Source organism: Pelecanus crispus, chromosome 1 (assembly GCF_030463565.1).
Source record: "Pelecanus crispus isolate bPelCri1 chromosome 1, bPelCri1.pri, whole genome shotgun sequence".
In the NCBI taxonomy this organism is placed as follows: domain Eukaryota; kingdom Metazoa; phylum Chordata; class Aves; order Pelecaniformes; family Pelecanidae; genus Pelecanus; species Pelecanus crispus.
Genome location: NC_134643.1, coordinates 50,640,695 through 50,784,873, shown reverse-complemented (window position 1 = coordinate 50,784,873; position 144,179 = coordinate 50,640,695).

Below are 144,179 nucleotides of genomic sequence, written 5' to 3'. Positions count from 1 at the left end.
CCTTCTCCCAGCTCCCAGCAACAACGTCTCTCCCTGCCTCTTCCTTACAGCTCGGCTGCGGGTCTTTTCCAGCAGCGGCACAATGCCAGGGCATTCAGGAAGCTGCAAAATAGGGGAGCTGAGGCATTTCAGCGTTAGTTTAACAGGTATTTTTCACGAAGGAAGTGGCAGGCCTTTTGCAGAAAAAGGTTTTATTTTTGATTATAGCTTTTTGTCAGATCCAAGCTTTCATTCCTTGCACTGAAACCCTTCTCTGTTCAGCAGAGCTTTTTGCACCAAGTGACGGTAGTCTGAAAGGACCAGATTACAACTTCAAGACATCCTTTCAGTTTCCCTAACAAATGACACCTGGGCACTAAGGCACTACATTATTTGGGCACCGAAGGGACAGTCCTCTTAGGACAAGTCTGAAATAGTTTAATAGCCTTAATAGTTGGATACTTGAAACAAAATAGTTCAGGACAGCATGAGTAATGTGCCCACAGCCACGTAAAACCTGAGTTTTCATTTCCACTTCAGTCCTGGCATGCTGAACGATGATAAGTGAGTTGCCAAACTACTTTGAACTTTGATTTTTCCACAGGTAAAATAGTGATCTTTTGCTTGATATTACTAGATATGTCAGTGTGTTTAATCCATTCATAAACTGTTTAGAAAGCTCTAGATGCACACTGCAAAAGAAATACAAGTGTCTGTGTATCTTGGGGTCATCCCAGCCCTTATTTGGGGTGGGGAGTATTTTTAACTGTTACTAAGAAGCAAGAACTCAAGAACAGGAGAAAAGCTGCTTTCAGCTCCAAAGAGGAGTGAGGGTTGGGAGTAGGAGGCAAAACATTTTAAGCCAGTAAAAATTCCTGGGAAGTGAAAAGCACCAACCACCTGAATCTTGCTGCTGGTGGGTGTAGTAGAAGCAGCTTTCCATCTGCTCAGCTCTAGTATGCAGAGCTAGTCAAAGAGTCCAACAAAGCATTTTCCTGCTTGAAAACACATTTTGTCAAAATTGAAATGTAGTTCAGGGTCACACTGACAAACTGTCATTGTTTAAAAAATAACAATGGTGACAGAGGGGAGACTCTGCTAAAAGCAAAAGGGAACATATTTTGGGTTTGTTTCCACATAATTTTTCATTTCTGTTAGCATGAGTTTGGGGAAACTGAATTATCAATGCATGAGAAGACCAGGATCAAGTTATGTTGTACATCCCAAAAGACTGCTCAAAATGACCATTATATTCCACTGCCATGTGTTCTGGATATATCACAAAGAGTGCATAAAAACTGCTTTAGAAATGTTTTAGAGACTTAAAAAAAAAAATCCACACACTAATTTTTTAATGTCATTGCCTCTATAGAATAAAGCTTGGGAGCACAAAACCATCCTGAATATGAAGTACAGTGATGATTTTATGTCCATAGGCTGCAAAAAAACCCATGGAGATATATTTATAGAGGTGCCTATAGTGGATGCAATATGCCACTGAATTTGGCAAAGCTGCACACAAAAAAAAGTGTTACCAATCTAGGGCTGAATCTTCTCCCTTTTAGGCTCAGCAAAATACAAGCTAGGGATGTCTGCTCTTAAATGTATAAGAAAACCTACTTATAATCAGTTGTCTGAGGAGACAGAGGCATATTGAAATATAACAGTAAATTTCAGAAAAAGGGGGTGCTTGGCCAGAAAACTTGAGAGGTTACAGAAGATTCATGAGGACTTCATGCACTGGCAGAGAAAAAAAAAAAAAAAACAACAAACCAAAAAACCCCCAGAAAACTTATCTGTTCTCAGAAGTCTTTCTTTTCATAATTTTGCTTCTTTTGTAGGTAATCTACCTCATGCAGACTTTTTCAAGGCTAGCAAATTGTCCAGTTTGCTGTAGATTTTCAGCAGAATGGAAGGTGCAACAAAATTATTCTCCTCCTACTATTTCAGTGACTCCACTGGGAGGCCCTCTAACTGCCTGGGTAACTAAACTGCCTGACTATTTATATTTTATCTTCTGTCCCTGCCCCCACTGCCCAGCCCATGATAGCAGGTAGCTAAGTAGTTTGTTAGATAAATTCCAATAACCCCAAATACATCAAGCTTAATTCTCAGGCTGTATTAATAAGGATGTCATTTAAATCAGTGGAACTCTATCACTTCATACAAGATATACATCTCATACAAGTTATTTAAAATCCAGGGAAATTTATCTTGAACTTGTTTTCACCAACTTTCTCTGCCGCCTTGCCTAATTATCAAAGAGATGTCTTCCCTCTAGAGAGAAAGTAATTTAATATGTTTTTCTAGTTGCTACAGTAGCTGAGTCATAATACATGGTTTGTGAAATTACATCCTTTCTTTGGTGGTGGGCAATAAGATAGAGGGAGCTACATGAATTATTGTATTCGTAGGAGAGATTCAGAGAAGAGATGGATTTTGGCAGGGTACAAGTCTACTTATAATCCACAGAAGTATCTCTAGTGTAGAAAAGAGGAGTAAAAAACCCACTGGCAAACTAATGGTTTTGGAGAACATTTCTCCTGAAAACATGCTCCGGTGTGAATTGTCTCTAAAAAAATCCTCAGATAATATATTAAAGTAGCTGAAAGTACTTTGTGTGCATTTTTACATCCCTAAGCACGTACTTTGTTAAATCATGTTTTAAAAACAAGGATTTCTTTAACAAGAGAATGGCTAATTAGAACAGACATGTCCAGAAATTACGTAACTGCTGTAATATACTGAAGAAAAATCTTCAAGGGGAACTTTTTTTTCTTTTTTAGCATTTAATCTTTTAAATAAATGCCTATACTGATTAAGTTAGCTAGCTTGGCCAAATAGGCATCCAATTTTTAGATTAATTGACTATAAATCTCTTTATTATTTGAACATATTTTATGGTTAAAATTCATTCATTCAGTGCTCAGAATGAGGATTTACTGGGGCAGATTTCTGTTTGGATTATCATTTTACTGAGAAGAATTATTTTTAAAATTAGGATTATGTGATGGATCCCTTTTTACCTCAAGAGTAAAAATAATAATTATAAAAAAATTCTTAAGAAATAATAAAAAGAGAAAGGAGATGAGCAGCCTTGTAACATGTCAGAATAAAGCATAGTGCCTTGGAGAAGGAATTAAGAAAGCGATCAAACAGAAGGCACAACTGAAGAAAGCCCTGTGACTGGAGGGCCTTCTAATGCTGCGCATGTTCCTACCAGTCAGCACTTCCTTTGAAAGGCTGGAACACCCTTGTTTGCTCTTTAGTGACAGATTAAGCACAGATGGTAATTCAACAGTCTTGTCTGCGCTTGTTGGCCCAGAGAACGTGACCTGCATCTGTTTTAAGCAACAGACTAATGTGTTTGTTCAAGACAGCAGCAGGCATTGCTGAGTAATCCTTGGATTCACATGAGAGCCTATTTTCTTGCCTCTGAGACTTTTCCAACATGGAAGAGCAGGTGTTCGTATGTGCTTGTTCTAGGATGAAAAATGGCTTTCTGGAACACTGCTGAAATTTCTGTTTTGACAGATTTTTTGTGGAGAATGTGAAAATGAGCACATTATGTTTCAGAGAAAGGTTAGTGGAGTGCTATGCCACAAAAATTTCATTCTTAATATGTTAAGGCAGCAGGCCATGATTCAAATGTGTATTTAAAATAAAAAAAAAATCAAAATATTTGTTGCAAGTCTAAGATTATTTACTATATAGATGTATAGCATTTTCTGCAGGCCAAGATTTTTTGTGAAGTAAACACAAATCTACATACCACAAGTTTGTCATCTGTATTCCTACCTCTAAAAAAGGTTCTGAAAACAGCATTTGCCTTCAAGTTAAAACTCAAAGATGTGCTGAACTACCAGAAATTAAGACAATATCTATAATGTCCTTAAGCTAGCTAAAGGCAGACTAAAACCTGGTACACTCCCAAACATAGGCCCCCACCTCCACACTGATCTCATTGTTCTTTGCTGTTGAAGTTTGGCTGTTCCAAAACCCTAATTGTCTTCTGAAAGGAGCCTAAGAAATACATGACCCACTTTCACCTCTGCAAATTTCCTGTTGGACACAGCTCTGGGGATATCATTTCGAGGGCAGATGGTTAGAGGTCTGGCCAATGCACGCTGGGGACCCATCTGTACTGCACGTGTGAACATGCTGCCATACGTACAGTAAAGCTGAGACTCCGGTGTAGATGCGCCAGGTATTCTCATACCCGCACCTCCATGTACTTCTGAGAGTATGCCTCACAAACCGTTCTGCACTAGAGGCAAATGTTGAAACTGTTCCAAAACATCCGGCATTCTCAAAATGTGCTTTTAGTCTTAACAAGAAAGCTTGTTTGGTTGGTTAAAAAAAAAACAAACCCAAAACCACAAAACCCAAAAACCCTAGAAAAGTTGCCTTGTTGCGTACATTTCTCTGCAGTGGTGGATAAAACTTGGCACATAACTCATCCTTGGTTCACAAAACAGGTAAGGTATAATTAATGTGGAAAATAAGGATTTTCTGGAAAGAATTCTAAGGTACTAGCCCAGAGATTTCAGAAAATGCTGAGATCCTAATGGCCAAACTTGGCTTTATTTTTTTGAAACCTAAATGAAATCTTCACCTTGTGTGTAACATTTAAACAATTATTATTTCTTATAAAAAAAAAAAATAGAAGTAAAGCCCATTTTGTTTCAAGACTTTTTGTGCAGTCAAGTTTTGAAGAGTTAAATAGTCAAACTTCATATTAGTAGGGCTTTCTACCTGCTGGTGGCACAAGGTACTTTTTTCCAAAATCAGTTTTATTCATCGCTTTTCCACTGTGATGACATTGCATCAGAGCAGGATATGATCATGAAATGTAAATTTTTGGGTGTTATGGCAGAAAGGCTGAGGACTGCACCATGGAAATAAGGAGAAGCTATGCATAATTTAGCGACAATGGTAGTTTTTAGGCATTTTGATTGCCACATTATATACTTTTCTTTCAAGGAAAAGAAATTTCATAGTTCTCAGACAATTCAGTTAGCATGACCTGCAATTCAATAGTTAATTTTAATACCAGTAACTTTAGGTTTTAAAATCAGTTCACAAAACTCTTTAAACTCACAAACTGAATTAATTTTAAGTTCAGTCTTAAGAGACCCATAATTTAACAGGTTTTTACAATCCTTCCAACTATTTTTACAATATTTTTTCACTACTGCTTTACAAGGAGAATAGGATAGAAACTCTACAATTTTAAGGAACTAAGAACAGGAGGATCTGGAGGTAGAATATTAAATTATTTCTTGACACAAAACTCCTAAAGCACATCTTCACACTCTAATGAATATCTCAATACAAAGTACTCCTAAAAACAAGATAATTTTTTTTTGTCAAGTTCCAGCACTAAAAACTTACAATTTCATGAAAAATCAATTCTTTTTTTTTTTCCGAAGTTGGTAGCTGAACCAGGCAATATTTTTTTTCTGAAATCAAACTCTGAAGCCAAGTGGCAAGATCAATGAAAACCACTAAAGAAGATCCCTGATCACTTTTTCTGCTTTCTTCGTGAAGTATTTTTGAAAAAAAAATACATTTATGTATATTTATGAAAAAGATACATTTATAAGGAAACAATTTGACATTCCATTTTTTACATGTAAATTGCTCTTCAGTAAAAAACATCAGAAAACTAAAACTATCTGACCATAAATTTTAAGATCACATCATAAAATAAATAACTTATTTTAAAATAGATACAAGTAGTAGTCACTGAAAGTGTTTGCATCATCAGTATCTTAATGATACTCAGGGGCTTAAAAAAGAATCAAGCAACCTTCACCTAATAAATACCATTAGCTGTAACAAGTGGAACATATGCATATTTTTGGGGGATTTTTTTTCCATATATAAAGGCAAAAATAAAGAACCTATGGGGGCGTATGTCAACATTTTTGCCTTTTAAGTGTTGGCCAAATTAATGGGTAGCATTAGCGTGATAGAGATTTTGTGAACTAGAACTACTGTTTGAGTTGACAAAGCTATTAAGAATTATTTTCCTGCTAATTTAAAGCCTATATTCCATTCCACTCCATGGAGTTTAATTTAGTTTTTCATTACTTTAAAAAGAAAACTGTGTTATACATTATGTGAAAAATAACACCTTGCTCTAGCAAATGATTTTTACAAGTGGTGCCATATACATTACCAATGTGTGTATCAGGGATATTCTTAGCTTATACAAACTGTCATACCCAATCAAGTCAGTGTTGCCAGAATAATTTCTTTCCCCTGAGGACCCGGATTCCACAGAGGCTTCTGTTTTCCAGTTATTAGTAACTAATGTGACACTGAATACACTGATTAGTTATTAGAATTTTAAGACTGCTATTTCTCTAACTACCAAACCAAGCTCACCAAAAAAGACCAGCACTGACCAGAACTAGCACAATCATGCTGTCTTTTTTTGTCTGCTTTTTCTTCATGAACATAAATAAAATAAATTCTGGTCAAAACCAAGCTGGTAGGAACCTGTGTATTGACATAACCAGCATGAGAGCAGGCCAGGCCTGCCAAAGCAAAATGCTTTGAAACATTGTCTTTTCTGCTTCTCTCCTGCTATTCTTTTCAATCCTGCACTGCCCATCAACCACTGTATTTACAATACAGGAGATACCCAAGACAAGCAATAGGTTGTGGGTAATCCCTCCCAATTACATGTCTTGGCTTGCCCCAGCCAACAGCCTTCCCCAAGCTAGGGTAGATGCCCAAGGAGGCATCTCTGTGACAGACACATCCAGGACCTGCCACCCAGCACCTGCAGACCTGCCCTGTAAGCCTGCCGGTCTGCTTCTCCACTAAGCCTGCCACTAGCCAAGATGGTGCTGAGTCTTATGGTAGAGTGATATTAGGAAGGTCAGACTGGGACCTGTGTATGTGGAGGTGAGGCCGTTTATCACTGCCAGTAGATCTCTCACAGCTTTCACAGGTCTGTAAGTTTGCCCTGGCACTCAGACAGCAAGACATGTAACCATTTGCAATGAGAAAATCTCTCCGTGTGCAGGATATCATGACCCTGATGTTGCAGGATCTGGCACTTGCAGTCACAAAGGAAGAAACAAGACTCCAGGGTTGGGGTATAGCTGGAAGTTTGCTACCTGTTGGAGCTTCATATTCAGAGTCAGCTGTCAATAGCACTATCCCCAGCTAAATTCTTGCATTGTAACCTGTTCCTAAGATGAGATTTATGATTGTGCGAAGGACCCTATAGATAGAGCCTTCACCATTTGGAATTAAGAAACCTAGAAAACATAGGAGACAAAAGGAAGACTAGGGGAAATGTGGGCTCATAGCTCAGTGAGATGGGGGCCTGGTTACACAGGACATAAAAAAGATGGAAGTACTGAATGCCTTCTTTGCCTCAGTCTTTACTAGCAAGACTGAGGCTGAGGAGGCTGAGGGGAGACCTTATCGCTCTCTACAACTACCTGAAAGGAGGTTGTAGTGAGGTGGGTGTTGGGCTCTTCACCCAAGTAGTTAGTGATAGGACGAGAGGAAATGGGCTTAAGCTGCGCCAGGGGAGGTTTAGGTTGGAAATTAGGAAAAATTTCTTTACGGAAAGTGTGGTCAAGCATTGGAAGAGGCTGCCCAGAGAGGTGGTGGAGTCCCCATCCCTGGAAGTGTTCAAAAAACAGGTAGAGGTGGCACTTGGGGACATGGTTTAGTCTAGTCTACCCTTGATTGGTTTAGAGTAGACTTGGTAATGTTAGGTTAATGGTTGGACTGGATGATCTTAAAGGTCTTTTCCAACCTAAAAGATTCTATGATTCTATGATTCTATGATTCTATGATTCTATGACTGGCCTTAAGGAATCACAGGTTCCAGAGACCAGGGGGAAAAGTTAGAGCAAAGAAGCTGTACCCATGGTGGAAGAGGATCAGGTCAGGGAATACTTAAGCAAATTGGGCATATATAAGTCCATGGGCCCTGATGGGATGCATCCACAAGTACTGAGGCAGCCAGCTGATGACTGTGAGGTCACTCTCAATAATCTTTGATTGGTCATGATGGCTGAGAGAAGTACCTGAGGACTGGAGGAAAGCAAAAGTTGCCCTCAACACCTATCTTCAGGAAGGGCAGGAAGTAGGACCTAGGGAACTACAGGCTGGTCAGCCTCACCTCAGTCCCTGGGAAAGTAATTCTAGAAGCTATCTCCAGGCACATTAAGAATGAGAAAATCATCAGAAGTAGTCAGCATGGATTCACCAAGGGGAAGTCATGGATGGATGAGCAGACAGTGAGATGGATTGAAAACTGGCTGAATGGCTGGCCCCAGAGGGTAGTGAACAGTGGCACAAATTCTGGTTGGAGGCCAGTGACTAGTGGTGTACCCCAGGATCGATACTGGATCCACTCCTGTTTAACATCTTCATTAATGATTTGGATGATGAGGCAGAGAGTACTCTGAGCAAGTTTGCAGACAACACCCAATTGGGAGGAGTGGTTGATATGCCAGAGGGTTGTGCTGCCATCCAGAGGGACCTTGACAGGCAGGAAAAATGGGCTGCCAGGAACTTCATGAAGTTTAACGAAGGGAAGTGCAGAGTCCTGCACCTAGGGAAGAACAACCCCATGTACTGATATGTGCCGGGCACCACCCAGCAGGAAAGCAGCTTGTCAGGAAAGGAACTCGGGATCCTGGTGAACACCAGGTTGAACATGAGCTGACAATGCGTCCTTGTGGCAAAGGCGACATGGTATCCTCAGAAACATTATTCAAAGTATTGCCAGCAGATCAAGGGAGGAGATCCTTCCCCTTTATTGACTGCTGTGAGGCCATTGCTGGATTACTGCATCCAGTTCTGGGCTCCTCAGTACAAGACAGATGTGGACATACTGGAGAGAGTTCAACAAAGGTCCACAAGAATGATTAAGGGACTGGAGCACCTCACATATGAGGAAAGGCTGAGAGAGTTGGGACTGTTCAGCCTGGAGAAGAGAAGGCTCAGGGGAGGATTCTATCGATATATATATATATATATAAAACTGAGGGGCAGGTGCAAAAAGGATGCAGCCAGACTCTTTTCAGTGGTGCCCAGTGACAGGACCAGATACAGTAGGCACAAACTGAAACACAGGAAGTTCCCTCTGAACATCAGGAAACACTTTTTTACTGTGAGGGTGACAGACCACTGGCAGAGGTTGCCCAGGGAGATTGTGGAGTCTCCCACCTTGCAGATATCTAGACATGGGCCTGGGCAACAGGTTCTATGTGGCCCTGCTTGAGCAGGGAGCGTGGACCCTCAGAGGTCCCTTTCAACCTCAACCATTCTGTTATCCTGATTCTGTGAAAGAGGTTCTCTCCCCTTAGCGTTCAGACCTTGCTCAAATTCCTGCAGAGGTGCAAACAGGAAAAATAAATACACTTAAAACATGCAGAAAAGGAAAAGAAAATCCAGGTAGGTAATGTTGACAGATATCTACTCAACACACATGAACTGAAAGTGCAGCAAGTTTTAATTACTTCAGTTCAGGAGAACAGAAATAGACATCAGTAAGTATGTTGTCCTTCATAGCTAAGTACAACTTGGGAAATAGCTTATTAAAAGACTTTAAAAAAAAAAATCCAAAACAATCAAATGAGGACACACATGAGGGTAGAAAAATAATCAATGTGAAAAATGTTATAAACTAAATTCCTGAAATTACTGGATATTTTAAAAGGAAAATTCAGTTCAAAGTTACCTGCATCTTGGGCATCTTCTATCTCTCACCTATGGAGAGATGAACTATGGAGAAAACTAGGTTATAGCAGTGCTATCCTGACTTTACTGAAGTAACTGGACATTGGATATTTTCCAAGATCTTTGCTTCAAAACTCTGATCCCTCCCTTTCCTGCTACTCTCTTGATAGTAGTAGTCTTGATAGCTACTCTCTGTAGCTTTCATTCTCAACTACAGCATTCTTCTACAATATTTAATCTTGCACATCTAGATTGGGTCTCAATCTTGCTCTTTTTCTTTAAAGTATCTGAAAGATTTATTGGTGTTCTTGTTTTGTTGTGTCCAAATACATATCTTCAACCATAGCATAGGAATACTTATGATTTTTTACCTTGCTATAAATACGTTGCTAGAGAAACATACAAGCCCTACCTATAGTAATAAACTGAACAGCACAAAGAGATATTCCTGGGCCCTGAAACGAACAGTTTATGAAGCTAAATTGTTAGAATAGGTCCTGTGGTGATTTGGCCAAAGTCAGCCAGCGCTGCTTCAAACACCTCCTGGCTGCTATTCAGGGGTTAGCATGGGCTGAATACTATTCTCATTAAGCAGTTATAAGGATGAGATGCTTAGAAGGTAAGTGAGTTTAGTAGTATGGAGAATGGTCCCAAATACATTCAGCTTATTAGTATAGATGGGTACTAATGTCTATAGTCTTTTGATCAGCTGTAGTCTGAAAGCCTGATATATAGCCTGAAAGCCAGTCTTTCCATCAATACTCAAGCCCTTTGTCAATTGGTTTTCTCTTTTTTTTGTCACAGAAAAAAGTTATTAAATTCTGCCTCACACAGTTCAACAAAAGAATCTCATGCAACCTTTTATTTACCCCTCCTTAAATGAACCAGAAGCTTTTTGCATGACTGTCTCAAATGATGACTTTTCAGCTTCAACAGTAATAACCTAAGCAAAACAGCATGGCTAGAATTTAGCTTAAAGATTAAGACACCTAAATTTTATGCTCACACTCTGTCATCTAAACTCTCAATATAATGTAGATGTCCCTAGTGCAATGATAACCTATACACCTTGCTCAATGTAGGTCTGAAAGTTTACTTAAAGATTCCTGCCATTAGGTGCCATAATCTATAAACCAAACTTCACTTCCTCCTATATCACTACAAATCTGAGCTAAATTCTATAACTAGTTTAGGGCTTTTTTTCTTTGATACTATGGAGATATAACCATTTTTATTTACTGAAGAACATAGCTAAATGAGTCCAGCTGAGCAGCCACTAAAAAATGCATCTATTAATGAAAATGCAAACAAACGAAGCTAAAAATAAAGGTCTTTCCTCTACTTTAATACGGCAATCAGTAACAACTTTGTCATTTTCCCATTTCAAACTCTAGTTACTTTAGTGTTTTATTTTGGCTTTGATTTCTGTTCAAAGATATTCTGTCAACATTTCAGAGCATCTCAATCGATCTTCCTGATATAGATCAAGCCTGACAGAAAAGCAATTGATTTTGGGTCTCATAATTAAAATGCTTTCCTCCTTTTTCTTGTTACTCTAAAGTATTGATTCATGAGATAGATACGGCTTTAAACACATGCCTTAGAAAAACAGTGAATATTAGTAGCTCATTAGTTCCACTATGCCTTCAGAGAGATCTGAAGTGTCTTTACAGATAATTCATGTGATATAGTGCCATAGCTTTTTCTGACTGCACCTGCCTACGTTAAAGAATAAAATATCAATTACCACTGGAACTTGACCCAGTGCAGCTTGAAACATCAATCAAAACAATAGCAAGGACTGTAACTCGGACTGTACATACATAATGACAGAAAAATACCCATTTTTCTTTGGCAAGATGCTTTCAAATTCTAGCAAAATACCAAATAAAGCATGTGCCTACTAAGAAGGCACAATGAACAATTAAATGGCTGTAAAAACATCAATCTAAATAGCTCTTTTTCTGCAATAAGGTTCATATGGTTTTATTAAAGACAGAAATTCTATAGGGCTGCTATAAAAAAAATTCTGCAGAAGAGGTATATCCCACATACAGACTTGATGGTTTGATAGTGCTGAGACTGAAGAACGAATTTTAACACAGAAAAAGGCAGGAAACTGCTTTTATTATGAAAATGAAATAATTACTATTGACCATGCTTACTGTGATATATGTTACTTATGTTAAAACCTAGTCAGAACAATGGAGTATTTTAATGCCGTTCTTTTTCCCTAGAAACAGATGCATTCAGCTTTGATATGAAGAGCTTGCTACATAAAGGCATATTTTTCAGGAATGCCAAGGAAAGGGGTTTAAGATGGTTAACAGGAGACAACTAAAGAGAAGACAAGCATCAGCAGTACTTCAATGTAATTAAAAAGGTAAAACATCTACATGAATCTCTAATATTTCTTCTTAGAGTTCACAGCAATCAGCTGAGCTTTTAAGCCTGTCAAGCAAGAGAGGTATTTATCTAAGGTGGTCCAGTAGTCATAGCATGTGTTCTTGGCCAACAGATTTGAAAGTTTCCATGTACCATTTTCAAAATTACACCAGTGTAATCGCTTTCAGCCCTCTGTCACGGAACTGCCTCCTTCACTGTCTCTTTGCACACAAGTCAGAATTCACTGCTCTAAACCTCTGCTTAGTCACAAAAAACATCTGCCACAGACTCCTGCTGTTTTCATATGGCTTAAGATTAGACTTTTCAGAAAACTACTAAAAATGAAATAATTTGAAGTATTGCACTGTTGGTGTGAAGTAGCAACTGCAGTCCCAAACCTACAGATATACATCTAAATTCTGATTTATTTAATTACAGGTTCCTCCTGAAAAAGTAGAAAACAGCATTGACCTTAGCCTATGCAAAAGAGGAACACCCTTAGGTGAACATATTCTGTGCTTAATTAATTAATTAATGATTAAGAGGGAAGAAAAAAGGAAAATAATTCACCATTTTTCACCAACGCAAAATGTGGTGGTCAGCAATTTAAGACACATTGTGTGAGATATTGAGCATCGCTGCACCATCCTTTACAAACAAAGGTGCTATGATGTCTTTCTTTCTTTGACTGAGAGCCATCACTTCTCACCCAATCCCTTGACTACATTTAAGGATGGGGTTTAAATAACACAATGTCAAGCAGGTTTCCTCAGAAGATAATGGATTTGGTCCCTACTTTTGGGGGGAATGCTTGTTGTCATCTTGGTATGTATCATGATTTGGAAAAGGAAATTAAGTGAAAGCAGAACTGAGAGTTTTCTTAATACATAGACTTATACTTCCCATAAGGCAAACAAGAGGAGAAGTTTTCAACTTAGATATAGAGGGGGAAAAAGTGAATAGCTTAAGAACTTTGAAAAGCATCTCTTTTATGACCCCCTGTATTTTTAGACAGGCATCTACTTCCAGTGAACAGGCATCAATTCTCCAGCAGCACAGAGAGCTCTTTGACAGACACTATCTCCCAATTCAGGGGCATTACCCTGGCTTTCTAACCCATCCTTTTTTTCTGCTGCACAAAAGGCTTTGAGAATAGTTGGTATTTCTAGTTGGTGGTAATGGTTTTTTTTAAATGTTGTATAGTCAAACTAAAATGATTTCTCTTAGTTTCCAAAGTGCTTGACACCTTTTAAACCTTTTTTCACCTTTCCTCCCACATTTTAAATTTGTAAATGAAAAACCTTCAGAACTGACTCATTCTAAAGATAACAACAACGAAAAAGCTATGACATTTCCAAAATTTTCCATAGTCCAATTCTTGGTTTTAGCTGATCCTGAAATAGAGTGATCCTCACTGTCTGAAAGGGCAGCATGCTACCTGACATAGACCTTGCAGTTTTCCCCCATCTGACAGGAAGGATATATCTATCTCCTTTTCCAAACCATTCCCCAAATTAAATGGAAATATGTGAAGAACTGTAATTTAATGTCTGACAAGTTTACTTTTGAATTAAAAAATGTGTTTTGTAGAAATTTATCACATACAAATGAGCGGTCAGCCTTCTAATTTTTTCTGATAATAGCAGAAATAACACAAGGACCTTTCAGTACACTTAGATGGCATATGGCTGTTCAAAAGCAATCTCACTTGGCTGACTGTATCTACTTTTAGCTGTAGGTTTTTGTTGTGGTTTTTTTTATTGTTTGGTTTGTTTGTTTGTTTTTTTTTTTCTGATAACTATGAAATACAGTGGCACATCTCCTTTCCATATTCTGGTGTCCTCTCTAAGAAATCATGGTGCTTAGGTGTTATAAAATTTAGCTATAAAAGAGATGTTGTAGAGCTGGGAGTTAATCTCATATTTCCAATAATTTGTGTATGTTTAAAACTTCTCTGAAGTTTCTCATTTCTGCATGACTTTCTTGTAGTGTACCAAATGAGGGTACCATGGTAGCTGTGGCTGCTAGTTAATAAGATGATTATTTTTATCATCTGTCATAGTTAATTGGAATGGGTCATGTACCTGTAGGCAATCAAAAAAGAAATCAAAAGGACCAAGTTAATCAGGTTAGAATTTAAAATGTCTGCAGGAAGAGTCTTTCCAATATCAGAAGCTAGCTTTGAAGAGAGTGCCACATGAAATAAATACAACTCTTTAGAGAAGGCAAAAAACAGTTCTCTGTCTAAAACCTGAAATACAAAAGGAAAATTTTTTAGGAAGAATATTTAAGGCATTTATTCATAAAGTTACATTTCCAGTTCACTTTCTTACTGAAAAGTATTTTTCTGCTTAGTATATGTGTCTGAAATAAATGAGGCTAATAGGAGACTTGCCAAGGCTTGGATTTCACACCAAATGCTTTACATGTGAGAAGACCTTTTCAAAATAGCAGTATTGACTGCAGAGAGATTTTTATTTTAACTAGGTCTGATGATCCTTAGACTTATATTTAAAATTCTGCTTGCATACTAACAAAAAGAAAGGTAGATTTATAGGAAGAGAAACTATGTAATTAGACCTTCAGTCTCTATATTCCCAGCGCATTTGAGAAACAACAAGAAGAGGCTGACTCAGTACTGTTCTGAAGTGGAAAATGACTTGCCTTTTGGAAGAATGTTTTCCAGTACAGGAACAGTTCTATGTGTTATTGTCCAGTAAATTATTTATTAGAGGTCACTCTTCATAGCTTCGCAAAGCAGAGTTGGATATTAGCTTCACAAACACAAGTTTTGGGCTGTTTTCTCTTCTCCTCTCCTCCTGATTTCAGGGACTCAAGGTGCTCTATTTCTCTTCCAGCTGGGAGAGCTGTATGTGTTTCCATTACCATTTCCCCATGACAGGAGCTCCTTGTACACTTTCCTTTCTTGTGATCCTCATTTCATTTTCAACCAGCATGCAAGTGCTTCAGGATATCAGTATTTTAAACTATTCTGTAAATCATGGAGGTGGAGGGGAAAGGGAATGCTATTGTGCTGAAAGGTAATAACTCCACAACATGTGAGCTGGTTCTAGTCTGTCAGTTTGACACAAGAGTCCTGACCGCCAGATACAGCTAGGATCCACATAAGCCACTTCTGACAGAGCAGGCATCTCACCTGCCATAATCTCTGCTAATTACTTGTAACTCAGGAATTTATAGTATCAATATACATGACAAGCAGTTGTATATATAGCTCGGAGCTTCTCTACATGGAGGCCACTTTTTTTCTCAAACACTGCAATGTCCTCTTCTGCACTATCTACTACAGATTTCATCATGGAAACCCTGTGTTAAGTCTGAAGAAGCTTTGCCTTCCTTGGTTTGTTTTCTATTTTCCATGACTGACAGTCTCTGTTTCCAAAGCTTTCATCAACATGTACCACAGACATCTCTTCTGGGAAGCCAGCTGCTCCCTTTTGCCTGGGATAGCATTCTTGAGCAGCTATTTCTAATAATCTGCTTGCTCACAGCAGAGGATAATTAAACCCTTCATTTATACTTTCTGGGTGGCTGCTTAACTTAAGGATTTTTATGCTCTATCACAAGTTCCATGTGTGTCTCATGAGTCTCTGTGGTTTCCTAATTTCCAGTAAGTAGGCATGCCCACAGATGTCTTGTTCATTCCTTAAGATATTGTTGTTGATCAGTTGTATTCAAAAATCACCATGCAACAGTCAGAGAAGTTAATATTTGATGTACAGGACCTTAATTTCTTTGGCCAGTTCTTTCAAGGGCAGTAATACGCCTAGTATTATTCAGAAAGCAGTGTCAGAGCTGAGTCATTAAGATTTTGACCATCAATAAAAAGGACCAGTCATTCAACCCTTAGAGAGTTGAACCCTTAGAGTACCTGCATGTTAGGTAGCTGGATGAAACTGATTTAGGAAACAGACTTAGTGGCCATAGGTAAGGGGCTAGAAAGACCACATTAATAAGTGTTCTTTTTTTATTTCTGAGTGAAATTACATGTAGAAGTTAAGGGTGAAACTCTGGTTCACTGAAATCGATGGCCAAACTTCCAGTTAATTTCATTGAGGACAAATTTTACACATTATCCCTGCAGTAAATTCGGTCTGAAATAGGCATGCACACATTTGCAAATGCTGAACCACCAAAATTTAGCTTTCATTGTCAAATCATAGACATGTCTGAGCATGTGCTCAGAAGCCCACTCAGGTCACAGGCAGCACTGAAACTCAAAAGGAAAAATGTTAAGGAGGATTTTAGACACATTGCAGAAGATTTTTTAAATTATGAAATTAAAGAACATATATATATATTGTAAAGCAGAGAAATGTGAAGGAAGAAACAGGATTTGAGGCAGTATAAGTTGACAGGATGTAACCCTGCTAACAAGCCCACTAGATAAAGTTTGAAACTGAAAACTGAGTCACCACCTTCATAGATTCATGCTGTGTCAGTTTAAAGTGTCGCCCTTCCCTGCCACCCTAGCTTTCTGCTCTGTTCTTCCTGGAAGCAAAAGGGAAGAAGGTCCTCTCTTAACTGCCATACTTCATAGACTGGTGTATCAACATGAAATAAACTTGTTGGTTATTTAAGATAACATGTCAGCCTGTGATATGGAGTGGCTAAGCAGTAGCAGAAGGATGGAGAGACATCTGGATCCAGTAACCTGTTAAGTCTCCACAGATGAAACATTAGAGGTTGTGAGTCAAAGCTCTGAGGAGTCATGTCTGCAAGTGTATTGCAGTCACAGGGCTCCTGCAGTCATGCCCAGAGCAAGCTGAATGCTTGGGGATATATGAAGCCTGTCACTAACACAAATACTTTGTATATTAGAGGTCTGAGAGCAATGGGATCTTTAAAGATGGAGTTTGAGGATTAAGTGACATAGCTACCTACCTGAGACAAACACACATTTTGAGTTTCTGCTGTGCAGCGGTGCTGTAGAAAGGAGATTTGGATGGAGACCAGAGCTGGACAGCAAAGAATATGCCAACCAAGTCCACGTCAGATGTTAGGTCTATTGCAAATCAAATCTGGGCCATTGTTTAGACTGGTGATCGAGGGGGTGGACCATTTGTGGCCATGCTTCTTACACCACACTGACTGCATGTGGGCTTACTGAGAGATGAAATTGAAAATAAAACTCTCCCAGTTCATAGCTCTGGTTAATGCAGAAAGGAGGACTGAGATAAATTAGTTTTTTAATTTTGTTATTTTTTTCTTTTCCATTGGAGAAAGAGCTCACATTATCTTTCTTTAGTGACACAAATTAAATAGTTTCTAATTGATCCTCCAGGGCACTGACAGCATTTTCAGCCAGTCAGGTAAATGGAAAGAATAGTGTTGATTTGCTATAGAAAGAAAACATTCAGCTTTCAAATGCATCACAGAACAGTATCAAAAGATGTTTGTAGACTGGCAGGGAGAGCACAAAGTTTATCTCAGCTGCAATTAAAAGTTCACAGAAGGTTTGCTAGAACTAATTCCTGAATGTTGAGCAGACGTGAATCAGAGCCGCAAGGTGCTTGACATTTTGATAGTGTGTTTCGTCGACCTTTAATGAATATATAAAGCTACAGAGCAAATGGTGGAATAATGAATACATAAAACTACAGAGAAAATGACAGAATTTTGTAGAATAATAAAGCTACATAGCTAACAAGAGACAGCCATTGTATGTGCCCTTCAAGAATAATGGAAAGAAATAATCAGGTATACAAAGGGATGTTGCCTGGATTTACAAATAGTGATTTTCTGTAAGAAATCACACTCATAATGACATATTCAAAGATAGGCACTTTCCTATGGAGAGTCATCAAGTGCCTGATTTTGATGATCCCAGGAATAAAAGGATTTAAATTTTTTAAAAATAAACAAGAAACTGTTGCTTTGGAGCACATTCACATCACCCCAGCAGATTATACTTTTGGGACAATCCTTCCTGACTGGGCAGACCCCCACTGGAGCACCACTACACATTCATGGCTGGTGAAGGAAGACAGAGAAGACATGGGAAGGAAAAGCAAAGGAGAAGATCGCACTTAGTTGTCATTATCACCTATATCATAGCTTATAGGTACTGTAGTGGTCTAAACAAATTGATAATTACAGATTTCCCTTGACTGTTGGAAGCAGCAGATTGGATATCACTCAGAGCTATAGTGGAGGCCACGCAGGTGCTCACAGCTCATGTGCCATGACACCACCAGCACTCTTCCCAGAGCCAGCAGCCAGTGGTAGCTGGTGGTGACCATCAGCTGCCCCCTGGAGCTCCTCTCATCCCAGGCCTGCCACCAGGCACCCCCACAGACTCCCTGGGTCACTGTCCTGGGACAGTCTTCAGATGAGGGTGAAGGCAAGGCTGGCAAGCAAAGGAAAGATTCTTGCAAGCACTGAGATGTAAAATTTGAAGACCTTTCTCTCCGCCAAACATTTGCTCATCTCTTAAAAAAATGTTATGGAGAAAAAAAAATGATCGTGGTGGAAAGGCTTTCTTTCAAATACACCCTTCTCCCCTTCCCCCACCCCTCCAAGATCATAAAAGTTTATAGTGTCTCAGTGGAACTGGAACTTTGGTATCCCAAAATATACAAAGGGAAGGAGCTACTGAATGTTAAAGCCATGTGACCGTCCTTCCCTGGCTCTGCAGAGACTGAAGAGGGTGAGGGAATTATAATTGACCTTGGACTGATGTAATTTTATTAGTGACACCTCCTGTGGCAGCTTTAATTCCAGGAAGAGACTGCAGAGGTGGGAGGGTCATTCATCTAGACGTAACATCTACATTCAAGATAAAATGCACCCCTTTGCCAAGAAAAGCTGGTATTATTTATAGAGAATTCTAATATACTGGGCCACAATCGGCTCTCTGAAAAGGGTCAACGTAACTCTTAGGCTTGCAGTTCTGCAAAAATAACTGCCATCCCAACCTTCAAGTTGGAATAAATAAACCTTGTGGTAATATGCTATCGTACATGTCATACTGTGTAACCAGTAAACCCCTGGAAGTAGATGATTTTTTCCTTTATTGTGCTATGAAAGATTTCCATGTTAACAGAACAATCAGCTTTTTTTAAGCATAAATTGGCATTTTTAAGCTGTTCAGTGTGGGTGAACACTGTCACCACTGTAGTTTTTTGCTGCAGGAGACTGTGGAATGAATAAATAAACGCTTATTTCTAACATCCCCCTCCTCCTTGAATCTAACATCTGTCACTGAATGAATCAGGGAAGTCAAGCACCGTTGCCTTCCTCTTAATCCTTTGACACATCTATAGCTCACATACTCTCAGTCATCAGCTGAACTCATTAGATATTCTTTTAGAGACCTTTTGATCACAGAATTTCATTCCTGTAGCAGAAACTTGCTTTATTAATAACAATAATACCGGTAATGAAAAAAGTATCAGCAGCATCAACCCCACAAACCAAAAGAACTGGGAAATGAAAATGCTAACTGGTGATCCATCATGAGTGTTCCAGGTGTGAAGAGTTCATGAAACAGCTGACTAGTATTAACAAGGGATATTCCATCACAGTGGTTTAGAAGTGGAACAAAGACTTCACCAGCACCACCAAATGATAATTCAGTAAGTGTGTTCTCAGGGTTCAGGTTCACTACAAAATTAAATCAGTTTTGATCCAACTCTCAATCAATGAATAATCCTAAGACATTAGTCTTATGAGATAGTGCAAATCCCCTTTTTTGGACAACATGAGAAGAAAAATGGTTTTCATATCCTATTGAGTATTGCAGAAATGGAAGTATCGGGTAAAAGCATTGGCTAGAACAGAAAGAACATACAAGCTAATAAGTTGCCTTTGGAAATTTGGAAATGAGTACTTTGGAAGCTAGGACAGCTCTTTTCTCTCTCAAATGACAGCAAACTCTTTTTGGTGCTTTTCCTCACACTCCTTACTGGTAAGCCCCCTAGACGAAAGAAACAAGATGCTTCTTTCTAGCTTGGGATTTCTCAGGCTCCTGGCAGGATCTGTGACCCCATGGAGAGAGGATCCCCTACTGGAGCAGGTTTGCTGGCAGGAATCAAGTGTACTCCATTAGGCAGTAAGACCTCTTGCTTTGGGGATGCTCTTTCTTCCAGGTCAGCCAGTATGGGTGAGAGGGCAGGGAAGAAGGTCAGCTTTACCTGGAAAAGAGACTTCCTTCTACAGAGCACAGAGCTCTAATGCAGATGCCTAAATTGTGCTAGCGGGACCCAGGCTCTGGACTAAACAATGAATATTTGGGCCTTTCGTGTTTTCTCCACAACAGCAGACACTGTGCCTGCCCCTGTATTTAGGCTGTCTGAAGAAGGCATCTGCTTCCTTTTCTTGATCAGGCAGGCTGTAACAGGCACCTACTGCAATTGCACTGTGCCGGTCTGTTCTCTCATCCTTACCCCATTTTGACCTTCCACCTCTTTCCCAGCTCATGATTTTAAAAGTTCTGAGCCATGATAGTACAGCCAGCCCCAGCCTTTCCCTTGTTCATCTCCTTACAAGTTATGGGCTATGTTGGATTTTTCGGGAAGCAGTCATGCTTTTGTATGAACGGTTTTGATGACCCTTTTCTGTTAAGCAGCAGATGTTCTCCCATTAGTTTTTGTCTACTGCTTACAGCTACTTTTTTTCTTAATATGAAAGTCTTTTGCAGGGGATGGCAGAGATCTGGGACAAAGAGAGTGGATGTGGGGGAACTGAGTATCTAGCATCAAGCAGGGTGAGTAGGGAGGGAGCATGTTCAGAGAAGGGCAACAAGGCTGGTGAAGGGTCTGGAGCACAGGCCTTATGAGGAGCGGCTGAGGGAACTGGGGTTGTTTAGTCTGGAGAAGAGGAGGCTGAGGGGAGACCTTATTGCTCTCTACAACTACCTGAAAGGAGGTTGTAGTGAGGTGGGTGTTGGGCTCTTCTCCCAAGTAGCTAGCGATAGGACAAGAGGAAATGGGCTCAAGCTGCGCCAGGGGAGGTTTAGATTGGATATTAGGAAAAATTTCTTCACGGAAAGGGTAGTGAAGCATTGGAAGAGGCTGCCCAGAGAGGTGGTGGAGTCCCCATCCCTGGAAGTGTTCAAAAAACGGGTAGATGTGGCACTTGGGGACATGGTTTAGTCTAGTCTACCCTTGATTGGTTTAGTGTGGACTTGGTAATGTAGGTTAATGGTTGGACTGGATGATCTTAGAGGTCTTTTCCAACCTAAATGATTCTATGATTCTATGATTCTATGATAAATGGAGTAGGGTCTGTGTGTTTTGAGCAATCACAGATGGTGTTACTTGGAGAGACCAGAGATCTGGCTGTGAGGACACTGTGGGGGAGGGACTGTAGGTCTTGGGACCTTGACAGTCCATCAGAAAGCAGAAAAGGCATGGTCACTTCTGAATAAAGCATTTTTGTCAAAAGCCTACGCATGGGGAGAGGGCCCCTGGTGAGTAGGTAAGAAGGAGCCAGAACAGCAACGCTTGGCTCAGTGCAGGAAGGGAGGTTTTCACAGGGGTGGTATCCTTCCTGCAGGCCCTGATCAGGCAACTTTACTCCCTGTCTCTCCTGCCTTTACCAAGTTTCAGTGCCCTGAGCCATGGCAACTGCTTATAGAGCAACTTTCTGCCCTGCCTCCTCTCCTTCCCTTGTCTCCTGTCACCTCCTAGCAAAGCAGCAAACAAACAAACCCACGTAACGGAAGCCTAAAAGGATACAGAGGATCCGGGAAGACGTAATCTGAGCAGCAATGGACCATGGATTCTGTGTCACTGGACAGTGAGTGGTGAAGCAAGAAAATGTTAGAGGATTCAGGAAGGCATGAAGACACCCCAGATCCTTTTGGAGAAGTGAGGTAAATAGATGATACCAAGATATATTGGGAATCTATTCCTCTTTAATATTACCATTGGATTTATTACCATACAAAAAGACTTTCTGTATAATCAAACCCCCAGGCCACTGTGTCTATTCCTGGATGCTCAGCATGGTCACAGCCTTCACCAGTGAAGGAGCAGGCAATGCCTGACACACAAGTGTTACTCTGGATGCCTCGTCATCTAGCAAAGGATGCAGAGGGCTGTGCATACACACACCAAAGAAACTGGTTCTCATGGTCTAGATAGAAAGGCTCACCTGGGTGGAAAGGTTATCTGTGCACAAGGTCACACAGTGCATAGTGAAGAGCTATGGTCTGGAGAATTAGGGAATGCTGCTATCAGGTCTGTCACACTATGCGTGCCGTCTTGCTACCTGAGATCAGAGCTTCAGACTTGACATAAGCTGTACACAAGCTTGCACAAATGTTGTCAGCGTTCATCTACCTGTGGGTTTCAGATTAAATTATCTGGGGACAGTATGTCCAATAGGGACATTTAGCAAAGGAATTTTTCACCAAAGACAGAAGTGTAGGTACCGATGGAGAGCTACCTTTAATGCAACATCCCAACTTCACTCCTGTAAGTTTTGGATTTGGTCAGCATTCATGAGCCATGAAGCTTTTCCTGCCTTCTTAGTCTGGTCCATTTCTTGTTCTCATTGTTCTTTATATTAAGGAAAATAATGTTTTAAAGAGGTTTCTGTCACTCTTTTCTCATAGGCTTATGAAGAATGTTCCTGGCTCCATCCCTTCCTTTTTTTAGCAGTGGATAGCTTCTCCACTTGCAATCACTAAAATTCAGTGTTTCTTCTAGTAGAAAATATTTTGTTGCAGCAGGGACAAGATGCTCAGTGGCCTTTGGCCCAGTGTCTTAGATGTTCTAATCCACAAAAGGTGGGTTTCATAATTTGTCACAAACATATTTCCAGTCAGTTCCACAGAACATTCTAAACAATCTGTGGTATTTTTTGTCAGTTGATTGTTTTGGAGTTGTTTCACAAAAGGTACTGTGGCAAATGTACTGTCCTAGTCATGGCACAAAATATAGTAATAACCACACATGAAGTTGTTATTTCTGGCTTCTCTAAAGAAAAATCAATCTCTCTTATTTATCAAAGCTATTTTGTAACCTTTTTCCTCTCAAAAATGAGACAATAAGAAACCTTTACAAGTTATATTTTTAAACCTGGCTTTGTCGTCTAAGATAATTGTTCCTCATGGAAGGTTTGCTTATCAGATAGGGTCAATCATCCTTTTTTTATAACAACAAGAAAAAATGCCTTAGCACCTCTGCCTTATTTTCTTCATGCTTATGTTCTCTGCATATATTTTTATTTTTCCTTCTTCAGTTATCTCAGAATCTACTCTTTCTTTTTATCCTTACCATCACAATTCCATCCCACTCTCCTGTGATCTCTTTCTTTCTTTTTTCCTTCATTCCATATGCAGTTCAAATATCTCATCCTCAGTTCTTAAGTGTATTCATGGTTCTGTCCTTATCTAAATTTCTGCTTCCACTTAACATTGTGTATTTTTGTACTTTTTAACAACTTTTTGCCTTCATTCATTAGTGTTAAACACCTTCCTCCATTCTCCTCTTGGTATCTGGAACATCTTTTTGCTTCTGAAGTGCCCATCTCCTCTGTCTGTGTCTAGTACAAACTGTGGGAGATGCTCCAGTGTGCATAAGTTTACATTTTATTTTGAATTTATCAATAATCTAGATTAAGCAATTTTTTAAGCTGTGCATATATGCATTACAATATCACATTGGCACAGTCATATGTAGCCTGATTTTCTCAGATATTGAACAAATTGCACTTGCAGTTTTTCCTCCATGCTTGTTAGTTGTAAAGAATCTAGTCACTTCACTCAACTGCAAATCAGAACCAAAATGTCATTTCCTTTCATAGTGAAAAAAATGCAGGATACAGTTTTCTGGTACCTCTAGATCTTTTGAAAATCATAGCTTTTAACATCTCCCTTAGCAAATATCCATGAAAATGCAGCGTTTCAGTGGAAAAAGCCCTTTAAACACATTATTTTCAGGAAAGTTTCTTCATTTTCTCCAAAAGAAGATAATACATTGGGACTGTTTTTCCAACATCTTAGGTTGTGTGGTCATTTAAATCTTGAGAGTCTGAGTGCAAGTAGGGGCTATCTTCATAACTAATTTTTTCACCTTGCTGACAGAAAACGGAGGAGGCATTGCTCTCTGCAAGAACTGTTTTTGCTGAGGTGTACAGATGGAATGAGCCCAATGCTGTACTAAAAGGTTAATATACTGCATAGCAGAGGGAGGCAGGAGTAGAGTAAAAAGTTTGACTGACAAAAAAATTGGCTTTTTGTCTGGCAACAAGACCAGTGACATCAGTTTTTATTCAAGGAACATGTATTAGTATAAATACATTCCCCTTTTGGTTAAACAAATTGCTTTTTTTTTTCCCTCTCCTTTTTCCCAAGCTAAAAACCATAACCACAGTCAATTTCCTCACCTTCACTGAAATGTTCTAAAAAAATCTACAGGAGAAAAATACAGCTTTAGATCAGATTTCTTTAAATACTACTTGCTAGTTAGTGGCACTTCAGGGACTAAGGCAAGTAATAAAGAAAATGACCTCATGTGAATTGCCTGTTTACTAAGAATGTGGCTACTAAGCATCGACCTAGAACAACTTGATATGTGCTATTTTCACTAATGTTTGCTGTCACTGGATGTACTCTTCTTTTCTGTGCTCTAAATTATTTCTGAAAGAATTATTTCATAGCTGATATTGACTGATAAAAGAATATACAGACCTTTGACAAAATCTTGTGTGGGTAACTCCTGACCATAATTTTATCAGTTTTTAATGTTCAGTGTTTCTAGTTGTATTTCTGAAATGGATTGGTTTTTGCAGACTAATCCCCACATTTCAAACCTTCCCAGTGACCAATCTACGGTCTTACAGTTAGTTAGGCATGTTCCTTCCATGCTATGTTGAGCTGAATCGCCGCAGCAATCTTTCTTCCACTTATCCTTACTTCTATGCGGAATGACTCTTAATTCTTTTCCATAAACTTACCAGAAAGTTATGTTAAGCAAAAGAAGGAAAACTCACTGCCTAAGAATTTGGAGCTATTTTGTGATGTGTTTATGGTAGCACCTCAGATGTGCACTAGTTATTGAAGACACATTCAAGGACAATGCCAATAACCGATTAATGCACCATTCTGTGACTTACTATTATACGTCTTTTTCCTGAGCAAGGAAGACATCAGTCCTTTTTTAATATATGAGTTACAGAAGTTTGCACCAGCCAAGAGTGCTTTTTAGGATGCTTTATAGTATATAATTGGGCCCTCATTTAGTAAACGTTCTTCATGTACATCCTTACCTTTGAGGAATTGCAACTTATAACATATTTCATACCTGTTCTGAAATACTTGAGAAACATATATTGAAGATAACATAATTCTGACACTTTCACCCTTCAGCTACAATGTCTAAGGCTGCTTTAAAAAAGAAAAATCAATTCCTTGTCTGACTGGAGGATTAGGATAGGTTTATGGAATGACATCTGCTTATCAGAGAAGATAACAATACATCAGCTGTAGAACTCATTCTTTTCTGAAGCTGATGTGTTGAAAATATGTCTACTTAGCTTAAACCATGTGTAAAAGTAAGTGACTAGGTACAAATATCTGCATGAGTGCTTAAGTTGTATTTCAATGATGAAATACTAAACAATAGTTCCATTGTTTCCAGAGATCCTTAATATATGCCTTAGAGAATATATATATCTTTACTCCAGACAATGAACCATGGTTTATGTAAATTGTTTTGGAAACTAACTTTCTAGTTTGATTTAAACTCACATGTGTACCAATGAGATTTGAACAAGAATATGGATGATGCCATGTGTTTAAAAGTCATTGCATTTGCCAAATGTCTAGAAGATTGATTGCTTTTTATTTTGATACTCTTTCATTTGTACTTTTAGAATGGAGCTCGTTAACTGTTATATGTCAAATATCATGGATATCTTTGTTGTTTTTAATAGTGCTCAGACTGGAAAATCTATGTGCTTTTGTGACATAATCAATGATATATACTCACAGATTTACATAGCGAAAGTACCATGCTTGACCATGCCAAGACACGGTGTTTCAGTCTTCAAACTTACATATACCTGTTCTCAACTTCATTTGTTTGTCAAGTACTCTGAGTTCACATCTTGACTAAATTATATGAGAATTAAGTTAAATGTCATGAAAACAATGATTGCAGGATTGAGCCTGGATCGATCTAGATAGTAAGTGTATGTTTTATTAAGTTTATTTTGCTGTTGTGCAGATAAATTAACCTGAAGGATAAAATAATGTATCATTATATACTACGCTTCATGTACGCAGCATACAAATGTAGAATATGTAGTTGTCATTGTCATATATTTGTTCATATCAACCTATCTATCTGTTAGCATGAGTGCTGATCCACACCCAAACTAAGCAACAAATTTGAAATTGATGCCTGCATTCACAAGCTAATATGTAGAAACTGATTAAAGAAGTAGGATGTACATAAAATAAGGAATCACATTCATAACAAATACACAAGATCTTACAAATGTCAACATTTTAGAACATTTTGAAGAATATTCTGCCTCTTTATGAGCAACAAAAAGAATCTGTGGGGTTTTCTCCCCTATTTTTTTTTCAATTTTATTTTGTAGTGAATTCATAGAGCTTGTTAACAAGAGAAGTAATAATTCTCATTACACAGAGGATTGCCACTAACATGTGAGGTGGGTGGTGGTGCATGTTGCAAAATCCTCTGTGTATTTCTGACCCCCTGGCTTTATCAGGTCTTTCCTGACAACTGGTTTACATGGTGATTTTATGATCTTAAGATATGTCTGGTAAGAATAATGTGATTCATATTTTGTTTTCACTCTGTATTGATCTGAAAATGTAAAGGCAATTTTGCAGAAAGGAATTTTTAAGACACTAAACCATGACAGTCTCTTATTTTTCCTTTTTCAGAAGAAAAAATTTGTTGTTCTCTTTGGTTTGATACACGGAGAAGATTTGAATATGTTCATGGAATATGGAATAAATATCACAAAATTTGTGGAATAGCAGTATTGTTCTTTGTTAGTGTGGTAATTCTATTCTCAGTCTTAAGGTTTAACTTATCCATCATTAAAGCACATTTCTGACATTTTGAAATAAGTGGTGGAGCAGGGAGAATCAGAGGAGAAGGAAGAGCAAATGTGTAAGAGTGTTTTGCATCAAATTATTTACATACACTTTTTTCCATCCCATCCAACTTTACACATCTAACTGGTGTGCCTAAGATTACTGGCATAGTCATTATAAAGGAATGAAGGGGGAATATCAGCATACATAAAATTGGATGGATATCTTCTTTGGCTAGATAAGGAGTTATGGACAATATGCTTTGAATTTAGGTGCCTCATTTGTGTACCTGAAGGTAGGTAGGGTCAAGCAGATGCTACAGATCAGACCTGCAATGAATTAAGTAGAGACTCCTATTAGATGTAGTGGAGAGGCCCCTTAAATGTGTTAAGTTTTAATTCACTGCTTTCTTTGAAGGCCTAATCAGAAATAGGAACACTGGGTTAAAAAAAATGCTGGTGAATAGATGTTTAATCCTACTTAGTTTAATAATCTTTTGCTACCTCTGGATGAGGGCAAGGAATTCAAACTGGGAATTTTATACTTACTTTTTAATAGAATTTTCTCCTTAAATATTCATGTTTGAGATATATGTGTGGCTGTCCTTTCAACTCTCAAGTATATGTTGTTCAGTGAAGACAGACTGCAATTATCCGATCGTCAAAAATAGGTTTTGCTAGATCAGGCACATTCTCAATTGTCTGTGTTGTTTTAAGACTTAAATATAGTTTACTTGGTTCCACACAGGAGCTGTAACTTGAGTGTTTCCAAATTAAGATTCCATTGAGAAAATGGACTTTATTTAAAAATAACAGTGATCTCCCCACAGAGATGCCAATTCTACAAACACCTATCACATGTCCTTTATGCAACAGCAAAGCTGGTTTGATCAGTGTCTGACTGGACTCCAGAAGTTCCAGCAGTCTCAGGTGTTACTTGACAGAGTGACTTTTGGGGGAGAACATCTGCATATGTAAAGTTTCAGGAAGATACATTTGGGGAGACACGTGCCAAAAAGTGTTATTTTCATATTGTGATCAGAACACCACTGTGTTTGACTCCTGTGATTTGGGACAACTTTGCCTTGTATATTCTTCTGTTTGTCTATTAAGGGAGCAATATGGTCACTAAGGTCAGACAGGGACACGGTAACTAGTAGTGTGATTAACGGACCTACCTGTGTTTGTAAACTTAATCCCTGACACAGATTAACCACAATTCTTGTCTCCAGTCTGAGAATGCAGACTATTTGACGGCATTCCATGTTACACTGTCATATAAGCACTGTCAAACCTTGTTTGGCAAGGATAAAGGAGCCTAGGAGAGACAGACATCCCACATCTTGCTACTTCATGAAAGGAGAAATGGTGACCACTGGTATAGTTCTTAAATAAATAATAATAATAAAAAAAGCAACCAAAGAAAACTTGTCAAATTAGTGTTAATTTTTACTATTTTGGAGTTTTTATTTCATTTTAACAAGATGTATCTAGTGCAGTTTCAAAACTGTAGTGAAATTAGCTTCTTTACAAGGAGATAGTGGAGGGGGCTTTAGATGAAAACTCAGCCCTAGTGGAAATGGAAATGGCATGGCAATGACTGTTTTATGAAATGTGGGGTAAATCATTCTGTCTGATACTAATGCAGGAAAAAAAGCTAAATTCCAGCTCTTCTCTAGTAAAATCCTGCCTAGCTCTATGCAACATTTGAGACATATTTTGAAGACTTAAGTAGCGCCAGTCCCCCTGAGGAGCCAACAGCACTTGTAAATATTGAACAAAGGCACTCTTTAAGGCTCTGAAGCAATGAATAGCGACTCATGCTTACTCAACTCACATGGATAGTCAAAGGACTCCCACATGTCAGAAAGGAAGCAGGTGCACAAATCTCTGCAGGTCTCGGTTTAATTCAGCTAAGTCTAAGTGTAGCTTTTCTTTTTTTTTTTTTCCCCCTTTTCCCTGCAATATAATGCCATTAAGTTCATTTTATCATATTGTCTACTATTTCAGTGTTAATTTCACCAGAATGTAATTCTGATTTGAACTTCACATCTCATTGTTAGTAAATTAACACCTTTTCACCTGTATTTCTTATTTAATTGTGTGGGCAACTGCTGCAAGAGAAAATATAAAGATCTTGAAAATAACACATTGGCTGAAGTGAAAAACGCAACAAAAATAAAGACATTGTGACAGCTTTCTCCCATTAACGTATTGAAAAATGGTAGTGCTGTTATTCATGCCTTCAATCCATTCAGATGTTCACAGATAAATAGCATCTCATCTCACACAGGTGCATTGTTACTTTCTTTGTTAGTTGTCCTTATTGCTTATTTATTAATGCATTCGTGTTAATTTTGATCAGATTTGTCTATCTGATAGCCCATCTGAGCACAAATCTACCTGAATATGTATGAAATAAATACCACCAAAAAATACTGTTTCCTAAGTATGTAAGAAAATGCCACAAAGAAAAAGGTAACCTTTATAAACCTTAGACTTATTAGTGAACTTTCATTTGTGCACAAAAGTCACTGTGAGGTCAAAGGATTTCTCTGTACAGGTATGACAATACCATTGTGGAGGCTAAACAATGACCAAAACAACATCCAAATATGATGTCTGCATGTTTTGCCTAGGCCTAAAATTTAGGCATCTATTTGTAAGTGTTCATCTAGTTGTCTTTGGCAGTGTACAGGAACCGAAACATGATGTCATGCCATCTGAGATGCTTATAGATGGGTGGACTGAAGTTTCCCATCCCTTTCCACTTATTATAGAGGGAGTAAGATAACTATTTAGGTGATTTAGGTGTAATGGATCACCAGCAATACATATCAAGGATAACCTTTTTATTTTTGTGTGCTTTTACCAAAGGACAGCAAAGTAAAAGTATCTGTTACTGACTTCAAGAGTAATAAGAATGTTGTAGTGAACACATGTACAAGTTAAGTATCTTTCTATTCCCACACAAACATACACAAAATTATAGTAATGATATACAGGCACGGTGCTCTTTTAGCCACTGTTAAGAGATACACTGAGCATCTTGCCATCCCAGATTTTGCAAATTTCCAAAGAACATTATGTGCTATTACTGCTTATAACTGATGACAAGCTTGAGGCTTAAAAATCTGTTAATATGGCAGTTACTGGTCAGCTGATGTACCTTGCTTATTTAGAAAAAAACAAGTTCTTTATTCTCTTGCTTCATAACTAATGCATGAAGTCAATGGAATGATTATGACCTGCTGCTTCCACACTAAGAATTCAGGACTGTTGAGGAACGCTATGTATGAATACCCTAATTAAAAGACTTAGTCAATTTCTTGCAAATTGCATTTGCAAAATAAACATAGAGACCTGCATTAAATATGGAAAAGTGCTGTGAATTCTCCCTTCCTCAGAAAGAGCTTTCTGAGTTACTGTTGCTATGGCATCCTTCACTTACTTCATTCCCACTACTGCAGGAGATTCAACAAAATCCTTATGTGTACAAGCAGGTGCTTTGATTTTGGAATTGCTTATATGATTTAAATTAAACATCTGCTGAAAGGCCTTGTTGAACAAGACCTACTGTCTCATTTTGCTTATCTTTTCAGTTTGCAAGAAGAACTATACAATAAATGTTCTTTGTACAAATGGTTCACAAGCTATATTTTCTGTTTTATGGGCTGCATATAGGCTGGATTTTGTTGTTACTAACCATTCTGTTTACAGAATAAATAGCTCTATGTGAACCTATGCTAGGACAACGTGATGGCTCAGAATGTGTTGTAGAAATTCAGAATTCCTGTACTCCTATGAAATTATTATAGAAAATCACAGTGTCACAGAAACTAAGGCTGTGATTTTGGAAGGCAAAGTATTCAATAACAGTAGCAGTTTAAAGTGCATCTGCTTTTAAAAAATGCATTTTTTAAAGATTTGTTTTGTTTCAAGTTTCTGTGTGTTCAGAGTATAGTTATAGAAACTGTTGTGCAGGCTAAGCAGGGGCTAAGGAATGGGAAGGAGAAATGAAGAGCAGAGGCAGATAGGGCAGGAAGGCATCAAAGTAATATTGCTGCAGGTAATTTTGTGAAATCATAACCTAAGGCTACAGAAAACCTAGAAATGTTACTGAGTCTATTCCTTTCTTCAAGATAGCATCATGGTCAACAGATGTTTGTCTAATTTGTTTTTAAAGACTTGAAATGGTAGAGATTTCAAGATTGGCCTAAGCAATCTGTTCCTATGTTTATCTTTCTCTTCATGTAAATATAAAGAAAAATTAGTATACATAAAATGCTAGTACTATTACTATTACTACTGTTCATAACAATCATTATTCTCTTTGACTGCAAGAGTTCTGATTTTTAAAATAAGCACGAGCATTGGAACAGGGAACATTTCTAATTTTTGATACATAATTATATAAAAACTATAGTGATCCATTCCAACTGTATGAACAAATATTTACCCTACAAAATAAATATATAATAATTAGTGAGCACTCATTAATAATATAATTAATAAAATAATGTATATTTTCTGGATATTTTTCTCTTATTTGCTACAAAACCCCAAAATTATTGAATTCAGCTAAAGCTTTATAAAAAGTATTGTGGGCTTTAGAACAATGTCATGTGACTCAAGACAAGCCATTTGCATCTTGCCTGTAAAGCACACGTATATACTCTTACTACTTTGGAGACTGCTTCCTTTCAACTCCAGTCTCTGTTCCCTATTATAATTCTTCAGTAGTATGTGCTATTTCTCAATCTTCTCACTGGTATTGGCTACGACTACTGTAGCATTATAGGAGCTTTCATCCTTCTTTCTGTTTCTTTGTGTGAAGAGAAGACACATATCTGGAGGAAATGTCCAACCAATAAATTGTGGCATCATGTGATAAGCTACAAAACCAGGTGAGAAACTATGCCATGTCTCATTGCTTAGGATGCTATTTAGGCTTATGCCAAGAAAGCTTCTATCCCATAATGTTACTAATGCATTTTGCCTACAGATTTGGAAAAAAAAAAAAAAAAAAAAAAAATTCTGTCAGGGGTTTGGCTTTCCCAATGTGTAATTTAGACCTACTAGTGTATATATCCCTGCCAGCACTGAGGAAATAAGGACTGTCTATGTTAACATATCTTTTAAAGAATCACTAAAATCTCTGAAGCTCCCAGAAGCATGGGATAACTCAATATGTCATTGTGTTTTACTAGCTGGCAATTGCTTTTAATGACTGGCTACCTGTCAGCTTGTTGTACAAACGATCATTAACAGGACTGTCCTGCAGCTCAGAAACTTAGGATATCCAGGGATTGTTGACACTACAGAATGAGTGTAGAAGCAAGGTCAGTTTTCCAAATAAACACCTTAAATCTCCCAGCTGCCTGGTGCCTGTCAATTTGAGGAACTGGCCATGACAGAAGTCACTTTTTTGTAAATAAGGACACGTTAAACTTGGAAAACATTAGTTTTCTGAACTCAGATTCAGATAACTTACAAGAATACATTTGAAATATGTAGTTAAAAAAGTAAGTTCTAGCTCAATTTTAAGGATCTTTTTGACATTATCAACATGATCAGATTGGGATTCACAGGGTTAAAAAGACTGTTTTGAGGAATGTGATTTATATATATGACTTTGCCAACTATTACTTTTGTGACACAGCTAGGAAATGAATTGGTGAAGAGTAACCTATAAAAATAACTTTTCTTGTTGCACATAGATTTCATTTACAATTTTCACTGAACCATCATCCACTTTCTACTTCCCCTTTGTAAGTCTATATATTCTTTTCTTCCTCATATAACCCAGTTTGCACCGTGCACTAGACATAGGCTAAAAGGCAAAGTCTCCTTTGCTATAGGTGGCAGCACTAGCTTATTACAAATTTTGAAGGGCTTCGTTCTCTTTAAGGAAATAGATATAAGGATACCTGGGCAGCATATGGTTTCTGTGTAAGGTAATTGTGTTTAAAGTTTAGAGATCCAAAATACAACCACATTTTTTCTTATAGGGAAGATAATTGCACTATTTCCTTCATGTACATTTTCTGATGCCTAGTTAGGGGTGATTCGGCTGAAACCATAGCTGCAGTCTTGGCTGGATTAATTATAAAAAATAAGCCAATTTGTAAAAAATCCACTGAACGTTAGAACACATTTGTGGGCTTGTTGAACTATTTGCTTTTCTAATGAGAAACTCTCCTAAACTCAACTTCCGGAGCATCAGTTTCTAGAATATTGATGTTCTGCTGCAAGATACAGATGTTCTTTAAATATTGGCTGTGTTTTTTTCTGGAATTCAATGGTATGCTATCACTGCAGTTCTTCAGGTCAATACTCCAAACAAATTCTACTGAAGAAATACAATCTCTGGTTCCTTTTTGGTTTTCAATTCAAGTTTTGTTACAACAACACAACGTTTCCTCTGAGTGTCCTTACCTAGTCACCTGTGAGAGGCTCTTCATTTTATTGGAAGCTATTTTCATATAATAGAGGAATTAGCTTTTTGACTGTCATTATCCTATATCACCCACATTCTTACATTCCTCCTTAGGCATTTCAGGTAAGAGTTATAATGGAATCTTTAACTTTTAATAAATACAGGACAACCTGGAATTATATGCTGTACCACACCAGTGGCTACTGTTTTATGAAAATTCAATGGGAGACAATTCCTCCTGCCACCTTTGATGATGCTTTACAAGGCTGGAGAGCTAAAAGTATGAGCATCAAAGCCAACCAGAAAAATTCTGAGGAGCATGCCTTTCCTGAGTCACTGCTTGACAGGGAAGGAAAAAAAAAATATTTAGTTGCCAGACATTAGCTTCCATCATAAACTACAATTTATAGGGTTGTTAATTTCCACCTCTTTTCTGTATCAAACTACATTTTTCTGCAAAACAAATATATTAATAAATTTGCACTGTCTGCTATTCTTTCGTGTGTAGCTGTGCCTGAAATAGATGCTATACTATACACTAGCAAGCTTATGCCAAAGACATAGTAAGACATTGTTGTCACAAAATTTCCTATAAAAAGGCATAAGAGAAGACTGTACAGCTAAGAGCAGAAGTTAGAAAAATTAAATGCCAGTTGTTAGACTTCTGTGTTCTTGTTTAGGATTTCAAAATTCTGAGCGCCACCAACTCCAATTAACCTCAATTAAAGTCACACTTAATCTCTATTGTTCCCTAAAGGAACAAGACCTTTTCTGGGTGCCTGTCATCTCAGATATTTGTAACATTGCTTTTACGGCTGGAATAGCTCAGTTACAGTCCTACATAATTGTGAAATATGATGACAAAAGGTGAATGAAAGCAGCTGATGAAATTAAAATGTTCCCTTTTTTCTCTCCCTTCTTTCAATGTATTGTTTCAGACACTAATGATAAAAAAAATACCAAGCAGAAACTTCAGGAGCTCATCTGAAAACTCACCCAAAGATCTGCTACTTTTCATGCAAAAAAGTGGCCAATTTTAATTTCAAAGAGGATGAGCTTTTCTTCTGTGTATGTATGCAGTACATGCAAATTTTGCTATTAAAATCTGAAATGGAGAAATTCTGCAAATAGGTTCTGGTTTACTGTAGTCCTTGCCAAAATTCTCCTTTGCAGCTTTGTACTAGGCTGCTGCTGGATAAATCTTCATCTTGCCTTCTTTTTAAGGATCTGTGCTGTATCAGCTACACCCACTTTCCTAAACCTCTTGACTCTGCCCACTACTGTGACAGTTCTTTTAATCACTGTCTCCTGCTCAAGCTTGAAGGAGCTTTTATCCTCCAGAAAGTTTAGACATTCCTTTCTCTTTCCCTCTATATTTGTCCTAAAAATCCATCTCCAATCCCCTCTGCTATAGTAATTACTTGAAAAAACGAGTTAAATTTAGAAAATTGTCATTGTGATTATTAGCTAGGGCTTTACTTAGGGAAGCAGGATGTTGGGAGGACATGAAATAGAGCACTGCCAAAAATCAGTTAATTAAAAGTGGACTAAAAACTGCACTAGGACTAACATGCAATTGCATTTTAGGTCACAAGTGAAAATATGCTGAATCTCATTCTAGTATGTCATTCTCATACAGATTTTTTTTTTTTCAGCTTCAGTGCTTTTGTCCAGGAGCTCTGTAAAACATATGCTGTTGACAACTGGGCAAAGTGTAATGCTGGAGAATTGATAGTAAATTCATTCCTCTTGCCTTTCTATATTTATTTTTGTTGAGATTACAAGAACTGTGAAACAATATACCTAATATCTCATATTTCTCAGTAAATTACTATTCAGATCTAGAGTACTGTAAAGATCATAATCCTATGCAGCTCCCCTCAAAGCGATTCTTCAAAGAAGCACTGCTGGGGCTTTATTTTGACAAGCTATCCCAAAACCTACATGTAAGCAACCTCCTTCTCTTGCCCACCTTTCCTCTTTCTCTTGTAGCAGCTCATCATAAACAGGAATTCACCCACTTTGTGATCACAACATATGTCCATACTATCTTGTACACATCCTTAGATGACTCAGAGAGAGGGCTCACTGCCTCCCTTAGGGAACTGGGTGCCCCAATTCTCCTTCCTAGCAACTACTAAGGCTGGAAAACACCCTATGTTCCTACTCTTGCTTACATGTCAAAGAGGGAGGAACACTTTTTACCCCTCTTGCAAGCTGGGAGCCATCTTAGACCTACTGGGTGCCCTATATAATGTTCCTTTCCCCATATTCCAAAATAAGAGTTCTTGTCCCACTATATTTCTGAAATTTCAGTGAGAAATCCTATTCACAGGAAAGATAATAGAAAAACTCTTTCCTTCAGTGGAGCCAGGATATTACCCTGTATCAAAAAAAAACCTGGAAAATCAATCGTTTGTTCAGTAGGGAGAAATGAACTTTCCTTGGCTGACGATCACTGTGTAGGTAACAGATCCCTTAAGAGACTTGGGCTACAACGTGACAGCACTGGAGCATTTCAGTTAGATCAGTTGTTAATTCAAGTGTGATAGCAGCCTGAATTAGAATGCATCTCTCCTGGTCCCTTCCAAGGTCCTTCTTCTCATGTTTGTTAACTTTCCTGATGTCGTATTAAATATTCATCATTGTGATAAGCTTCAACTCACCGTTTCATTAATCATCATCTACCAGCAGTAATCTTGACCACTGTAGAGGGTTTTTTCTGCTCACTTTCACAATGCATGGAGAGAAAGAGGGGGGTTTGTATTTTTCTAATGCAATATAGTGTGATACAGTATACTGAATTAACCTTTCAGTATAACCTTGAAATTTCTCTTCCCGACCTTGCTCTGTTTGTTATCTGTCCTCAAAGGTTTAACTTTTCCCAGGATACTCCACTTGGGAGTGGGGTACAGATAAATAATAGGCTAGCAAGTTTATTTCATATGGATAAATCAGAATCAGATGGGTGAACTGCTGAGATTCATGCATTTTTGAATTTCACCCTCAGCAAGTTTGCAGATGACACCAAGCTGAGTGGTGCCGTTGACACACCAGGAGGATGAGATGTCATCCAAAGGGACCTGGACAAGCTGGAGAGGTGGGCCTGTGGGAACCTCATGAGGTTCAACAAGGCCAAGTGCAAGGTCCTGCACCTGGGATGGGGCAACCCCCGGTATCAGTACAGGTTGGGGGATGAAGAGATTGAGAGCAGCCCTGCAGAGAAGGACTTGGGGGTACTGGTGGGTGAAAAGCTGGACATGAGGCGGCAATGCGCGCTTGCAGCCCAGAAAGCCAACCGAATCCTGGGCTGCATCAAAAGCAGCGTGGCCAGCAGGTCGAGGGAGGTGATTCTGCCCCTCTGCTCTTCTCTGGTGAGACCTCACCTGGAGCGCTGCGTCCAGCTCTGGGGCCCTCAGCACAAGAAGGACATGGACTGCTGGAGCGGGTCCAGAAGAGGACCACCAAAATGATCCGAGGGCTGGAGCACCTCTCCTATGAGGCCAGGCTGAGAGAGTTGGGATTGTTCAGCCTAGAGAAGAGAAGGCTGTGAGGAGACCTTACTGCGACCTTCCAATACTTAAAGGGGACCTACAGGAAGGATGGGGAGAATCTTTTTAATAAGGCCTGTTGTGACAGGACAAGGAATAATGGATTTAAACTAAAGAAGAATAGATTTAGACTAGACATTAGAAAGAAATTTTTTACAATGAGGGTGGTCAAGCACTGGAACAGGTTGCCCAGAGAGGTAGTGGAGGCCCCATCCCTGGCAACATTCAAGGTGAGGTTGGACGGGGCTCTGAGCAACCTGATGGAGTTAAAGCTGTCCCTGCTCACTGCAGGGGGGTTGGGCTGGATGACCTCTAAAGGTCCCTTCCAACCCAAAGCATTCTATGATTCTATGATTCTATGATTCTATGATGATTCTACGATTCTATGAATAGGTCTGCGAGGCTATACAGTCAATGTGGTAAAGAAGGAGCCAATCAAGATTAAGCAATTATACATTTTGATCAGCTGTTGAGACTGATGAAAGACGCATCTGAAGAACTGACATGAAATGAAGGAGGTTTCACTAGTCACTTCAGAGAGACTAGAAGGTCACTGATGACGAGAAGGGGGAATAAGGGAAGAGTGAGACACAGATAAGGAGGGTGATCTTGTATGTCTCAGAAGACCTCTTGACAAAGCACCACAAAAGACATATAGTGAGGAAAATAAAGAAGAAGAGGGGGTGTAGTTTTCCTGCTCTGTATTTTTGTCCTGGCTGTAATTGTGAAAGCAGTAGTAGAAATTGTTGAGACACTTGGATTTGATGAGCTTCAATTACTCTGTATCCTTGGAGAAGTGTGTTGTAAATCATAGTAATCACATGCCTGGACTTCTGGAAAATGAGTGTCCTCAGGATATATGTCTGGAAAAGAAGCATTAGTCCTAGGACCTTGGCAGTCAGATTAGAAATTCCTAGTCCCTAAGACTGATGTTAGACGGAGGACCTTCAAGACACTATATTTAAAAGCCAAAGACAGGCTCAGTGATTGGACTTCACTGAGACTCAAAAAGCTTAAAAATTCATGTGTGCAGTGGGAGAGAGAGCCAAACAACAGCCTTCTGAATGATCAACAAAGGCTGCTCAATGAGGGTTTGGACAAAACAATGCAGTCAGATACCTTTAAAACAAAGCCCAAGAGCAGAAATATTATTTTAGGAGGGAAAGCAGCAGCTTAGCCCAAGATGAAAAGACAAAGCTTTGGGCAGACACCAAAGACCCCTGTTTCATTTTGGGGTTGTCTTCATTTTCTTTACTGTAAAACCAGCCTGTCTTCTTGTTTTTCCATTTCAGCCGCAGCTATTTTAGAAATAATTGCCTCACATAAATCTCTTCCTGGTGTCTATTTTTGCTCCCCTCCTTCCCTGTCTGCAGAACCATAGAGAACACTTTGATCAACTCATCATATAAAATAAAGAAACAAAGCCACATATTTATTTTTCTGGTCACCAGTTAATAAAAACTTACATTTTCAGCATCAGGTAATATCTTCTTTTATGACATTATACTTCTCCCTTCTATCTACTTGTCATTTATAAGGGTCAGTTTTGGTGATAATATAAAATGATGGAAAGCAGTCAAGCAGAAGGATCATAAATAAGTGTAAATGATAAAAAAAATGTTAACAGTAAGGCACTGGTTGCATGATCTTTGTAACTGGTACATTTCTCCCTCGTGTCAATGTGATGTCTCTTGGTTGAAGGGTAATGTGTGGGGACCACGGGGGCTGTGGGCTCCCAGGGGCTGGAGTGCCTGGGGATGCTGGCCAGCGTCAGTCAGGGCTGGTTGTGCCCTCAGGGCCCTGGCAGGTAAGCCAGATCAGACTATAGATCCAGATAAAATTTAAATTGATCACAGAAAGAAAAAAAAAATCAAAACAAGCAGTATATTTGAAGTGATTATGTTCCCATAATCTTGGTCCTCTTTTTTATACAACTTTAAAATTTGTCTTCTGAATTATTGCTTTTGCTGCAGCTTATATACATATATATATACTGCATACAAATACACAGCTGAAACATATTTCTGAGCACTTAGAGCCTGCAAGAAATGTGTACTTTTGCATCCTGAAAAGGATAAATAAATAAGTGAAGTTATCATATATAGATGCTAAACTTTAAAAGCCCAAGAGATTCGAAGAAATACCTAATAGCCTGATTGTATGTATTTTTAAAAGATAAAAATAAACATAAAAAAATAACTTTGTTAAAAGCAGATTCTCCTGGATGTCTTACAGGAACAGATTTTCTCCTGTGTTTCAGTGTTTGCTGGTTTAATCTGCTCAGAAAATTCTGTGACAGAATCATTTCCATTGTATGTCTGCCTGTGGCTCTTTCCTAAAAGGAGAAAGCACTGAAAAGACACCTAAATGACGAATAAATAAAAACTCAAAACATACACTAGTTTCTCTAATGTCTGGTAAGGGTTGGTGTTACTCTTATGTTAACTGTGTGGCTTTTCCTAGCCTGGGTGATAATTCCTTTAAAAGATTTTAATGTGAAATAAAGAATCAGCAGGCCATTTTCATTTAGGATGAGGAATTTTCAAAGCAAATATCAGAGCTATTTGTACAAGCTAAGCAAATATTAGAATGTATAAGAAGAAATAAACCCAAGGGAATCAAAGTTAATGTCATGAATCATTACAAATCTGGAGGGAGTAATGAGGGAGAATCTACAAAAGCTAGTTAAAGCTAAAAATCCTTTGAATGTAATTTTTTTGGACCCTAATTAGCTTAGGGTCTTTTAGAAACACTCAGGAAACTGTCATCAAGCTATTGTAAAGAAGAACAAAATGTTAAAAGTGTCATTAGAATGATAAAAAAAAATGACGCACAGTGCTAGTTCAAAGCCTAACTTATTAATAGAGTGCCCGTGACCCAGACTTCACCAAAATCTCCATTTTTACTAAACCACTAAGAACTCCACTTCAGCGTTGTGTTCATCTTGAAAGAGTAGGTGACAGCTGCAGACATATAAGAAAGAAAGGCACCATGAGTATTTAAAGCTTTTATGTCATCGTTGTTATTGTCTTTCTGGAATAATTATACCTTACATTCCCCTCAACACTCACAGGCTGGGTTTTGGACCAGCCGTGGAAGGGACTGTAACCACAGAACCCTTTTGTGACTTGACCAGGCCTATTTTAGGACTTCAGGAGGCAGTCATCACAGTCCCCTTTGAAACGACAATTTGAGGGGCTAGAGATTGCACTTAAGATAGCGCTGTATTTTATGCTGTAGGTGTATATTTGGGATTTTGTAAATGCTGAGTAGGCATCTGTATTTGCATCCACACGTGAGTCATACAGACAGAGCAGTGCACAGCATGCACACTCAACGCAGGCTCTGCCAGTAGAGCTTGTGGTCACGGCAGACATCCCATTGCTTGCTCTCAGTACTGAAGGATTTTCCATTTGAACTAAAAAACTGGATTCGGTCCCACGTTCTGGCAGCCCAGGGTGACAGAGTTTAGGATTTAGGCTGCAGCCAAAGGAATTGGGCTGAGACTTAGAAAACAGTGTCGCAGTCCTTGCAGAAGTTATTCTCACATAGGGGTCTCAGAGCAAGCCCAGATTGCCCAGAGGGAAGGCATCATCACAACCTGCTCTGGAGAAAAAGTCTCACTTTGTATCATTCTTACAGAGCTCAGACTGAATTGAGCTGCCCTTTGTATTAGGACAGAGTAGGACCAGCATGTACCTCTGTCCTTTCCTGGATTTAACTCCCTCCACAGGACAACTCAGATTCTGGGCTTGTACGCATCCCTTCCCTCTGCGTTTTGGTGAGTGAATTTATATACTTCCTTTATCTTGACCCAGCTCCAATAAAAGAAAAAAGATCTTAATTTGATTTTAAGGGTGGACTTACATATAGCCAGCCCTGAGTGACAAAGAAGGCAGTTATGGCTATAGTAAACTATGCATGGTGGCAAACAACCATAGATATTTTTTCTGGTTTTGGGTCCTGGAAAACCAAGCTGACTGTCACTGCAGCTGAGGGAGCAGTCAGACACGTGCTATGGCAGCAGCTGTGGGAGAGGAGAGAGGAGCCCCTTTCAGGAGCAGAAGTCACTGTCTTCACTCTTCTACCCCTGGATCTGCAGACTCTCTTCATTAAGATGTTTACTTCATTCTCTTCTGCTTCCTGGGTATGGACACCGCCTTTTGTCAGATAGCAATATTTAGCTCTGCATAATCTTCTGAGAAGCCTTTGACTACCTCTGAATTCATTGGTTTTGCCATGTAAATGATTGGCCTAAGACATTATCTTGGCTCACTTTGAGTTCAACAGAAATATGCCATTCCAGAGCTTCTATCCAGTGCCCTATCCTGGGGATACTCTGTGGGCTATCCTATCCCAGAGTCATAGAATCACAGAATAATTTAGGTCAAAAAGGACCTGCAGAAGACATCTAGTTGGACCCCCAGCTCAAAGCAGGATTAGCATTGAAGTTAGGTCTAGTTTCTGTAGGCCTTGTCCAGCAGAATTTTTAGTATCTCCAAGATGATGTCTAAGCTGGGTGGAAGGAGAATGCTATTCTCTGCCCTGTGTTTAGAGGGATCCTAAACAGCTGCCTTGGACTGTATGCTAACTTTCAAATAGCTGAAAGGAGATAAGAAAAAATTAATTCCAGATTTCAAACTATTGTCTTTTACCCCCATTTCTGGCTAAGGCAGTGACCCTGAAGAGTAAAGAATGAAAATCTGACCTGGAAAAGCAAAGCTTAGTATCCCCATCAGGAATTACCATTTTGCTTTGGTTCTGACTCAGTCAAGAAAGGCAAGATTTCAGCCACAGTTAACATTTCCCAGTGCTTTACTCTGGGTGGCTTCCCTCTCACCGTGTGAAATTTGTGGACTGCCATTTTCAAGAATCTACCTCTCCTGATTCTCTTTATGTAAAGGGTCCTGGACACTTAATTCAGGGATCAGGATTCTGCTCAGAGGCATTGCAGCACTAATCTGCAGAGTTGCTTGCTGCTTATTATATCTAACTCTTGACTACGAAAGATTACATTCTTAAATTCTTAGTTATCTCTTTGAAATAATACCTAAGTTTCATCAGGACCTCACAAATCTTTACATTGTTTTATTATTTCAGAGATTTTTAAAAGAAGTTTTAATGCTATGACAATGTATTTTATTTCCTATTGATGGACAGTTTGCATCTTTACCAAAGCTCAAGCAAGCTAGTAAACATTAGAATGTTTATTTTCCACTAATCTATTCCTTTAACTTTAAAGTTATTAACTGAGCTGGGCAGCAAAATGGAACATTTCCTACAAGAGTCCATAAATGGGCTTTGCATAAGTGCAAAAGCTGATTACTTTGACATAAAGAGGGCCATTATTCTTTACACCTCTGGAAAGCTGCCTAAATTGAAAGCCTTATAATCTGATTTTCATAAATCCCGTTTAACACATTATTATTTTCTTTTTAACAGGCAGCACCTAAAGCTGTATCAGTCTTCTCTGATGTTACCCCTTCTTTTTCATAACAGAATCTCACAGCCCTACTTACGCATAATTTGTGTAACTGTCACCAAAATGCTATATTAAATCTAATCTTTTTACATCCATTTTCAATCAAGAACAATTAGAATCAAATGGCATACAGTTTACATTTTTACAATCATACTGACTCATATTTGTGTCAGATTTTAAGGTCCTTGCTCCAGAGAAAATCCAATTCTTCTCTTCCAACAACTAATGCCTCAATAAGATTTCAGTAAGTTTAATCTTTGACCTGAAGGGAAGTATGATGAAAAAGAGAGAGAGAAACTGATTAACAGTTCATTTTGGCAAGTTCCAGCGAACTGTGTTGTAATCAAGACACAAAGGACAGGCAAGACAGAAAAAACCACACGTTAGAAATAGACATTCATATGAAATTCAAAAGCAGCAGTTTTTCCCAGCTGAAGAAATTTTATCTGACCAGATATCTGTCCTGAAAAACAGTTTCCAACAGATAACTCCCAGAGCTGCTTTATCCAGCTGTATTTTTAATCTAATAAGTAAATACATTTCCCCAGCTTAAATTTGGTACTACTATACAGTCTAATGAAAATTAATGCTAGCAAGTCCTCCTTTATATTCAGTGTCAAAGTCCTTCACTAAAAGAGTTCTGTGTAGGACTCACAGGGTCTTCTAGTCCAGCATCTTGTCTGGTTTGCCTTTGTCACAAGCTTCACATAATCCCACACATCAATATAACAAGCTTCACCTTGAGAAGAGTAGACCCTCTGGAGCAGGGATACTTCTCTGTTTGAAGGTTATTGGAAAACTTGTCTCATCTTTAGCTTCAGTCTTCTTTCCAAATCTGCTTATTGGTATTTGTTGTGCCAATATTGTTCTTGAGGCATGTTAGTTTTCTCTTCCTGGTGTTTACCTTGCTGCGGTATTTTTGTCAAAGTAAGCAAGCATTGCTTTTCCAGGCATGTGGCTGTGAATCTATTTTTTTTGCCTGGCTAATTAAGCAGCCACTCACGTGGCACTTTGTCTACACTAATATGATCTGTCAGGGACTTATTGGCAGCAGACTGTCTTAGCTTGGGTACTCTGTTAGACACCATTCACTGCAGAGAGAGAGACAGACGGACAGAGAAAGAGACATAGAGAGGCAGAGGGAGAGACTTCAGCTGTCAAGTTTGGAGAGTGAGCAGACCACCTCTGGTCTTTACCTCTCCTCACATGGCCAAACGTACCTCTTCTACACCTTCACCCTATCCCCCTTCCCAGTTTTTATCCTTATTTCAGAACAAATTTTCAAAACTGATCCCTGGTTTATTTTTATGTCCACTTGTGAACAAATTTATGCTTGTGCCCAAAAACCAGAAAGGAATTTCTCCTAGAAAAAAAGAACAGAAAAAATACACAGTGATGTTCTGAAACAAGGTCTGGGTTTGCACACAAAAAGTGAGTCTTACTGGTATTACTTTAGAGCTGATAGTGTTTGTTACTGTTCCCAGGCTCCACATGATTTTGTGACAGATTCCTACTTCTTCTTGCACAGACTGAAAATTCTGTTAGAGTAATCCCTGTATGGGAGAGGACTTCTCATGAGCTGAAGATGACATGTTCATTAGAAGATAGAGTTGTAGATAGGTTCCTGTAGAGGCTCTCCTGTAGGTTCTTATGACTTCTGAGCTGTGCTGACTACTAGTGTGGCTGGCACAGAGGACTCATGCTTCTGTGCAGTCGCAATGCCTTCTTACGCCTCTTCCTTCTACTCTATACCCAAGCTGTTGCTGTTCTATAAGTACTAAGAATCTATCATTGCCCTTTATTGAGACCTAATTACTGACTAAAAAGTGAGTACAACTATTATTAAATTACAGTGCTGTTTTTAACTCTACTTTTTAAACTTCAAGTTTGGTTGGTTGGTTTGTTTGTTTTGTTTAAATTATTTTTAATCTACTTCCCTGCTCCTCATGCTAGGAACAAAGATAGATTTTTTTTTAACACTAATACAAAGTGGGCTGGGAAATCACTGATTTTATTATCGCAGATATTTCACTGTTTGTCTTCCTGATGTGGAATGGTAGAGTAGAAGATTAAAATCCCGTGTTGTGAAAATAAGAATTTGAAAGTCCAAAGAGTGAAGGGTTGTGGGAAAGCATACATTTATTGATTTGAACAAGTGTAATTCCCGTGGCTGCATTCAGTGGTATCACATCCTTTAATCCGCAGAGTAAAAAGGTGGCTACTTCCTTTTACAGTCTGCTTCCCATAATAGCTCTTTACTTAAGGAACCTCAGCATTCCCTATTCACTTCATTCACCTGTTAGAAAGAAGTCAATTGTTCACATATAAAAATAATTTATGAAGATAAATTTGTGAGTTGACTGAGAAAAACAAGTGGAAAACTCATCAAAATACTACTTAAAATGAAAAAAAAAAACACCTCCCCAGCTCTGAAATTTTTACCTTTCAGAAAGAGATGTGAATAATCTTTCTTGATCTTGAAGTATGTAGGTTGTATAGCAGCCATGCCTATACCCAGCTTCTTCAGTGAGCTGATTTCAGAACAAAAAGCAAGCATTTGTCTTCCTCCCACTATTTTTTTGCTACCTACAGGTATTTAGTGCCTCCTCCATTTGATGTTTATTTAGTGACATTCATCTAGTCACTCCAGTTCTTTAGTGTTAATCTCTTTGTAATCAAATCAGGCCATATGTTAATTATTTATCAATTCTTTAAATTTCTTCTGAGCTCCTTCTAACTTCTAATTTTTTTTTCAATTAAGAGGATTTTTGCAGGAGGCTTAAAATAATTACACTTATATTCACCAGCTGTATTCCTAATTAGCAATGATTCCTTTTCTAAGGTCTGTGGATGACATGGTGCTGAGTACAACAGCTTTCACATTTAATAAGAAGGAGGAGTCACTAAAGTTTAACAGATATTTTTGTGGGTTGGATTTTCGTTTTGTTTTTTTGGGTTTGGTGGTGTGGGGTTTTTTTGTAATATGTTATCAGAGCAGACTTTATTTCCGTTTTCCATCCAGCTCAAGTAACTGTAGCATCTGGACTTGCATACACTTACACAAGATAATAATTTTATTTCTGTGACTTAAGTTCCTATGTAACTATATTTGTACAATGCAAAACGTAGATATATACTACCAAGTTTTATGATCAAGATTTGAAAAAAATGGGGAATTCAGATTTATATACAGTGTTCTGTTTTTTAAAAAAAAATGCTTATTTCTCAGGATATTGTCTTACTTTGATGCTTAAATGTGGATTATAAAAGACAAAGCTAGTTATTCAGAAGAAAGCTGTTTAAAGAGGAAGGATTGTGAGACCCTCACCTTAAACACTTGCTTTTTCTCTAATCTGAGCTTGTCTAACTTCAACTTCCTGCTGCTGAAATTAAGTCTTTATTTCCTAGTTTTTCATTTTTCTCTGTACACATATTCAGACTTTGAGATCAATCTTCTCTAAGCAGACTGACTCCAGATATCTCTCCCTTCACCTCATGCATTTCAATGCAATTGCTATTCTTGCGGTTAAGGTCTGAAAACCCAATAGTTTTTTTCACCATTGGATGCACTATAGAGCCCAACACAGATTTCAGGACTAATCCAAAAGCAAAATAGCTTCTCCATTGTTCCTTAGTAACTGCCTATAAATTCAGAGTTTAGCTGAGCCCTTTTGCTCCTGCTTTGCATTGGGACCTCATGTTCAGATGACTATGAACCATCCCAAGGTATTTTCCTGGGCAGGGTCTGTGGGGATGCTTGCATAGCCCATTCTTGGAAAAATGATGTGGATAACGATGCCTGCTAACATGGGAATGTGAGTGTGTGTGAATGAAAATGAAACCCAAAATGGTCTGAGGGGGCATTTGCCCAAATCAGATTACACTGAAGAGCAAGACAACCATCAGCCAGATTAGAAAGCAACCAGGGAATTAGCAAGAGACTTTTGAAACAAAAAAAGTCAGCTTGAAAAGGAGCTATAAAGGAAACCCAAAAATTTTTAACAGTGGAGAGAGCCCTTGTAGCGGCAATAGCAGTAGTCTAACCCTGGTGCTGCCAGAAGTTGCCCCACCACCATTTCAACCTGTCTAGGCCAGACAGGGCTTCCTCCCTGCCAGACACCAGGAGTAGCATTCCAACAAGCTGACCAACAGTACGGGGTGAGACATCAAGGGACCCCCACCTGGGGCGTGCACATGTGAACTCATGGGCTTCTTTCTGGCTGGCATGCTCATCAGTGGATATTAGGGAGTGTCTCTGTACAGAAAAAGCCAGAGCATCCACATGTCCAAGAAGATGTGTTGTTTTCTTTTTTTACAAAAGGTCCAGTCACTTGCCCTTTTTATTATTAATTTTCCCTGCAGTGTGTCAGCTGTCAAACATTTAAAGATACAAGTTTGTATACATTCTAAGGAAGACAAAACCAAACAAAATCTACTGTAGAAAATATGACAATTTATCATTTTTTTTTCTTTTGGATGGTAAACTTCTGAAAGATTCTGAAATAGACTACCACTTGGCAAGAAAGCAGTCATGTATTAGCTCATCTAAAATTAGTAAGTGTGACTCTGTGTCCCTAATCACACTACATGAATTCCTCCTCTCCACTATGTGAACTCTGTTTGTTTCCTCTGTTTTTAATCATTTCTTTTGTTCTTCCCTGTGTGCCTGGACAGCATTCTCCCAGTGACTTCTCATCCCTTTCTCACAAAACAGCTGCAATTGCAGAAGTTCTGTAATGCCTCCTATCTGTAAGGATCTCGGGGCAGATTCTCAACTGCTCTAAATTGCCTGAGTACCACTTAAGTGTATAAGACTTGGCTGATTCACACCATCTGGCCCTTTGAGCCACTCTGTGTTTATTTGCATAACTGAACATATTGTTTCAGGCTCATGCTGTTTAACTGTAAGATTTCCTGGCCAGAGGCTCTCATAACAGCATACTGTACAGTCCTGAACAAACTTAAAGAGCTATATAAATAATGATTGTGATTGTCCATTTTCTTTCACCACATCCTAAGCCTACCCCCAAAGAGCAGAGATTTCTGTAGCTGAAGCTAGGTAGGACAGACTTTGGGCAAGTCCCTGGAAAAACTAGCAGCACAGGCTTTCTCAGACTTAGTGCCTGACTTAGTCTCTATAGACGAGCTAATACTGTAAGACCAACGTTGAGGTTCTTGACTTATTTTGTTATACTTCATGCTTTGCTGTTATCTTTCCTTTTCAGCTTGGTTGGATCATTGTTTTACTGGATTATGTCACTTTCAGTATCTTCATTTTTTCTAAAGGGCTTCAGAAAGATTTTACTACCCAGTGCAAAATTAAAAAATGCAGCCCATTACCATTAGCTGACAGAATGAACAGCCCCCACCCTAGATCTAGAGAAGATGAGCATCCTGTTCCTTCTGTCATTTTATACCAGATGAACAAAAGGAAAGATTATCAAGAAGAGTTGGATTTTTTATATATATATATATATATATATTCACACTTGGCTTATAGTTTCTTAGCTGCCTTAAACAGGGATGGAGCAGCACTGTTGAACTATGCAAAGAGAAAAAAATATAAAATCTGGGAGATCTCTTTTCTTTTACTGAAGAAAATTCATGTATTGTTTATCCCTTATCTGTTCTAGGAGAAAGGAAAGTACTGAATAAGTATGACACTGTCTTAGTCTCTTTTACATGGTAACCAAAAATGTCCCACTTTCTCCCCTTGTCATAGCAGTCTGTGTATGAGTGTCTGACTGGAACCAGGAGTGGGAAATATGGCTGGAGGAAACCTCATGCTCCTTATACTCGCTTCATACTCTGTGCCCATGTGCATTCCTAGGAGGTAGCCAGGCAGACTCCAAACTGTTCTCCACATGAAGGATTAAAACCCACAGTTCCTTCAATTCCCTAATCATTGGACTGAAGGAGTAGAGGTATTTTCTTTGTCTTTTAAATGTGTGCAAGGAGCTGCAACTCAGCTGTTACTATGCATATTCTACTCAGAACAGTGTTCTGCTGTTTCACAATTCCTTCATAAACTTCTCATTTGTTCCTTCCTAACAAATAAATATCCTTTTTCTGAATATAACTTATGTAATCAGTCTGGGTTTTTTTATTTTGTTTCTAGTGATTAAAAGCTATTTTTTGTGTAGCTTCCTGTGAGGCATCCTGAACCCTGAATTCCTGCACTCTTTTCTCTGTAATGTCTGTGACAACATAAGATGTCATAACCAAAGTCATTTCACATCACACAGTGTCTATCAGACTAATAAGATAGTCATGAGAATCAGCAAATTTCTCCACTATCTATTTTCCCAGAAGTTTTGAAAGTACCTTTCATATCCAAGGCATAGAAGAAATATAGAACAACTAGACATGAATATGATATGAAAAGAAATAACAAGGTATATATAAAATAAGAATGTTACTGTTTCCCATATAAATGTTTTCCAGAAATCAAATTTATTCTGTTAATATTATGTAAGGTATTATGGTACTATTTTTAATACTGCAGTATTCAGTATCTGCAGTGTTATGGTATTTAAAAATAAAGCTGTTATTTTCTAGTTGTATGTATTTATATGTACATATGTATTCTAAATATTTATTTTCAGGTAATGGCAAGATTAGAAAAATCAGAGCAATACAGAATTATTTATAAATACATTTAAAATAAAACTGAAATAATTTTCAAAAGAAAGTTGTCCTGAACTTTTAAAAATCAGGGTATTGCATAAATTATGACAAAATTTTCCATAATTTTCCCAACAAAACCCTACAAATCACCAGAGAAAAAAATGGTGATCTGGGGGGGAGTGTGTTTTGGTTTTTTGCTTCATTGGTTTTGGGGTGTGGGTTTTTTTCTTTGTTGGGGTAGCAAATTCTTTTAATCCAACAAGTTTGGAAAATATAGGAGACATTAGTTAAATATTTGGTTTCATTTGATTCCGTTTTTTTGCAACAGTTGTTTTGGCCAAAATATTTTTTCTATGTCAGCCCAGAACTCCATATTAACACCACAAATCCTAGTACTAGAAGAATGTATACATTTAACATGTAATATATGAGTAGATTTATAGCTTTCAGCAGAACTTGCTTCACATAGTTTTAGTATGTAAACTTCTGCAGGACTTGAAGACAGTGAAGAACAAAGTTTCTTTCCTAGCAGAATTCATTCAAGTGGAATTAAATTATCCTGCATAATTATTTTCTCTGTAAATGAGGCAGCTACAGGGTAATATCACACAATTTCATATTCCAGACAACGGGAACAAAAATGTTCTTCCATTTCTATATAATTAATGTTCCACACAGCACATGGCAGTTGCATCTCATTCCTTAAGCTTTTTTCATGTGCCACAATTATTTAAAATGCTATTTTATATATGTATATATATTATACATAAATGATTTACAAATAGTAACCTGTAATTCCATTCTTTTCCCTGTTGCATCCATTATTATTTTTGAACATAGCAAAGGAATAGTGGAGAGAATGCCACTCAAAAGGACACAAATTCCAGGTGTGGTGTTATTCTTTTTAAGCCCACCTGTGGAACGCACCAGGTATAGCAGAGTCCTGCCACACACATTTCTATTCCTTCTGACTTTGTATGTATAGAGAAAGAAGAAGATAGAAATTACATTGCTGTGGGTTTTGAGTCTTAAGGTAAAATCTTGCTTGGTTAAAATCCTTTGGAGCCATGATTTCAATGGTTTAGTTGTGCCATTAAGTTTTTTATTGTCCCATGAAGGCACAGCTCTTCATAATGGGCACCACAGAAAGACCTCCAGCAACAGCTTGGTGTGAAGTAGAAGAAAGCAGTGATGGCATTGATCTGTGGGCCGCAGCAATCACCACACTGTGTGTGGGTTCACCTCTGCAGGCTGCTGCAGAGGACGTTCTGAACAGGAATCCTTCACATCACTGTGCCCTTTCAGGCATCCTGACACGCATCATCCATTTCAATATTTTGTTGTTGTGGTAATTCTTCTAATTTTCTTTGTTCAGTGTCTCTAACATCAAACAATACAGACTTTAGGACTATGAGATTATTCCTTGATCCCATCATCTTCTTCCTTAACGAGACAAGATGTGAATGTTTAAAAAATGGTAGCTGCCCATACAGCTCCTTCCTGATACAGTCAGCTCAAGGCTAAGTTGCTGCTTCTCTTGCTCCTGGAGAAGAGGAATTGGGATGCAGGTCATGTAAAGCTCAGAGATACCAGTGCAGAGTGGGGAGAGAGGTGCACAGTTTGCTGGTCAAAATCCCAGAGCTGTCATTCTCATGGCTAGTGGAGAGGAGAGAGGGAATTCTCAAAATCTTTACCAATTCCAAGGTTGGGTTACTACAAAGCAAACTAGATTTAGTGCCTAACTGGTAAAACAAATAAAAAGTATATGTCCACTTTGGTGTTTTTACTTGAATCTGGAGCACACTAAAGCAAATATCCTGGTTGTCCCCATTTGCTGAGCTTGGTTCTTATTGCATGGAGGATGCACAGCAGACAAACTGGATTTCATTGGGTAAAACAAGCCAGAAGGTGTATTTCCAAATTATATCTAAAGCACTCCAGCTGCTGAGGACACTCAGTGCATGGGACCAGACTGGAGACAGTCCAAAGCAAAGCATCCTGAAACAAATACAGCATGGACATAAGGTCCTCAGCACCATCTGGTGATTTCTGCAGACATGTTCCCAATACTTCCTAATGAAGACAGAAACAATGAGAGATCATCTTGACCTCCCCTGTAGCTCAATAGAAAGAGGGTTTTTTTACTTTACCCTCTGGTTTACTTTCTTATTCAGCAATATGCAATACAGCTGAGGAAATATTGCCAGGCATTTGTACATTTTCTTTCTAAACTTTTCTTCTTTTTTTTCGCACTAAGAAAGGGAAGATAATATTTAAGTGAAAGCCCTGGCTGTAAGGCAGGATGTCCAGATTCTATTCATAGGTCTGTAAAAGTTTTTGGGTGAGTGACTAACTTGTTTGACAGCAACAAAGTTTTTCATCTATAAAAAGGATTATAATACTTTTCTACCCTGTAAGGATTCTGGGAAGATGAATAAATGAATGTTGAAATGACTTTAATGAGAGACATAGTAAGCCCACACAAAATCAAAATTTAAATTTTATATTTATCTTTCCTCGTGTGTATTTAGGCAAACTTGAATAGGGAAAATTCTATCTACAGAACTGTTAGAAGAAATCAGATACTTCAGATGACAAGAATTTCAAGGAGAAGAACCACTTCTGTCAGATTATTATGTAGAGAGAATAGTTAGAAGTCCAAAAAATAAAGGATGTTCTGGAATTTATGAATATAGAACTAACTTTTTAAAAAGAAAATGGTGACTACTGCTTAGGTATTTCACATAATAGTTGTCTTTATCTTCAGGAACAGATTTTGCATTCTGAAATTGCATAGCATGGAAGTGTCTACCTCTGTCTTACCTAAATACTGGATTTGTGCAGGATTTCAGGCACAGCTTCTATTATATCTTAACTATCATGATGACTGGGACTATTATAACGAGGGGCCAAACGCTTCCCAGACATGTGACATGTGAGAGGTCTCCTCATGGACAAATGCAAGCAGTATGCCATGATGTCCCATTATATCGGTGAGACAGAAAGCAGAACTGTTGAAGAAGCTGGTTAGCAGGGTTTTCACGATGCTGTGTCAGAGGTTATATGCTCTGCAGTGCTCAGAGCTTGGCTGAAGGGAATAGCTGACTGTCTGAGGCAGATATACCCATACGCAATTACCATGTGGGTTTTTGATCCTGCTGTGGTCCATGCTCTTGAAAGTGAGGCACATTGGTGTCCAAAAAGTACATGTCAAAGTTTTTCATGAGACATAGCCCCTGGACGCTTAAGTAAATGTATCTTCATGAAAACAGAAACTGAAGAATTCCTGACCAGTGTTAAAAAGTCAGCAATTACTACTAGTTGAGACACAATTCTATTTGGGATTTTTTTAGGGTGTAGAGTATCTGCTCTTTTGAAGAGAAGATATATCAGTTGCATGATGACATTTGATAAATGTCAAGTTTCTGAAGGTTGCAACATTAAGACCCTCTTAAAAAATTTCTTCTGGGTGTGGTTTTTTTTTTTTTTCTGTTACTGAAGGAGTTGAACTGATGTTCTTACTTGATACTTTTGAGCAACCCTCTTACTTATAAACAGGCTTACTCTTAACCTCTTTTTCTCCTTTTGTGACTCTGAATATAGTTTTCTCTCTTTTGTCAGCAATGAGTTTTGTGATGTGCTGGAGGCTGTGTTATGCTATAGCATTTATACAAATTAGTGTACACACGGAAACACTCAAGACCAGCTCCAGATCTGGGGAAGCCTGGATATACAAGATAGTGTCTTTTGGAAAACTAATTAGAATTTTAAATTCCTGTCATTAAGAAGTTCTTACAGATGTTGGGTAGAATCAGTTCAACTATCTGTTGCTCTAGAGCTGAGCACAGCTAGCTCTGGAACAGGCGGGCAAGAAGGGCAGTAAGAATGTCTTTTTGCCCTCTGAAGGATATTAAAGCCTTCACTACTTTTTGGGCAAGAGGCTCTTACTTTGTAACTCTGAAGACTGAATATCAGCAGTATTTGAGGTGGAATTAAGGCAGTCATGCTCTGCTATCCCCACACACCCACCCACACTTTTCTAACAGTGTTTAAAAGGAGAGGTATCAGATCATCTGGGCGTGCAACTAGATGTAAATCAGCATCCTAAAAGGTGTTCAGTTTCCTACTTTGCTTTAGTAAATTCCATACAAATCTAACCATCATTTTGGTCCTAGTGGATCTTGAAAAGTCCACCCAGAAATTATCCCAATCAACATATAATAAATTTTAACAAAACTGAATGGCAGATCTTAGCTGATATAAATAAGGATAAATCTGGTCTTTACTGACAGCTAATTTTTAATTTGTGTCATAAAATGATCTCCTGATTATAAGTTCTATTTTGCAATAGTTGTAGTGCTCTGACCTGCTGGTATGTGGCACATTATGGCAATCTAGTGGTTTTTGTTGAATTTGACATGCAATCACATCAACATCATAAGCTGAAAATGTAGACTCCTGGAAGACTGTAGTATTTTATTCTGATAACTGTAATATAATTTAAATGGCCGTCTTCACAGGACCACAACTAAAATATGCCTTTGATTTAAAAAGTTGGAAGATTTACTTTCCTTACAACATGAATTAATAAAGTTGCGCTGTGCTCTGTTATGACTTGTCAGAATTAGACGCCTTTATTACCTTGGAAAAACAGATAGATTCTTACAATAAAATCCATCTGTCTTTGAGTACTAAAAATCAGTAGATATGGAAACTACAGGTCACCATCCTGGACTGCATATGGATTTTGGCTGTCTCGTTTTCTTTGAAGAGCAAAGAAGTAAAAGAACCTCTTTTATAGAAAAAAAGTATTTCAGTGCCAACACTTTTTTGATGATGCTGAAGTAACAGATAGCAAAAGAAGGTTGTGTTCTTTTAAACCTTAGAGCAATACGAGACTCATGAAACGGTGTGTAAAGCCTGTTAACATGGAGGAAGAACTGCAGTCACTATTCAGCCAGTCTTACAAAAGAACAATTTTTAAATTGCCCCAGGTATGATGACCAGAAATATCCCCTTCATTCTCTTCCACAGTGAGAATGGGTTGATTATAGTTTCATGATAATAAAAAGAGCCTAAATGTTTAATAAGACCCACAGGATTTGTTTTTAATTGTTTAATAAGGTGAAAATAATGTGAAGGAAGAAGAGAATTCAGGTCTTGCACTTTCTTTATATCATGATGTTATTGAAAAAGAATGAATAGCTTGTATTTTGTTGGAGAAGCCTTGTATTTTATTGGAGACTTATACCAGATGCATTATCAAAATTAAAAAGTTAGACACGCCAGACACACTTAATATAATTATTTAATATTTAATCTTGTCATGTAATACTGTTAAACTATTTAAGGCTAAAATTTCATCAGATCTTTAACAGGATTATCTAAGTGTTGTTTGGGAGATTAATGAGTCCTTCCCCACCATTTTCATGCCCAGAAAAAATGTTGGACGTGTTAATGATTCACTAGGTGTCACTCTTATCTCTATGAAACTGCTGATAGAAGACTATTCCAGCATGGCAGAAGACAACATTCCCTGCTGGAAATGGCATCTCTCAGCTGGAATATAAAGCCATAGCTCTTGTTACTTGTAATCATTAAGAAGTCCACACCCTTTTTCAAATGAGCAGGAACATTGTTAACCATAACAAATTGCAAGTTGTCATAATTGTATTCTTGCTGGCTTAAATATTTCTCTGTATTTTAAATCAAATATTATTCACATTTCTTTCTAAAACCAGGACTGGCATATACAGTCAGCTGCATTATTCCTTACCCAAAGGCACCCATTTTCAATGCTTGAAACCTTATATAGAGAGAGACTGTATCTCATTTAATAAAGCATTAAGATATGTTGCCTTTTAAAAATGAGAGATGGTATGTAATAAATATTGTATAGGAGGCTGCAAGTACAACACATATATGTCCCTGAATCTGGCTATGGTTGGAATGACGAAATTGTGGTAGGGCACTTTTTTCCTCTTGGCAAGTAGTTCTGAAACTTGTAGCAAAATTAAGTAGAATGTAATTGTTCACTTATGGGGTCCCTGCCCCTCTACACACACAACTAAGAAAATATTTCAGTAACCACAAAACTCCTGCAGGAGGAGGCGGTCTTCATTTAACTAGTAGGTCAATTCCAAGGGACCTCATTCACCACAGAGGAGACCCAGCTCAGCCTCCCACCTTTCAGAAAAAAATGTATTCATTCTCATTGTCTTCTGCTAGACCTGTTCCTCTTTGCATGGATCCACAGAGAGTATTTCTCTACCGGTTTTCAGAACCATTATAAGGAATGTAAGGCAAAGTGTGCTCCAGTTGCTCTCCAATAAACCTCTGAATGTTAAGCAAGACTGAGAAAGACTCATCCAGAAATGCATTCATCCATTCAGACAGAATATCCAGCTTTATATTTGTCCACTTTTAAATTGTGACATGCATTGGATGATTTTTGGACTGAGAAAAGAGATTTCTATTAGGTTTTTACAGTTTTAGCTTATTACTTTTTCTAATCATGGATCATGTTCCGTTGCTGTGACAGGAAACAGATTTGTTGAAGAAAGCAATCTACATAATAATCAAGGTAAGACAGTATTACAGGAAACCAGATTGTTATTTGTACATAAAGTCCTTCAAATAACAAAGCTACATCATTGATTCTTTTGAGATAGTATCCACAGAACCATACAAAGATTTATGTTTCTGTCTCCTGTTTTCTGCAAAAGCTTGGTAAGACATAAATCTTCTCCTCAAATGCTTAAAATCTATAAACAGCTTAAATAGAGAAAGGAACAGGCAGGTAAAAGTTCAGAATGATGGTGGCTACATGTCAATTTAATTCTGGCTTCTCTTATTTATTCTTTTAGGACATGCCTACAAGTCAACAAGTAAAAATGTAAAGACCTAGCATTATTTTGCTGCTCAAATAAATCAGAATATTATCATGGGGCTATCCTATTAATCCTTTTCCTTTCTTATTGTTTAATTTCACTCCACTGTTCCTATCACCAAAAATTCTTCCCAATGTCCAAAATTTTCTTTACAAACAAGTATTTCAGCAATAACCCAGGAAAAATTACAACGTGTTTCCTATATCCACCTGTTAGAATGGATGTAGGAAAAGGCCTTTATATTTTAGTCTTGTAAGAACTGGTTAAAAGAGGGTTTCCATAGGAAAAGAAGCTATATCCCAGTAGGTAGGAGAGCTCTGTTGCTATGTCACTCTGAAAACTCAAAACCTTGGATTTGGGAATATTCAATGAAGTCAGTGATGTTTATGCTAAGGAACCAAGTTCTGCTGGAGGATGGACTTCATCAACGAATGAGTTGATATGGAGGTGCTCATGAGCCTAGCCCAGTCTGAGGTGAATCACACCAGTCTGATCCCCTTCAGAGATCCAATTCCATAATGAGGTTGAGAATGTCATTATGAAAGTGTTGCTCAGCTGCATCAATTAATATAGCTGTTTATTTAATTAGGTCCTCAGTAAATTCTAAGCTAAATATCTCTGTAAAATCTGCATTGCAGATTGGCTAGGTACACGTTCCTGAAACATGGAATGTGGAGAAGTCCAAATTTGTTTAAACAAGTTTGAATTTTTTGAAAGCCTATTGCAAATCTAGTGTAAAAGATCTTTTACAATAGCTCAGTTAGTTCTGGAATTCTGGAATCAGGAAAAATGGCAACAATGACAATTTCCATGTACCCAGTTGCCTCCTTCTTCATATTGAACACTTAGAACTTAAAAAGGAGATTCTTGCATAATTACTTCAGTTATTATTTTGATCCTAGGAAGCAAATTATATATTAATAACATCCAGGAGTTCAAAGTTGTCGTTTGTAAAGGATGTTTAAAAACTGATAACCTGTATTAAGAAGTTGCAACATACCATTTAATTTCAGTGGAAGCTTTCGTAGTCCAAAGAAGTAATAATTTCAAAAATGATTGGGGAGCTAATTTAGACACCTCAAAATAATATTCAGAAAATTCTGAACACTCAAATTCATAAAAGTAGGCCTTTTTTTTGAGTGGTCTGTAATCAGTAACTTTGAAATCTTGCCCAGAGCCTTTTATTGAGAGAACCTTATCCTGTGATCTATACTTCTGTACAAATTCTTTTTTAAATTAAGCATGAATAACTAAATAACTTTCAAGTAAACACAGTACACGTATTTTACTTTCCCTAGTAAAACTTTTCTATTTCAGCAAGCTATTTAGATTTTTGTGTACTTAAAAGAAGCACAAATTTTAGCAGTTTGTACAGACATCTAGTTCAGTGTCTGCTTGCAACAAAATCTTTGAATAGCCATGGCTTGATGCCAAGGCAGACTATCACTTACAGAACAGGTGTGTTCATTTTGCTATTCAAATCCTCAAAATTTCCTAAATCCATGCTGTAGGTTCTGATAGAAAATTGGAACAAATATAGTGCTATGAAGATAGATACCATAAATGGGAAATTAGAATATAGGTCTTTTAGGAAGCTAAAGAACAAAGGCTTAAGGCAAATGTCTGCTACATTTCATCACTTATAGCAACTATGATGTTTATATCTTTAGAGCACGAGCACAAGGACATTCCTCAGCAGAGCAGGACATGGAACATTTCATCAAAATCTAATAAGTAGTATTATATTCCATGTCTGGCAGGAATGTCTTCGAGTTGCTGAGATTTTGTCAGATTTGGCTGATGAAACCCTCCCAGTAATGTTGGTTTAGGATCTAATGTTTTCCTGCTTGAATATATCCTAAGAACTCTGGTATTCTCAGTGTAGTGGGACAAACCCAACACCCATCCAAATCAAAGGAAAAGTCCTTCCTTGCTGCAGCAGAGTTGCATCAGCACATCATCTACTGTTGAATAACTACAGATATTTGAGATAGGAGGATGCTGTCCTTTGGGTTCCTCTACAATCAGTGGAGACAAGCAGGTCAAAGTTAGGCATTGCCCTCTCAAACGATCCTCCTTTAACAGCCAGGGAGAGGGGAGGAGACTTAAATCGGCAGGGACCTGGAAGGCAGTTACTGAATCTGGCAATGCTAGCACTCACATGCTAAATATCCTTCAGTGGTTTCACTAGTTGGGAACTCAATCACAATTCTAGCTTTGGAATACCAATGAACAAATGGTGCCTACCAAAGGAGTGCTTTGATGAGTTTAGGCCCTTGATATGCTTATAGATAATGCTTTCACATTAACTGTTTGCTTATTCAGACTAGTAACATTTGAAATTATTGATAAATACATTTGCAAATCTCTTACACTGCTCATTTGTTGTGTTTATTTACAATTGAAGGTGTCTTGGTTGCTTAGAGAATGTCTACAGCATATTTTTTCTCCAACACTTGGGTAACTGCAAACAATGTCTTACCTCAATGTTCTTATGTGCTAAACACTTTTGTTCACATCGCAATCATTGCTGTGATTTGAACTTCACTTTCATTGAATGTATGTGACAGAAACTTCACTGACAGAGAAAAAAAACCAGTGCAATATAATCACAGTATTCATAAAAGATTTAATTTGAATACTGCCAGAAACATTTTCACTATTTGCCTATCTTGACTAATGATTCAATAATGTTTATTCTTATGAAAAATATGCAGGTCTCTAAGTACTTGTTGACTACTTGTACTATTTTATTGTGCAGTTTCTGGTCTGATAAAACCCTTGTGCTGTGACTCACCAATGTCTCAAACAGCTGATGCATTACAGTCTTATAAACTGGTGCTTGTTTTCTGTTACAGAGATAACAATATACTATATAGCTTTTCATGGCAGTAAACCTATAATGGTTGAACCTGTTCCTTTATCTTTCTTGATTTACAATGCAGAGCACAGTTTGCATTTAATAGAATAATAGGCATTAGGTTTTTGTTCTCAGAATCACCAGCTCTGCCAAGAATATCTTGATGCTATTTTAAATCATAGAGTGTTTTTGGCCTTTCTGCTATGCATAAAATGCACCTCTGGTTTCTCATAAATATGGCAGAGAAGAAAGTATGTCACTGAGACACATGGTTGCCTGAAATTTAAAATATTGTTCATGTATATTTTCATGCAAAAGTTCATTAAAAATATAAATACTGATGCAAGTCTTTAACTTGCAAGTACAGTGGAACCCTAGCTAACTGGCATATTAAGAATAATTTCCTCCAGCATATCCTGGAACTCACTAATTTAAACAGGTTGGTTAGCAATAAGCTAAATTACTACCACCTTTGCTCCTACTACTGGTGTGGCCAACAAAGTATTTTTTGTCTCAAATACGAGTAGTTAAAAGTTCCTGCTTTTGCTTTATCTTATGCTAAAGTAGTCACTGTGAAAAAAATCAGTAACATACATAAGCAACATGTAATTACATTCATAAGTACTGCATTGCAATAAGACAAGCTCACAGTATCTGAAAAATAATGTAATTTTGGTAAGGAGGTAGAGTTATCTTTTCAAGAGACAAGCTCATGTCAGTAATGTTTGCATCACTAGAATAATATTCTGCAAACAGTTTTCACTGGGTATTGAAAGCCTTATTATTGCATAAACGGGTGACTGAAAATTTTACTTTTTTGTTCCTGATTTTTTGTTTTCTCAGATTAGTTAGCTATCTTCCTAAGAGGCTGGGCTGTATGTGAGTTCAAAAACTTGGCCAAGGAGCAGACAAGAAAGGTCTGCTTAAAGAGCAGACCAGATTTTTGATATTGGACTTGGAGCAGAAGGCTGAATTTTCTGTATGAAAATGTGTCTGTATCAGATTTGCCTAGAAAAAGGTAGAATTTACCTCAGTCTAGACTGTGATTGATGATATAACTGTTTTATTTGTTGGCTAAAGGCCTATATCCTGAATACAGTATGTGAGTTTTTAAAGCACAGCGGCTGGCAGCACAGCAGAAGGCAGTCCATTTGTCTGAGTGGGGCAGATAACATGAAACAAGCGTGGCAAGACGGGAAGGAGGAACAAGGGCAGAGACTTAAATCTTGAGAGGAAAGAAGGAAATATTGCAAAGGAACCAAAAAAGACTCTGTACAGTTCGCTTCAGCTGAAAACATTGTAAAGTGTTGTGAAGTATTAAAATTGGCAGAAAATAGAGCATAATCAAAAAGTTTATTTACTCTATCATACATTATATCATATTTTAAATAAGAAAGACTGAAATCTACTCATACCTTTCTCACCTTATTATGCTATAAGATTATTATGTATTTGCTTTGAGATAGAACGCATATGCTCTGAAGCAAGAATTCCCATGCGTGAGACAGGGCTTTACTAACTTACTGCTTAGAAAATGGATATTTTAGACAACACTAGTACAGACATACAGACAGGCATGTAACAGGTCTAGCAGAGAATCACAAACTGGAGGGGCTTCAGCTTCATACTGAGGGAAGATACCACACAGCATCAGAATGGCAGCATCTTGCCACTATAAGTGGTAGGATCTGTTGGTTCCCATGCAAACACAAGTACACATTATCTCTTATTTAAAAGACAAAATTACAGTGTGATATCCCACTTTTAAAGGTTTGTAAGGCCCTGGCATGGGCCATCATGCACAGACAATCCACACTGGAATTAAATAGAACAGGAGAAAGAATATTAGGCAAAACAGAAGAAAGAAAATGTGATCCTTATCTTATATTATAAAAATGGTTAAGTGGTTATCTGACCAGAACAGAACATGAAATAATATCTTCATATAGCCAAATCAGGATTGCCATAACAAGAAAAACTTCTTTTTTTTTTTTTTTTTTCCTCCCCCTATGTTCTTTGGCCACTCTTCTCTATCCTTGTAATTCTATCTGTTTGAGTGGGATAATTGTAATGCATATGTGTATAACAGGGTGGATTTGGTTATGGTATCCTGTAAAAAAAAATAGTGGGATTTTAGAGTAAAAGCTGATATTTTAGAAGAAGAAAATCAGGATTCCAGTAAAGTTATAAAATACATGCAAACCCAATCTCATTCTTTAATTAGATATTGTATACCATACTGATAAAGTAATAATGATGATGATAGTAAGGCAAGAGCTATGAACAAAGCACTTCAGAAGCATCACAGAATAAAGGTCCCCTAATCAAAGTGATCACTTTTGGTGGGACTACTGTTATTTAAAAAAAAAAAAAAGACTAGTGTTATTGGATCTTTTCTTCCTACTTATTATATTAGGCATAAATAACATAGTTCACTCATCTGTCTTCAGACTTTACCTTTCATTACAACTATTGTTCATTATTATTCATTATTTGTCATTTTGACATCCTAAATTTTAATTTTTATTATATTATACCAAATAAATAAATAGATTGTAATCATTTCAGTGCAATCAAATGGTGAAATATTCTAAATGCTCTGTGTTTAAACAACTCATAGCTTATGAAAAGGTGACTGAAGAGTCAACAAAAGAGGTAGGCTTCTTATTTAATACTTTAATTTCAAATTCCAAAGGGGTCTTATCATTTAGCTATGATACCTTTTATGTATTTAGCTATGCTATTATGTACTGTCATCATAGCACAGTCTGTTATCATTTTTACTAGGATTTAGTGAACTTTATTATTCCTGCCATGAATTAAATCTTATTATTTGTTTCCATTCAAAGTTAGAAAAAAAATCTGAAATAGTAATAGTTTTTGAGAAGCTTTTAAAAAATCGTGATAGCATTTGCATTGGTATTCTTGACATAAAATACTTCGATTTTCAAATTGCTATATTTCAGTTTGTTGAACAGACACAAAAAAAATTTGGCTGAGGTCAACTCAACACTAAATTTCATTTTTTGTACCGTGATTTATTGCCTGAGAGCAACTGTATTCTGTTGGGAACACTATAATGTCGAGCTGACTCCAAATGATGTATGAATATCTATTTGCTTTTACACTGTTCTGACTTCATTGTCTACTTCAAAGGCTGCTTAAGTGACTGAAATATTCTCATTTCATTTAATGGGGCCTGGATCAGAGCTCACCTTAAGGAAATGGGAGCTGCTGACACCAGCATGTTCTACAACTAATTTTCAGTGTTGAGTTTTCCAAGAAACTTGTGCTTTTGCATTTTATTAATTTAAATTGAAGAGGAAAAAAAGAAAAAAAAAACAAACCACGAACAAAGACGTTAGGGGAAAAAACCTGATTTTGAAAAGCCTATGAAAACAAATGTAAGAATAATTTTACTTCAAACAGTGTATGTAATTTTAGCAAAACAAGGTAATTTTAAGTTAAATATAAATACATTGTGAAGTCAGATGTATTTATCAATGTAATGACTGTCTATAATGGGCTTTAAGGTCTTACTGCTTGTTACTACCTTCTCTGAGGGCAGGCCTTAGAGAAGAGTCTCTTCTTGATGAAGAGATGTGATACAATGAATTTAGCAAGTGAATTATTGTTGACATTTTGATTTTTGGAAGTCTGACCTTAACAGACACTGCAGTTCTGGAGGGTCACTATATTTACGCTAAGAATCTCTACAGAAAACACTTATCCCTTTCTTTTTTCCTTTCTTTTAATTCCAATGGTTTTGCCCAGATAGAAATAAAAGTTTAGATATAATTTCATTCACATTGAATTTTTAGATTTTTCTTTTTTAAATCTCCTACAATTAGGCCCTCGTTCTACATACATATGCTCACAACCTTGTGTGGGTACTTCCACTGAAGTAGGACTACCTGTATATTTAAATTAAATGAAAGTATGTACAAGATCATGTATTAGAGATGATTTTCACTGAAGTAATTCACAAACAGAGGTTTTGATAGACTAATCAATGTTAACAGAAGACTAAGGAAATAATGGTCCATCTGGGTATCCACAGAAACATCTGAAGCAAAGATCAAGAGCTACTTCTACTCATACTGAGAAAGTCTTTAATTCATGAGTCATCCTGCTGGTTTCAGTAAAGCTTTTGCTGGCACATGATGTGAGCAGAGGAGGCAAAATTCCTAGTATGTGATTCAAAGCCAGAGGCAATACTCAAATGCTTACTTGTGCTGAGGACCTTCTCTGGAAATTTCCCTTCAGCACTATGATTTAAATGTTTCATCATAATCAAGTGAGAACTATAAGTAAATAGATTTAGTCCCTTTTTATGTAGTTCCTGTTTTGTTTTCCAAAAATGCTTTAGCAATATTTGCATATCTGTTAGCATACAGTATCTATCAACAACTTGATAGATGACAAGAGGCAATTGGGTGTTATCAATTCAGTTTTAAAATCTGTTGCCGTTTCACAGGATGCTTGGCTTACGGAAAGTAGTTACAGTGCACTGCAGTATAAAGCTGGGTGCAAGTATGCAGATATGCAAACTATGCAGCCACACATTCTCTTCTACGGGATGAAAAAGCAAGAGCAAGCCCTAAAACTTCTGCAATGCAGAAAGGGTAGTAATATATTCAAATCTAATGTAATCTTAAAAGTTTAGGAATTTCTGATTCCTCATGAGGGTACATAGTATGCTTTCCTTCTCTTTGTTGTTGATGAGTTTCATTTTTATTTCCTTTTTCCTTTCTCTTCTGGTTCTGATTTCTCTAACCATGCTTGGTATGCACATCTGTATTTCTAAACTGGGACACTAGTCAGTGATCAGCGGGTGGCAGCCTGTCCCAAACAGTACTATGCACCACAGTCGTGATCTGTTATTACTTAGTTTTCCCATTTTGGGCCTCTTGAGCAAATCTGAGTGTGAGGTCCTGAGATCTAGTTAATGATGGGATTTATGTGGTTGAATTAGGATTACATTATTAGAAAAATGCAAAACAAAAACAAAACCAAAAAAAGAGCACAAAAGCCCATCACAGTTAACAATGAGCCCATGAGAAGCAAAACCAAAGAAATAATATTATCGAATCTTTGCCAAATAATACATTTTACAAAGCTCCCATTAATGGAAGAAAGAAAGAAAGAATTGGTGCTTTTCTTCCCTTTTCCCCCCCTCCTTTTTGTTTGACAAGCAGTTTATAGATGCCTGTGAGCATTTATTCCTATTTTCTCCCTCACACCACTGTGGTGCACTGTATTCTCCTGAGCCCCGGTGGGTTAGAATTAGGACTGGCAGGGGATGGTTTCATCACATAATTTCATGCATCTTATTTTGCTTTGGGCTGCCTGTATAACTAAAGGGGAGAAAAGAGCTCCTTGAGAGGATGCTTCAGTGCAGAAACGCAGCTGAATGCTCTAAATCTCTCTTTGGAGAAGCCTGTCTATCCATTAGCTATTTTTGGAGCCTGAGAAAACTAGATTGCTTCTCATATAACATGTTACTGCCTTATCTTGAATATATGATATGAATAATATATTATTCTATACACAGTGCATATGCATTATAATAATATATTATTCTGTATATTCACATTATTCTATAATATGAATACTCCCCAGATCATGAGAAGCTTCATTTGAAGACTTAGACACATGCATCAGAGCTTGATTCTTACCTGGGATAAATAAGCCAAACTTCATAGGAGTTGAAGAGCTACAGTGTAGTATTGCTACAAAGGATTCGGCAAAGTATTTTTACCCCTTTCTAGCCACTAATTAACATCCTAATTTAACCAACAGCAGTGGAAGTTTTTCACCATGACTGCTGTTTCCAATAAATATTTCAGGGTTCTGAAGTGATTAACAAGGTTTAGACCATTATGTGCTCACATATGATACATACCATCTAGTGTTCATTCCATCTATCTTCTGTTTGGATGGCTACTAAGAGATTTAGATCTTGGTGCTTGACAACAGGTAAAAAGAGCTACATGCAGAAAGAGGTAGTGCAAGATCACAAACTGCGTATATTTTGAAAATAATTCTGCCAGACTGCATTAAAAGATTTGGCATGACATGTCATGCAGAATTTACGTGTAGATGTGGCACTTAGGGATATGGTTTAGTGGTGGACTTGATAGTGTTAGGTTAATGGTTGGACTGGATGATCTTAAAGGTCTTTTCCAACCTAAATGATTCTATGATTCTATGGTTCTATGAAAATATTTTTTGTAAAAAAAACCCCATATATAGTCAACTAACTTGCAGGTTTGACAATGAAGTTCTTTAAAAAGATCACAAACATGTTTCACAAAACCTTTTAGAAAATACTAGCGTTTATGATGTTTGAAGCACAGCTGCTCTAAAGGCCAACATGTCCCAGTATTAACAGACCAAATGTGGCCCTTATTTCATAAGGTTATCCCCACAAATCTGTCACCGATTTCATTATGGACCAGGAGCAGTCAGGTCAAGTCACATTTTTTTGTGGCTGTTTAGGCTACTTTATAGACATTGCTCTGAGCAAAAGCTGGCAAAGCCAATGGAAACTGTGATTCAGAGCTGTGATTCTTCAGACTATTGAATCTTCTCACCTTGCTGGGTTTGTATTTTTTTGCACATCAGAGAGGTGTAGTGGGCATCTGCAACAGCAACAAAATTACAAAGAATTTACCAGGGTCGCTCAAAACTGGTTTGATAACTGAGAAGCATAAATAAGAAGCCAGGAAAACTACAGATGATGAGGAAAGAACAAAAAGGTTGTTGGAAAGGGGCCTGCAGTTGTTCAGCATGGAATGTGCACATCTTTGTAATTGTGTTTAATTACCGTATTCTTACGAGCGTTCATTTTAACCCAGAGAGTAGAACTGAATTTTGAAAGGCTTTTGGATAGGGAAAGGAACACAACAGAAAGCCAGAACCCTCACGCACTGCAAGCATACAGGATTAGGGCCTATTATAAATAGTTTAAGATAAGGCATTTGGGCCATTGCCCAGCAAAACAGTGATGTACATGCTTTATTGTTAATGCTTTTTACCACGTTCATGCACATGTTTAAATGCTTTGCCAGGTCAGAGTCAAAGATGGTGAGTGTTTTAGACCAAATCTAGCACAACACTTCAGCTCCAATGTTTGACTTAGTAATGTGTAGTCCCACTGAAGGCAGACCCGCATGCATACTGAATTCCTCATTTGTCTGGTGCCAGAATGTGGTAGTCCTTTCAAGAAAGAGGTAAGAGTGCAAGAAGAAAAGAAAAGAAAAAAGCAAAAAAAAAAAGAGAATGAGTGTATGGTTTCTGTGGTAATTGGCAATATCTAATTTCTAGCACTGTAAGCATAAGTCCTAAAAAGGAAAGGACAGGAGTCCAGCTCCCAAATGTAACCATTTTTGGAAGCTCTTTATATGCAGCTTAGGAGGACCATCTTCTCATGACCTCAAATTTTAGCTCTGTCCCTCACATCTTCTAGACACTTATTTTTCTCCTTGTTCTCTTAATAGCCAGGATTATGTTTTTTCTATTACTAAGACATAATCCATGCAGCAGAACAGACTGATCAGTAGAGCAGTTTTGAACAGTCACCGTTAATTTTTAGAACCTGAATTTTGATCTTCCCAACTTAAGAGTCTTCAGGACTTCCTGACTGGCAGTAACTGTGTCTCTAAGTTCAGGCTCACTGCACATTTCTTTACACTTTGTCAAAGATCTTTTGTAGGCAACCAAATAGCTATAAGACTGAAATGACTGTGTATTCATTGCCAAAATAGGCGGCTTTTTTTTTTTTTTATGAAGGAAAGAAATTGGAGTAATTTCTACTAAAAATATTTCCATTACATTTACCATTGACCTGTTAAGTCAGCCTTCTATAAAAAATCTAGACAGACAAACTGTATTTAATGTGCTTAGTATCACTCAACCTAGAAGGGGCTGTTTAAATGATATTGTTATGTTTATTGAGCACAAAAGTTACTCATCTACTGTGCAAAAGATTAGCGTAGAAAGATTTGTAACTGCATCTTGAGATAATAACAATTAGTTTCCTTTCTACCAGGATGTCTATGAAATGCAAATCTGGATCCACGTACCAGCAGACTAAACCTTCACAGCAAGCCTGAGTTGCATGTTGGGTCCTGCTACAGAGATTCCCACAGCTGGCTCTCAGGGCTCAGCCGCTGCACAACACACACAAATCCTCTGGCTGATACTCCCAAGGGAAATCTGCATGCCATGCACAGACTCAAGCTCTGAACACATTGTCATCAAGGTTCCTGAAAATTTAAAGATGTTCTTCACAGCATTAAAAAGTGATTTTGGAGAGTCATGAAATTTTAAGGACTCCCTCAATGGGACTTACAGACAGAGGCTTTTCCCCTAATTGTAATGTGTTTGATACCTGCCTTAGAGTGGGATGAATCACTGTTTGCATTGACAACTTCAGGAACCTAGAAACTAGTTTAGGCGAACGAATGAGTACTTACATGGCCAGAAGTTCAGTGATACGATTTCTCTCTCTCATACCAAAATATTGGCTAAATTCACTATCACCTGAACGTGAAATGCTGGAAACAAATAAGCAGCCATATTTTTGTGCCATAAGGCTCTACAGCTGAAGGAAGTATGAGAAATCAATCTCAGTCTTACTTCTTCAAGCACATACTGGAATCCAACTTCGACAACTAAACAGCTGTAAATCGCCTTAATGATATTGCACAGCATCAAGACTAGGCTGCCATGAGCAGGCAGACTATTTGGGGCTACTTAGAGTTGTATGATTGTTCTTTCATTTTTACTTTTTGATTATTGTTATTAGATGACTCTCTGGATAATTCTGACAGTGAAATCAGGATTCTGCTTTCTGCCAAATTTTTGGGCTTATTCAGCCTACCCCCATTCTATACCTAGACTTATTTTTTTTCCTTGAACAGTGTTATGAAACTAGCTAGATCTGACTGTCACTTCTTTTGCATAGCTGTTTGTGCTCGAGACACTTGGAAAAGGACGACAACACAAACAATTTCCTAGACTTATTTCTGCCCTTTCCACCTGTCCTGTGATGTAGCTAGCAATTTATGGGTATTTGTGATGACTTTGACTCCAGAGCAAGTTACCTGAGTGCATGTACATATGTGCTAGTGATAAATCCAGTGAGCTATGTGTCCAAGTTTCAGTCAAGGCAGATTTGGGGAAGGCTTCAGTTCCCTAAACACCAGTGTTAATGTTGTTTGAGATGGCAGGAGAATCCAAGCCACAGAGCTACCTGATACAACACAGGGCTTACTGGAAATCTGCACATCTGTGAAACACGTGGAGGTGACATGGTACATCCCACAACACCTGCAATGCCACCAGCTGAATCTATTTAGGGCAGCTGAATCCCACTCTAAGACATTGGACTGTAATTTAGTTCTGCCTGAGTAAGGCATCCCTGACTGCTCAGATGAATTGCCCCCTGGGTTCCCCTGGCTATATTGTCTAGACATCCATAGACTATAGCGGCTCGTTTAGCTAGCACACCTAGCTTAGTTATAGACACCTACATGTATACCTATGCTTAAGTTATTCAGTCTCAAGCTGAATGCCACTGTTAATGAAGCATTCACTTGGGGACAAAACCTCCCCACCTGAAATTCATAAGCTAACTCTTCCTGTGTCAACCCACAGTAGATGTGCTGTCATCTTGGCATAATAATAAAATTCTTACTTGGTTGTCAGATTATTTTTTTCTCTGATTTTGTGCTATGATTCTTTCATGGGCCAGAAGATATTCCATAGCAAGCAAAGCACATTTTTTCTCCTCTTTTTTTTTTTTGTTCAGTTCTTCCTGACAGAAAATGTCTTTAGAAGATGTATTGCCAAACATGATGTAGCCAGGAAAATTGTAATAATGGTTTTGCATATTTTAAGTCATAGAAATGTTAACTTTTTTTTAAAAAAAGTAATTAACATACTAGTATTTATGCATCCGATGCATAACAGACTGAAAGCATGAAACATCTATGCACACATGAGCACAGAAGCCCATGTGATAAATGTTCCCTCAGCAAAGAGAATTCATTATCTGAATCCAGAGGAACTGCTCAGGTGTTATTTTAGTTTACAATGCCTCATAACCTTTTCAACATTCATGTCTGGTACCTAGTCTTAATTATAGCAAAATATGTACATTTAGTTGTTCCTTTTACATCAGCTAAGCCTTAGAATGGAAACTTTTGAATGAAAATCAGCTGAACCAGCTCTTTGTCATAGGTTATAGGCTTTTTCTCACTCATCCATGCAATTACTTCACTAACCATATTTCTTCATATCCAAAAATCACTGAAATGTATCCATTTAGAGGACTGTTTTCTTCCATATTGTCAGATTTAGTGACAACAATGCTACTTATGTACAGTGTTGTGAACAAAAGCACAACTATTCTAAGCAGCATCTGTATTTATTTTTCCTTACAGCTTTGGTAAGTGATTTTGACTGGTTATTAAAAAGTGTTCTGCAGTCTTAGAACTTTCTTGTCAAATCCAGTCAGCAGTAGAATCTGACTGGTGCTTTGCAGAATTCATATCAAAACTGCAGAGGTTCCTCTAAAAGTTAAGTGATTTATTGGTTTGAAATCAGAAATAATCCAAATAAACTAAAAGACAAGACAACAAACAGGAGGATAATGAATATGTCTATTTTTTAGTCTCCCAGAATTTTATGAGCTCAAAGTGAATTATTGCATATTATGAATTCTTACCGAATACCTGTAGGCATATCTATTCCTTCACAAAATTGGACATGTGAAATACACATGGCCTCCTATGAAAATAATTTAAACTAAAAACATGTAGAGATTTGCACTGACAATCACATCACTGAAGCCATTCTTTTCTCTCCGTAATTATCCATTGATTAATTTTGCTACTACAACTAATGGGAAAAGCATCCAAGCAGTTTTTACTTAGAACTATACCTTATGCATTATTATTATTACTATTACAATTATTACTACTATTATTATTACTATTAATATTATTACTATGCCTTATGCCCATGAGAATAAGTTTGAGGTGCCTTCACCAATAAACAGTCACATAGCATCACGATAGGTTAATCCTTTGTGAGAATGAAGACCCACAAAGTTAGTCAGGATGTCTCCACATTGCATTTTGAGCTCAGAGGAGAAATTTCATATCCTCCCTAAGGTCTTTTGGCACATACTTCAGGGTGACTGGAAGCTGTTTCAATCTCCAAGACAAAATATGCACATCCTTTCTCTGCCACCCACTGCAGCCTACCCATTTATTCCCCATTCTGCCCTGTGAGAATCCTTCCCGTTATCCTTCACAGAGGCAGAAATTTTGGAGTGAGACATAAGGAGAATAGGCGAATGACACATAAAGAAGTTTGCTTGAACTAAATAGCTTCTCTCAGCCCTCCAGGCTCTTTAATATTGTGAAGTGCCCATGGAAATTTGGTGGCTGTCCTTCCTCTTGGCTCACATACACCTCACAGCAGTATGACAAGCACAAGCCCCTTCTCAGAAGGCTTTCTCTGTGGCCAGTTGGAGCACCCTCTTTCACAAGTCACTAGGCTGAGTGGGGCCTTCTGTGGCAGCAAGAATGTTTTGATAAGTGCCCTTGTGCTGCCTCACCCTTGCACCTCACAATTACTAAATCCCCTTCGTGTTGTTCTTCTTACTGAAGACAATAAAAAGAAGACATTCCAAGCAATTCAACGGGAGACAAAAAATTCTTATCAAGGTATTTTGGATATCTAACAGCCTCTGTTGATATCATCTAGATCAGGACAGGCTAGGGACACGAGGGACTAAATCTGCATCAGAAGAGAAGAGAATGGAGGTAATGTTTCTTAATTGAAATTATATTTATTTCTCGTTTGCTTTTTGTTGTCTAAGAACAGATGAGTGTAACATGCTTATGAGCTGTTCTACAAATACTTCCAACCTGTATGGGATTTTTACATTTTATCTGTCAGCAATGCAAATCTGTCTTCAAAAATAAGTCCATTAAGTTGTCAAAATACAAATATTCTGTTAGAGTTGTGGGTGCAGGGTTTGTTTTCTTTAAATCTCTTTGTGATTCTCAGTTTAAAGAGACTTTATTAGGTATATGCAACATCATTCTAGTTTCTCCCCTGCGAAAACATTTGGACACAGCACTTCCAATTAGGGTAGCAAACCTTTTTCTTTGTCCAGTGAATAGTAGCTTCACCGGACTTGAAGAGGGTTTTCACATCAATAATAACTCTATAGGAAAAGTGGAGGAGAGTATGGAAAAAGAGATGGGATAATGATAGAAGGCATAACTACATGTGGCTTCACGTCAATATCAACATCTTCAGAATAAGGAAAGAGAACACTGATGCTATGTCAGCCACAGCTATCATGCTCCAAAACAACTGTAGAGAAGCTTTGTCACTTATCATAAGGTAAAATTAAAGTAAAAAGTGGTATTAGAAGCAAGCCTGATCCTGAAACAACTTTGCCAGGAAACATATGGCTTTATCAGACTTCATAGAATCATAGAATCATAGAATCATCTAGGTTGGAAAAGACTTTTAAGATCATCCAGTCCAACCATTAACCTACACTACCAAGCCCACCTAAACCAATCAAGGGTAGACTAGACTAAACCATATCCCCAAGTGCCACACCTACCCGTTTTTTGAACACTTCCAGGGATGGTGACTCCACCACCTCTCTGGGCAGCCTCTTCCAATGCTTGACCACACTTCCCATAAAGAAATTTTTCCTAATTTCCAGTCTAAACCTCCCCTGGCGCAGCTTGAGCCCATTTCCTCTTGTCCTATCGCTAGCTACTTGGGAGAAGAGACCAACACCCACCTCACTACAACCTCCTTTCAGGTAGTTGTAGAGAGCGATAAGGTCTCCCCTCAGCCTCCTCTTCTCCAGGCTAAACAATCCCAGTTCCCTCAGCCGCTCCTCATAAGACTTGTGCTCCAGACCCTTCACCAGCCTTGTTGCCCATCTCTGAACACGCTCCAGCACCTCAATGTCTTTCTTGCATTGAGGGGCCCAAAACTGGACACAGTATTCCAGGTGCGGCCTCACCAGCGCCGAGTACAGGGGGACAATCACCTCCCTGCTCCTGCTGGCCACACTATTCCCGATACAAGCCAGGATGCTGTTGGCCTTCTTGGCCACCTGGGCACACTGCTGGCTCATGTTCAGCTGGCTGTCTACCAACACCCCCAGGTCCTTTTCTGCTGGGCAGCTTTCCAGCCACTCCTCTCCAAGCCTGTAGCGTTGCATGGGGTTGTTGTGACCGAAGTGCAGGACCCGGCACTTGGCCTTGTTAAACCTCATACAGTTGGCCACGGCCCATCGATCCAGCCTGTCCAGGTCCCTCTGCAGGGCCATCCTACCCTCGAGCAGATCGACACTCCCACCCAGTTTGGTGTCATCTGCAAACTTACTGAGGGCACACTTAGGTGGTCCTGAGCACTCTGGAGTAGCTTCAGCAAAGACTTTAATCATGTGCTTTATTTCAATACATCTCTTGACAAAATTTCAATTACTCAAACTGTAAATATGTGCTTAAGTGCTTTACTGGGTGAGAGCCAGACTACACGGCATCTTTCAGGATCAAGCCCTGAGTACCTACTGCTTTGAGTTTCCCCTGTACTATGAATTATCACGTTACTGAATGAGCTACATGCAGCAATGAGCATTACATGCTGTTTGCATGGCAGCTGCTTGCATGGTAAGCTGTTAAGTTGTCAAAGAAACAAGACAAAATGCTTATAACACAACAGCAAAAATCAATATTAAAATGATCTGAAAAAATAAATAATAGATTGAACCATCAAATTTATCCTTATTATAAAATATTTCATAATGGGAGTGACCAGCTGTTTGTGGATAGCTGATGCTTTGCAACATAATATATAAGAATACAGCCGAGAACATTGTAGCCATTAATGGAAGAACTAGGGATTAAGCTAGGAGAAAAATAGAATAAAATTTTTTCCTAAAATCTTGGGGACAGGTTAATACCACGCTTTTCTTTCTGCCATATTCCCATACCTCTTCAATTTTCATGATTTTTAAAAACTACACTGCCAGGGGTTTGTGTGAGTTTATTTACTATTTCCCTTAAGATGCAGATTGCTTGGAATGACTGATTTGCTTCTGTTCCCATATTTTAAGTAATCCCTTGGCTGTTCTTTGTCAATACCTACTTTGGCAAAATCTTTTTTATGTTGCTTGTTACAGTCAGATTTTAACCAGCAATATTTCGCCAGTTTTTTGAACTCTACAGATTTAAAATTGTTCAGAAGCACATTTAACTTTTCTTTAAAATACCCAGTGTGTCAAATCAGAACACTTTACACAAGAATTATATTATTTCCTGCTGCTCTCATTGGCTTGTTGCTTTTATTTTTCTGACCATAGCACATTCTTTCTTAGTATGATTTTTATGCAAATCACAAGTACACTTACTCTATTTTTGGCTGCTCTTCTGTGTGTCACTGAACACTGAGAAGTAATTTTCCACTTTAAGTTATATTTAAAGTTATATTTAAAAACATGCAGGGCTTCTTGTTAAATGATGGAATTCTCATTATGACTTCAAATCAGCATACTGCTCATACATATGCGTGACTTTAATCTCCTGTTGATTCTAATTCAAAGACACCAGAGAATAGTTTTGTCCTAGAGTAGCAGATCTGAGTAGACTGATCTCCCGTATCTGTTTTGTTTATGAATTGCTTTGAAAGTCAGAATAAGGAACCCGACATAATTAAGGCAGCATCTCAAACACTTGCTAAGTTTGGGACAGTTCATCTTCATTTCAGGTCTGGTTCTAAACTGTACTAGATTAGTTATGGTTCTATCTGATATTAGACTAGTACCATGTCCTGCTCAACTATAAATCAAATGCAGTTTCATTTTTGCAATTAAAACTGTTAGAATTGTATACTGAAAGGTCTATCGTGCTCTCCACCTTCACCAGTGGATTGCGTTAGCCTACCAAACTTATGCTTAAGTTTAAACTCCTGACTCTCCACGTTAACATATACCCTTGCGCTGGATAACTCAAGACTTGAGACTGCATTAGATACATGCAAGGGTTACTGTTCTCGGCCCAAGTCTGAACTTGTCATTTTTGTCTTGTGAACTAGACTGCTGCTCACAAAGCCCCAGTCATGCTCAGCTCTCAGCATGCAGGACCAGCTGGCTGCTGGAAATGGTTCATCAGAGTTATGAAGCTTTGTTTCTTTCTAGATCTCAAATGCCCACAGGCAACAATCTAATGGTGGGACAGGTCTCACTGCCTTGGAAGAGTAGGCTGGGGAAGGAGTAGGCTCTATGCAGCCCTTTTCCCTAATGCTAAAGCTTGCCTTTATACTAGTGTGCCTGGGATAAATGACCCATTTCAGGTCTATCACCATTCTGAAAATGCATACCTGAATTCCAGAACCTAAATAATGAAGGAAAAAAATTAGTACCCTGTTGTTTGTCATCACTGTGATATCTATACATGCTGTGACACACCACTGTATGTGTGCATATGCACATTTTATGAAATTTCCATTACTTGTTTGATATTATTCCTATGTTACTGATGATAATAAAGTTCTACCCTCTTTGAAATCAATGTGAGTCAGGTAAACTCCTTAGGTGTTTTTTGTATTTAGTGTTTGGAAAATCCCACTATGCACCTGTTTACATGTTTCAACACCAAAATATTTTCCATCATCAGGCCCTTGCTTTATAAAGTTCATTTTATCTTGTGATCAGAGGAAACCGTCTGGCTTTTCCATACCACCTTAGTGAGTTTGTCACCATAGTGTTATCCATAAGTCTTCCATGTGTGGCCTTCTAAACAATTTCACAAAACTTATTTCAAAGTCTATCAACTTCCATGAATTAAATCTCCTAATATAAAATTAGTAATAAAAATTAATAATATTCAATGTACAGGATAATCTTACCTATCAACTAGGGTTTTTTTTTTTTTTATTGCCAGAAATCAGTATGACATTATTTAACCAAGAGATTTTGCAGAAGGTAATCCATGACTGAATTTCTATTTTTCTACTTTGCCAAAAGCTTCTTTAGAAACATGTCAAGGATCTCATCCAGTTACAGATTTCTGATATTTTTTTTCTAAATGTTTGTAAACTGAACTTTATACAGTGCACATTATGGTGGCACCAGTTTATGGAAAATTCCACTCTGTTTGCACTCCTGTAGATTTCCCAGATTTTGGTGAGTTTGTACCAGAAACATGACTCAGACATAGGGGACTTTTCCAACCCCAGAAAATCAAATATTTATCCTCATCTCAGCAAAAGATGCTTTTTAGACATTTCACTTGAAACAGAATATATACAGATTTTTTTTTAAACTTTATTGGGATCAGTTACTCATATCTGAAGTCAGAATTTGGGCAACATATGAGAAGCAATAAAAAATAGAAATCTGATTATCCAGTCTCTCATTTTTGCTACTACTGAAAGTCCTGAACATTTAGGAGTACTTTCACAAAGTGACCTATGCACTATGTTTCTCAGCGTTACAACACCTAACTTTGAAGCATGTGCTCTGAGACTAGAATCTGCAGTCTGTGGTAAATATCAAATCTCCTCCTAAACTGGGGAAACACATGGGATTTCACAGAGGATCACAACAGTCAGTGTGTCAGATTGGGAGCTACCAAACTTGGCCAAGAGGAAATGCTGAACATAAGGGTGAGTTTTAAATCCTGCCATTACCGGATGCCTAAATACTTATCTTTAACTGCAATAAGACAAATATGTAATATTTTCATTCACAGATCCATCCCCTTTTAGCTCATTAAGGACAGTAATTAATTTCCTCCAGTAAAGCTTAGTGTGAAATGCATTTGAAATCCTTGAAAGGTGGGTGCCCTTCTTCCAGACAAGTTCTTGAATCACTGAGCTGCAGAGCTTTGACTCCTCTTACTTTTTCAATGACCTTGCAAGCTTCTGAACTATAGGATGTCTTCACCAGGATAAACAGCGATTTATATACCCCAGTCTGCCAGAATAGGTTATATGCAGGTAATTAGGATGCTAATATGGGAAGTAAGAGCTGTAGTTTAAATCTTTTCAGGCTAAATAACTCATCTCACTTTCTAGGACAGCACTCCTATAATTCAGCTGCTGGACCCTCTTTCCATCACCCACCTTAAGGGTATCATACCAAGAATTCCCATCCCATCCTCCTCCAGATGCCTTTTTGTCTGCTTCTCACTGGAGGTTACTCTCCTCCTTACTCCGCTAGTCCGGTTGTTCATCTGACAGTTCTGTTTAATGATCCATGTTAAATATAAGAACCGGCTTTTGAGGAGAAGCTTTATTTTAAATTGGACCATTTCACCAATCCATTTTACTGTATGGCCATGCAAGGAGTTGCACTGTCACAGCTGAGGATCCTGGGCTGCATCAAAAGAAGCGTGGCCAGCAGGTCGAGGGAAGTGATTCTGCTCCTCTGCTCAGTGTGGTGAGACCCCACCTGGAGTACTGCCTTCAGCTCTGGAGTCCTCTGTGCAGGCAAGACATGGACCTGTTGGAGCAGGTCCAGAGGAGGGCCACAAACATGATCAAAGGACTGGAACACCTCTCCTGTGAGGAAAGGCTGAGAGATTTGGGGTTGTTTAGACTGGAGAAGAGAAAGCTGCAGGGAGACTTTATTGTGGCCTTTCAATACTTAAAAGGGTCTTATAAGAAAGATGCGGACAGACTGTTTAATAGGGCCTGTAGCGATAGGACAAGGGGTAATGTTTTTAAACTAAAAGAGGGTAGGTTCAGACTAGGTATAAGGAAGAAATTTTTTTATGATGAGTGTGGTGAAACACTGGAACAGGTTGCCCACAGAGGTTGTAGATGTCCCATCCCTGGAAACATTCAAGGTCAGGTTGGACAGGGTTCTGACCAACCTGATTTAGTCGAAGATGTTCCTGTTCATTGCAGGGGCGTTGGACTAGATGACCTTTAAAGGTCCCTCCCAACCCAAACCGTTCTGTGATTCTATGATTCCATGATTCTATGAATAATGAGCGAGAGGACATAATTAATAAATGGCTCTGGACAGGAGGGGGTGTAAGGTACTTAAAAAAATCTCTTCAGGTGAAGGATTTACAATGTGGAAATGCATCAGAGAAGGTAACAGACAGTCTTCAAAAAAAGAGTATAGACACAATGATATCTATGTCTGTCTAGATGATGGCAGTCCTGACCATGTGAAAGTTCTACCTACTTCAGCCAAATAAAGTGTTAGAGAGGGTATACTGTTGAAATTAAGCCCAAAACGTAGTATACTGGGCCTTCTTCTCAAAGTTAACATATTAAATGTCCAATTAGAAAACCAGTGCCTGAAACTGAAATGTATGTATTTCACTCTTCCCTCTTTGATTTTTCTATGGACTGAGATAAGATGATGCCTGATGCTATCAGGAATCCTCCTTTATACTGTGGAAGTCATACAACAGTCCTTCAGTATAACATTATTCAACAGGTACTGTAGTGACAAATTCACCAGACCCTGCTGCTTACTCACTCTGTGACTTATTCTCTGCCATCAGTTCTCCCGGGTCACTTCTCATCATCTTGAAGATTTTTCCCTTTCAGCTTTTTTCCAGGTTTTCTTATTGCTTCATATCAATTAGCTCTACCCAGTTCATTACAGAACTCAGTTCATTAACTTTTAGATAATAATTTGTCTTTTCTCTTCGGGGTAGGTTCAAAAGCTCTCCACTGCAGCATACATCTTGTCACTTTAAAATGCCACTGTTTAATTAAAAAGAAAACCATTGCTAAAACTTTTATCCTCTTATTTCAAGCAAATACAAAAAAAATATGTTCTGGATGTAGTTTTTATACTAATTTTGTATCGTAGCACACTGTATATGAAGAAAACTTGGTAATTTTAGACTATGCAACACATAAATAATGGATAAAGAGTGGTTAACTTTTCTAACTTACTCTGCACTCAGAGATCTGTCAAGCAGGATTTCATATGCAAATAAGAAGTGAAGCAGAATAAGTACCTGTATATAGCAATCTTTTGACAGAATTGCTCTCAATTGCAAAAGCTTTCTTCTTCTTTTTATGTTTAGTACACAGAGACAAATTAGAGGCTGTCTTTTACATTCCTGTCTATTTGATATCCACACAACTGATATAAACCAAAGAAAGGGAAGCCAGCTTGCTTCCCGTTCATATGAAATCATTTTTAACTAGCTGCCACAAAACCTTGAAGCTTACAGTGCCCTTAAACATCGATTATGCATTAAAACAAAGAAGTGACTCCTTAAACTGAAATCTGTAATTCATAATATAGACTATGGAGATATGGATACAACTAGGGCTGAATGTTGAAAACTTAACACACCTTTAACAACAGGCATAGGGAAATTTTGCACCTGCTGAACATTTCAGAGAGAATTCAATAGGAGCAGAAAAGGATACATTAGCAGCAAAAGGATAAACTGGGCAAAAAGTTACTGTGAGCTAGGGGCCCAGAAGAAGGATGGTCTGAAAAATGTCTGTAATGGGATTTTAGGATGTTCACATGAATTTGGGCAGTGTCTGCAACTCTATATTTTATAATCAATAAGGATTTAATGAGGAAGCTTTCTGCTAGTTGCTTAATGCTTGAATCCTCTGCTGGATGAAGGTTCAGTATGAGACCAATGGTCAAAAGAAGCCTGTTCTTCGTTTCTTATGTAGTGCTTTTAGATAGTTTTCTCCGACACAGGAGAAATGACCAGGTTGTCTGATCTTTCTGCTCAGCCCAGGTCGCTCCATCTTACAGCCACACGTTGACACTTTGAAAGCTGTGGAAAAGAAGTAATTCTTGAAGAACCAGCCCTGACCAGGGTCCCAGTTTGCAGGCTGAACCTATTTTAAAATGTTTCTGAGCCAAACACAGCAGGGAGTTTAGTCTCCAAACCTATATGCTTAAGAGTTTAGAGTGGAGTATTTGGGTTCTGCCAATTAAAAGGAAGATGATGTACAGGCCCTGAATCCAGAGTTCAGATCTAAGGTTTATATTCGGGCCTACTTAGTGGAGATATGTAATGTAATATAGCTAAAACATCATTAAGGTGATAGTTCTTTAGGCAACTGCTTGCTATTGTCTAAATGACAGGGGCTTACCCTTTTCTTACATGTTTACATGTGAAACATTGCTGATTGAGACAAAACAAAAGTACATAGTTGTAAGAAAGACTAGTGGCATGTAATATGATGTAATTTTATGTAAAATTAGGTTTTAATTTCAAGAAAATATTGTACCTAGTTTGGCATAGGTAACATTTCTTTGTCAATTAAATAATTTGGAAATTTAAACCAATTTGTTTTATTGTTACTGTTTTTCTTGGAAATTCTTTTTACTCTTCAATCAGAACTTTTGTTTTTGCAACCCTTGCAATTAAATAACGCAGTCCCTATTCAGAACATATTATGCTGCATATATAAAACTCTTACTTCCTGGCAACATGACTAATTCCTAATTTTACTACCCAGCCTACTGCTTCCTCAGGAGGAAAAAGTCAAAGCATTAATGACGTTGTCCATGCGGGAGCTTAATGTACAGTACTGAATGCTGTTATTAAGGCATGTAAAAATGATCTAATTACCAAAATTGGCACCAAATTATCAACAGGCCCATGTTTTAGGGAGTACTACAAAAGCAAAGTCAGCATACACCTTTTTGAAGATTCATGATGTTATACACATCTCTCCTTCCCTCACTAAGGGGGCAGTAATAGCAGGCACAAAGCATTGGATGTCCACATTTTTGCTGTGTCTTCATCTTTCTCTGAGTTCATAAAGAAACAGATAGTACTTTACAGCCAGCTAATCAGTCATGGAAACTCATCTGCACACCTCCCAGCATGAAGGCTTTTGAGGAGAGTGGGTTTTCGTGGGTGGCAGAAGAGAACAGGATGGATTTCAAACTGCCAGCTGTTTTCTACTGGCAACAGCTATGGTGGGTATGCCTTTTGGGTCAATTTGCCAGGTACATAAGGTTTCAGCATGTTTTTTGCAAACATGGGATTCAAAAAGGTCAGGTAATGCTCAGAAAATTTTTTCTCCCACTTCATAAAGTAGGCTAACCACAGGTGAAAAACACTTCTGAAATATAAGACTTTCTGCTTGCTGAGCAAAATAATTAGAATTTCTTTTCAATGCTTATTGAATGTATATATTTTACAACTTTTGTGCACCAGCAGCCTTATATTACATAACCCATTTCAGGAAACTTAAAATTAATTAAGTGCTTTTTTGCTTATTTTATTTGGTCTGTTGCAATACGATACAGAAAAGAAGCTAATGAACTGTGGAGGGGTCCCCTCTTCAGGAGAAAAATCTCAGGGTTCCACTGGGAGCCAATTTTGTGATACTGATATAATGATCTGAGTACAGTTTAAATACTTACTGCTGAATACACTTTTCGAAGCAGCCCATTTCTGATGGAAGCCTGAGGCTCTGAAATGTTGGCAGCACCATTTCCCCTGTGCTTAATGGCATAAATACCCTATACAAAATAGGTTAAATGTAGGTAGTAAAAGGCAGGGGGATTTTTTAATTTCCCTTGAGATACAATTGACTGTTCCTCAAGGCTGTTTGTAGTTTTGTCTGTGATTTGGAAGGAGTTCTACTGTTTAATGGCAGTAACTCTAGTCAAGACATGGTTTTGTAAAAATATATACGCAGCAGTGTACACTACAGGAGATGAATAAAGAGCTGAAGAAAATTGGCTGTAGGTCAAAAATTCATGGTAAATCCATAGCTGAATATGCTTACCATCCAGATGGGAAGGTTGCCATGAAAATATTTCCAAGGCAGTCTCTGTACCTGCACATTTTCTAGGGTATTATTTACCACTGTAAGTCTTCTTTGACCATCTGTATGGGATTTATAGAGTCTGGGCAGCTTAGTGAGCATAGTGGCAGTAGTCCCAATAGTCCCATTAGGGGCTAGGGAAATCTGTGAATCCCAGACTGTACCGGTTGTGCGTGCACACAATTACGCTCCACTGCATGCAAGGTGCAGTGATGGACTTGCTTGTGTGACAAGCTGGGCTACATGTACTTGGGTAGCAAGTCTAATCTAGTGAATCAAGTGATCAGACTTGTTCCACATCACGGACATTAGAGAAGTGGTTCAGACATGACAGATCCCATATCCATTGGACTCACAAGTGCAAAGTGGTTGCATAATGTCTTTGTTGGTTTCATACATTGCACACAAATGTCTTGTTGACCAGTCAGAAATATGGAGGCTAAGTTTTTTTACATGTCAGATGTTGACGGGTATGTAGATCCTTTCCAATCTCAATGATTCCTAGTTTTTACTTTCATTAAAAATAATCCAGCCACCAAGCCAGGAAACATGGAATTGCTACTCTACCCTTAACTGGTCTAGCAGTGGACTTGGTAATGTTAGGTTAATGGTTGGACTGGATGATCTTAAAGGTCTTTTCCAACCTAAACGATTCTACGATTCTATGATTCTATGTACATGCAACCTCTGAGGTGCAAGGGCTAAGCCCATACTGACAGCCAGGGAGACTGAAGGAGCTTTGGACTTCAGCCTGTGGAGTAATGGACCAACTCTGCATACCCTGCACAGGCTGAGCAGCTCTTACCTGCAGTTCAACATCTATTAATACGAGTCTAACATGAAGTTGAAGACACTGTAGTCCTTTTTAAACCATATTCTTTTATCCCTTATTGGATACCCCATATCCCTTATTGGTTACCCCGACCCCATCTGTGTTTCTTTTGTACTTTGGAAATAATGCAAAAGGCAGAGAAGTTAACTTTAATGGGGAACTGGGATTTTTCTAAAGTAAGGAAATTCTGGAGCAGCAAAATACTTCAAGGTTCATTGCATTTACAGACAGAACAGACTGAAGATGTGCCTGTGACCCAAGATGGTGCTCCAGATGACCAGAATTAAATGTAGTCAGAAAAGACAGTTACCATATATGCCAGACACCAAAAAAAAATTTATTAATTTTTAAAAACTTAATTTTTATTCAACACAATTGGCTTCAGGATGTGGGATTCTTGTATTTCTTTCTTTCTTTGAAGAGCCTAGGTTATTTTTTATCTGATTTTTTTTTTTTTAATCTCCTGTTGAAACTGGAAAAATTTCTGCTTGTGTGAGAACTTTGTGTGTAGTAGAACCTCCACAGTCAAGGGGAAAAAAATATTTTTTTTCTCTTCTCAACCCTAAAACATTTTTTACATTTTAAATGCTGATATCAGAAAATTTTGCTTTCCTCAATATCTACACAGGACCTAAGTCACAACACTTCCCTAAAGCTTCTTAAGTAATTTGTATAATGGTATTATCCCTACTGTATTTTCTTCCATAGTTCTGAGGCAAAGTTCTGTTTTTCAGTCAGCCGGACAGAACTTGTGCCTGTGTGAATGGGAGAGATTCCACTAATTGTATGCTTCTACCAATGCTTACAATCTAATACAAGCACTAATCTACCAAACCTTTGGGAAAAGAAAAACAGAACAAAACCCAACAATGTGAGTTTTCTAGAAATAGACCCAAAGACCTGAAGTTCACAAGGAAGCTACAAAAATATGCAGATAATATTAGACTGTCAAATCTTCTTGCAGCTGAAGTGAATTGTATTTAAAAATAAACCATTGAATTTAGGGGTCTTTGTGCCACTATTCCCTAAACAGCGCAGCTGAAAAGACAGAGACTTTGATCTTCACAGTCCTGCTTGACTGCTGGGTGTCAGGACAGCAGCTCTATCCCCACACCATGTGCTGCTTGACAAACTGTAAACAACCTGTATCTCCATTATTGTATTCTTTTGTATGTTCCTTTGCAAAAAGGATGTGATACTTCCTGTTACGTAGGGACAGCAGTGTAAGCATCACTCAAAAGAAAAAAGAAAAAAAAAAAGGAGAGAGAGAAATGAAGAAACAGAAAGAAATGCTTTTCAGCTTTGGAAAAAAAAAATGTCATTCTTACTTAACATCAGAGAAAAAAGTAGTATAGGAAAAGAAAATGTTGTTTGTTCTTACAGAGACATCTGGGTTAAAAGATAGTTGAATACCATCTCTGGCAGCTATTTTATTTCTTTACATGAGAGGCAATAATTTGCCCTACTGTGCAATCCATTAATGACACTGTGAGCTAGGAAGCACAAATTTGTAATGTGGAATATTCAGAGAATTTCTCTATAAGATATCTATCAGGAGACAGGCCTATGGTCTAAGCTCTGTATCTTCATGCGGGTTGAAACTGACATTTTTCTGCTTTGAAAAGTTTATCTTCACAATACAGTTTCAAAGTTTTAAGCTTCCAGATGAGCAGGTGTCCTAAGTGGCTAAACTACTGAATGATGCAGTCTTCTGGGCACAAAGGAAAAGAAAACCAACTGTACATTTATTTACAGATTAAATGAAAATGTGAAGTGTTTCCTGAGGGTCTTGAGTTTTCTCATATTACATACCTGGGAAAAGTCAGAGGGAATACTTTTAAATGTTGCTGAATGCTAAAATGCTAAAATGCTATAAATGAGGCTATTTAATACTTTTTCTGTATGTCTCATTAAATTCTGTGCTAATTTTAAATAAATCTTAATGACCATATGCAACATTAATTTATTTCTAATAACCCTGAAGAAAATGTTTCCTTTTTGGCCTTACTTGCAAACTATTCCAGATTGTTGAGCTGCATTTGTAATTTTCTTTTCATTGGTCTTCTTAAACTAAGACTTTGAGGAAGATCTCTCCAATTATGTGTCATTAAGTCAAAGGATGATGTGATCATGGAGGATTTTCTTATGAGTTTGTACAAGAATCTGTTTATCAACTTTATCATAAACTTGTTATTGCCATAATTGTCAGTGACAGCTTATAAATATCTGAGCAGATTTGGCAGGAAAAAGATTGTTTTGAAATCTTCTTCTCAGGTGATGTACCAAACCCTCTTATATTAAGTTTCTATACTGTAGTAAAAGCCTATATCAAGACAAAGAAAATGTCACTCTGCTTGTGCCCTGGAAAGTCAAGTGTCTATTAATTAAAGATGGGACAGTGGAACAACATAGGTACATATCAAAATTGTTAAGATATAACAATATCTTACCAAGAAAGAGGCAGATTATATAAAGTGCCATAGAAGAGTTTATTTCTGCACCACTTCCTTGGAGTGAAGAAATGCTAACAAAACATTACTAACTCCCCTCTATTTTTGTTAAGTTGCCTTCTCCTTTGGGGGAGGTGGGGAGAATTCTAAAAAGATATAGAACTCGGCAAATATTGAAAAGAAATAGGCACTTTTGTATAATGTATAACATATAAATACGGAATGTATAAAGATATATTTCATTTAAAAAGGAAGTTTGCCAAGAGTAAGGCTTAAAGTTTCTCTGTCCCACCAAAACAGTGATGGAGCAAGCGGTTTGCTCTCAGACACCAGGGTGCAACAAAAGGTACAGGACTTTCAGGTCAGGTCATGTTATGGTGAAGGACACTTCAGGAAAATGCCTCTCATGGCAGGTTACATTATCAGTCTTTACACATAAAATAGTTAAAGCCTCAGTTAACTCCCAGGACAGTGCCTTAATTTTCTCATTTCTAACACAGCTTAGTATCAAATCACACTTTGCTGTACTTAGGGGCTCCTTATTGCAGGTGTAGTCACACTCTCTGGCCACTAAAGCTTGTCTCACATGTATCTTCCACCCTGAGCTGGAAAGCCTCTAACCTATGTCCCCCTATGTTTGTGCATTTGACCTGAAATGCCGCCTCTGCCCTGTTGTTCTGTGACTCTTGTCACCTTCCACAGGGAAAGGCACCCGGCTGTCACATGTGGCGATGCTGAGATGAGTGATGTTGCCTACACTGCGGGACAGTGATATGCCTTTGATTCACCTTCTCCTGAAATACCCTAAATAAGGGATACTAAAATTTTACAAATCCAGAACTTTGAAATCACATGGGCTATAATTTAGTTTACACAGGTGTTTTATATGTTCAACAGCTAGTAAAAATTTATCCTGTGAATGGCATTATCATTGAAATGAGAACAATAATTACCTTTCTCTGAGACTGAAAGTTGGAGCATTGAAATACCCCTTAATACTAAACTAAAATCATAAAGTTCTGTCAGATCAGAAGTAAAGACAGATCAGAACTTTGAGCTATGGTGGCTGAGGAGTTTCGCAAGGACTGATACAACACGTAGTGGGGAATAAGAAGAGCTGTTCTCTAAAAACAAATTTTTCAGTTGTTGGCTCAATTTTGAAAGGAACTTATATAGGCATTATATAATTTTTTTCTTTCACCAAGTATGCAACCTGAACTGCTAATGAGTCTTGGGAAACAAAACTAATTTTTTGTCACAGTCAAGTGATAGACATAAAAGTTGATTAAACAGTTTACAGCAATTTTTTTCTTTTCTGTACCTGGGATTTTTTTTTTTTTTTTAACAACAGAAATATTTTAAAAAAATCTCTGTGCTGGTTTTGGCTGGGATAGAGTTAATTTTCTTCATACTAGCTAATAGGGAGCTATGTTTTGGATTTGTGCTAAAAACAGTGTTGATAATACAGAGATGTTTTCATTATTGCTGAGCAGTGCTCACACAGGGTCAAGGCCTTTTCTGCTTCTCACAGCACCCCACCAGTGAGGAGGCTGAGGGTGCTCAAGAAGTTGGGAGGGGACACAGCTGGGACAGCTGACCCCAGCTGACCAAAGGGATATTCCATACCATATGACATCATGCTCAGCATATAAAGCTGGGGGAAGAAGAAGGAAGGGGGGGAGACATTTGGAGTTATGGTGTTTGTCTTCCCAAGGAACTGTTACATGTGATGGTGATGGAGCCCTGCTTTCCTGGAGATGGCTGAACACCTGCCTGCCAATGGGAAGTAGTGGATTAATTCCTTGTTTTGCTTTGCTCGCATGTGCAGCTTTTGCTTTACCTATTAAACTGTTCTTATCTCAATCCATGAGTTTTCTCCCTTTTACTCTTCCGATTCTCTCCCCCATCCCACCGGGGGGAAGGGAGCAAGCATCTGTGTGGTGCTTAGTTGTCGGTTTGAGTTAAACAATGACAATCTCACCGACAGAATTTCAGTTAGAAATATTTTTATAACATGCACAGAAAACAACTGAGAAATCCCTTTCTGCTTAAGCTGCAGGGAACTCTAGTCATTACTGTCCTCCTTCATGCAAAAATTAGAATTAGAATTGTAGAACATGTCCAGTTGAAGGGGATATCCAGAAGTCATCCTTCTGCTTAAACCAGGATTAATAGCCTCTTCGCAACTTCTAGAACATACACAGTCTTTTCTATCTAGAAACATGTTTGAGGGTAGAATGCCTCAATTGTAGTCACTGTCACAGGAACAGTCCTTACAGACTGGGAAATATACCTTACAGTATGATTTCTATGGACTCCACATACCCTACCTGCTGGTCCATTATGAGCTCCTTGTAATCAGTACTTATCCCACAAGAAACATAGGGGATAAAATCATCTCCTACATTCTAAAATATTGAGTATAAAGGCTAAGTCTATTTGCAATTATTTTAGGCAAACTAGAGCTATTCTGGAAGTATATCTGAAGCATCACTAGTGTTTCATTGGTTGCTGAAGGTAACTAGACTTTTCTTTACAAAGTCTGGAGGAAAAAATAGATATCATAGTTTTAAAGGTGCTTCATAGTTGCATACAGGAGTAAGACAACCATCAGGAAAGGTAGTTTAGAGTCAGTTGCTCAGAAGCTGGGGGGAAGGGAGTATTCCCAAGAGTTTTCTCCATCATTCTCACTTTGTCTAAACTCTGGCCTGGTTCTTCAGTCTTCAAGCAGTGGTCACCTTGAGGGATTGATGGCTTCTTCCTCAAAGAGATTCTCATCCATTCCTTGTTTTAACTTCAAAGTTTGTTTCAGTGTCTGTCACAGGGCTCTGGAATCTTCTGATGAGAAACTAGAAATTCATTCAGTGAAGCCCTGTAAGGGCGTGAAGCCCTGTAAGGTCATGACGCCTGTTTCCTTTATAGGCTGCAGAGCCTGGATGAAAAATTGCAGAAGTCGGTTATGGCTGTCCATGGCCTCCTAGCATAAGCTGCTTTGAGGCCATATTTTGAAGCCTTTCCAAGCAGAAAGGAATCGCTGAACTTTTGTAGGAAAACCAGGAGAATTCATATGTAGTAAGCATTCATGCTTTACATAGCTACAGATGAAGCTCAGCATAAGTTCTCTTTCCCTTAAGATACCACTTCCTTACCTGGGTTATAAGATCAAAGTCAGAGGCCTGAGGGAATATTCCATTTCAGCAAACAAAATCTCAAACAGAAAGCTATTTTCTTAGCTTTTGTTTTCAGCATGCTTCTTAGTGTGGTCTTAAGATGGTGCAAAAGGAGAATCTTGTAATTTGTTTTCTGGAAAGACTAAGGTTTCTTCAAGGTGAATTCCATGCTGAAAAAAAAGTTCATTCAACAGTTACGTTGCTTAGTGTTCATCCACAAAGTATTGATAGAATGACTGAGTCAGTCTTCCCCTCATTCATGTGATAAATATTTGGACTAAGATATGTATAGTCACTTAATTAACCATTCTTTTCCAGCTAATAACATTGCACCAGAAAACACCATCTCTCTTGCCAGTTCCTGCTTTTGAGTGGAATAGACCAGGAGGCTCCTGGGTGAAAGAGGGAATATTGCCATTTTCATTTCTGTTTCTGGAACTATCTGTTAGCTAGGGCAGGAATATTGCCTTCAAAAGCCTTTGAAGAAATTTAAATTCTGGGCAGAGTTTCACTGAGTAAATATAAAGGACAACAAGGGAAAATAAAACCAACTACAGACATTTATTGTGACTTTTCTTGCAATATAAGGGCATGAGAGGAATTACATTTGAATGTACAGTGACAACAAACAGTTTATGATAGAGGTTACTGATTTGCAAAGGCTTTTACTGAAGAATATAGTGTAGCAAATGAAAAAAGAAATCAGGTGCATCTCAGGATTTGTTTTATAACTCACAGAAGAGATAAGTGACAGCCAGCTTGGTGTAGAGCCTTCTGAGGTCGTTATATTGATAGGATTCTCCACTGTTGAGCCTGCTGGAGGACCAAGGTAAAATGTATGCTATATCAGCACATTAAAAAAGTGTGTCATGAGCAGTCTGAATGGTCCCATGTGAGGTCTTCAAGATTTCCCTTATTGAGATTTCCCATAAGAAGAAAAGCAAAAAATATGTGCATTACTGGCCCATATATTCATGGAAAGGGGAGTATGTATTCAGGGGGTTGCTCCCAAATTTCTGCAGGAAGATGACTACAAGCTACACGTATAAATCTCGGTTCACCAAGTTACTGAAGATACCATAAGATTATTTATGGTCAGGGAATTGGGCATTGCTCTGAACAAAAAATATAATTTCAACACCTAATTCAAGATCCTACTACAATTCATACCATTAATAACATTTCAAAAAGTTAAATTTAAAAAATGCCAGGCTTTCATAATAAAAATCCTCCACTGGTTTTGGGTTCCTGCCATTTGTTTTGACACACATGGTACCATTGTGTGCGGCTAGGGCAGCAGAACTCAGTGCTGGGTGTGAGAGCTCATCTCTGTGGGGCTTTGCTGTCTGGAAAATGGGAAAAATTTGCAGCATTCTTTTAATGGTGGATTAGTTCCCCAGTCTAGTCTCAGTATTGCCACTGAACAATATGTATCATGGAAACATTTCCTAAGCTGACACACTGGAGCTCTTTTCCAGGGCTGTACTGGCAACATGGAACAAAAGACTGGATTTCACATGGACCCTGTGAGGAGCTGGCTCCTGTCATGCCACAGGTACAGGCTATTCAGCAGAATTAGCCTGTTCAAGGTAATGGTAATAATTACAGGTGTTTTCAGCTCAAGCTGAATAAATATTGAGGAAAGTAATTAAGAATCAACCTAAAAGCAAGTAATTTTTTCCTACACTTATGAGTATTTTCATCTTCATAAATTTAGTAGGTACAGAAAAGCATATGCTCTACAGTACTGAAGAGACAGCTATAGCTTGAAGCACTATGTTAAGTTGATTTTTTGGTTTTGTTTTGGTTTTTATTGCTACAACTTTATTAAATGACTTGGGTTAAGAGTTATGTGATGTTTTTCTGTGACAGGAGGATTTCAACATCTCTCATGCACTTCAGGTTGTTTGCTTGCTAGGTTTGTTTTACCTTGGCCTATTTTAGCCTTTTTTTTTTTTCTTTTTCTTTTTTTTTTTTTTTTTTTTAACATGAGTCACTGCATGGTGAAAACTCATTAATGGCTTTGGCAGATACTAATTAAAGGCAGTTTAATGGCTCCCAGGAAAAGAAGCCCTTGCCCAATTTTTTTGGCTCCAGATGAAGATCATCAGTCTATTAGAAAACAAAAGTGTGAGTAAAGAAGACTTGTATGTATTGGGGGAGGGGACTGAGAATCATATGAGCAGTATTAGTCACAGATGGGGCTGGTTGTAATATGGTTGAAAACATACAAAATTATTTCTGAAAATCCATTCCTGTCATTATTTTATTTCAGTCAGCCTCATGAATCTCAAAGAAGAAAACATTTACATGATTAACTGGAATGATATCTCCTAGTTCTACTGAAACATTTAGTCCAAGTTTTCCAGAGTAGGTAAACATAAGTCTAGACAAACAAACCTTCTTTAGCTGAATAAATCAAGATCCTTATCTTAGATAAAATTTCATGTTCAGTTATACTGGATATCAGCATTTTAATAACAACATGCTTTTTGCCACAATGCTGGCTTTTATGTTTACTGCACTAATAGACACATAAGAAAACTCTTTTCAGGAATAATGACTAATACTCTAGTATTAGTCCAGAGTATTAGACTGTATATGGTATGATGGTTTCTATCAAAATCTTGATAAATACAAAAAAAATCTTTCTATAATCTCACATCTTGTAGACTTGCTTCAAAAACATGTCAGAACCTTTAGACAGGTATGTCCAAGAAGTCATGCCATTTGACATTCAGGAATCTTAGTCGTATTTTCTGACTGCAAATTACTTCTGTCCTAGGACAGGTGTGTTCCTCACTGAGCCTAATAGCTAACTTTACACTGCCTATGCTAATGTGACAGGACGCTAACAAGCATACTAGTAAACATACAAAAAAGAGAGGGAGAGCTTTAAAAATTATGTTTTCTTTATCAGTCATGATATTCCAAACACAGAGAACTCCTGAAAAATTTGCTAGTTTATCTGAGAATTAGCTGAGACACTGAAACAGCATCAGTGTAAAACATTCAGCAGGTGGTAATCTGAACATAAAAGCATTGTCCTTTTATAATGGTTCCAGAGCTCTATTTGTAAAAGGACTAGTGTGGTCTAGCATGACGTGGTTCTCATACAAGCTCATGCTCACATCCAGCACTAAACAGTTGTCTGTAACAGGTTCCATAGCAAACAGAGCAATAGATTTTAACAATAGGACTTATTAATTTACAATGGTCCTAACAATTAATCTGCACATGCACAGCCTCCATGAGTGAACTAGAACAACCTTGGGGCAAGACCTCTATCAGGGAACCTGATATACTGGAAGTGAAGAGCAGAAGTGTTCAGACTCCACAGATATAAGAACCAGTGCTTTTTGTCTTATCCTCAGGACTTGGAAAGCATGAGAAAAACCCTCTACAAATCTTAAATTCTCTTCAGCCTGTTATCTGCTTACTGATTATTGTGCCATAGTGCACCGTGTTATCATAATATTACTAACAGCCCAAGATGAGAAGTAGGACCCGTGGTGCAATGCACTGTACCATAACAAACAAGCTAATAATTCCTAATACAAAGGTAACAAATGGCAACAAATAGCTTAAGGTCATCCAGGAGAACAATGGCTAACACGACATCCTCTGATTTTACTACTGCAACCAAGGCCGGGATTCATTTGACGTATTATAGGTATCTGCAAAGCAATCCTTTGTCTGAGACAGTGCCAGTGATTCCCTTCACTGTCTGTGTTACAATTTATTGAATATAAAGTAGGTGAATAAATTAATTCAGATGAATCATGCCTAAAAGTGTCTATATTTCTCTCTTGACAAAAACAGTCCCATTATAGCTCACGTATACTTGTCTGTATTGTACATATTTGCAGTTAGATGAGACAAATCCCACTTCAGTGACCTAACAGTTCTGCTGCTTTGTTTTGTTTTTGGAGTTGGTGGAATGAATCACAAAAAAGAAGAGTTTTAAAGGTTAATGGAAAAGAAAATAATTAATATTATATCTGGAACGATGTTTGAAGTCCAACAACATGATAGCAACACACTGGAGCATGGGTAAGAGTAATTCTTACTTTTTAATGATCAGAAGAGGAAACTGACTAAAATATGTTTTTCTAAAGGAGATTTCACTTGGAATTTTCTCTGGGGATTAAAAAAAGACAAAACACCAAACCCTTTTGTTTTCGAACTTGTCTCTATAGTGTTGCTCCAGTTAGGCCAGGCCACCATGTAGGCCACAAGATCAGCGGTAGCAGAAACTAAAAGGCTAGTGGAAACTCAGCTGATAATCAGAGACACAAAGGCATCCTGGGACTAAACTTTGGAATAGCACTGTTTAGTGACCACCACATATTTTGTTAGTATACAAACCCTGATACATATTTTTTCCCAGTTGCCTGACGTTGAATTGCCTACCTGACCAAGTAACATGTAGTCAAACACAATAATCAGCTGGATAACTGCTAGGTGTCCAAATCTCACATTCAAATTCATAGTTGCTTGTGTTTCTGCCAATAAAATCTGTTCTTTAATAGAAAATCTGTATTCTACTTCTTATCCAGCCTGGAGTGCCAATCTCTGTTCTGAATGTGAGAAACAAGTTGAGAAAGGGAATAAGGCATTGCTGGGTCCAGGAAAGGACAGCTGTACCATTCTTACAGTAGAAAGAATTTGGCTGGAGTGAGATGTTTTATAGAAAATGTTTTATATCCCAGTCATGGAAACCCAGAAAGCTCTCTGCAACAAAGGAGAGTTTTAAATGTCAGCAGAAAGATGGTATCACAGTTGAGAAAGTTAGGAAGGAAAGATTCATGTGGGAGACATTAAGAGAGACTTTAGTCAAGCTGAGCTTCATTTGACAGCAAATTTATATAAGATAATGCCAGAAGGCAGCCCAGATGTTTTTGGACACAATTCAGCCACTAGTTGATCTCATAGATAGTTCTTATTTGGAGATACTAACCCAAAATGATGTGAAACAAGGACAATAGGTTCAAAGACAGTGGCCCATGAAACGGCTGCAGAAAATTCAGGGGGAGTAAGGATGATCTTCAAAAAAATCCCCTAAAATAAGCAGCAGAAAAATTGAAAGAGAACTAAACCAAAGGAAGACCGAAGTTCAGAAGACTGTCCGTGTTGGTAGTATACGAGACATATGACACACAAGGGTATAATGTCAAATGGCAGAGACATCCAGATAGCACATTCATTCAAAAATGGAAGGAAAGCAAAAGAAAGAAAAAAGATGGTACCATAAGATGAAAACAGGGTAAACACACACAGTAAACCTTAACTAAGAGTTTAGAATATTTTTTATAAAATCCCTTCCTATGTAACATAATTGGCAATTCACAAAATGCTGTTCAGTATACTAAATGCACACACAATATTGGGTTGTAAACTCTGCAGTAGATATTTCACATTTTCATCTGTTGTTTGAAGTATTCGTCTAAACTGCTGTACAATGGAAACATTTAAAAATTATATAAGTAAATAGTAATCTCTCTTTCATTGTAGGCCAGCCATGCTGAAATAAATACACTAGGAAAAATATATAAATCTATTTAATCACATTTGCTTCATAATGTTGATGATCTCATCCTTCTGAACTAGGAGACTTTTGTCCATAGTATAAAACTACCACAGATTTTTGTCAGACTTAATGTGTCCATTCACCATATTGTCAAAGCAGTTTGGAAAGAAAATACATTTTGACACTGATGGGAGAGTTAATAAAAATAGGTTTAATGCAAGTTATTATGCAATGTCATAATGAAGTCATAAAGTGCAAGAGCCACTGCTGCTGCTGATGATGATGGAGAAGAGAAAGAGAAATGCTGCATTTATTCTTATATGTATATAGGAATAGGATTTTAAATTATGACTCAGTTTGGGTTTCCTTTTTTTGCCAAATGCTTGGAGTCAAGCTACATGACCATAAATGGGAAATAAATGAATGCCGTTTGACTGCCAAAAAGGTACCTTTGTTTCTCTTTTTAGACTCCTATTTTGTTCTGCCAGTTGTGCTTTCTGTTGCATATGTAATGGATTTGCAGAAACAGTTGACAAATAACTGCAGGATTTGATGGGAGCAGCAGGTGCCTATTTTTCTGGTCCGCATAAACCTTACCCTCAGTAAAACTTCACACTTCAAGAAATAATTAACACTGCATGTCACAGTAGAACATTAAAACTGAAAAGAAATTATCACAGAATTAGCAATGGCCTTTACCTGAATACGTCTGAAAGCTTGATCAATTTATAATTCTCTTTGGTTATAGCAAAAACAGGCAGCTGGACCACTGTCTTCCCTTGTGGCTAGGCTACTTCTGCAGAAGTAATTTTCCATTTTCTGTTTCTCCTACCAAGCCGGCTTTTATATCAAATATGCCCAAATCTCTAGTAAGAAACTTCTTTCCCAAACTGCCCCGCTAACCTTTCTTCCCTTGACTATTGCCAAGTGCCATTCTGTCTTACTACTTTTGTTATTCAGAACTGCAGAGTACAATACAGAAACAGCCACGGGAACACATGAAACATTATTTCTGAATGAGCAGTTGTTTAGAATCTCTTGTGGATGGATATACTTTGAAACAATCCATGGTAGTGAACAAAATAGTTTTGATCAGAACTGAAGTTACATTTTCAAATTCACTCTTTAGGATTTAAAAATAAATAAAAAAGTATTTTGAAGACAGCTGTACTCCAGATTTGCTCTCAACTCAGAAATGTATAGGTATGTGCACATGTGCAAGGGAGTGTGTCTTTGTACACAAGGTGAAGATACATATATACATGGAAGGGAAGAATGAAAGTAATCACTTGTTACTTATTTTTTCAACTGAGTTAATGAGAAAGAAAATATATACATTTCACATTTACAGGGACAAAGATCCACCTCGTACAAAGACTAAAAATTTAATTAACTGAATTTCCTGTAAAATACAGATTTATGATTAACACATGACCCACAGTAATCTTCAGAGGCCAACATGATACTCTTCATTGGGACAATCACTCTTACATGGCTTCCTCTAACATATGAATGCATCAGTTTAATTGTTCTTTACAGCTTGCTTCTCTTTAGTCTACTAAAATTGATGCTGGCAAAAAAATCTGAAACTCCAATTATATTCAACAACATATATACAATTGTCACAAGATCATTGATTTTTCACTAGATGTTACTCTTCTCTTTTTACTAAATAAAGCAAAGCTTGTTGATGCTCTACTTCTGTGCCAGAATCCAAGTGTTTAATAAACATAATTTACTTGCTTGTCATGCTGTCTGAAAAGTTGTTAGCTAAAGTGAATGTAATGACCAAATGTAAAACCATAGCATAGATCAAGATAAACTAAAAGTGTTAAAGTATTTCCCTTATGAGACCGTACACTTTTCTTATATTGACTTACCTGTGATTCTCTAAGTTCTTGTGGAACTTCCTCACTAGCTTTCCCTTTCCTGCAGGATTTATCCCTTTGTCTTGTCATGGGACTTTTGTAAGTGCATGAACATCAAAAGCATGATATTTGTCTGCAGCTATCAAACAATCACAGGGCAAAATCCATATACACAGATGCCATCCCATCCTCTTTCTTTTTTAAAGATGAGAACAAAGGAGAAAGGTTGGCAGTTTGATTGTGTGATGTGTCCTACTTCTCAGTATATGAATTATACTTCTGGCATCCATCTTGGGGTACTTAATGCTATGTCCTTTACTTTTATGTACAACCACAGGTCATAAACAAGAAACTAGACCTAATTTTATAGCAGAGTGCCATTCTAAAGAGATGTTTATAAAAATAACCCCAAAACCCAGAATTTTGGAAGCAGAAGATAAGAAGGCAATTTAGAATATATCTTATACCCTAATATTAAATTCAAAGTTTATAATACTTAAGAGATCAGGGGTTCTCACATATTGTTTCAAAGATACAATCTGTGATGTGGGGAAAATATTACAGATGTTTACTGAAAGAAAAGGTATCTTTTCACTAGTGTGGACCTGACAGGCAGGCACAAAGGACATAGCCTTTCTTTGCTAGGAAACAACATTCTGGAAACATTATCTAATCTGACAAACCATGAGAACTCAGGGAAGCCTGACAGGACCAAACTGGGAAAGTGTGTATGTGTGCATGTGCATGTCCATGCATGAGAGAGAGATCACAACTATCTTCACTTTCATAAAGTTCCTCCAAGTACAGGCTTCTGGCACCCAGTAGCCAACTAAGATTTCATGTTTTCTCACCCATTTAAGAAGCCTAAAAACCTCTTTCCTTGCCCAACTCCAGTTGCCTGGATTCCAGAATAGAACAACCAGAGTAAGAACATTAAGAAATATAAATAATAATTAAAAAGTAAAGAGAAAAAAGTCCAGTAACTCCTTTGAATATTTTGTCTGAAAAAATGTTTAATATTTTCCAGAAATTGAATTGGAGTACTAATGAGTAAGATATAGAAGAAAATACACCATGTGCTGGGAGATTGTGATATTGTTCCTTTTAATTTGGGAAAGTAATACCCCGACGGAGAAGAAAGTCAATTAAAACTTGAAGAAATGTAAGGCACAGATGAAGTATTACCTTATTCTGCATATATATCTACCAGGAAACACATATAAGGCAAGGTAGCCTTGTGATAGGTTTTATGGTTACTGAAAAGGAAATCCACCAGAAGAGAGTAGGTAGAAGTCATTAATGAAGGGTTAGCAGAATAGAGGCAAGACGCTATCATGGGAATGAAAACCAATTGGTGCAAAGCCCTTATGAATCACTTACATTCTACTTACAAGCACAATCATGGTCACAAGACCTTTGGAATGTGAAGAAGAAAAGCAGCTGGCAAACTTCTTGCCTTTTGCTCTGTGTGCTTTCAAAGTGCTGTCTTATGTGCCCTATTAGCTTGCCTTAGGTCTCCTCTAACCTTCTCTGGCATTCAAAGAAATTCTTTTTTTTACACTTACTCTACATTACATTTCCCCTCCGGCTCCCTGGGCCATAGTAGAAGGACAGGGAGAAACTTTTCCACTCTCATTTCAAAAGCAGGACACAAAAACAGCCCTTCTTAAAATAGTCTCTACCAGCTAAAAGCAGTGACTGAAGAAAAAGTCAAATTTACTCTTTCCATCCATTAAAGACCTTCAGCAGTAACAATTCAACATAGTGAATAAGCAGCTGGTGCATAGAGGTAGCTACTAGCCACATGACTGACCGCGAACAGAGGTGGGTTTTGGTATAAATTATATATTTGGATACATTTTCATACCATTAGCAAAATGTATCTGTAACTTTAGAGTGCCTCATTGCTACATTTCAAAGTGTGTAAGTACCAGAGAGTATAATGACATTTTCTTTAAGAGGGTTACATATTGTCTGATATTAACATTGTTGAAATATTCTGGATAAAAATTTCTAATAAAATTCAGCCTGTTTCCAATTGTTGTCTTGGAAAAATTCAGCATGAAAAATTAAATTTGAGCAAAATTTTAAGAAACTAAAAATAGAATTTTATGATGTGAGGCATCACATTTTAACTGTTGGCAAGAGTCAAGTTCTAGATGCAGTATCATTGCATACAGTTAAGCACACACAAGCATATATACATAAGACTACGCTGAATTATTAAGATTGCAAGAACAAACACTTCAGTAGGAAGTTAAAGAAAGTGACACTAATTTGAACTGCTTCGCAGTAAATGCCTTAGAGGACTGTTTCTGCAAGCAGTTAAAATGAATCAGCTCATTTAGTGCAATTTATTACTGTATGGTCCCTTGTTTGTATGGCTGTGGTCAGGGTCTCAAGCCAGGCTTAGAGAATGAGGAAAACAGATTAGTGGCCATTTTGGGAATATTTGTTGTGCCAACATCACGTGGTTGCAGGCTTAAGTGGTTTTGTGTTCTGTTTTGTTTTTTTTTAAGGGGGAATCAGGTTCTGATTCCCAAAGTTGAGATGGGAATCAATACAGTTTCAGGAATTTTGCCAAAGGTATCTGTGTTCTCACAGTGGTAGATAATAAGAATTGACTTTTATTATTTCAGCAAAATTAATAAAAAGCAATGAAGAACATATAACACATGAAAAATGCATTTACAGCAGTGAAGTAACATAGGCATATGAATAAATAAAAAGGAAAATAAATAATGGGTCAACTGAGACCTTCAGTTTACATTGAAGACCATTAGTGGATAGTCATCCTACAAGGAAAGAAATGTTACTTGATTTATCTACATTCAGAGACTGAGTAGAATTCAGTTGGTGGATTAAGACACCCAAACAAGGATTTCTACATATAAACCAAGTGCCTAATGTCTCCTTTTAGTCGGTGGAGATCTAGTCAATAGTGTAAATGAAGTCTGGAGAGTGATTTATCTCTCCCTAACCTAGAAATCTCCATATCATCCACTGAGCAGTTCTAACATCTTTTTTTTTCCACATTTTTGCGACTAGTGTGTGCAGTGCTCGTTATCTGGAACCTGAGAACTCGTATCATGTTTAAGGGTCTCTTGACAGGCGTCATGACCCAAACTGGGCAGCTCAGAGAGGATTGTGGAGGTTCTGTGATTCCCTTGGGCTAAACTAAGGTGAAACGACACCAAACAATCGATTAAACACTTTATTGATGGTAAACACCAACCTGAACTTGGAAAGCATAACGGTAGGCAACTCGAACCAGGAAAGTGCAACTGTAGGCAACATGGGTTCTAATTCAAATACTTATAAGAGGAAAGGAAAAGGAAGAAAGAGCAGGGAGAGAGAGAGAGTTCGAGAGATCACCACCCTTGGATCCTGTGATGTCGATGGTAAACAAAGTCCTCCGGCAGTGGGCATGCTGCTCCTGGAGTCTTTAGAAAGGGATGGCAGAGATCTGGGACAAAGAGAGTGGATGTGGGGGAACTGAGTATCTAGCATCAAGCAGGGTGAGTAGGGAGGGAAAGGGTGCACAAAGGGTAAGGATTTGAGCCAGCAGTGTGCCCAGGTGGCCAAGAAGGCCAACAGCATCCCGGGCTTGTATCAGGAATACTGTTGCCAGCAGGAGCAGGGAGGTGATTGTCCCCCTGTATTCAGTGTTGGTGAGGCCTGGAATACTGTGTCCAGTTTTGGGCCCCTCAATACAAGAAAGACATTGAGGTGCTGGAGTGTGTCCAGAGACGGGCAACAAGGCTGGTGAAGGGTCTGGAGCACAAGTCTCATGAGGAGCTGTTGAGGGAACTGGGGTTGTTTAGTCTGGAGAAGAGGAGGCTGAGGGCAGACCTTATCGCTCTCTACAACTACCTGAAAGGAGGTTGTAGTGAGGTGGGTGTTGGTCTCTTCTCCCAAGTAGTTAGCGATAGGACAAGAGGAAATGGGCTCAAGCTGTGCCAGGGGAGGTTTAGATTGGATATTAGGAAAAATTTCTTCACGGAAAGGGTAGTGAAGCATTGGAAGAGGCTGCCCAGAGAGGTGGTGGAGTCCCCATCCCTGTCAGTGTTCAAAAACCGGGTAGATGTGGCATTTTGGGACATGTTTTAGTGGGCATGGTGGTGTTGGATTGATGATTGGAATGATGATCTTAGAGGTCCTTTCCAATCTCAATGATTCCTAGTTTTTACTTTCATTAAAAATAATCCAGCCACCAAGCCAGGAAACATGGAATTGCTACTCTACTCATAACTGGTTTAGTGGTGGACTTGGTAATGTTAGGTTAATGGTTGGACTGGATGATCTTAAAGGTCTTTTCCAACCTAAACCATTCTGTGATTCTCTGATCCCTCTGGACATGGTTCTACCCAGTGTTGCAGTAGGGAAGTCAGGGAAAGACAGAAAAGATGAAAGTGTTATTATTTCAGTGCCCAAATGGTTGAAAACCTGCATTCTTAAATATTATCAATGGTTTCTTGTCAAATCAGAAGGACACACCTAGTGAGATGTTTGAATGATAAAATAGGGTACATGCTTATAAAAACTCTGTATGATATTGACCTGGAAAGGGTTTAAAACACTCTGAAGGATCAGATTTTAATTCAAAATTATGTGGGTAAACTGGGGAAACAGTGATATCTGTAAGATGATTTTTCTTAGTATCAATTGGAATTGTCACATTTAGGAATGAAAATCAGATGTATAACTACAAATTGAGAATTAACTAACTGAGCATAATGCTATAGAAGTAAAGCTTAAAGTGGTGAAATACAAAGTCTGGAAATATGTTTTCTACTTAGTTGCTTTTCCATAAGAGTCAGATGTCATTGTCAGATGCATTATTGTTAAGACAGTAATTATTCTATTCCAAGGTCTTGCTGGTATATGAAGATCAGTTTCAAACATTTTTAAAATCATTAGGGGAAACTCAGAGAAGATCAGTGAGAAAGGAAATTTGGAAACAATCTGTATAGCCTGAGAGGACTGGGACTGTTAAGGCTGGAGAGGAAAAGGTAGGATAACAGTGTCAGGGAGGAAATCAGAGCAAGGAACATAAAAAGTTTCAAATATGTGAAATGTTATAAAAAAGAGGACAGTAATGAGTAACATTTCACAGTTGTAGAGCACAGGACTAGAAAAAAAAATAGTTTAATTTAAATTTGCTTCAACAGTTAATAAGATGAGATATTAGAAAACATTGCTAATTGTAACACTTGTCAAAGAGAGGAACTGGCTAGTTTGGGAAGCTGTTGAATCTCTGTGCTGAGTATTTTTGTGATTAATGTATGAGACAAACATCTGTGAGGGCTTGTTCAGTTACACTTGACCTTGACTTAAAGCAGGGAAGTGGATGAGCTTAATCTATGATCCTTAACTATTAGTATCCTCAGGACGGGAACCATGCAGACTTCCAAAAGCAAGGGGAAAAAAAGCCTATTTTAATTTTATCTGTGCCATTCACAGAGGAGCCATTTACAAGTCATAATGAAAAAGAACCTCTTTAAAAATACATGAAGGGCAAATGTGTTTTCTTTATCAGCCTCAACAATTTGGTGCATGTTCTAATTTCTTTCTGCTGTAGCTTCCAGGGTCCCATTGATCTTGTGGCGCGGGAGGACTCTTAGGTGGGAGTCTGTTACCATGAGCAACATGACAGCATTAATTCAGTTCTGCTCTGGGAAATGAAAGTAGGCTACATGCATATTTGCATCTCTGCCAATAAACACATTAGTGCTGCAAGTGCAGGAATTTTTGCCACATTAATCAGTTTGTTTCCCTTCTTAGTATTTTTTTAGTGCTACCTGTCTTCCATCTGCTTGATAAGAAGGACAAGGGATCTGCTTGTCATATGTTTCATATTGAACTCTGCTCAGTTTGTCTGCTTTATTGCATACATTCATTTTAAAGTTCTTAAATGAGAAGTCCAGTAATACGCAACTAGAGAAACGAGCTGGTTTTCATGCCAATTCAGCTAAATTATTATTTTTGCCTTGCTAAAACACCGAAAGCATTCTTATTTTTAAGAATAATTTTAGGATTTATGGAACATAGGTTGATTCATACTAATTGTTAAAATATTTTTTCCTCACTCTCTGTGTTAGTGCATCCAATGGCTGTTAGATCCATGAGAAATTTCTAGATATGCCTCAGTGTAGTCAAGTTGGGATTCATTTTGCTTAACTTTACTATGTGAGAGTTAGGCTTCTAGTCTGAGCTAGTCATCTAGATCCCTGCTACAGTCACTGGGGAGAGAAGCACCTTAGGCTGGTGATTCATCTCACCTGCAGTACTTACTTTAAAGTAAATGGAAACCAAGGAGTATGGGATTCCTGGGTAGTATTACACTCTGGCCAGTCCCCAGCTTGGATGAATGAAGAGCCAAGACATTGGAGAAGTGAACCTCTACATGAACCTCTACAACTCAGTCTGGGTGTTGTTGTAGTCTTTCTAGGGGCAGCTATAACATACTTTCCTAGATATAATTTGCAAAAAACTATCCTGTTAGAAAATTTCCTTCTTAAAGACAAATTTTAGTGTGGGAGCTGGTTTCCCTTGATTTTAGGTGGGGTTCTCTTGTGCTGAAGTGATTCCACAGGAGTGGAAATCAGCCAGGTTTAAGGGTGTGCCTTGGATTAGGACTGCTAAATGAAGCACATTTTCTTCCCACACGAAGGCTAGAAGCCATTGCACTGCAACTCAACAGCTACAAAGAGTGTTTCTCCAGGTTAGCTTGCAGAAAGCATCAGACAGGGTCTAAATGTTCAACACAACGTCATGGTGAGCACCTCCACCTGCTTGTTCAGAACTCTGAATCCTCCCTGAAGGCAGGCACTGAACACCAAAGCAGGAGACAGATTTTTCTGTATTAGATCCACATGGTGAGAAGACTTGCCCAGAAATAGAGACTTCACCTTTGAATCCTATGTGAGTCTCAGGAGTCTTGAGTAGACTGTTCCTACTCTTCAAGAAAAGGGTCTAACCTCCTCCTCTCTGCTTAAATGGGATCAACTCCTAGTGCCACTTATGCACTTTTACCAGTGATTTTTAAACAGGTAATCACTATGAATTTACTGTGTTATTTCACGGTATTTGATAAATTACTTCTCATTTTGTTTAACTAATGATCTAATTTGGAAAGCATAACTGGCATACACAGTATGAATTTTGGATGAAATGGACTATATATCAAAATGAACAACTCAAGTTTCTTCTGACTTTCTCCAAGAAGATGACAGCAGGAACCAGGAGACTTGCTCAAAGCATGCATTATCCAAACTAAACATGATAAAAAGAAGATAATTTTTTTTTCTTTTTACATTGCTTTAAATTTAAGCAAATGTGTACATTGAGTTAGGAAGTATTTAAAGGTAGTATCTTTCTGTGTGTCCCTAAACTTAAACAGGGTCATCTGAATGTAGAACTTGTTGCGTTTTTTTTAATTTTAAATCCCTACGTATATATTGTAGCTTTACTGACTGTAATGCAGAAGAGTCAAAGCCAATTTCTATTTTCATTCATTATTTTTAATGAATGAGAATAATTGTGTGAAACTTGCAAGTTCATAACCCATGTTGTGTTTACATGTGTGTGTAAGACAGAGGGTGAGTGATGTACAATGAGTAGTAACACAACGTTGAGACAGGAAACTTAAGACATTATTATCTTAATTTCTAAATTATAAATCTTAAAACAGTAAATGTGAATAATCAATAGCCCTTGTAGACATGTTGGCTATGTTTCTTACCAAGATGATTACACTTGTAATTTTATGCCTAGTTTCATACCTGATGTTGATATTTTTTCAAAATAATAGAATTTGGTTTATACTGATGAAATTTCCCTTTTGCACAGAGATCTAGACCTGTTCCTGGGCTATTATATCAAGGAAGAGTTTTGCAGATAAACAGCCCCCCTCCATGATCTCTAGGACCTGTGGTCCCAAGCCAGCTCTGTACTGGAAGCAATATAGCAGTGGTTCAGGTAGTATTCAACTAACCAGCCATGGTGGGAGGCAAGGTATATTAGGTTGGACTCACAACATGGTAACATCTATGGACTAGTTTGGAGTGCAGATGGCTTAAGTTCACATCTGTCTGAATAAGAAATGGAGACATACCTTTCAGTCTGCCCAAATGGATTTTAAAAGCTTATCAGAAGCTCAAAATCTATAAGTGGTATTTATTGCCCTGCTTCCCTATTCTTTCTCTTTCTTAAGATGAAGGGGGGGTGTGGGTGTTAACAAGAAATGGTCTTTTATTCCAAAGTTTTCCTTGTGGCTTCCAAAAGGAAAACAATTTCTTTCTTGGTTCATCCAAAGTAACACTATCTTGCCCATCAGCTGTTAACATGCTTTTTATATTTCTTTTCATTTTAATATCTCCAGTACTATTTTTCTGAGGTTTTATCCCTCTTTAAGTATCCTAAAATCTCCAAATTCCTTTGGACTTGTCCATTTAATTGAGACAAAAGAGTCAAGTATCACAGCACTTATTGCTGCAATGAGTGGAGGTGACCTCTACATAAAGCTTATGGAAGTACCTCTAGTGTTGGTACCCAGACAGAAACAGATTAAAACACACACTGCTACATGGAAATATTATTCATTTTAATAATGCCAGACAGTCTCAGGAGTATGATTGGTAATGGATTCCATCTGGTTTGGTTGTCTCTGTTCTGCCTCAGAATGACTTTATAATTAGCTTTGAATCTATTAAGCTCTATAATTTCAATCCTGAAATAAGCTAGGTGGCTTCATAAAAGTTTAAAGGTAATACACAGGCTTAGACTTTCATTTTAGGAGATGCGTATAAGAGGTCAAGGATTGACTTCAGTTAATCATACATTCTGATACTTGATTTAAAAGATCAAATAGATGAACTGGATATGAGATAAGGACAGTGGATAAAATTGAAATATTCAAAATGGTCTTTTGGATAAAATAAATCTTAATGGGCTTTTTATCACTGAAAAATTCCTGAATTTTATTTACTTTAAATTGCTAATACAGGACACTTACTAGCAATTAAAAAATAGAAATGTGAGAAGCAAAATTCCTTTGTGCCTCTAAAAAGTAAAATAAAGATTGAGAAACTCACTGTACCTTTACTGATGGTGTTATCAATGAGTTTGATTCATTATGCAGTACTTTTGCCTCTCTTACACAGAGACTTCTCGAATAATTTACTCCACAAATTAAACATTGCCAGAAATCAGATTCCTATGGACACAGAAAAGACAGTAATTTTTATAATCTTCAGCATGAATAATCATCTAAAATAATTTGAATTGGTATATTGTCTTCAGTTATACAGTTTATATACATCATTCCCCTGTGTTACAATTCAAATGTAACAGGATGAATACTTTTAAGCAAAGTCTTTTCTAATTATGAAGTGAAAGATCAAAGTCAGCTAATATTGACTCTAAAGCAAGAGGAAATGGGAAAGCTGTATTATAAGCATTAAAAAGATTTGGAGGTGTAAAATAATACTTTCCATCAATCTTGTATAGTCAGTACAACTGGGTAGTATCTAATAGGAAATTAGCGATAATTTAGAAACTGAACACTTCTAATGTTAAGAATTGATTCTACAGAACATCATGGAAAGTACTTCTAGCTGTTTGAGTTGGAGCCCTGAAAGAAATCCTTCATCTTATGAGACATATTTCTCAAAAAAAAGACACACTTAATGTATTTTAATTAAAACTGTAGAGAAATTAAGTTCCTTTAATTTCTACACAGTTACCTTTGTAAAGGCCAGTGATAATAGGCCAATGGCACTGATTCAATCTGTTGGCAATGACGAAAGATGTAGACTGGCACCAGAAAGAATGAACTAGAATGATTTTAAAATACATTTGTCATAAGACTCCAAGGAGGTTCCTCATCACTGCCAATAATTATGTTGTGATTCTGCACTCATCTTGAAAACTAAACTGCTTCTGAATCAGATTTCTTAACAAATAAGTTTGCATACAGCTGTTGCTAGACAAACCTCAGTAGTAGCCATTATTGGTGTTTGAAAGTTTCTGGCTCACAACAAAAGAGGAAATCCAAGAAAAATCATAGGAGATGGCACTTCTTAGGTCCCAGTGTGAAAGGTTAGTGATATTTACAGTAGTAGTTGTATTGCTATCTACAAGCTATAACTCTGAGATATTTAATGATGTTCTGCAATAAAACTTACTTTTCGCTGGAGGTAACTTTTTTCCATTTGAAACAATTTTGACAAAAAAGATTCATAATGAAAGTTCCTTGTAACACACTTTCAGTGCAGTTGTGACTTTTGATTTATTGAGATTTGTTAATGGAACATGCCAAAAGGCCAAATTCAAACAGTAGATGTGCAGCATTTTCTCAAATCACAAAATATGTGCATTTAAGCAAATGCCACCAATGCCCCATAACTGATCTTCATTCATATCTACAACAGCTTAGTCTCTTTCCAACTTTCTGGGTGTTTATACTTCTGACAATCTCATAACCAGTATTATTATTACACCTGTAAGGCAAGACCCGCCAGTCCATTTCGTTCTCATTCAAACAATGCTAAACACTGATTGAGACTGATTTCAGTAGAGTAGTAAAAGGAGATAGGACAAAGATACTGAAAGTCTTTAAAGGATATGAAAAAATTAAGTATTAGATTCTCTTATTCTATGTGAAGGTGTTCCCTTTATATGTCTGACATCTTCAAAGACAGCTTTGATTTGATTTAAATCAAGTTATCAATAGGGTTTCTTAAAATGTTGGGTCCACAAATAATTCAAAATCAATCTGGCAGATCACCAATGAGCCACAGACAGGGAGGAAAATATTCCTGTATTTCAGTGTACAGTCACAAAATGGGTTGGTTGAGCAAGGATCTCATGGCACAACATAATACAACTCCATCCATTGCTAGTGAATAATCTTAAAAGCAAAGCAATACAGTAAAAATAAACAAATGAAACTGTAATGCATTGGTCTCTTATCAATCCTATAACACAAATGTTTGGGTTTTTTCCTTTGATCTAGCCTTAAGCAATCTTGAAAAGGTAACAATGAAGCGTACAATCTTTCACATATATAGATTTAATCATATATACATATGCACAGACCACGTAAATTAAAAACTCTTATAAAAGCCCAACAAGCATTTAGCTAGATCTACTCATATAAAAACAACCCAAACTTACTGGTGTCAGAGAAAAAAAAAAAAAAAGGAAAAAGGAAAGATTAAATGTGTATGTGATTACACTTTTTCTTCTTTTCCAGTGATTGTTGTTTGTTTTCCTTTAATCTACCAAAGAATTTTCTGTTAGAGTCCATTTTTAATAATTGGCTGAAACATCCCTTTGGCTGAGATGACAGAGGTATTGTTTAGCGTAAAAGTTTACTTTAAATTAAAAAGTAGAACTCACTTTTACACAGCTTCATCATCGGGATGTTTGTATCCAGCTAGTACAAAGTAAGAGGCAGCTCTGAATTTTAATGAAATAAAGGTGTAAGTAAGATTACAAATGGATGAATTATTATGCATAAAAACACACTAAGCCCAGAAAACTACTAAAACTGACACACCTCTTTAAACACATACTGCATAATTCATAATCTTGTGATTTAAATGCATATTATCTAAACAGCTTATTTTAGATAAGGCAATGTGGAAGGTTATGCTTAAAAAGCTAAATATTCTGAGGGGACTACAGGTAGGAAAGACAAGGCTCTCAAATCTGCACAGGGAGCTGAATTTCTTCTGTTCAGACCTCCTGTCTAACATTTGCAGAATTTCACCAGATTACTTGTGTCAAATTCATAACTTCAGTCACAATGATAATTTGTCCTTTGAAGGAGAATAGCGCTTGATTTTTAGATTTCTATTACAGAACTCACTACCATATTCCTAGTTAACTTACCCTTATTGCCAAATGTGCACTGTATTTTTAGTTTTAGTGTGTTCAGCTTCAGCTTCACTTTTCAGACCTAGAACAATTCTATTAATTTTTTTCCTGCTTTCAATGATATCTTCTCTCTATAAATACTTATAGGTCGTGAACTTCTCACTTCTTCACCTCATCTTGGATAAAGTATTGATGCTCACTGAAAGCAAAATTCAGCATTGTTACAGTTCTTTTCTGACCACTTCCAACTTTTATAATTTTTCTGCCACGTAAACTGTATAGTAAGTTTTACTGTTGCTATTTACAGGAAAAATACAACCTTTTAAAAGCTTGATATCACCTAGAATATGTATCTGAACCTCATGTTAATCTTCTTATCTGAAGGAATGCACTGAGAACTCAAAAGTTTAACTACTATTAATTTTGAGTCTTTTGTAGGATCAGCCCATATTCCAGTTCTCCTAGAAGTATGGTTCACATTTTAGTCCTTTAGTTTTGACATTGCATTTCTAATGCTTGTGGTAAAATGAACTTACTCTGCCATGTAACCCTGATCATGGTGACAGCAATTAATAATTGAAACATTAACCTGTTTCAATTATAGTGTAACTACTCTGCAATTTTTTTTTTTTTAACCCCCCAAATATTGCCATCAATAAAGTTTTCTTGGCGGACAACACAATGAACATGAGTTAGGAGTACCTTTTTGAAGCAATTTATGCAAAATACATATTAGGTTGCATTAGCAAGAGTATAGCCAGCTGACCAAGGTAGGTGATTATTGCCTGCTTTTCAGTACTCATAAGGCTCTGTATGAAGTACCATGTATTGTTGTGGGCCTCTTGGTACAAGAATGACATTGACAAACTCAAATGAGTTTGCTGGAAGGCCACACACAGAGTTAGGAGATGGAAGCACATGATGTACCTGGAAAGGACTGAAAGAGTTGGATTTGTTAGCCTGGAGAAATCTCAAGGAGATATTTCTCCAGAAGGGGGAATTTAATTTCTGTCTTCAACAGCCTAATAGGTTGTTAAAGGGAAGACAGACTCTTCTCTAATATGCACAGCAAAAGAACAGGACACAATGATCATAAGCTACTGCATAGGAATTTCCAGCTGGACATATACAAGAAGAAAAATCACAGGTAGGGTAGTTAAGCCCAGGAACAGGCTTCGCATAAAGGTTATCTCTGGAGAAATTAAAAACTTGATAGAACTATGTTCCAATAAACTTTGTCAAACTTTGAAGCTGAACCTGTTTTGAACAGGAGGTTGTTCTAGATATTCTCCTGCTGTCCTTTCCAATATAAATTATTCAATGATTTTATTATAAATGGGTTGTTCAGTTAAAGAAACCAGAAAGAACTATCTGATTCATAATCTCTTGCATTATATTGAGGTTTATACTTTTGAGACTGACAAGTAACCTTCTAGCAACCCTACACATGGGAATCATTGGTATTGTTTTATTCATTTTCATTTGGCCAACAACTCAAGCCTTCAGATTGCTTAGGTAGAGATGTCAAGAACAGGAATATATAGAGGAAATACACTTATTACAAAGATACAGATCTCAGATTCGATATCAAAAGTAATGGGAAGTGATGGTAAAACCAAGAAAACCCATTCATGCTTAGGTAAGCCTCAGCAGGAACAGACATGGAAAAATGAATAATGACAAAGTCTCAACCTCACTTGGTTCCTGAAATCAAGACAAATATGTTAAAGCCTAGTTTAAAAGGGTAGTAAGTAATGAAATGGATATTAATCTAAACTTCTGGGACATTTTCAAAATGAGTTAAATTACTTTCCTATAATAAATCTTAATATAACTTCAGTGGGCTAAGTTTTTACACTTTTTATCCTGCACAGAACATTAAAAATAATAGTCCCTTGCCATCTGGGAATGGAGGCTATCAAGATTTCATGGTGGCCATTAAAACAAGAGCAATATAAGTGTCTTCTCCTGCTACTCTCCTTTAACAGTTACAATTTGTGTCTCCAATTTACTCCTGAAGAATTCTATTACGGTGCAAAGATAATGACACCCCCCCTGCCCCAGCTCCCTGAATATGTAATTTTTGAGGTTCTACTCATGCCTCCTAACAGTTTCAGTACATTTAAATCCCTTCCTTCTTTCTCAGTCCTTCAAAATGCCATAGCCCCCAGCTGAGTTAGCCCAAAGCTTTCCAGCAGAGTAGTCCACACTGGATTTTGCTGTTGTTTGGATGGGCCCTCGGCACACTCCAACAATGGGAAGGTAAGAAGAAAAGAAAAGTTGTGGAGCTGCAACACAAAAGGAGGGGGACAGTCCTAGATACTCATGTTTCTTACTCTTGGTGCAATCAAAGGAATTGCTGTCTGTTCACCAGTAGTAGCTGTCACTCCTTAAATTGGTCCTCCTTTAACAACAGAATTTATCCTTCATTTCTATATCAACACAGGGAAACTAAGAAGTTACACGAGGGATGTTTTGCTATCTTTAATAGCTTTCCCTATGCCTACGGCCAAAGCTGGCCTCCAGCTCCATCCAGGTCCTCTACAGTATTCCCGCTTCAATTAGTTATCATCAATCCTGTTGACTGGATAAAATGTAATGGATACCATAGCTGGCTGTGGGCTAGGACTGTGCTGTTTATCTAGTCAAAACATGCTTTGCGAAAGCTAGGCATGTATTGCCAGATGGAATAGGTAGAGACTGACTCTCCTCCTGTCTTTCCCTGTGTAAGAATACTAATCAGGTAGATTTTTTTCCTCAGCCTACTTGGTCAGTTCTGCAGAACTGTTAGGAACTTAATGTCTCTGAGACTCTTTCCCTTTATATCAAATTAAGTTGGAATTAATCATCTGCTTCAAAAATCGTTAGGTAGTGGCACTGACACACCTACACATATGGACAGTGAAAACATGTAGGAAACCAAGATTAAGAAAATAGGCTATAAGTGAAAGCATACCTAGAAAATAAAAATAGGAAGAACTCATCAAGACAATTACCTTAGCACAGCTTCCTTGAGGGAACAAATGTAAAAAGGTAGCTGCTCCTTAAAAATGAAGCATAAGGAGTTTTGCATTTGGGTGGGTGGGAGATAGAAGCTTAAAACATGAAATTAATGAATTCTGGCAGTAAGGGAGTATTTTTTAGCTGCATTACCAGCCTGAAGTCAGTACAAAATCCACATTAAGCAGGCTAAAAAGCAAGGGACATTTACATAATTGCATAAAATTAATAGTAAAAATGGATAAAACTTACAATATGAAAAATATTCAATCAAGAGAAAAAATATTTTTAATATTCAGTACACAATAAGGACATCAAGAAGACAGAAATTTCTAATGACTTATTAACAATAACTAATAAATATGTTTCTAAATGTGCCTACAGCATTCAAAAACATTAATTGTCATGGCTTGTGAACATTAAGTCATCAACAGAAAGACTTGTTATCTGCAAATTGTAATAGTAACCTTTGAATATACAGGACATACATGGTAGCTTGCTGTAAATAATACACAGGGCATACCTTGCCCACACTTTTGTAAATTGCCTATTTAAAATGCATGGTTTGACTACCTCTGACTGCTGCACTTTGCTTATTAATACTTGAGGCTTTGGCTGTATTAAGTATATTCAACATGTCTCTATTGTATTGCTTATGAGTGCAGTAAGTGGGAAATCATGTCCAGGAAAATTAAGAAGGTTGATTTACACAATTTTGTTTCAGTGTTAGTAAAGTCTTGAGCTTCTGCTTAATCACAAATGCTTAAAAAGTACACCAATAACCCCATGATTTAAATAATTTACAGAATATTTCCTAGCAGAATTTAGCTCACTGTATATGGTAAGAAGATGGTTTACCTACATTCTAGTTACTATCCATGGCCGTATTAATCCAGAATAATCACGTTAGTGTGATTAAAAAAAAAATAATTAATAATCTTTGTAAGAGTTAAAAGACAATTTTTTTAAAAAAAGTTTTCTTTTTTATGGAGTATTTCACTCTTTGCAAATCAAAATGTTATCAACTTTTTGGCCAATATAAAAAGTTACTTGTCTTAATACTTGTACTGGTTTTGCATGGCAAGGTTTTGGTAATAGGGGGGACTACAGGGGTGGCTTCTATGAGACACTGCTAGAGGCTTCCCCTATGGCCCTATGGCCCTATGGTTTTATTTCTCATTATACTACTCAGATTTGATTGGCAATAAATTAAACCAATTTTCCCCAAGTTGAGTTTGTTTTGCCCGTGACAGTAATTGGTGAATGATCTCTCCCTGACCTTATCTTGACCCACGAGTTTTTTTTGTTATATTTTCTCTCCCTTGTCCAGTTGAGGAGTGATAGAGTGGCTTTGGTGGGCACCTGGCATCCAGCCAGATTCAAGTAATCACAAAACTTTTTGATATCTTTGAAGGATGAACCTGTTTTGTCATTGGTTTTACTTAATAGGCAGAAACAAATCCTTTTTGTGAATCTCCATAACAATATTACTTCATACAGTTCCTTCTTCCATAGATCTCAAAGGTCTTGCTAATGCACTCAATCTCACAGCAGCTCTTTGCAGCTTGTAAATTTCACCTCCAGTTCACTGTAACACAGAGAAAGTGTAGATTCGAAGAATCCTCAGTAAGCAATAAAAACATTTTCAGCAATGAAAAAAACCACTGCAATCCTGAAAAGCCCTTCATTATGGCTACCAAATGCTTGAGAGTGTTATGCTCTGCTGGCATCAACATTTTGGATCATGATATTCCCTAGATACACAAATATAGAAGTCTAAATCTAGACAGACACTCCATTTTGAGAGGTCTGATAACCCATTTCCCACCTAAATTCTATTGCTGACCAATCATATGCAGAATTGCAACAAGGCGTCACCTAAAATGGCAGCAGCCCCTGATTTAGTAGGCGTCCTGACACACCTCATCCACCTCATTGCTGCACAGAAATGGACATTCCCAGCATTTTTCATTCAAAGGCCTGGCTTCAAGGAGGTTGTGGGTAGTGTTACATACATTTACTCTCATATTTAGGTAGATCAGTCACTTAGAAAATACTAAATTTGAATTCCATCCACTTCACTAAATGTAGAAATTTAAATCTAGAACTCGCCCATTTGGGAAGTGTGCACTAGGCACCCAGGCACAGGATAAAAAGGGAGGGTTGGTTCAAAGGAGACTGGGCAGATTGGGACATCCTTCATTACTTGTACTGAAACATTCATTTCTGCATGTTAGCTCAGCAAAATTCACTAGTTTGGGAAAAAAAATATGAGCAAGTTGAGGCCTGACTGTAGCCCAGTGATTAGGTTACTTGGCTGCGTATAGGACAGTACTGCACTTTCATTGCAAGGCATGTCTTTTCCTGCAGTTGTCAGAAAACTTCATTGGTGAGGTTAAAAATTTTAATTAGCTTGCTAATCCATGGAGTATTAATGTACCCTTTTACTTTAGTTTATGTAATTACGTTAATTAAAGCCACATTTATACTGGCCTAACCACCTAACTGTCCAGCTGAATTATGAAATGAGTAAGTACAGATATTCTTCAGTGTGACAAAGAACGTCGTTCATTTTCTTGTGGCAGTCAGGACTTAGATAATTTTCTGCTGGGAAATCAGGAGCTTCAATTCTGTAAAGCAGTTAACATATGCCCAGTATTCAACTTTTACTCAAGTTCAACTTCATTCGCTAGATAGCTTCGGCAAATGTTTAAAATTAAGGTCGTATTAAAACCTCACTCTTTTAGAAGATAGTTAAGCACACGTGTAATACTGCTCTGAATTTGAATACCCAATTTCTGCTGCTGTAACATTGCATTGTTAAAGCCAATATCTACTTCCCAAATCCATACCAATGTTAATCTACTATAAGAAAAATGTCATGCAGTATTGAAAGTAATTACTTTGTTTTTACTTTTACACTTTTGCTTCCTTGGCATGCTAACTCAGACATCATTCATAAGTGTTTAAACCAATTCAAGCCCACAAGCCCACAAATAAAGATATTTGTGCTTGTGATAAATGTCCTCCATACTGATAAGGCAAAATTTGCTATATGAATTATCATATTATTTTTATGGTTTAATTATCAGGATAAATCAGAAAACCTGTGAACCAGTCTTAGTATTTTACTGAAATATTCATCTAAACATATTTTTGCCCTATTAATTTGATTTCTATGAAGTTAAGAATAAATACTTGGTTTGATTAAAGTCATACTAGAACTAATAATGTGTTTCTGGAAGTATGAGAAACTTGATCAAGTATATTTAACCTCAACAAATGATTCTCAAGATGTCTTCCTCTTTCAGTATTTCACTGAGTACTATAGAGAATATTCTACTCACCAAGAGCATTGAAAGAGATCCGTAATTCAGAGAAGCTGCATAACCTGTAATTCACTCAAATACAAGTGACATATCCTCTAGTTGAACTGAAAACAACATCTAGAATGAATCAGATATTTCTAATAGAAAGAAGTTAGAAGTGTTTAGTACTTTAACAATGAGCACCACAGAAATCTCTTTTACATAAATAACACAGGGGAAAAATGAGATAAAACCAGTTTCCAGGATGGGTGAAGATTGTACTGTATCTGCTAGATAATACCACATAATACTGAAATAATTGAATGTATTGCATTTGGAGGATCTTTGTTTCTCCCAGATTATTTATTTTGCAGGAGTGCTTCACCCAAGAAGTTTGGCGTCTGTGCCAGTCTATACTCAGAACTGCAAGAGACAAAATCAAATTATGCTTCCATTTTGAAGAGCAATGGAAAATACAGACACTGAGCTAGTTCAGGAGCTATAAACATTCTTAATACGCTAGAATGGAGTGCAATATGTCTTGCATTATCCTACCTAGAAAAAGACTGGTAGCTGGGGAATTCCATTTGACTGACAGGACAATCTACACAGATGAGATAGGAGATGAAACAAAATTACAGAATGACAAAGTGAAGTGGCTAAGCTTATCTAGCTAGACAATATCATAATAAGGAATAAGACCAATGTCTCCAGTTGATTTCCCAAAAAGCTGTCTCCTTGATTTTGTAATGAGATATGAAGGGAAGGGATGGGCTCTATCACAAACTCATGGAAATATTGTGTGGGATTTGCCTCTTCGTTTGGAAATGTTTACTTCTAACCACATCCTTTACAATACTGAGAAAGAAGAAAACCTACCTCATTTATGGAGATACTTGTATCATACATACATGCACATGCAGAAACACATAACTACAGACTTAAGTAAGCTTTCAGCAAGGGTTTTAATTCAGGGTCCATAATGTCATATTGCAAGTATATCTAACTAATAGGGAAAATTCAGTTGACTTCATGAAAGTCTTGGGGACCATGATATTCAGATGGGCAGGAGAATGACATACACATACTTTTCTTCTTCTCATGAGCTGGAAGTAAATGACAAAGCAATTTTACTGTGACCTAAAGTAAAAACTATGCAGTCATAAAAATCACTAATTCTCTGCACTGAAAAGCTTAATATATTTTTATTCATTTTCCATGAAAACTATTTTAGTGAAGGGAGTCCTGAAAGTTCTCATAGAAGCTCTTATTGCACTAAGGCTGTCTGAATGGGTGTCTTGAAAATTCATTGTCCTTCTCCTAGTAATACAAGTTTGAATTACCATAACTAACCTCAATGTGAGTACCTATGTGTTTATACCTATTGGATCAGAACCAAAATGTTCACCATGCTGCAGGACAAAACACAGGTTGGGCAGACAACAGGAAGTGACTTTATTACTGAATGTTCTCCCAGAATAACAAATTGTGACTAACAATAGTGTTAGTCAAAACAAGCAGCTTGACATTCCTATCCATTAATTAGCAACTGATGAGCAATTCCAAACAGCATATATTTGCAAAGATTAGTACTGATAGTGAAAGTTTATTCTGTTCTAATAGAGTGCTATGAGTGCCTGATACATTTGGCACCGCCAAAATATTGTTACACTAGAATTCCCACTAGTGTGGACCTTATTCATCAGCAACCTATATGCCATTCTTTCTGGAGTGAGCACCCTGCTGGCAAACTGGGGTTTCTCAAATTTAAAATATGGATTTCCCATTAAACTTACAAGCAAAATAACTGAAAAAAAAAGATGCTTGCCAATATACTTAGAGCCTTTTCTTTCTAAAATGGAGCAAAGTTATTATATTAAAAACAGACATGGCAATTAATTTTAGAATGTAATCATCTTCACTAAGAGCTGTCTTTTAAATCAACCTTTTTAAACATGTTAATAGCTATTTGGATTATAAAATGAGTAAATAATTGAGGGTCTTGGCTATCTGTCTCACATTAATGTGTTAACTGGAATCATTTCATGAGCAGTTTCTGCATGGTTAGGTATCTGCACCATGAGCATGAGTGATTCTTTGTTCCTTTGTATTTCTGCTTTGTTTAATGTATCAGTAATAGTAACACTGCAGTTCCTCCTAAATTCTAAAACAAGTGCTCAGAAAGCAAACATGACTGCAGTAGCTAATCTTTTTTTCATGAGTAAGGTATCATGGGGAAGGGGGTTTCAGTTGTTCTGATTTCTTTTTTTTACTAATAAACTGAGTTTGCTGCTTGTGCAATTACTGACTATATCTTCACAAAGAAACTAAGTGGGGCCAGGCTCAAACACTGTGCCATGCTTATCTGTATCATTTAATTATTTACACATTCACTAGAACAGACTTGGCCTGAGCCAAATAGCATACTCCCAAGCAGTTTAGGAGCATAATCAGAGGGACAATATGGGGGTCAGTAAAGGGTATGGATGAAGCCAGCCTGATTGTTGGAAGAAGGAATTTTAACCAGCTAGGCTTCAGCTATACTCCACTATTTGTCTTCAGGGCTAGGGAACATTATTTTGCTGTTAGAAATGTGCTACTTGGTTAGAAAGGTCAGGACTGAGCTGTAGTAAGTCTAGGGTAAAATGCTAACATTTGTTCTGACAAAACTTAAAAGGAGAATAAGGGGGCAAAACTGCTCTAAACTGTCTGTTACCAATGGAGATGATTTCTGCAGAGCAGGGTCTATGGAAAACAACCAGAGTGATCACCAAGAATGCGTTATCAAAGACTGCTGCCTCTCCTGGGATACAGCTGTGCTGAGTATGTGGAAGGCAGAGTTAACGTTGCCTGTATTACGGACATTTTGGATGATAAAGGGATCTGGAAAGTCTGTAAACATTTTATAACCATGCTTACAGCTTGCCAGCTTTGCATCAATGTGTCTAGCCTTGCAGCTGTTTTGAGGCATGACTGAAATGTACCTTAAGGAGCTGAAAGACCACACAGGGATACTCCAGTTCTTATTTTGAATTGGAGGCTCTTGTACTGCACTCAAAGTCTGCTGCAGCTTCCTCCATTTATTTATTTTGTCCAATGTATTGGTTTTGCATGGCAAGGTTTTGGTAATAGGGGGGACTACAGGGGTGGCTTCTATGAGACACTGCTAGAGGCTTCCCCTACGGCCAACAGAGCCCATGCCAGCCGGCTCCAAGATGGACCCACTGCTGGCGAAGGCTGAGCCGATCAGCAACAATGGTAGCGCCTCTGGGATAACATATTTAAGAAGGGGAACAAACTGCTGGGCAACAGCAGCTGGAGGGAGGAGTGAGAATATGTGAGAAAAACAATTCTGCAAACACCAAGGTTGGTGAAGAAAAAGGGGGAGGAGGTGCTCCAGGCACCGTAGCAGAGATTCCCCTGCAGCCCATGGTGAAGCCCATGGTGAGGCAGGCTGTGCCCCTGCAGCCCATGGAGGTCTGTGGTGCAGCAGATATCCACCTGCAGCCCGGGGAGGACCCCATGCCGGAGCAGGTGGATGCCTGAAGTAAACTGTGACCCTGTGGGAAGCCCATGCTGGTGTAGGCTCCTGGCGGGACCTGTGGACCTGTGGAGAGAAGAGCCATGCTGGAGCAGGTTTGCTGGCAGGACTTGCAAGCCTGTGAGGGACCCATGCTGGAGCAGTCTGCTTCTGAAGGACCGCACCCCATGGAGAGGACACACGCTGGAACAGTTCATGAAGAATTGTAGCCCATGGGAAGGACTCACACTGGAGAAGTTCATGGAGGACTGTCTCTCATGGGAGGGACCCCACGCTGGAGCAGGAGAAGAGGGTGAGGAGTCCTCCCCTGAGGAGGAAGGAACGGCAGAGATGATGTGTGATGAACTACCCGCAACCCTCATTCCCCATTCCCCATCCCCCTGTGCTGCTTGCAGGGAGGAGGTAGAGAAAATCAGGAGTGAAGTTGAGCCTGGGAAGAAGGGAGGGGTGGGGGGGATGGTGTTTTAAGATCTGGTTTTATTTCTCATTATCCTACTCAGATTTGATTGGCAATAAATTAAACCAATTTTCCCCAAGTCGAGTTTGTTTTGCCTGTGACAGTAATTGGTGAATGATCTCTCCCTGACCTTATCTCGACCCATGAGCTTTTTTGTTATATTTTCTCTCCCTTGTCCAGTTGAGGAGTGATAGAGTGGCTTTGGTGGGCACCTGGCATCCAGCCAGCGTCAACCCACCACATCCATTCTGTAAGGAACTAGAGTAAAGTAGGTTAAAGGTAACACAAAACCAGATTTGACTGTTTTAGACCAGTATGTTTACAGTTCCAAGGAGGAACCTGCAGGGCTGTGATATGCATTAAACAAGTACTGAGGAGACAGCCTCATCCATTACCAAAAAGTCTCTACTTCTGGAATAAAAAGAGGCATCTCTTTTACTACTTAGATTATCTGCAACGTGGTTATGGGAAAAAAATAAAAAACATAAGGAATATAACAGGCAGTTAACCCACACTGGAAAATGGGGTGAGTGAAATGGAGTTGGCAATGTAAAGCCTGACTCAAACACAAGCATCAGTACTGCAAGTCCTGCAAAAAGTGCAGTGAGATAATTAATAGCCAATAGGAGTCAGAAAGACTGCAGTTCTAAACTGTATGAACAGTGAGCATTTCCATCAGTTTTATGATAACCAGCATGTCCTGAGGAGAGTCTAGAGACTCGCTGCAGGCATGTTATATGTTGTTTTTTGGATGTTCAGATGGTAATTTTCAGATAGTGACTGACCGCAGAATATTTTGAGTTCATCTGTAAAACAAGGTGCATCAGTGTTCAGTAATCATCCTGTTAAAGTTACTTTTCATGAGATAATAGAATTGCTGCCAAATAAGTTACTTTTGCCTTCTGAAAAGAAAAGCTGCTTTAAAAGGTCAAGTAATTATCACCTACAAGTTGCTTTTATCAGGTATTTTCTCTACAGGTATGCTTAAAAAGTATTTTATATATTTCAGACATCCATACACCAGATAATTTAATGTGTGCTAATGGTGGTGAGTATCATATATTCAGAATACAGCTTACCCCAATATTTTTAGATGCTAGTTCATGGATTTTTTTTTTCTTTTTTTCTATGAGAAGACTAGAATTGACAGAAGAATGCCTTCACTGAAAAGGATTTGTGCTTTTCATTATTTACTCTGAATAAACATAGGGCCTAAAGGGGATCCACAGCTTAATTTCTGTCACTTATTTAATATTTGGTCAAATATGGTGAATCCATCTCTACTCAAGAGAAAAGAATAAGTTTTAGATTGAAAAGGAAGAATGAGAATGATTTTTGTCAGGCAGTCTACTATGTTTCAGTCAGTCGTATTGTTAATGGTAGCAATTCATCTCCTGTCAATTAGTTCTATAAATACACCAGTGTTCTCAAATTTTTGAGACTCCAGTTAGAATGGGAGATGCATTACTTCTGTCATGTGTACAATAAACTGTTTCAGAGAGATAGCTAATTTCTTGGCTTAAAGTTCAACACTAGAAAATTAGGAATGTCCTGTTAGTTTTGCTTTCACTGGCATATGTGAAATTTTTAGTTTCTATCAACAATTCTTTTCATGGTTATTAAAGTAAGAAATTATCAGTGTCAGCATCATGTGTCTGCGTTTAGAAATTTGGTGCCAAAAAGAGTATATGCATTTAGTGCAATAGTAAAAGTCTTTCATTACCAAGACAACTAACTTTAACATGATTCATCATTACTGGAGAAGACAAATTTCTATGGGATTTCCTCATGTGACTGTGGTTAGGGTTCAGTGGACATTCATATTATAAACCAAGGTCTGTGTGGCCTTATGCATCTCATCATTTTGACTTATGATGAACCAAGACTGAGCTGGCAGACCACCTGTATTTACATGTAAGTACATGGAGGGAGACAAATAAAAAAATGCTGGAATCTCACCAGACCAGGAATCGGTGTGAAAGGCAATTATAACACCTCCTCCCCAATATCAGTTATAGACTACATATTGCCTCAGCTCCAACCCTATGTGTAAAAGCTGATCAATGGTAAATCCACATTCAGTGGTCCTCTTTAACATCAACATGGACAATCATTAATCATTGAATCATCCATCACTAATGGCTGTCTAACATCCTAGCCTCAGGACTACTCTGGGAATATAACACAGGTGTAGCCAGAGGGCCTTTAGGTCAAGAATAACAAGACATTTAAAGTGTCATCATTCATATTACAGAGATGAAGAAACTCTCTGGGAAGGGGGGGGGGGGGGGGGGGGGGAAGAGCTTTGTTCCAGGTGTGCTTGTGTAACAGACCTGGAAACACACAAACTTTTCTAGGTAGCGCCCCACTCTATTTGCACTTTCCTGTTGCTCTGTCCTTAACGACCCGAGGTTTTAAATAGAAGGTGCTTAGAATTCACTTGCTTGTCATTCAGATTCTCAATGCATAGGCTGGTTTTGACAGGCGTTGGATACCCCAGCATTTTATCTGATGTTCATACAGGTAGAGATTCAGACTTTTTGTCCACAGAAAAAAAACTTTCTTCATAAAACAACCAAAAGATTGTTGCAGAAAAGGGTCAATTTATGTCAGTTCTAAATTTTAAAACGAAGATTTGAGAAAAGTTCAGAATAGCATATCCTGATCTCTCAAAATGAAGAGTTCATTTTTTCACAGGAAATAATGTTTTGAAAAATATAACTTAGTTTATACTGAGAATTAAGTTTATATCAAAACACAGTGCTTTGAAATTACTAAAGCAGTTGTTTTACTTTGACCTGAAATGCATGGTTTACACTTCTGATTTGAGAAAACCACTAAGATTTTCACTTCAGATTCTGTTTCAGGACTTTTTTTGCTCTTTTATCATGATAGTTTCCACCCAGCTTTGCTCTTTGATCATGAGTTGGAAGTTTAAGCAGCAGTTTCAGAAAACCTTTACTCCTGAATGTTCATGTAATGACAGTTTCTTGAACGTGAGTGGTGGTGTTGAGTAAGAGTAAATGAAAGATCCGTATAAATTAAATTTCAGCAACCGTAAATCATATTAGTGTTTGTGCAACTCTCCACATTTTTGGCAATGGAACTCAAGTCTGTGTCTAATAACCCCAGTGAAATCTTTAACCTTTCCTGATGAAATGCCAGTCAGTCATGCTAAACGGAATAGTGGACAGTCATCAGATGAAAATAAATGTTCAGTATGCTCTGGAATAAGATGATCAAATTCATTTTAATCTGTGACACCCTAATGTATTAAACCACTCTATGACCTGTCCTGAACATAGAATGGGTACTTCTGCAAACCTAGACAATCAAACACCAGCATTTGCAAAATGCCAATTGGGCAATAAAGTAGTTGTCTAAAGGAGTTCTCTCCTTATTAAGCTTGATTTCTAATACAAGAAAGCATGGTTTGCTCCTAAGTAATCCTCAGAATTGCTATTGCTTTTAGTTTTTAATATTAGTGGGAGCTGATCTGAAAGCAGATCAGAGCCTCAAGGAAACTTTTGACTGATTCTGATGGCATGTTGATCAAGGATCTGGTATGCTTTTTAACATCTATCTTTCTGCACCTAGATATATGCTGAAATTTGAAAGCCAAACACATTCCTGAAGCAGATACTGGTACATGAATGTTTCTTCTCTCCTACAGGAGGTCACACTTTTACACAAAAACATACATGTATTGAGGTTTCTGAAAACAAGAGAAATAAGGTACTGAATAGATAATGAGAAAACTCAATACCTTTTGAGAAGCAGAAAAGTATATGGTGATCACCTTTAAATAAGCAAACCTTTGAGCAAAAGACAGTAATTATTACTTTAGAAAAGCTTACCTACATAAGTCATGTCCATTAAGTTGATGATATGAAATTTATAAAGCAGGGCACTCTCAAGGTTTGACACTTTCACAAATTCTTCTTCATCATTGTTAAGGGTTTTTGCTACTTAACTCTTAGTAATATTTTTCTTTGGCTTTGGTTTCAAACAGTGAATAATGGACTGAGAGAGTCTGTGTGAATCTGTTGACAAGTTGGAGCAGTGTTGGGTTTAATCCAGATTGTTAAGACTGGGACAGATGTTACATGGACTGTTTTGTGGATTTGAGGTTTGGGGATAGATCTGAAAGTAGAAGACTTATCCCCTGACATGACTGTATACTGACACAGTTAAAGCACCCTAGAAGCAATCAGTACAAAAATATTGGCAAGTGCAGGCATTCGGTGCAATCCTTTCAGGCAGCAGATAGTGTTCCCAGCATTCAGAAACCTTCACAGTGTTCAGAAATGAACCAATCTGCGGCACACCATGCGTGCAAACACACATCCGCTATACAGAAATAAAGAATAGGAATGAGATGGAAAATTAAGGACTTTTCCTTCCATTTGAGTTCTTTACCAAAAAGGCCAATAAATACAATCATTATTAGGTTGCTGTAAAAGAAACAGTGATCTAAAGGAAAGCGTTGGTTGCTATCTAAGGGCAATAGGAGAGTAAAAGTGTTTATTTGGTATGTATATAAAGTCTGTGTGCCTATTCCTTTTTTACAAGAAGTGATGCCATAATAATCAGGCTTCTGACAGAATGGGCATTGTCAGCAGAAACTGGAAATGTTTTCATTGTTATGAAGAGGAGGATAATTCAAGAGACCATGACACTTTTGTGTAGAAGCTCAGCCAAGAAAATACTGTCATTGCTTCCAAAGCACACAGCTATTTGTCTTCCCACACAAAAAAAGAAACCAAACAAGAGAGGAAAGACTGTTTTCCTCTCATCATACAATAAAAAATATATGAAAAAAAAAAAACCCACTAGTAATGAGGTAGGACATTTTAAATTACGGTGAAAATGAGGAACGTTATTGTTGGAATGGAAATAGCCCTGTTAGGTCCACATTAACAATACTATTGCTTTAAGGGTGAATCTTTATGCTAACATTTTACCAGGAAATAGAAATTCTATCTGCTTTTCTTCTCATATTTCATTCCTTTACATTACTAGAAAAAGTGATACTACCTGAATCTTATGAAGTGCTTATATATAGCATTTGTGAAATATAGACAGTCAGGTTAACTATGTAGCGAGACTTTTTACAACATTGGGACTATAACCAAAGAACGCCTTCTATTGTCACTGAGTTGCACAAGTGGACTAAAAAATATCTATTTTAGAGTGATAGTCTCTGCATTTTTTTTTGAGTATTGATAGTTTTAATGGTGTTCAAAAGGGTACTTGTGCATCTGTGAGCAAGCATCAGTTAACTCTTCCTGATTTTAAAGTGAAATCCCAGGGCAAACTGACTAACTTCCACAATAATAAAGTAACCTATCAAGATGCTTACTTAGAAAAATACCACTAAAGTATCCTTGTGTTATGTATGGATGAAAACTGGAGCTTAAAGATGCACAAAATGTTTTAGATTGCACAAAATGTTTTAGATTGGATTCACTTGTGTCGGCTAAACTTCATCATGATTAAATCTCAAGTGGCAATAACTTTTAAACTCAAATAGCTGTGCGGATAATGGCTATGGTAGGTCATTTTTCATTGAAGTAGGACAATAAGAATGATTTCATAACAAGATCAATAGATGCAAGAGATCGTACTTTTCAGGTTTAGCCCAGGAGCCAGGTGAACATTGGTAAGAGAATTTTGCCTATAAGCAACCAAAAAGTGAGTCCATGTGACTTCTTCTGTTTAATTTTCAGCTTCTCAGATGCTTCTGTTTTCTTCTTTTCTGCCCATGTATTTTCTGCTTATGTATTAGACCTTACTTCTTTCTTTCTAAGTGATAACATTAAAAAACAATCATTGCCTACAGGAATCAACAATATTGGCCTTCAAAATTAATATACCCTAATAATTTTTTAGTTTCCTCACCCAATCTTTCTATAAGAGGCTAGGAGCTGTTAGGAACAATACTTCTAGCCAATATCACAGAGCTGTTGAGATTTGAATGTGGTGTATCAGGCATTCCTTGTTTTATACCATTTCCACATTATTCAAGTTCAGCTGTTACAGAGTTGGTCACACAGTCAAAACTAATCTTCTCAAGTCCTTTAGCCAGGGAGAGACACAGAGGGAGATATACCCCATTTTAAGACAGGTATGCACAGTAAGACAGATGACTCTCCTTCCATTGGCCAGAGCACATAAAAACAGTGTAGATGAATGTCTACCAGATATACAGAGAAAAGGAGAACCATGAATCCCTACCCTTTCTGCTAGACACGTAATGATGCATTTCGCTGGCATTCAGGTGACTCCTCCCCAGGCCCCCTCTATGCATCCCCATGCATCTCCATGCAGCACTATAGTTTGTCTGCTATCAAGAAGCGAATAATACTGACAGAAAGACTCTGTGTTCCTGCAAAGGAGAATATGGCTGGGTTTGCAGCTGACTCCATAAAAACTGCCATTAGCAGAAAGCAGATGAAAGTGATCTGAGGTTCTGAATTTCAGTCTTACACTGCCTGGCTGAAATGACATTTTACATATAAGCATTTCACACATATAGATTTCACTGCAATGAAAGGCCTTCTTTTCTCCCATTGTAGCCATGCCTCCAGTTCCTGAAGGTGCGGTAAAATGTGCTGTGTTTCTAGACTTCTTGCAAATAAGGATGACAGTACACTTCAAGCAGCTACTATTCAATGCCACTGTTGCCTTAAGTGGGAAAAAGTTGTACCAGTACCAAGCAGGGATATCTAATTGAAATTCCTGCTGATGTTGAAAAGGCATGAGAATTTTCAGTGCTTTTAGAGTCAGAATTACTGAATCATCATCCCTCAATTCTCTTCTCATTAATTTGTTATGACATGGAGAAATTACAAAATTACTTACACGAAGATAATCTTTGTTTTAGGTACCAGGTAGTTAGTTTGCAATTGGAACATATATATGTTTTGAAGAAATAAACTTTTTTTTCCCTCTTATTAAGGCAGAAAAATATTAAGTAAAAGGACTTTGCTGGGAAAAAAAATAAAAAGAATGCCTCTGGACTAAACTAAACAAAGAAAACATCAAATGAAGAGGAATGTGACTGCCAAAGTAATGAACAGCTGAGAAGGTGGTCTACCGTGGAAATTGTCTTTCTACCTGAATAATCCCAACCAGTGAACAATAAACAAGAGACATTTAAAGTTGTATCTCAGTCATTTGTTATTTTCACAGACAAGAAATGAGGTCTGGATCAGGTTCAACTACTTTAAGAGAAGATCCTGAAGCTAGGAAATTTTACAATGTTTCATATTGTCCATTGTTGAAGGGGGCATATCACATTAATCTCAAACCTTAGCAGAAATTGTGCTTACTTAAGACCAAACAAATTAACTTCATGAAACAAGAATGAAGTAGTGACGATATCTGGTGAACATCTGAAGTTTCAAAAATTTACTGTCATGGTTTAACCTTAGCAAGCAACTAAGCACCACGCAGCCGCCCGCCCCCTCCCCCGCAGTGGGATGGGGGAGAGAATTGGAACAGTAAAAGTGAGAAAACTCATGGGCTGAGGTAAGAACAGTTTAATAACTGAAATAAAATAAAGCAAAATAGTAACAATAATACTAATACTATTAATAATAATAATAATAATAATAATAATAATAATAATAATAATATACAATGCAAGTGATGCACAATGCAATTGCTCACTACCCGCTGACTGACGCCCAGCCAGTCCCTGAGCAGCGGTCACAGTCCCCCAGCCAACTCCCCCCAGCTTATATACTGAGCATGATGTCATATGGTATGGAACATCCTTTTAACCAGTTTGGATCAGTTTTCCTGGCTATGCTCCCTCCTAGCTTTTTGTGCACCTGGCAGAGCATGGGAAAGTGAAAAGTCCTTGACCTAGTGTAAACACTACTTAGCAACAACTAAACCAACAGTGTGTTATAAGCATTATTCTCATCCTAAATCCAAAACACAGCATAGTACCAGCTACTAGGAAGAAAATTAACTCTATCCCAGCTGAAACCAGGACATTTACACACTCATCTTAGTGGAAATGTAAGAATTGACAGCAAAAGCTAAAGGCTGAATCAGAAACAAAAATTCTAGTTACTTTAAAGTGTAATTTCTTTTCAGGAAGCTTCCACACATCCCAAGTCCTTTGTGCAAAGAACAAAAAAGAGCTGGATCTAGTCCAGTCTTTTAATTAAGAATGTACACGCATGCCATCAGATTTACTTCACCTAACTATGACAAGGTAAAACAGTGGTGATCCAAATAAACAGGTCTCTTCCCAGCTCACATCTAGACTGAGATGGGGTCAAAAGTGGCATCAGATTTCCATGTCACCAAAGCCCTTGAAGCCAGTGGCTAAACATTTCCACTTGACTTTAATTTTCTTTTAATATTCGCCTAATATTGGGCACACATACTATGTGAGAACAAAAATGGAAAGCTCTATTAGTTTGTGTTGCTTTAGCATAATACTAAGGGGTGTGTGTTGAAACCTGACTGAAGGTATCTTATTCAGCAGTCTGAACACAAGAAGGCTAAAGGAACAGGTTTGGACCAGATTACAGACAAAATTTAGTTAATGTAGGATTTGGGATTAAGAAGCCCGGCAGTAGGCTGCCACCTTTAAAACAAAATGTAAATATCATTACTTCAGGCATAAAGTTAATATACCTGCTCCATGATACCTGAAAATGAAGGTAAAATGCCTGTATATGACCAGGCAGGCCAGAGAGACACCAGCAAGGTGGCCCAGCTCAGTGCAACTAGAGGCCACTCTTCCCCTCTGCCAGGCAGGCAGCAAAGTCCTGCAGAGCCCTGCCAGGAGAGGGGTCCCTGTCAGTGGATCGAGGTCTGCAGATACCATTCAGCTCTCATTATGTCAAGCAGTATTTCACTTGTACTGTTTGAGGCAAAGGATCCTGCTCAAACAGCTCAGCTATCAACAGGAGAATTTCTGACAAAATATGACTTGGGAAAGGTGGCAGAAGCTGGAAATCGCACACTGTGAAGACACTGTCTGATGTCTCCTATGTGTGCTGCTATAACTGTCATCACATTTAGAAGTGCAAAGACCACCTCATCGTTCCAACAAATATCTCCATTTAGGTCAATGAAATAACATCACTCAATTCATTGCAGAATGCTTTATTAATGTTTTGCTAATAGTACTCTGAAAGAAATGTGTAGAAATGCTAGACATGAAAGATGAGTTGTAATGCATACCTCAGCTGTGAATGAACTCTGGCAAAGTTTTGGGTTTAAATCTGAATTTTGGAATATCATCTGCAGGAAACTTCAAGAGCTCAGAAAAAAAGTGCAGATGAAGGTTCTACAGAGTGGCGGCACTTAAAATTCACTTAACTTTCAAGTTTTAGAGAAATTCTCTATGCAAAAAAATGAAGACTATTACTACACACTGAAAATCATTCAGTGGAACTAGAATGGGGATCATTAAGGCACCTCCTGTAAATAGCTAAAATACTCTATATTGATCTATCATTCAGTCATTCTTACACATTTCCAGATAAGTGATATGCCTTAACTATCAATGAAGATGTTTTGCTATCTAAATAGTAATACAGTGATCACTAGAAATGCTGCACAAATGGTTTACCCTTATTTATGGCCAATTTTCTTCTCTGCTTCTGAGCAGAAGTGGTTGAAAATGCCTGGAAAATTAATGAAAAGGATTTTCCCACTCTGCCTCCAGCATCAGCTGCCACAGAATTTAGTAGCGGTCATCATTTCTGCCTTAGAGAAAACCAAAAGGAAGGGCTATGTGGTTCATTTTATTGTGTGAAAAATTCTAGCTGGGCATAACCCAGGATTTTCTCTTTTCAATTCTAAACAGAGAATGTGTTCCTAAACAGAAACCTCTTTCGCAGCTTGAACATACCTTTCCATTAAAAGTCAGAGGGAAAGGTAGAACAATCTGATCTGTTCTTAACTTATAAATTAGATTATTCTGTCTTTCAGTACCCACAAATGAGTTATATTTTCTTCTTTTTTTTCAGTTGTTGGAGGAGGTGTTCAGTCTTACAAGTGCACTTGGCACCTTCAAATCTTCTACTTAGGCAATGTTTCCACAGTCATTAAAACTGAAACCAGGCCTTGTCCCCACCTGACCTGAATCAGGTCCAGAACAGCACTGCAGTTTTGCTTCGTTATCCACAAGCCACAGTGAGGAATCATAACGTCATGCTCACATGGCACTGGGGTTTGCTACCTGCTTGGGAGAGACAGATCTGCTTAGGGCTGACCAAACCTCAGGTTAGGATGGTATGGACAGATGTCCCTGATCTCACAGGAAGCCTGCCAAAATGTTAGCATTTTTTATTACATTTGAACTGTCACAGCAAGATGACAGATGAATACTTCAACTCAGCTTTTTTTGATCTGGTGCCAGGAGCTCTAAAGTCAGATTTAATGTATTGCCAAACCACAGCCTCAGGGTGAGGTTCATGCCTCTGTGCAAGGCCAGTAAAAGGTCTGCAAAACATTTAAGTCTTACTCACCACCTGTAAATAGATCTTAAATGAGACTTCACTGTTTGGTAAGTCTCGCATTTGTCCTTGGTACAGAGAGAAATTTGCCTCCCTGAATGTCCAGAACACATACTAGGAGGAAGGACAGCACTTTAAACGGATCAACACAGTCCTTGCCAGACTTGTGCTGGATGCAGGCATCTGTACAGGCAGGACTATGCTGCAAGGCAGAACACCTATCCATGCATAATAACACATGGCTTTTGTTCAGCACCGTGAATACTGTATTTCCAGCCGACCATGCCACTGGCACACCAGGAAAAGGTCAAAGAAGGAAAATGAAATGTTTTCATTACTTTTGTGGTTCATGTACTTTTATTTCAGGTTTTCAGTGATATGCAGTTGCCATGATATCTGGTCAAAATACACCACTTGCCTTAACCATGTAGCACAGCAATTCACTGTGAGCATTGTCCCTCACCATCCTAATCTAAACAGGGCTGGATGGTTTAGGCCCCATTATGGTCTCACAGCAAGAAGTGACTTCACCAAAGGCATCAGTATGGGGACTGCATCACATTCCTAAGAAGATTTCACCCTGGACAGATATCACATGGGGACAACAGAGGAAGGAATAACACTGGAAAAGAACAGTTTTACTTGTAGCTTCAGTGATTACAGATTTTGTTGGAACATACATTTTCAGGTGATTTTTCTCCTGGTATCTGCTGCATAGAATCAGGAAAGTGATCTCATTAATCGTCAATAACTTCAGCAAGTAAAGGTTTGTTAGATGTTCTAGTAATCATATTTCCACAGTAAAATAGTAAAGTTTTAACAAAACCAACATCTATTTAATTGACAGTGTATGTCTGTGCTTTTTGTAATACACAAGTCACCCTCTAAAGGATTATTTTTTTATGTTTGAGAGTAGAGGTGGTTCTGCGAATGTTAGAAATACCTCATAGAATGATACTTTTTAATTTTGAATATCATAAGTCCTTTTGCTTCTCTGTTCCTTTATTCTTTTTCATGGGGCCCCAACAGCTTGAAGATAGTTACTTTAACCAAATTGTAGGTGCCTGGTGCTTTATTCCAATGTCTTGTGGAGTAACTCTTAGTCCCTTTAAAATCAGGAGGAATTATTCCAACAAGGTCTGCATGCCTAAAATTTCACCTCTTGAGAAGAATTGAGTCAAGCAGCTGTGGCAATTGGAGGCCCGTGCTTTGAATCTGAATCTCACCAGACACACCAGCACTGCAGACCACTTTATTTATCGTGTTTGTGAAAAAGAAAACAGATGGTAAATGAGGTAGACGTAAGGAAGTACACAGAATTAGGAAAAACAGGTCATATGAAAGAGGGCAACAGAAGAAAAAGGCATGTGGGCAGTAACATTGCAGACTTTAAGAATAAGATTTTAAGATAATTCAGTAAAGGATTCCCCAGAGATGGAAAGCAGTCATAAATGAGATGTGATAAGCAGTCCAGACACATGGCAAGTCAACAGTGATCAGAAGTGGGGCAGGAGATCCTGGATGACCTGAAGACACCCGTGATATCCTGTGGCTGCAGGAGCTGCTAGTAAATTATTACCTCCTAATGTTGTTAATTTGCCTATGCTAAAAATAAAATGGAATAAGGGAGCAATTTTAAGGACTGCTTAAAATAGCAATGTCAGCTCTTACATCTGATTAAAAAAAATACTTACTGTTACCAGTAATACCTACAATTACTGGAAGCTAAGATTCCTACAAAAGTAGTTCCTGTAATGTTTGGTTTGTTTGGAATGTTATACATCATTAGTTTTATTGTTTTCCCCTTTCTAGTTAAAAAGTCTGTTTCCCTTGTTTGGGGTAGATAAAACAAGGAGAGTCAAAACTTATTAATAGTCCTAATGTTTTGTTTTGCTTTTAGATAATATTGCCAGAAGGACTTAAGCCAACCTGAAATTATTTAAGGAACTGCATAAAAACTTGTTTCAATTCATCATGTCCCTGGAAATTAGTGTGAGTTCCCCAAGAAAAGGCATGCTATTCCATTCCTGTGGTGAACTTGATTTATTTCTGTCATAAGAAAAAAGAATAATTGTGTTAATTTTTTTCTGACTTTTTAATTACTAGCTCAGCTTTTCTGATAATGTTTTGTATTGGTATCTAAATACATAAATTAATTTTATCTTGTGTGACAATCTATCTTTTTTTAACAACAATTCATGTTTAAAACAAAAAAGGATTTTTATTCCAATGTGAAATATATGCCTACAGTTCTGTGTGCGAACTAATGAAAACTTCTGCTTTATGACAAGGAAAAAGCAAATTTTAAACATCATGATCATCAAAATGTCATTGGGCTAACATTAACTTAGATGAAGTCCAAGCACCCAAACTGAATTATTTCATGATACATGAATGAGGGGAATAAATAACCATTTAATAGGCAATATTTATAAAAACTATTTTAATTTGGGAAATTAATAGTAACCAATTTCCTTTGAATTCAAGACCATCTGGAGCCTGGGCCAAATCTAGATGAAGTTGGTGAGGATCGGGTCTGGGATGTGAATACTCAAAATGGTTAGATAGCAAGTAATGGCATTAGAAATGTCCAACAGTTAGAGACAAAATGGCAGTCAAAGCAAACCATGGACATTTTACTGGGTGACTATAACTGCTTTTCTCCTTAGAAGGAAGGAGATGAACTGCAGTTTTTTTATTCACTTACATGTGAATTATTTCACTTACATCATCAATAAAAGGAGAGCCAAGGAGGATCTCCATCCTTTGCTGGATGTGGGGGGGAACATTGTCACCGAGGACAAGGAAAAGGCTGAGGTACTTAACGCCTTCTTTGCCTCTGTGTTTAACAGCCAGACCAGTCATCCCCAGGGTACTCAGGCCCCTGAGCTAGAGGATAGGGATGGGGACCAGAATGGAGCCCTCATAGTCCAGGAGGAAGCAGTTAATGACCTGCTATGCCACCTGGATGCTCACAAGTCTATGGGGCCAGATGGGATCCACCCGAGAGTACTGAGGGAGCTGGCAGAGGAGTTCGCCAAGCCACTTTCCATCATCTATCAGCAGTCCTGGTTAACAGGGGAGGTCCCTGATGACTGGAGGCTTGCCAACGTGACGCCCATTTACAAGAAGGGCCGGAAGGAGGACCCGGGGAACTACAGGCCTGTCAGCCTGACCTCGATGCTGGGAAAGGTTATGGAGAGGTTCATACTGAGTGAACTCAACAGGCAAGTGCAGATCAACCAGGGGATCAGGCCCAGCCAGCATGGGTTCATGAAAGGCAGGTTCTGCTTGACCAACCTGATCTCCTTCTATGACCTGGTGACCCGCCTGGTAGATGATGGAAAGGTTGTGGATGTCATTTACCTGGACTTTAGCAAAGCTTTTGACACAGTGTCCCACAATATTCACCTTGGGAAGCTGGCAGCTCATGGCTTGGATGGGCGTAGTCTTCGTTGGGTATAAAAAACTGGTTGGGTGGCCAAGCCCAGAGAGTTGTGGTAAATGGAGTTAAGTCCAGTTGGTGACCGGTCACGAGCAGTGTTCCCCAGGGCTCTGTTTTGGGGCCAGCCTTGTTTAATATCTTTATCAACGATCTGGATGAGGGGATTGAGTGCACCCTCAGTAAGTTTGCAGACGACACCAAACTGGGTGGGAGTGTCGATCTGCTGGAGGGTAGGATGGCCCTGCAGAGGGACCTGGACAGGCTGGATCGATGGGCTGAGGCGAACTGTATGAGGTTTAACAAGGCCAAGTGCCGGGTCCTGCACTTCGGTCACAACAACCCCATGCAATGCTACAGGCTTGGGGAAGAGTGGCTGGAAAGCTGCCTGGCCGAAAAGGACCTGGGGGTGTTGGTAGACAGCCAGCTGAACATGAGCCAGCAGTGTGCCCAGGTGGCCAAGAAGGCCAACAGCATCCTGGCTTGTATCAGGAATAGTGTGGCCAGCAGGAGCAGGGAGGTGATTGTCCCCCTGTACTCGGCACTGGTGAGGCCACACCTGGAATACTGTGTCCAGTTTTGGGCCCCTCAGTACAAGAAAGACATTGAGGTGCTGGAGCGTGTTCAGAGACGGGCAACAAAGCTGGTGAAGGGTCTGGAGCACAGGCCTTATGAGGAGCGGCTGAGGGAACTGGGGTTGTTTAGTCTGGAGAAGAGGAGGCTGAGGGGAGACATTATCGCTCTCTACAACTACCTGAAAGGAGGTTGTAGTGAGGTGGGTGTTGGTCTCTTCTCCCAAGTAGTTAGCGATAGGACAAGAGGAAATGGGCTCAAGCTGTGCCAGGGGAGGTTTAGATTGGATATTAGGAAAAATTTCTTTACGGAAAGTGTGGTCAAGCATTGGAAGAGGCTGCCCAGAGAGGTGGTGGAGTCACCATCCCTGGAAGTGTTCAAAAACCGGGTAGATGTGGCACTCTGGGACATGGTTTAGTCTAGTCTACCCTTGCTTAGTTTAGTGTGGACTTGGTAGTGTAGGTTAATGGTTGGACTGGATGATCTTAAAGGTCTTTTCCAACCTGAACGATTCTATGATTCTATGTGGACAAGACTTTATTTGTGACCCCTTTCATTATTCTAGTATTTGACTGCTGCAGCCTCATTACCATCATTATGGTTGAACAAGTGTAAAACTGGAGTCATGTAGTGGCTAAGCAAACCTTTACATTTTCTCCTCCTGCTGCAGGGATGTCTTTGCTGTTGTTTTCTTTCATTTTCCCCAGCAACCAAAAGTAGGACAGCATTTTGAGAAGGCTCTACTAACCCCCGTGCTGTGAAATCTGTGAATGCATTTGTTTGTACATGCCAAATCCCAGATAAGCATGTGCAAGAATGTAATTACATCTTAAACTACCAGTCTGGTTTTCAATGTGAAAGTTTCCAACGTGAAGTTTTGTGAAATTCAGCCAGCCAATAAGATCTGAGATAATAGAAAAGCTGCATTTGATCACGGTCAACAGAACTTGAAACACATTGTTGTATGAGGCTGAGAGATGTCTCTGAACTTGGTTCTCTCACCTATGACCTTTTACAGCATCACTGTTCAAAATACATTATGCTTCCTAGGTTAAGGAGCTGAATTCACACTTTCTTTACATGTAATTTTCTATAAAATTGCTGAAGAGAAAAGAAGACAACAAATGACAATTTTCCCCCAGTCTTGTGAAGCTGAATTTTTTACCTATTTGACAACTCAAGGACGTTTTATTCCACCAAGTTCTGTACAGGAATTTTGGGCAACTCTCTTCTCATCTTTTCTGAGAGAAATGCAGATTTGAGTCTTGCATTTTAATGGACTATTCTTGATTCCTTTTTGAGCCACCTGATCTGTGGGCTCTGTGCAGCCAGTTTTAGCCATGAAAATCTCTTCTCTAGACAAGAAGCACTGAGGATGGCAACTGTAAAATAGTGTGCCATTGTCTGTGAACCATGAAGAAAGAACACATGAGTATAGACCATAGACAGGACATTGGACTACACCAAGGCCCTCTGTAGAAAGAGCTTTGCAGTAGTAGGTCAGCACTGCAACAAATACAGTAAGTCTTCCTCTGACAGCAATCTCCATTTTATCCTCTCCACCTTCTCCAAACAGATTGACCCAAAAGTCCCCTGTGCAGTCACCATGTGTTAACCCCCCACCATTTTTACCTTCAGAGGTATCAGATGATGTGGTGATCCCCAGATCCACAGAACAGTGAATGGCTTCTTAAAGTAGTTTCACCTGGTTAAGGGTAGGATTTGTTATTTAGTGTTCTTGGTCACTGTTGTAAATTATTTCACAGACAGTGGAAGGTCTGATAACACAGCAGAAGAAGCTGCTTCCAGAAAAATGGATATATTCAGTTACCTTTATCTTCACCACCTCATTGATTGATGAATGAGGTTTCTCAGCATCTCTGTAGTTCAATTTTCATACTGCTGTCACTCCAAGGTGCTGCCTTCCCTGCTTTTATGCTGAAGTGGCTGAGACCTGCGCATCACAGCTTATTGACAGGTGACCTAAGGCTCTGGCTACATTTTAGGGTAGGTGTGTTTTGCCATACTTTCCCCCATAGTCCAGATGTCTCTGCACATCCAGCCCATATAGCATGACTGCTTTCTTTCCTCCATCCTCTGCCTTTTTTTTTCAGAGGAAATCAGTCTCTGCCAGTGGATAGGGCACATGCAGTTTTTACCTTCATAGAAAATCAGTATTTGGTGGTGGTGTGTGCTGGGTCAGGGCTGTGGGAACCACTGTCCAGCACACCTGCATCACAGTGCACAGACATCTATTCTGGTTCCTATAATTATAAGCACATTAGTCACCTTCATCAAGAAGCCAAGTAATGGCTGCATCATCTCATATTCTGAGAGCAACATCTCACTTTTCATGTTCTTCTAATGCAAGTTTCTTACAGAAGTGTTAGAGGTAACTATCATTAATAAACCCACCCCCTCAATTTGTGTCCCAATGCTCCCTAAGTAAGATGTAGGACAGTGATGCAAATATGTGAAGAAGAGCTCACTTAAGATGACTAAAATCACTGGAGATATCAGCCCTTACAGGCAAACACAGTGCTTGTCAGTTTGCATCAGTTTCTGATCTAAGAACAGCAGAAATAACACTGCTGCGCTCTTCCAACAGTCTCAGCTAGCTGAGTTTTCAGCAGTCCATATACGCCTTGCCGTGAGTTTGGACACAGATGAGCAAACTTATTTGTCCTTCCCCTTCCCGATGTCACACACAATCAGGCCCTTTGACAATTCACTTGTCATAAGCAATTCAACTTAGGCTGCATATACCAAGGACTGGCACTCAGGATCATGTGCTGCCTTTAGCTTCTTCGTTTGTCTAGAGAAAACTGCAGGTATATTCACCAATTTTTATGTTGGTATTTTCACCTCTACACAGGCAAGAAAGGATTGATCCAGGTGTAAAGCTAGCACAGCACTGACAGGAGTCCCTGGTCACTGATGACCTACCAACCAGGCAAATGTGGTTGCAGCTGCACAGAGCAGCCTTAAACCTCCGTGTGCTGACAGCTGCGTGCACTGGTGATCAGTGCAAACTCAGGAACAAAATCCGTCTGCAAAAGCTACGGGAGCAAAAGCAGACAGGGAAATCACAAATGCAGAGTCTCTTGTAGGTCGTCTTTCTGGCATACCTCCAGTAGTGCTCTGATAGGGGCTAAACCTGGCTTTGGGCTGAAAGCAGCTCAGACAGCAAAGTAGTCTTTACTCATGGAGTTTAGCTGGGAAAGTGAGGTGTAATTTAGAGCAGTTTATGCCAGTCATCTTGCACTTTGCCTACCTTTTAGTAGCCTCCTATGTCCAAGCCTTTTAATGAAATGTAAATTAAAACATCTACCTCTGGAGTAGCATGTTCTTCTTTCTGCTCTTCATCTACACAAAAATTGTTAATGCTGACTTCAGTTTTCGACAGCAACAGAGAAACATTTCAGTAATCAGGGCTAAGGTATTTTCCTGAGCAAGTAAACATTGATGTAACTCCTTGTACTGGGCCAACGCCAGCTACGCCAGGGCGCTGTGTTGCCCAGCGCCTGTGTCTGCACTGTACGTCCCTTCGAATACCCTGGTTTTCTCCCCAGCACTTCTTTACTGACACTTGGTACTTTCTGACAGCTTCCCCAGCTAAATTCTCACAGGAAAACAGTCACAAATATAAATCTCACTGTGAAATAGCTATGCTATAAATAGCCTGAGGATTGTCTTTTGTGAAATTTTATTCAATAAACTGAAAGATAAGGCTTCCTTGACACACATAACCCAGTGGTTACCAGCTAGCTAAGGATTCAGTGGTTAGCAGATCGGAACTACTAAATGTCATCGATTATCATTAGTGATGTTATTTGTTATTCAGTCAGAACACAAACTAGAGATATACACATATTTTCCTTTGTCTTATACTCAAGGAACTGCAAGATGATTAATTGAGGCTTATGAAAAGAACTTAGAAAATTTTGACGTTTTTATACCTTTTAAAACTCCAGGGAAAGGCAATACAAAAGTAAATGTCTGGCAGTCTGAATTATCAACAGGTGCAAGTTCTGAATGAGCATTATTAGAAGAAAACAAATAAAAATTCTGGATAGAAGTGAAACTTCCTCAGCTGACACTCTACAATGGGTTCTTCATTACCTGATACTCTTTCTCCTTACTCCTTTGATCAGGCTGCCCCTCTTACTGCAACAGTAATTTTGTGAATAATGACAGGTCCTGTATTTAACCCAGCTTCTCAAATTGTTGTTTAAGGGAGTGTGACTGAGCATTTCCACCATGGAAACAGAATAAAAGTACATTGCTCATTATTGGTCTTTGCAGTCCTATTAATGGAACTACAGCGAAGGTACTCTGTGGCATTAAGAAATGCTCCAAGAAATTCTTTCAAAAAGAAAATTAAATGTATCTGGCAGGTAATGCATTCATGGGAACACTGCAGGCTATGCTGTTATGGAGATTTTCCAGTCCATATCTTGACTGATTTTGCTCGTCAGCCCTGCTCCATCCCCTCTAACAGCCCCCTGGCACTGTTGATTCCGCTCCCAAACTTGAAGAAGGAATGGGTTACTGGCATCTGGGAAAACCTGGATGGATTGCCACAGAGTCTTTAAACATGAGAAAATAAGAAACACTTTTCCAGTTACATCAGTGATTCAAGTAGCTCAGTACTCTGTCATCAACCCAGATATCTGCTACTGGGTTGGCAACTATAAGCAGATAGAAACAGAGCTTGTGTGCTTCTCGTCTCAGCAGAATGAATAAAGAGCAGAAAGAGAAATAACAGTTTTTTTCTTTCTTGTACTAATGGCTCTAACAGAATCAATACCCAGTATCCTCGGGGAGCCTACATGTATGGAAGGGGCTGACAGCTTCCATTCCAGGATCTGATGCACAGTATTTGAGAAAAGGTGATTGAAAAATCATGCTTTAGTGCATGACAAAAACTGAAAATGCATTCCCTCCTAAAGGATCCTTGCAGCTTGGTTATCTACATGCAGATATTCATTTTTAATGAATTAGATGAGTTCCAAAATTGAATTACTAGCAGTGATCTGTTTTTTCCTCATCATATCAATGGGATGAAGGAGGAGAAACCTTCCTCTTTCCATTTGAGACAGTTGTAACATTCCCATAGTCTTAAATGGACAGACAGCTGGACCTCTGATCTAGCTGGTCTTTCCCAGATCTCAGTCCTGTAGTCACAACTGACAGTAAGCAAAGGATATCTCCTTTGAATTACTGCAGTATACTTGCAAGAAAAAAAGGTAAGATCATACTATTTCTTTACACTGCAAGAATGTTGTGAGTAGATTCTACTTATTTCTTTCACTGTAATCTCTTACAAAAAGCAGCATGTGTGGTGCCCCAGGAACCAGAGGCTGCATAGACACATTGGCACAGACCCAAGCAGAAGCCAATGCTCCAGCACAGTGCACTGAGCTCGACAGCATCCCAAGGCTGGACAGGCATTTCCAGTGTGGACAGCCACCATGGATGGCACGAGCCCTAGATGTGCCCCCCAACATCACAGTACAGATGTGACATTGCTGTCAGTGAGTTCCTGGGGGTGAGGGGCAGGTTCTTCCTTTTGCTGTTTTTAAGGTCTACAAAATAAAGAGCTCTGAAGATTTGTCTCCCTGATTCAGCTTAATTGTCAAAATCCTGTTCTATAGACATGTATTCCAATTTCAAATACACAGAAAATATATTTTTGTTTTCATCATAAATATTGTATGTATAATACATCACTATTGAAGATACTTGTACTAAGAAAGCATATTTTAGAAAAGACATGTTGTTACCAGTTGGAGGTACAGCAGTACATATTTGATGACATTTCTGATTACTAAAAATGTTTCAATTCTATTTGATATTAATTGGATGCAGTTTTCATTGCCTGAACTCAGTTGTTCTTTTACTTGGAAGAAGAATTAGATTCTGGGTGCAGATTAGATTCTAACGGTGTCCTTTTTACAGGAAAAATACCTAAATTTTTTTGTACTTTGGGGGGAAAAAAAAAGAAAAAGAAAAAAAAATTGCAGCCAGTCTTCCTTCTTCACTTGGTTCCTAAATGCAAAACAGTCCATGAGGACATTAGAAAAAGCAGCAGCATCTGATGTGATGTGTTGCAAGCCATCCATGTATCCCGAGGCCAGGAGCTGCCTTGCTGAATGTGCTAGTAATTGTATGGATTCCAGATGCCTTTTTTGGTTTACGCACAGGAGTAATTGGGGTAGTCATAATGTTCTCAGGTTGTGCTAGGATTCATTTAGAAACCACCACGTAGCAAACCGCTCAAGAACTAGCATGGCTCAGTGTCTGGGAGGTGTCATTCTACCCTTAAACAGCTTTTGTTCTCTAAACTGAACCTGAGCAATGTGATGTGGCAGCTGATTCATCTCATCTAAAAACACAGTCATGTTAAGAAAATCTGTTCAAATATGCAGTATATGAAGGTTGATTAATTCAAGATGTTTGAATTTAGGCACTCAGTTAGATGTAGTAGCCCTGTAATTAGGATCATACAGGGTCTAATTTGTCTTTGATTAAGTATGTACTCAATTAAAAAAATCCCATGAATATGCACATGGAAAAAATCCACACACTTTTTTTGTTTCCAGATATTTTCAACCACATAAAGTATCTAACTTAATTATTGTGTAACTCTAATACAATTTTTTTCTTGCATATTCTTTATAAAATAGATATATTAAAAAAGGGCCAGAAATATGATATCCAGAAAGTTTTGTGTAAAAATATAAAATTATCATATTTCCTAACCACCAAACATATGTTTAAATCATAGCAGATCCTGATCAATTAGCACTCTCAGTAATGAGAGGATATTCCAGTTGATCTAACAGTGATTTTTTTTTTCCCCCCCAAATTAAAGCAAATATGACTGGCAGGGTATGTCATTTTACCAGTGTATTTAGAATTATAGTTTGCCTCACCCCATGCTCCTTAATGGCTCAAGCCAGGCCATCTCTGCAGAAATTTGGAGCATCTGAGTTTGGAGGTCAGGCAAAAAAGTGCAGACAGAGGATGACCAACTAATACATTCAATGCTGTCTGTCCTTACAAATCATTTCAGTAATTAACGCATCATTGCAATGGAGATGTGGATCGATGCAATGTGTGGGACACATTTTCCAAAAACCCATTAGCGAAAAATCCATCTCTGAACCAAGGCAAAAATTATTGCAGTACTGTGATATTGTGTGAAGATGGCCTCCAGAGACTAACTGGTTGATTTTACTGAAGCATGATTTTATGACAAAATTTACAGTGCAGAATTGTAAAGCTCAGATTTTGGGATCTATGTGGCAAAAACAGTCTTTCAGACACTGTATCTGAGACAAATCAGCAGTGAAAGCAAAATATTCCACAGACAGTACAATAGCGTGACAGTCTTATAAAATAAGATCCACCTACTGCACTTGCATCTAATTAGGGCAGTACAAAGATTTCTCATTTTCTGGTATAGAACATTAATAAATGAGCTCAGTGACTTGTTACTCTATCACATCTCAGCCATTTGTTAAATCTGTCCTTTTCTGTACCACATCTACATTTCTTGCCTTTATGGAAGATATTTGTCTTCATAATTTAGTGCTGGAGTCATGACAAATTAAGGACATAGACAAGATAAGATACATAAATACAGTCACAACTTCTGCTATACTAACATGGAAAATTAGGCTTTCAGGAACAGAAACCCTTCCTCACATTCTCTGTGCACAAACATTTGTCTAATTTTCCAGCTTCTTTCTCTACCTCCAGATGTATCTTTATACATGGCAATTTCTGCTTAAAACATCAGGGTGATACTCCTTCTCCTTGTGCTTAAAGAGTTCAATATATTTAGTGCTCTCTGTCATCTTACAGATTAAAAAAACAACCATGTAACTGCAATCTGCAGTTTGGGTTTATCTTCTGTTTCAACATCACTGTTGGAGAAGTAGCAGAACAAAGTTGTGAATCACTGTATGAATCAAGAAGAGAGAAAAAAAATCTTGTAAAATACATTTCTACCATTGCACTCTGCTGGTGGAAAATGACCACCTTCACTACAAGAGATAAGAATGAAGCCTTTGTTTCAACAGCCATTACAGTCAAGTCTGTCACTTGGGACATCGTAAAACTAGCAGCGTATAAGAGTGAGTTCTGTGTGGTCTTCTAAATCTAAACACTTAAAAAAAAAAGACAAAAAACCCCCAACACCCTCCCAAACATTAAAAAAAATATGGATTGTGGTTTGAAAAAATATCCATAATGTCAAATAAAGAGCTGAAATTCAACTGACTTTTGAAGATCCTCAGAGAATACTTATTTTCAGGTGATTCTTATAGATGTTAAACCCAAATCAAGCAGTGATGAAACACAAGAAGGGGCCCTAGATTGATATATATATATTAAAAAAACCCAAATGAAAACAAAATAAAAACCCCTAAACCACCCACAACAGAAAGGTTTAAAAACGCTAAGAACTGACTGCAGTTCAGTAGCTGCAAGAAAACCCTCAGATTTAAATAAGGAACTGAAACCCCAGCACAGGAGTCCACTTTAAAGGACAACACTTTAGTGAATAATTTGCATGAACTATTCCTAAAGGGTCTACAAAAGTAACTAAAAACATAGCCCTATTCAATTTGCTTCAAAAAAGCTGCTTACCTGCTGAAAAATTCATAGCAGTCCATACATCATAAAATCTTAACACCAATTGCTGCAAAGGGAGAATATTTTTGGGTTAGTTCCTTAAGTACTTGGCTGAGAAAGACCTCAGCAAAACCCTGAACACCTGTTGGAGGAGTAGACTGATTTCAGGTAGATTTTGAGATTTCGTTTTCTTGAATTTTTTTTTCTTTCTCTTTTTCTTAAATGCTGCTATTTCATATATGCTTTATAGTGAAAGCCAGAATGTATTCCTTTGCTTGATAGGATAAAACTTGCTGTTCACAATTAAAACTTCATTAGTATTTAAAGTGAACTCAGTGAATTTGATAAACTGGAATCACCTTTTCCTTCTGTCTAGAGGAAGCAAATCCAAATAAGTGCCAGCTGCCCAAAAGAATCAAGAACCCAAAGAGCTGTGATGATTTGAGTCAGTCCAAGGACTAGTTTCATCAACATCAAGTAAAGGAAAAAATTTTCCTGTTGGAGTATGCTCTGATGCTACTTGGAGTAGGGGCATGCAGTGGAAAAGGAAGGGCTCTAAGCTAAGCCCGCTGAAAATTTGTTGGTATCTGTAAAGGAATACTGGACAATTGCTTTATGACAATATCCAGGGTTTGACATGTTTCCTAATCAGGTTCCTTTTACTCTTGTGCTGTGTTTCTTTTCTTTTTTTTTCCCTCCAGTAAACAAGTTTTACATCTAGTTTACTGATGCAGATGACCTCTACCTCTTGGCAACACAGAGTTTGCAAGATAAACAGTCATTAATAACAAAAATGAGAAACATGTGTGTATCTTATTTCACAGTGAAGTTTTCTCTGGCTTCAATTGTTCCTAAACCAGCATCCTGCCTCCTCACTCCCATTTGGTACTGTTTGTCCTTTTGATAAGACTGGGGTAATATTAAACATTCTCTAAAGTGAGTTATCTTCATTTGAATTCCCTGAAATGAAAACAATAAATGCTTTTCATGATGAAGCCATTAATTACTAATTCAAAAAAGTCTAAAGCAAAAGTGTACACCACCCCCTATTAATTAAAATAATAGGTTTTCCATTAAGATAGATTTTGCCAATTTATGTATTTACTCAGAAAATTTCCTACAGTTTGTAAATAAAGAATGCATTGCACTCCTGCAGTGCATTCAAGAACAAATATAGATAAAGCTTTGACACTCAGTTTAAAGCAAAAGGGTTTGGCAGGCTGGGAAACTTGCTGCTGGAGATTATAAATGGCTGTGAGCAGCATTCTAAATTCATTATGATATTTACCAGTTTAATTTGTGCATCTTATGGTTTGACTATAGCTGTACATTGTATCATTTAAAACACTGGAAACATATATAAGCAGGTAAAGCAAGCAACAGGCTGGAGCATAAAACAAGCCTTTCATTTGGAAATCTTGGTAGCTCATTTCATCAAAATACAAAGTCAGACTCCCTTTGCATCTTTCAGAAAGTATTTCCATGTGTTGCAATTTACCATCATGTAATTTGTCTGGAAAATTAAAGTAATAAAACCTTAGTTTGTTGCTTGTCTAAATGGTAGCTATGATTGTCTCAGTAGGGTGCTGCAAAAGCTAGGGGGGAAAAAAAGCCCTTGTAAAGATATGCAGACAGATCAAAGTGTTAATTATTGGACACTAATGGATGAGTATTATGCATAATGTATTTTTAGACTGTTTTTTATATGAAAAGAACGGTCTCTTTATGGCTACAATGGTCAAAACTAAAAAGCTAGTAGATGCCATTTTCAGTTACATAATATAGAGAATAATTGTGGCATCCTGCACACAGTGATCTGTTAACTGCTGATTTTTAGTGGCTGGCAGCATATGGTCACAGCTGTCTCCATTATCTGTAAGATGTACCATTTTGAATGTAAGCCTCCAAAATCTCTCTGAAGAAGCAAAGCTACAGGATGCAGACTTAGTATATCACAAACCCAAACCTTTCAAAAATGTCACTGTATTTTTTAGAATTTCAAAGCATAATAAAAATATGGACCATCAGCAGGAGATGTTCCTCTGGGCTGCAGAGACCTTCCACAAATAGGTCTGAAGCTCATTTTCATTTGGTAGTCAATAGTCATGGTAACTGTCCAGTAGAGCATACTTCTCTACTTGCTCCATCAGCATGTCGCAGACCGGCTGCCTGACCCTGACACAGAATGCTCAGCTAAATACCCCAGTCGCAGCATCTCACAGTGTGATGTTGTGCTGTTTTGTAATCAGTAAGTGTAAGTTGTTTTATCAGTATCACTTTAGAATATAATAGAGAAAAGAAAACTGTAAGCTGGTTTGGCTCTTTTTAATGGTGAAATGCTTTGTATAGATAAGCTGTCTGCAGCCTCTCAATTAAAAAAAAAAATAATAAAACATCCAAGCAACCAGGCCAGAGTTACTTAGGCATAAAACTTCAAGGAGTGTAAGATCATACTAAATCTAAAAATATTTTTGTAAAAAACACACACTCTAAGCAGAAGATTCCGGAATGTAAGCCTGAACATTATTAATGTGTTTTGGTTTTACATTCATTTTCCTCCATCAGTTTATTCCAATTTTATTGTAATAAAATCAAAAGCTGTGTCGTCACCTGTTTTTCTTCCCTGTACACTGAAAATGATAACTTATTAAGTATTAATTTATAAATTAGAGTCAACATCATACTGACTTTATTGAAAAAGTCTGTAGACTCAGGCTACTATGATGTCTAACTTTTAATACTGCCGTCAAATAAGACCTAACAGGTCACATGTTTGCAGCAGGGTAGCATACTTTTCAAGGAGTGAAACAGAAAAGTGTTGATGAAGGGGTTTTCAGATGAATTTTTGTAGTTACAGCATTAAATCCCTAAGAAAAGCTACTGGTATCTGAAGGCATAGCTAAGGTCCAGAGTGAAGTGCAGTTTCCCACTAACAGTCTTGCTCAGTGACATGCTTAGACTACCTAGAGATCATTTAACTTCCTAAAGGAACGAAGATTACAGCTCAGAAGAAACATCTTTCCCCATGAGGTGTTCATAAATCAATATGTTATGGAAGTAAGACTTTTTTTTTTTTTTATCTAAAGTATGGGAGGGGCAGCTACAGATTGAAACTCTGGGAAACCTGTTCCTCAGACAGATTATATTGGTGGAAGAATTAAGTTATTCTAGTAACTTTTCTTTTTGACATGTAAGAATATTTAGAACAGTCAATTAGCTATCGTTAGCATATAATGGTCAATATGGAAGTTATTTTTTGGTGTACAAAATTTATCTTTATATGTAGGTAGGGCACAAAGCGTATGATGACCAAAGTCTTGCAGATGTCTCAAAGTGCACTGCGTATTATCAGCATATGATGAAAAAAGAATTAGCAACACTTTTTAAAAGCTTTTCATAACTTCTTCCAAATTAAACAGCATTTGTATTAAAGTTGTAGTTGAAATCCTACAAAATGCTTGGATTGCCCACTGGACTTCAAAAAGAAACAGCCTGGAATATCATATTGACCAGTAGTCTTATTTTTGGTGAAATGAAGAAGGAGCAATATCGTATCTAACCTTTCTAGGGACATAAATATCCTGCATCCTCTCCCCTCACGTCCACTTATTTTAAGAGTTGTTTGGTGATAGAATCTTTGATTACTTTGAAATTTCATGACAATGATTGTTTAATTCCCATGTATTCTTTTATAGTCCTTAGTTGCTCCCACTAGGTGGATGAGGAGGCTGAACAAACTCAGATATAAAGACACAGAAGAAAATGGAGCCTTGACAAATGTCATAGAGAATTGATGCACATCAGTGCTCATCAACATTAAACTTTTTAAAATGGAACTTTTTCTACTTCACCCATCTGAACTTCCAAAATCTTTTTCTTAGCTAAATAGCATTGACAGTATAGTAGAACAATTGTCATTTTTAAATACTACTTTAAGAATTAGGAGGAATGTTAACCTTTTGAAGGGGTGTGAAATGAAAGACTAATATGCCAGTACTGCAATATCGGAATAAAGATATTTTATAACCTTGTTACATCCTCAGAGTGGTATTGCCATTTCCTAGACCAGTGCAGCTACACTACTTTTCTCATCCTTATGTCAGCCCCTGCAAGAGCCCAGGGGAAGCATTTTCTCATCACTGCTGCCAAGAGCATGGCTTATCAACCCTCCACG